Genomic DNA, 123,976 nt, shown 5'->3' with positions numbered 1-123,976 from the left:
TTATGATGCACTCCCAAACTCCAATCATGCGGTGGTGACTGGCTCGTCACCCAGGTCAGCCGCAGATGTCAGAGCCACGAAGGTCAGAGTGCACGCAATTACATTGATACACTTAGCCAGATTTGTGTTTCGTGTTTCAGCGTCGTAACTCTGAGAGAGGGCAGAATTTCAAAAGCCTTTTAAGATCCTGATTTCAAAAAACGACAAATGATCCAGATTTGGCTGAACTGTTTGGCAGCGGAACGCCACTCATAATGTCATGGAGAGACTTTATCTGGGTCACAGCAGGTCACGACCCTCGTTTAATGTTTGCCAGCAGAAAAACATTCTTTGTTTTTAAAATAGCCCCCACATGAATGGATAGATCTCTGAATGTGTACACGACACTATATAATTACTAAAACCTTTTGCTAATTTAGAGGAAACCAGTGGAATATAAGAAGTGTGTCTGGTTTGAAGCAGTACAAACCTGGGTCTTTAACGGCTGTAAGGTGGTCGTGCGGTGATTTTTGGGCGGTGGCTGTTATTAATAAATCTTTGATCATCCCAGAGCATTTTCTTTGACTCAATATGTAAAAGCTCCTTTTTACCTCTACATATAGACTTACCTTTCATGTTGCAAAGGAAATAGGGGTAGTGTTACGGCATCAGTGTGAGAAAACATAAAGCACGTTGTAAAACATTTTGCATTGGGGGGAAGAGGGAAACAACAAAAATATCATGTTTCCACACCTGGTAGAAAATTTGGTGTGTGTGCACTTCAGTTTAGCATCGAACAAAGAACTGAAGGCCATGAATGACTGACGTGGTGGAGTAGAAATATGTTAACGCAGCACAAAGGATTGTTTGCAATTTTTAGCTCACTTTCAGTTAAAATAAACATGTAAAGCAATGCACTGTACTTCCGCAGAGCCTGTTTACCTCGTTAACTTGAATTCTTAATGCATGATAATATCATTTGTACCCTAGGTCGGTGTTTTTCAATGCACTAGTGTTCAGTTTTGCTCTGTATGTACAGTTTTATTTGTAGTTAAAGCCTTTCTACATAGAAATGTTGCAATTAATTTTGATTTGTCATAAAATTCTGCAACAATTTTTTTCCTCATATGCACTTTAGGGTGTGTTGTAAAGCTGTGAAAAAAAAACATGACTAATAAATACATGCAAATGAAGACATGTTTAACCCCCACAGACCTTTTGTATGAATGGTTGGGACCTTGCCAGTTCAAACACTTATTGTCTAAACTTGTAAACCTTTCTTTTATTCTTAAGTGCTCCTTTATACCTTTTTAGTGTCACAAACTTTTCCCACATTTTGCCCTCACATGACTTATGACTCATCCATGTGAAAAGAGGCTGTAAACCTCAGTGCTTCTGTTGATTATGTTTGACTTTAGCTGGGTCACTGCAACGGATCAAGAAAGTTGTCTGATTTGTAAATCCTTTTTTATGCTTCTACCATGACCCAACGGGTCTGGCTGAGTGGGAGACTCGTTGTAAGCACCATCGTTGACGTGCACCTCTCCACAAATATTATTACATGTTGGCTCGAAGTGGAACGCAACAAATGTGATTGGTTTGTTAGGCAGCATTGTTGTATTTCCCGATACTGACACTTCTTTGTCATTTTCAAGCCAAGTAGAATAATAGACTCTTGCAATATCAATGAAATGAATGTTGCTCGACATGTATCAATTTCAGCCCACTTGAGAGACAAAAACCTGAACGACCTCCTAACATTAGAGACTGACACAAAAGACAAATATAAAAGCTAAGAACGACGTAGGTCTCCAAGGCAGGCTACCTGCATAGTTGCTACGTAGAGCCTTAAAGAAACAGTGATGTCCTGCACCCATTCTTTTGGAAATAGCTTATGTACTTCAAGAGATTTGGAGTTCCTGCAGTGTTCAGTTGCGTTAGGGCTGTCAATCAATTTAAATTCTTTAATTATGATTAATTGAAAGATTTCAGTAGTTAAAGGAGCATGAGGCTCCTTTTAAGAAATGAGACTCTCTAGCGCCACCCTTCGCCACGACGGCCGTCGGGGGTACTGCAGCCAACAGTGAAGCCGGCACGGGAGAACGGGGAGAACGTGCATGCAGCGTCATGTGACGTCACATCCGCAGGACAGACCGGGAAATTCGGCCTCCGAATTGCAGCACATTTTGCAGCACACAGCCTGTTCAAGGCAACGGAGAGATACACTAGAGGGCTCATTCTTTTGGGTTTGGAACGCTTCACCTGACATTATTACTAGAAAACTTAAAATGTATACGAATTTTTTTCATAAATCCTGCCTCAATCCTGCCTCAAGCTCCTTTAACTCACTCAAACTCAAAAGATTTTTTTAAGTGCTGTGTTTACTTTGAAAAGATAATTTTCAAATTGTATTAATACATTAGCAGACAATACTCTTTGCTTTAAACAAATGGTTGTGTTGTATAGTTATATGTCAAAAACCTATCCTGAAAGTCTAGAAAGGGCAAACTTTGGTCCAACAAGTAACAGCTGATGTTGAGAATGATATCTGGTTAAACATATTCTCCATTTTAGATAAATAGATCTATAGCCTGGTCCAAAAAACAACTTTGGTTTCTGGTGTTTAATTTCACATCCATAACACCTGAGGGTTTTTTTTTTTTTTTCTTTTTTACTATCATGTATTGATATAAATATGATTGACTGTCGGCTCTGCCTATAGCTAGATATTATCACTTCATACTAACCCAGAGTTGGTTAAATCAATCTTTTTCAACCCTGGTCCTTCGATAAACGCAGTGGAAAGTTCAGATTTTGGCATGGATACAGCATAAAGTTATTCTCTGTAAACGACTACCGGCAAGTCTGCAGTTTCTGCGACGTGGGTCAGTTGTAAGAGCTGGTAGCTACAGCTAACTTTGATTGACATATGGTGGGCCTGTTCCCATCAGCTTCCAGTCCCCTACAAGGAAAAAGTGTGTTTGTATATGTGTATGTGTATATACTGTATATATATATATTTCTTTTTTCGTTGTTGTATTTTACAGTCTATGGAAAAAAACAGGCTTCAAAACATCTCCTCAAAACCAGTATGTCATGTGACCAACACTTCTTGCTTTGTATTTTACAGTCCGTTTCAGCTGCATGGCTTCTTGTTTCTCCAAACTACAGGTTGCATCAGGGGTCATACTGTATTTCCTGTGTGTGTGCGTGTGTTAATCTCCCTTTTCTTTTTTAATTAACACATTATTAATGCTTTAACTTCGAGAGCCCTGATATGCACTAACAACACACATAAGAGGAGAAAACACATTGGGTGTCTCAGTGGAGGTAGAAAGTCCAGATCACCAGTCCTCCCTTTTGTTTGGGATTTCATATGTTCCTTAATCAGGGATTCTCAACGGGTGGATTTGGGACTCAAAAGTGGGTCCCAAAAGCATTCCCAGTGGGTCTGTATTTTATTAATTGTCTTTCCAAGACTCATCTTCTCTCAAACTGTTCTTTATGTATCTACTCCCACCACCACCCACAATGCAAAGTCGGGTCTCTTGCTCAGTCACTCCTCTTGTTTTCTCTCATCCATCCATTATCTATACCTATTTCTTCTTATTCAGGGTCACAGGGATCTGCTGGATCCCATCCCCGCTCCCTTCAGGTGAAAGGCAGGTGTACACGCTGGACAGGTCGCCAGTCTATTCCAGGACTACACGTACAACGATCAACCGCTCACACTCACTCCTATAGGCCATTTAGAATCACCAGTTGACCTGACACACATGTTTTTGGACTGAGGGAGGAAGTAGCTGTAGAAAGCCCCCCCCAAAGGAAGGGAGAGAACATCCAAACTCATCACACAGTATGTTTACACGCACTAACAGAAAGTGGAATTGTTGCCTTAATCCGACCGATATCGAATTTTTAAAAGCCATGTACACACCTTAGTCGGGCTGTAGTCAAACCGAACCGAAGCGCTTGAGATCGAGCTTTTAGTGCCAGATTATGCAGTCCTAATTCAAGTTGTTTAGCCGAGACAGTGACTCCTTCTGGAAGTGACAAGCCGCGGGAGCAGGAATAATAACAGTCACGGCATCACAACAACACGGTAACCAAAGAAGAAGAGGGAGACTTTGTGTCCATTTTACCTGCAACATGACCAGGCTTAGTATGTACGAAATTTACAGAGCTGCTGCTTCGTTAGCGTCCATATTTTCGCATGTTTTGTCTTCGTGCTTGTTTACTAATTGTACCATAAGAACACGAAAGTGCATGTGGTGTCACCTAGCGTTGCGAACGCGAACGCACCTTACTCAATGATCGATTGTCTTCTCACGCATGTATACTTGGAGTTCTCTGAACCTCCAGTTTAACCCTTAGCTAGATTATTGCCAATATGTTGATTAATGGCACTTTTCCACTAGTACCAACTAAGCTCTACTCATCTCAACTCGGCTCGACTCAACTCAGCCTAGTTTCTTTTCTATAACAATTCAGCACCTGGAGCAGAAGTAGGAGCGTTGGAGTGAAGCTGCTGTGACGTATTTGATTGTGATCTAAACGAAGAAGACAACAACATTAAATATGTAGAACCTGGAGGAGATGATAGATGTGCTGCTGGGTCTGTGGCTTGAGTTCGATATCCATCCATCCATTATCTATACCCGCTTTATCCCTTGCGGGGTCACAGGGGTCTGCTGGAGCCTATCCCAGCTCATTTCAGGTGAGAGGCAGCGGTCCACCCTGGACAGGTCACCAGTCCATCACAGGGCCACATATAAACACACAAACCATGCTCACGCTCACACCTACGGGCAATTTAGAATCACCAATTAACCTAATATGCATGTTTTTGGACTGTGGGAGGAAGCCGGAGTACCCGGAGAAAACCCACGCAAGCACGGGGAGAACATGCAAACTCCGCACAGAAAGGCCCCTGCTGGCCCTAGTTCGATATCAAGTTAGAAAATGAGAGTGAGAGAAGCTTCAAGCGGCAACGCTTTTTTGTTTGTTTGTTTGTCTCGGCGCTGCTGAAAAGTCAGTTGGTAGCTGAGCAGCTATGAAGTGACAGAGCTCCTGGTAAATCTTGTCGTTCCTTATCGCCCGTCTCTATCCCTTTTTAATTCTCTCCTCAGCCACCAGGTTTATGAACATCTGCACCTCAGAGTTGGATCACCTAACAGACTTTTGCGCTGCCATTGCCTGACGAATAAAATGAACAAGAAGCCGCCGTCAGAGTTGCTCTTTTGCTGATGTCACATCCTGACTCAGACGTCTGACTCCAACACTGACCAATCGGTGGCCTGTAGTGTGATGACGTCAGATGTAGCCGACTCAGCCGCTTAAAACCTCGGCAGAATAGATACAGAAAAAGTATGTACTCGGCACGTTAGACCCCTAGTGGAAAAGCGCCAAACCGAGGCGAGGTGACTCGGGCTGAGTAGGTACTAGTGGAAAAGCGCCATTAGATGTGCATGTAACCTCACTGATAGAAAGGCCAGGGGTCAAACCGAGAATCTTCTCTCTGTGAGGTATCAGTGCTAACCACTAATCCGCTTAGACATACTGGCATATCCTATTTATACAACAAAGGACAACTAATAAGCAGACAACCACTGATACAGACCTAAATATGTAACTACCAGCATGGCAGCTTTCTCTGGAGTGGAAAGCAGAAACTTGGGGGGGGGGGGGGGGTAAATGCCAAATATTAAAAAAGTACTTATTAATTTGCGTTGCTTTAAAATCTGTGGGTTTTTCTTCTTCATGTGAGCTAATTACAGACTAGAATCCATGCAGTAGGTAAGGATATCTTATTTGTGCAGCCACCATAAGTGATGCAGCAGTTTTTATCTCTTAAACGTCCTTAAAGGGGACCTATTATGAAAAACACATTTACTCTTGCTTTAACATATATAAAGTGGTCTCCCCTCAGCCTGCCAACTCAGAGAAGGTGGAAAGCAACCAAATTCTGCAGTGTCTGTACAGCCGCCTGGATGAGCCATCCAGTGTGATGTGGCTTCTACGAGCCGTTCAGATTCTGCTCCCTTTTGTTACGTAACCAAAATGCAAACCACGCCCACAACTAAACACCGTGTCCTACTGAATGCGAGCGTCCGACTATCGCGTCGCACTGCGTGACATCGGACGCTCTCTGTCCATCTCCCTCCAGCCAGCTGCCACTTTATTGAGGTTTTTGTAGTGAAATGAGGAGGTATCATAGAGATAACTTCTCATTTCAACTAACTGGATCAGCTGTTCCTCATCCATGACTGTTTCCTACAACGCTTTCAACAGGCTTTCAATGCGAGCGACAGGAAGAAAATAGAAGCAGGGCGTCCGACAAATGTTCAGCTCAAAACGGCGCGCCGCGTCGCGCTGCGCAGCGCTGCGCAGCGCGACGCGCTCAGTGCTTAATTTGTCCATGAAGAGGTCCCGGAACATAGGATACCTTTTATATGGGCTACGTTTCTGTTAAAATATTCACATCCCATATACTGTACCATGTAATCTTTTCTCGCAGTTATTCACAGTTATTATCATGAACATGCATAGGCTGCACATGTAATATGCGTCGCAGCTGCTTGGCTCTCTCTCTCTCGGTCTCTCCTCTCCTCACTCACGTCGTTTCCCTTCAATGGAGGGAAATTTGAATTAGGGCTGAAAGTTTTATTTACAATCAGTAAAAGCAAACTTAAACTGATTGACGCGTTCTCTAACTATATGGAGCACGCAGCACCTGTAGGCTGTAACCGAACAATTAAAAACGGTGTGTGATGACGCAATCAAACAGCAAACAGCTGGAGTGAGCGGCGAGCGGTGTTAATGTAGCCAACATGTCAGCATGTCAGATCATTACTTGGATGTGGGGAAAAAGCCGAGGACACGAGAAATGATCCAGGCTGAGTTGGATTTGGGAAAGCCGCTTGGTGATGGAGACAGTGACGGGACGCACAGCGCAGGAGATCGGGGAGAGAGCGCAGAGAAAAAAAAGGGCCCTCTTCTCTTTTTTCTGATTAAATGCATCCAAAATAGACAAACAGGCGATCTATGAGTAACTTCAATGAGAAATAAAACACAGAGAGAATATGGATAAAAGGAGGTGCAGGATCCAATCAAATAGGTACCGGATCTTGTTCCGGCACAAATTAAGCCCTGGTCCCGCTGCGCAGCAGCGCTCCGTCGCTGCAGCCAGTTAGGACAGTCCAATAGAAAATAAGGCAATGGAATTGATTTTGTCGCTGAAGCTCGCTCGCATCGCATGCAGTTAGGACACGGTAACTCCGCCGGCCGGAACTTCCGCCATTTTTTCGTAGCGATGTGTCGCGTCATTCAGGCAGCCAATCAGGACAGTGCCTCATTATCATAGCCTCCCCAACCACTCAGAATCCCGCATAGATAATGAGGTTAGACAATGGGATGATAAAGACATGGCTCAGAGGCTGAATTTCTCATTTATTTAGCAAAAACAATCAAAAGCTTGTTTTTAAGACATTCAAGTCCTGTTTAAAAAAGGTATTAGATGCCATAAAATGTCCCCTTTAAACTCTGGCCTGCAGCAGCAGTAGCCAGAGAGAGTCTCTCAGGAGTGTTTGTCCACTGTGCCGAGGAGACTCCAGGATTGGTGGGGGTTTCTTGTGTGAGCCAATAGGCAGGAAGCAACGCTAATGTCATCTGACTGTGACCGCCGAGCAGCACCACAGCTCAGCGCGCCCCGCTGAAATGACTGCGATGTGGTGACAGCGCCAAAAAGTTCCACCGAGCTCTCTGAGCTGCCCCTCCTCGATGCAGCCACCAGTATCTGGGGTTTCAGGTTGTAGGTCTGAGCAGCTCTGACTTCAGCTTTGAAGCTCAGCGCTGCACCTTCTCTGGACTTTGCATCTAATGCGGACGAGACGCAGCGTGAATCGTCTTTCTCGCATCGGGAATAATTGGTTCTTGATTCTTGGTTTCCTGCGCCTTGATAGTTTCAGAGGTGAGTGGATCAAGTCAGTCGTTTTCCCTTCAACTCTCTATTGTTTTTCAAACATGATCTAAATGCGAGCTCTTAAAAGTGTTTGTCGGATTTCTGTAGTTCATTTTGTATGCACTTTACATGAAATGGCTCAATATTACGCAGGGGGAGAAAAGCCTATTTGAATGTTTGTCCCGATTTGAACAGAAAAAATAAAAAAGGATTTCAGGTTAAAGTTTCTCCGTCATAACCCATCACGTAAAAGCAATATGACACTTCTGTCAGTCGCAAAAAGTCAGCATACTGGTCTCTTAATCCCCAATTTTGCGCTTTTACGCAGCGCGTCTCCAAAGAGACGCGTCTGCCTTTTCAATGCGCTTGTTGTCAGAGTAACTTCATATCTCTCAAGCTGAGAAAAGTTGGTCATATACTTCGGACTTGTGCAAGCGTGGAGTCCCAGGAGCCTCCAGCTGCAGGGACTCAGCTGTCGGCTGTCACTTTGGTGACAACTGTTCTGCTCCATGACCGATGCCCGTCCGCCACCGCATGGTCCGTGGATTTCAGGGGAGCTGCTGCTGAGTGAGAGTGAATCTGCTCACACGGACCACAGGCACGCACAGTATGCGCACTTTTCTCTTCGTTTCTCTGTTTTCAACCATGAAGGACAAGGTGAGACGGATTTGAGAAATGGGACGGATGCCAAGAAATAGGCTACGCACACACGCTGAAATCTCTGCGCATTTATCAAAGCTGCCCGAGTGATTCCATGCCTCCTTATGGACTTTTCGTGGATTTAAATATGCAATAGAGTGTTTCTGTTGGAGAGGAGTGACACACCCTCAGTGTTCAGACACTATCATCCTCAGCTGTGATAGAAAGTGTTAAACCTGCCGTATACAGAAGGGTAATTACTGTTTTATATGAACCCGAGATCATCTTAAAGATATTTTGTTCTCAATGGACCACATCAAATATCACCGCAAGACATATTTCATCTTCTGGGCTGAAAAAAAGGTCCAGTACCCAGTTATTAGTTAGAAATCTATCTGCTGCTCCCAGGAGAGTTCAGTTTGGTGAGGAGACAAACAGGACATGGCATTGTCTTTATTTGGACACATTAAATGTGTTGTAAGATGATTTCAAGTACTGCATGGAAACTCAAGTGAGCGGTCTTTAAAATAATCGGTTTTATGCTTTAGAGCACTTTGACAGTACAAAGGAGGACTCTTAAGCCTGAATTATGGTTCTGCGTTAAATCGACGCAGACCCTATGCCGTAGGGTACGGCGTAGGGTGCGCGTCGCCGCGTTCCTTACGCCGTAGGCTCTGCGTTGGTGTAACGCGGAACCATAAATCAGCCTTTAACTGCGGGATCAGCGCAGGATCTGCGCACTGTCAACGCTGCCACTTCAAAGTCCTGAGACTCTCCAAGTCAGAGTCTGCACCAGAATCTATTTTAAAAGCATCTCCACTCCCCATAAGAGGTTACAGCACTTCTTCATCCTCATCCTCTTCCTGACAGTACTGGCCAGTATAAAATATATATCATAGAGAGTGAATTATAATTTAAGTGAGTGAGAGCGTCTGAAAAAGGTAGAAGGGAGACGGAGCACAGGACAAAGGTGGTGGTGTCACCTAGTGGCCAGATTACAAGATGACAGCTTCACCTCTAAATCACAGCGGGAACCTTGAGGTTATGCACGCAGTAAATTTGCGTCAAAAGTGCGTGGGGTCATCATTTGTCACTGTCAGCCGGTTCAGCCGGTAGTTAACTTCATCAGTCCTGCATCTGCAATCCAGCTTCAAATGTAAGTTCCCTACGTTGGAATGAAGTGCTGTGGAGTCGCTGCAGTCTGGATTTTATGCTTCACAGGCAGTCAGTAATGTTGAGATGATCCCACAGAAAAGATACGCGTTTAGGGGGAATGTGAGCTAAGCAGAGACTTGCAGTGATCTGCTGCAGGTGAGAATTTTCTCAGGAAATGATGCTATTAATAAATTCACAAATGTTGTTTTTGGAGCCGCTCAAAGTGTCAGAGAGTTCTTGTTAACATCTCATTTCCAAAGGCTTGATATGGATCTAAAGTTACTTTAAATACGATCAAAAGACTTTCAAAGTGCACACACGCACACACACACACACACACACACACACACACACACACACACACACACACACACACACAGGAGGGAAATAAAATAGCTGGCCTCTGTAGTTTTATCCAGAGAAAACAGTAGAAATGGTTCTCAATTTTCCCAGCCAACCTCACGTTTACAAGTGTTTGCTTCATAGATTATATTAAAGGCTTATTTCAGCTATAGAGTGCATTGTTAAAAACTGAAAGTTTTATGGCTTGGAAGACATATTTGCATTTTTTTATGAACAGTTTTTGACGAAATAAGCTGGTTCTCTGAACCTCAGCGTACTTGGTGTTGGACGGCATGGACAGCGACAAAGTGTTTGGACATGTGCGCCTAAGTGTTGGACAGTGTATATGCTTGGGGTAGACACCCATCTGAGTGTGGATGAGGCAAATATAAGCCCCAGTACCAGTGTGTATGTTCCCCACTGTTGATTTAAAAACCCAGTACCAATGAAATGTACACAGAGGCCTGTTTGTGCAAAGCCAGAATGAATCACCTTGGGTCCGTGTAAATCGCCTGCAAGCCAAACACTCTGGCAGCCTTTTATCCCCAGACGTGGTCCAGGTCACCGCAGCAGGGCTAAAAGCAGAATGGGACAGGGCTGAGTGTTGTGAGGAGCTGTCAGAGGAAGCCAGTCTTTCATGGTTCTGGATGGGGACATGTGGCACGGAGTCGAGTTGCCACAGACAAACTCCAGAAAGCAGAGTCCGCTGACTGTAAACTGTTTGCGGTAGGGTAGCAGAAGATTGGATGAAATATGGCTTGTTTAAACGCCGGTGGTCTCTGAATTTGTAGTCACTGGGTTTGGCTAGGATGGTCAAATTTAAGGCCCTGTTACAGTGCATTCGGACAAAGGTGTCGGTCGGTCGGAGAGTTTCTAACATCTCGTTCTGCAACGTTCAAATGGAATCATACGTGAGAGTCAGTGTGCCTGAAGCGGTGGCACACATTGGATCCACATGCTCAGCATTATTCTAAAGTGATTAAAGGTAGTTAGTGATTTAGCGCTTCCAGGCACAACTCTGTTTATTAGGAGCTGCATGATGATGTTAAAGGAAAACGGGTTTGGCCCAGACACTGGGGTTTAATGCCCCAGCAGATCTGGTAACCACACAACATAATTGCGGGACCAAACATCAGACCACCGCGATGATGAAAGTCCTGCTCGACACACACATGTTTCGTTATCACTGCCATGTATAGGACCGATGCTCAGCTCTGGATGTATACTCCATAATAACCGGGCTGCAGCGTTGCAAAGCTGCTTATTATCAACATGTCTGTCTTTAATAAAGGGGAGTTACAGTCATAAAAATATGTGAGCAACTACAGAGACAGAGACTTTGGAAAGTTCATCTGACCCAACCTTACGTAGACAGGAGTGTATGTTTATCCTCTGTCCTCCCTATAGGGATCCATCCGAGCAATGGCAACATCATAGGGCTAGAAGCAAAAGAAAACATATAACCCTGATAAAGTCATTAAAAAGCCCGGCTCATTTCCCCATCACCCAACAGGGGATTCAGTTAAAGCTTTCCGGAGCTCCCCCCCCTCCCCAGTCCCCTTCCTGTGGCTCTCGTTCCTCCTGTTTGCATTATCACAGGGGTGGAGTCAGTGAGCGTGGATGATATGGAAAAGGTCAGCTGGGTTTAAAAGTGAGCCGTGCAGGCCAGGGGAGTTTCAGACAACAAAGCTATTTCCTGAGATTTCTGAGAAAGGTTACAGTAACACGGGCGACAGCGGTTGAAGGCCTGCCTGTATATTTTTCTCAGCATGTTTATCCATTACGCTTCTGTCACTGTTTACTGCTACGTTTTACTAAACGTCTGCACTTTTGTTTGCCTATACCCAAAATATACAGTGCTGAATGGGGATTTTAGTGACCTCTCTGAATTTAACGAAGGAAAGAGAATAAATAAATAAAATACATTATCTACACCTGGATCTCTTAGGGCGCCTAAACACAATTGACCCTTAAAGTCTGGTTTATTTGGCTAGTTTGAGTGAATCCATTCCATCCTCATGAGTAGCAGTATTTCTGGGGTCTGTTACAGTACGGAGGTGGAGGAGGGGGGTGCTTTGCAATGGCTGCACATGTATGCGGACGAGGATATGTGTGACAGATTGACGCAAGAACCAAATTACTCACAATACAGTGAGTCATTTTTAAATTGAAAACATTTCTCGGAGACCCAGAAAAACTCAAAAGAAGAAGGCAACAAAATCACAACGGTTGCCATCATACGCTACTTTCTGTGCTGATTCTTTGAGACCGCCCTCTTTGAATGATCAAACGAACGATTCATTTAAGAAAAACTAAAACGTGATGGTGTATATAAGAAGGCAGTCGTGCTCGGGTTTGACTGAGACTGCAGTAATGTGAGGGGGCCAGCAGGTGAGTCGAAATATGTGGTCATTTCACAAAGATTGAATGTTCTTGAACACAGATGCTTTGGCAAGATAACTGTGAGATCACAAACCATGGCAGCTACTGAGATTTCTACAGGAGGACCCACTGAGTTACAATTTTCTTTTCCTTTGTCGTGTTGAAACATTGTTTTTTACATTTTTCTGACAGAAAATGTAAAAGGTTTAACTTAAATTCTCCACATGCTCCACCATTTCCTCCCTAACTGTCTGCCAACATAGCAATGGTTAATCCCTTAATGAGCAAAAACGTTTAAAGCGCAATATTTAATAATTAACCTTCTCTTTGACTGCTTGATCAAACATATTTTACAAGTAGATTAAACCGTGATAGACATAACATAGATAGATAGATAGATAGATAGATAGATAGATAGATAGATAGATATATAGATAGATAGATAGATAGATAGATAGATAGATAGACAGATAGACAGATACAGAAAATTGTACATATATATATGTACACAAACGTTCATACGTTTTTAATTGATTGGCGTTAAATATTGTTTTATCCCCAGTAAACCACAGCAGTCCCCTGCAAACACATATACATGTTCATGACAACTTTCTGATTTCCCATTCCCCACCATTTTTCAAAAGGAATTGTAATAATTACTGAAAATAGTTTATTCCTAATTTTTTTTTTTCACAAGTCTTTTTATTGAGCATTTAGACATATATTTGTTCATATATTCCAGGCTTTTTTGTCTACATACAAAAGTAACGTTATACAAAATGGCTATAAAAGGATATTATACAAGAATAAAATAAAAACATAACACATGCAATGAATTATATTATTGTGAAACTTAAAATAAAATGAAACGACTGAAAGAAAAGGAAAAAAAAAACAAACAAAAGGTTGACTGGGAAACCCATCCCTGGTAGGCTACCCTCCCATCACCTGTCGGTTTATTCCTAATTTACTTTAAACATTCAATTATATCTTCATTGTGATAAGAGCATTAAAAGCAGTTTAACGTTTTCTTGTATCTCACTAACTGCGTGTTTACTGAAGAATTTAATTTAGTACCGGCTACTTTGATGATATTCTGTTGACACAAATTAGATATATTTTAATGAGGTGGAAACAGTGAGACATCACAGGGCGTCTGAGCACACAGACGGGTTAATATTGACCCAGGCCAGCTGAGGACAGCAGGCCGAGGCCCACGGTGAGCTCACTGAGCTGACACGGAAACGGCACGTTTGGCCACAAGAACCTGGCGGCGGCTCTCAGCGAGAGGCCGCTTTTGTTTGCTGTGCTCGCACCGTCTTCCTGTTAGGGGCTGGGCTCCCAAAGAAAACAAGGGCATAGCTTCAACAGATGTGTGCATCTGTGCAAGCAAAAACACATTTTGGACAATTTGGGCGGATCTTTTATTGATTCACAGTAATCAAGCCAAATTTAGTTCTAGGGCTAAAAATGGTTTGATGTCATTAGTGGCTGCGGCATCAGCAGCTCCAGAAATAACACTGATGCTGACAGAAACAGACATGTTACATGCATGGGTTCTAAGAATAAGCTCTCCTCTGGGGGACTGCTGTCTGTAATCTGGACGGTGATAAGACAGCCAGTCCTGCACCTTCTTTCCATTCCACACATGCACGGTGCCAGCAGAGACGTGCATACGCAGAGGGATCCAAGGCCCTATAGTGCCTGGCTTGTATATCTGATAAACTGACAGACCTCCTGCGGGGTTTAGACTAGACCTCAGTATAAACATTATTGCCATACCATAATATCAGCAAAAACTGAGCTATTGCAATTGGAATTCACGAGGAAATCTAAATTTGTGAGCGTGCTCTGACGATGTACGAGGTTGACAATGCTTTTGTTGTGGCAGGTATCTTAACTGGGATCCGACTACCTGGCCCAGGTAAGGTAGGCAGAGATGTGAGAACAGAGATGCAGTCTGTGGACTGAGATTGGACAGAATTCCCCCCCAGCCACCGGGAATTCCCGATCAGTGCTTCCAGGCCTAAACTGACAGATGTGACGGATTGTTTTTACAGAACTATTCGGGAGAAAATATTTTGAAAAGATTGGGTACTTTCAAATAACACTTAATTCAACCGAGTTCAGTCAATCTGGATACCAGCAATTCACAACAAAAAGTCCTCTCTGGGGACTTTACAGGCCAAGTAGACTAGTTAAACCAATTATTATATAATGTGATTTCATTTTATAGGAGTATAATTAACTAACCAAGAAAACTAAAGGGATAATATCACATTTTCCAGAGAACACACGGCAGTGGGTGAAGAACAAGAACGATCAATAGGTTAGAAATACCTGTTCTAGGACAGAGAGAAGATAAAAAAGGTAAAGTAAGACTGTAAGACAATAATGGCATATGCGCATGGGTGCATAGAACAGAGTGAGGCAAGGTAAGCACTGCATCATGGGAGGTTCCCAGCAGTCCAGCTCTATAGCTGGACGCTTTCTAGGGCTGGACGATATGGACCAAAAGTCATATCTCGATATTTTCTAGCTGAATGGCTGAATTTTCTGTGCTATATTTGGGGTTTCCCCCAAAGCATTATAGCATAGCATCTCTGTTAGCTTCATTTTTCTCTGAGGCAAACCCTTAAAAAAACAGTCAGTTTTAATACAAAGCCTTGTGCAAAATGTCACACAGGTTCCTTTATTAACAGAGATCTGCACAATATCAAAATGTATAAAACAAATGAAATAAAAATAAACTGCCTGCATATATAGAATAAAAAGGCTTCTTGAATAAAATAGAACAAATATCCCTTTCCTGCATAACAATTACATTAAAATACACTGTGCAATTAATACAATGTAGACAGTAACAGGCAGACTTTTCCACTGAAGTTGACAGTTGTGAAAATAACAAAACATTTGTGCAAATCTCAAATAAAACATTTAAGTCAATTTGTCACAAAATAAGCTATATCAAAATCATATATATATATATTTTTTTTTTAAATCGATATAAACGATATTGTCTCGTACCATATCGCGTTTGAAAATATATCGATATATATTAAAATCTCGATATATCACCCAGCCCTAACACTTTCCATGGTTCAGTCCCCGGAGCTAGCTTTAGCTGCACGCTTAATGAAAAAGAAAGTTTGAAGTCTAATCTTTAAGTGCATCTGTCCCGAACACGATCTGGGAGAGTTATTGTCACCAAGCGTATTACACTGTGAAGGAACCTCGTGTGTCTGAAGCGTATAAACGAGATGTCGCCTTTTTCTAATCGGGATCACAGAATTCATAGCCATCTAAAAATCTATGACAGAAAATAGGAATAAAAAAAGAAGTCAGTCGTCAGGTGTCATTTTTAGGTTAACAAACAGAAAGATTATGTTTTGAAAGTAAAAGTATGAAAGGCATCCGTCAGTGTTATCCACTGATGTCCATGTGTAGGATTTCCTCCACAGGGTGTAGGACCTCCAAGCATGCATACCTCTGAGACTTGTTTAGGCGTGCAAATGCATATAACAAACAATTTAAAATGGCTCTCCTTACACATGTCTGAATGTTTTAATGTGAGTCACATGAGAAGGTGAAAGGGTCAACAACATCAGAGCAATGGGGAGCCTTGCAGGGGAGATCATTGGGCCTCTCCTCTGCGCTCTCTGCTGTTTTATTACCACCTTAATGACTTAAATTGTGTCCAATTAAGCAGAGCTGGAAAGAAGCATCCCTGCTTGGAGTTGTCAGAGTTTCCTCTGTGCTGTGGCACTGGAGCATGTGTTTAATTAGAACGCTCTAAAAAGACTGTAACAGAGCGTTACTTCAGGAATGTTAATCATTAGTGGGATCCTGACTGAGCAGCTCCTAACTGTTTCAGAGTATTGTTGGATTCCTCAGTTTGCCTTTTGAAGCCATGCGGCTCAGGAAAACGCTTCCACATGTGGGAATTGTCAAGCTTTTCTTCTTCTGCTTTTCTTTTCTTTTTCTTTTTTTTCCCCTGCGTTGTCTCCCTATACAAATAATCTGCTCGTAGCACCGACACCCAAGCATTACGCATGATGTTATGGCAGCCTCCTTCATGTGCCCGTCTGAGCCTGTGGTTTGAAACACACAGGGAATAGTTTCGTTGAAGGATAGACTGATAGAGTTGGAAGAAAGTGGAGGTGAAGAACGTAGATGTGTGGAGTGTGAGGTTTAAGTGGTGTGTGAGTTCAACTGTCTAAAAGTATGAGGTCATAAGCTGAAAATGTTATAATAAGAAATCCAACTCTGCTGAACCTTGTCAAGCAACAGGGAAACCCCGACAGTTTTCGTGACAGTCAGGAAAATATCAAAAGGATTTTACGATGTCTTTGAAGTAGAGTTGTGTAAGCACTTTTGAGAAGTCGTGACTTACCTGCACTAGATGGCGATCACAATCGTTGGGCTAGCAGCTGCTCACCATCTAAAACAACTAAAACTTCCTACATTTCATAGGAGTTTGAGGGAACACGCTTAGACTTAATGTCGCTTTTTAATTAAACAGCTATAAGGTTAAAACTATGGCAGTTTTTGAAACCACATCCTACACTATCTGAGGAGCAGTAGGCAGGAAGCAAGAAACTGAGACATCTGCAGCTTTTGAGAAATACCTCATATGCTGCGTCTGGCTGTTTCTTGGGACAACCTCCTTCAGAGGAACAGCTGTGTACTAGGGATGGGTGATATTTTACCGTTCACGATAAACCGTCAATAAAATTCCCCACGGTAAGAATTTGCCATCTCACGGTAAAAACGATAAATTGAGGAAATGAGAAAGAAAGAAAGAAAGAAAGAAAGAAAGAAAGAAAGAAAGAAAGAAAGAAAGAAAGAAAGAAAGAAAGAAAGAAAGAAAGAAAGAAAGAAACGACTATCGTTATTGGGATAAATGCCAAAAAGAAAGAAGGAAAGAAAGAAAGAAAGAAAGAAAGAAAGAAAGAAAGAAAGAAAGAAAGAAAGAAAGAAAGAAAGAAAGAAAGAAAGAAAGAAACGACTATCGTTGTTTGGATGAAAGAAAGAAAGAAAGAAAGAAAGAAAGAAAGAAAGAAAGAAAGAAAGAAAGAAAGAAAGAAAGAAAGAAACGACTATCGTTATTTGGATAAATGCCAAGAAAGAAAGAAAGAAAGAAAGAAAGAAAGAAAGAAAGAAAGAAAGAAAGAAAGAAAGAAAGAAAGAAAGAAAGAAAGAAAGAAAGAAAGATTCCCGTTGATGACACTTTTTGTATTGGTATTTTTTTTATCGTTATTGGGATAAATGCCAGAAATTATCGTGATACATTTTTTTGTCCATACCGCCCATCCCTACTGTGTACTTAATCGCATCCCTGCTCAGCTAGCCTGCTAATACGTGAAAATCAGAAACTTCTACAGTTTAATCAAACATAAAAAACAGAAAACACTGAATGTGAATGAGACTACGAGAGGACCATGGACAACTTTTTAACTTGGTAGTAAATTGTAAGTTGGAAGAGCCTCTTGCATGAAAATATCTTAAAACAATATTTGGTTACAAAACACAAAGTTATAACTTAAAGTCAGTTAACTTGTGGTATGAAGATTTCACATTTTTTCCTTGTGATAAAAACACTTCTGGCTTCTGGGCTCTGAAATCTTCACTTTTAATAGGTGTACGTAGCGATATGGATGAACTTAACCTCTCAGAATTAGGGCCTACAGGTGGAAGCTGGTGAGGAGGCCGGATCGTAACGGTTTGCTCACACAGCAGCATTGGACCCGCGCCATGCGGCGCCATCCATTTACCTTGAATGCAGTGATGGCATGGGTCGCCAAGGTGACTGTTGCTCCCGACAGAAGTTGAGAAATGTTCAACTTCTGATACGTCAGTGCATACCTAGCCTATCAACAGCCTATCAACAAGCGGTTACACAGCGAGTGCTAGCCAATTAAATCATACATGGAGAGCGTTTTCAGAGTTTACCGCTCATTTGTGAGGCAAAAAAAGTAAGACATTTGATTCATGGAATGAAAAAGGCACATCAGAAGCACCAGCCTTCAATCTTTACTGCAATGCTGCTGTGTGAGCTTACGTAGTGTAGGAGTGGCAGTGAGATTGGTACAGTATGTGAGAGACAATAGTAGGCAAGCGAGAGACAAGCACCTCTGCCATGATTCCCACTTATCGAGGCTACACAAGTGTCGCCCCCAGGGAGACCTAAGGACGGAGCTAAACTACTGAAAAACTGGCCCATGGCGCTTCCCCTCACCGTGAGACTGAGACTTTCCAGTGGCCGACTACATACTAACAACGACCACTGGATCGTTATGTGCTACATATGTTTCAAGAATCGCCTGCATTTTCTTTCCCACAGAATATCCATGTTGTGGCATGGTCCCTGTTGCCACAACGTTAAACAAAACGAACCGTGCTTAGCTATGTGACTTTCGGATGCAAACGTGAAGTGTAATAAAATCCACAATGTAGTATTGGATTAGAACCACCATGAATATGATGCTTAATACTACTACTAATAATAATGCATTCTATTTGTAAGTCACTCTTCATCCAATAATCTTAGAGTGCCACAGAGCCAGTACACAGTTAACACAGTTACTAACAATAATAAGTTAAAAAAAACTCAACTCAAAAACACCTTCCTGAATAAAAAGAGAATCCCGCTTATTCTTGATAGCTGTTGCTTTATCTCTCCATGAGAATTTATTCCTCATCCTCCAAATTGAGACCTCTGTCACTGCTGTCTTCTGCAGGTAAGACACTTAAATACTTCACACATCCCCACTACAAAATATAAGCCTGTCCAGGGTATACACCTCGCTCAAAGAGAGCTGGGACGAGCCCCAGGAGATCCCATGACTGAATTGAGACAAGTAGGTATAGATAATAAACAGATGGATGGATATAAATATATATATTTAAAGGTTCACAGAGAGCATTAAAAGGAGTTTAGAAAAGAGTTGGTTGAGCACAGTCGCTTGGCATTTGAATGAGGCTGTTGTGTCATTTTATGTCTATATATCTCAGTTTGTCCATCAAGACCACACATGACAGACTTTTCCCTTTGCTGATCCAGCGCTTTTGTTGTTGCAAGTGTGTAGTGTAAGGGCAGCCCATTCATCCTCTGCCTGCTTTGTGTGCAGACAGCCACAGGCTTTTGTTGAGTTATAGCGTCCTCAAATAAAGGGGCTTCCTCCCTTTAACTGCCCCAAGAGCTCTGTCGCTCTACTCCCCATTGTTCCCAATGAGGTCTGGCTTTTACAACTAGACGAGAGGGTGTCAGCCCAGGGTGAAATATGACCCATCCCCATCAAATATCCTAAATGTTTGGAAAAGCAGTTATACAGTAGTGCATGTATGATAAAGTGAAGCACTAACCAGTTTCTAAACAGTGTTTTTTTTCCGAGTTTTAGCCTCTTATTTCGCGGCTATTAAGCTGTTTGAATTGGAAATGTTTGTTGGTTTATTTCATGCATGACACGCCAGGTTTCCAGCTAATCGAATTAAACATTAATAAGTGGACATATTATCGGTTTCTCCCACAAAACCTAGCTTGTCAAACTTATATCAAATATTTGACTGAGGAAGGACTATGATATTGTTTTATTGAATGGCATTTCATGCATATATTTGATAATTAAACCCAGACAGCCTGGTTAAAGAATGACTATGTAAGCATTGAGGCCATCTGTATTCTTATTGGGTTAGTTAGTAAATTAGATTTTCAGTCAGAGCGGAGGAGCTCACATGTAACTACATCTTGTTACAAGTTTACTCTCATAAATCTAAAATGCTGTTTTTCATTTAGATGTTTAACATCCAGCTCTTTGGAGGAGCACTTGATCTTTCAGATCATTGTCAAATAAGTAGCCACTTCTCTCTCAATTTTTTTTCTTTTCTTTTTTTTTTTTTTTTTTACAAATATCTTATGTCAGAAATTCAACTTAGATCTATGTTTTGCCCTCAGCTGCCTCCATTGTGTCTGAGAGGAACAGTAAATTGGGGTTATGTGAAGGTTATGGGGCTAACAAGCCCACAGTCTGACCCGAGTTTGTCAGCGCCAATCTAGCTAAGTCAATATCAATGCGCTGACTACTCCACCAGTTGACCTTTTCCTCCCTCTTTCATGGCGTAAAAGGGGATTGTTGTTACAGTAGGGTGATAGGCTTTTATTGGCCTTTATAACTGAAGCTTTTGTTGGGCTTGTGTCCTGCTAATACCCGTTGGGAAGTCATTTAAACCTTGAGAATGGCTATTTCTTATAAGGTTGCTCACACTCCAGTGAGAGCTGCTCTCAACAATGGTCATTGGTTACTTTAAGTTAGAGAGTGACCTTCCCTTTTCCCCCTTTAGAAGCCTGTTTTATGACTGATGGGCCAAAATTCACTAAGTCAACCTGATTATGTTGGTTGCTTATATCACTACGCCGTTCTTACTGTGCTTTGACGGGATGGTAGGTTTTATGAGTTGTTGTCTTCGAGGACATGTTTGGACCACAAAAGAATGCAGCTTTATCGCTGGGTGTTGGTTCTGACTATGATCATCCCGGTCCTGTCGTTGCCGGGGCATGCGGGGGGTCACAGACCTCCTCACTGTTAGCACAGGGGAGAGCCTTTCTCTCCTTGTTTTACAGCGGTGAGAAGGTGCAGACCAGGTGTGAGATGCTGTTCAGGTCGTTGTGGCTATGACAGGGCAATGGGCAGTAAAGCCCAGAGGGCCTAGATTTATGGGTCATCTGATGCTCTCTAAAGGTCACAGGTCAGGGATGCATGACTTCGTCCAACTTTATATTATTCAGCTATCTGAGGTGAACCTTGAACTGTGTAGCCGGCCATCTCTAACTTTAGAGATTCATCGTGTTGTTATTCTGACTTAGGTTCTCGTTTGCATCCAAAGATAACACCGAGATGCATTTAAAGAAGAGATCCATCCCTTAGTTCACTGTCCAAAGCACACCATTTAAATGTTAGTTTCCGATGGACTCTGTGATCAAACTTTGACATCTTCTGAGACGGCCAAGTCCTGCTTTAAGATGGATATATTTCTCCATCCCATCCATTGAGGAAGCAATGAGCAACTGTCACCACATTGCTCTTGCTGTTGTTGCTCTGCAGCTATTGTTCAGATCAGCTGGCCACTTTAGCTTTGCATTACATGAATCCTGCCTTTAGGGCGGGTGCATTGTGTGGGTCTTCCTCTCAAAAAGACTTGCTAATGGCGCAGGGTGCTGAGTCTTTTGGATCAGCACAATGGCTTCAAGTTTGCTGTGAAAGGGTGCCACTCCTCCCTGGCCTTGGCTGCTACAATGGCTTTGTCCACACACACACACACACATGCACACACACACACATACACACAACTCTGCAGTGCATCGGTTAATGCAAACTTTTAAGCAATTTTCTCTATATCACTCCTCTATTTGAGATAAAAGTCAACCTAAGAAGGAAATATCCCAGAGTGTGTGCTGCACCTTTTTTTTTTTAAATGACAATCGTCAACCCACGCTGTGATAGTTTTGCAATTACTGTGTGAAAGTAAAGTATGTGGGTGGGTTGCATGGTGGAAAAGAAAACCATTGAGGACAGAATTTGAGCCAAACTGCTCACTTTTCATGTTGGAGGCAACAGGAGGCGTTCTGACACTCGTGAAGGGGTGAAGGAGAGGCCGAGGTCAACGGCGTCCCTCCAGGGGAGTTTTACTGGATGGGCAGATACATGCATTTTATTGAACATGACTATAATTTAGAGAAACAGTAAGTTTATGAGTCATAAACACTTTTGTTAGCAATGAAACAAGGATCTTTGTTTAGAGCGTTTTGTAAAATTGCTGCTGACGGCATGTTCGGCTAGTAAAAGAGCTCACTTATGAGGCGGATTTGGGAAACCGTAGGTAGTAGGAAGCATTTATTCATTTATGTGGTTCTTTGTACTGGGTGATTTTAGTTCTTTTAGCGAAAAAAGAAAAGAAAGGCAAACCACCGACTAAACCAAAGTCTGACGCTAATGTTCTTTGTTGATGGGGAGGGAAGGCGAAGAACGTCATGTGAAAGTCGTTGTGGACACGGGGCGGTTAGTGTGGTAAAAACCGGGCCCTGCCATCGCTGGTGTGCAACTTTAAAGCGCAGTTCCTGTGAGCTCTGCCGGTGGTTCTCATTTGCGAGCATGTGTTTGAAGTCTGAGGGGAGGTCGCTGACACAGAGACGCCTCGCTCTGCCATGACTGGCTGCTCTGAGGTTAAGGGGCCGGCCTGAGGTTAAGAGGGCCGGGAGAAGGAGGAGGTGTGGCGCCTGAGAGAGACAAGGGTGGGATGACCATCTGGTTGGGTTCTTCATGGACACGCGCACGCACGCACTCACGCACGCACCTCTCTCAAACACTCTCTCCCATGTACTCAGACGTCTCGGGGACTTCTTGCACGCTTGGCAGTGATATGGGCTGTTCTTGTGCTGACAGCTCTGGTATAGAAGGCTGGCTGCTCCTGTCCTGGATTTAGAGCTCTTAGGATCTTGCCTAGATATGGACCCCAGAGGCTGCAGAAGAAACTAGGACTGGATATAGTTGTGATAAGATCGCTTTTCCTGCTCGCCTCAGGAGAGTTGCCCAAAAGTGAGGTAAGAACAGCGGAGAAGCGCCTGAAGATGTACAGTAAACTGTTTTATGGGAGGAATTTTCTGTGAAAAAAGATGCTTTAAGATATCTTTTATAAGTCATTTTTATTTCTTTTGACCAGTTTCATGGGGTGTGATAACTATTTGGGATGTTTTTCAGCTTACTGTGGGGATGGGTAAATCTTTAATCAGAATGACACACAACCCTTTCAGGGAATTATAATTTCAGATGCAGCTCATGGCAACTTGCCAGTGTCTGCATTTAAAAATGTCAGGGTTTTTAAGAGTTAACTTTGAAGAAGTAACAGCGTTTGGTGCGGCACACGTGTGTTGAGTCTGCTCCGCGCACGCAGCTGGTCTCACTATTGTAGATCTTCTGTGGGGATGTCACTCCCACCCATTTGGTCTTGGAAAAACGTTTCCCCCGGCCACGATGGGAGGCCAGACTTCGACTCCAGAGCACCTCCGCTCTGGATATCTGGGACACGTCCAGCTTCTCATTTTACACTTTTGCTCCAAAAAAAAAAAAGAAATGCAATGAATGAACATCTCAGTGCTGCTTTTCACTTCTTGTTTTTTTACAGGGCTCAGTTGGTTTAGTCATTTTCAGGATATAAGGATTATTTATTTACAAGTTTGAGATTTAACAAGGATTTGCTCAGATACACATGAGAGGCTTCTGGACAAGGACGTAATTGACTAACACATCCGTCTGCCCTGCAGCTTGACTATATTAGTTTTCCTTTTACAACAAATTCAGTGCCAAAAGTTGACACAGAATCGTTAAAAAAATATTTGTATATACTCAAAGAGCAATAATGCGCTCCATATTTTTCTGTCTTGTCTGACATGAAGAAAATAAAGTAATCTGGGAGGGACATGAGAACAGAAACTCTCTCAAACTAGAGCCCATCCCGTATTGCTGAGCTAAGAGAGGCCAAGTTAAACATGCTGGCCGGTCCAACCTGACAGGGAGCACTGTGTCGGGTTGTGTGCATGTCCATCATCAGCTTCCTACAGGGATATAGTCAGTAATTCAGGCCAAAAACTGCGTATTTTTCCTCTGCATTCTCTCAAAGGTTGTTAAAACAGAGTCCCCTGAAATCTGGACGTTGGAACCTTGGATTAAGTGTGGTTGAATGCTTAATTTTACTTTTTTCAAATGTCACTATTGGTTGTATTTATAAGTCATTTGCAGTCATTTGCTTTCTGTCCCAAAAAGTGACAAATGAAAGGCCTGTAGTCAACACGTGCTGTCCAGTCTGACAGTACAGTGAGACGGCACTCAATAAAGGCCGAATAAGTGGTTATATTGTTCTCTAATGAATCATGTTCGCACCCACTCGTTCACCTCGCCCCCCTAGTATAAAGCTTGTAGGAATATAAGCTCCACTGTGCAACTTTTAATAGAACACCAGGGTCTTTTATGAATTTCAAAAAACAGCTGGCATGCTTTCAGATCTGCACCGACCGAAAACTTTCAAAGCAAGGACCCTGTGTAGAGCTTTCATCCTTCACCCGGCCTGACTTTAACTTCCTCTCCTTTTGTTAAACATGACGTTAACTATTTCATACATGTTAGTCACCCCATTTTAGCCCCGGTCTGATTGCACCCCCGCCGCCTCCTAGCCTCCTGTGGGAAGATCAGTCAGATATGCAGGCCTGCAGCTCCCAAAGCCATGTTAACAAGCACCTTTACAAAAGAGTGAGGGGCTGTTAAACATTCAGGACTGCAGGGGTCTGGAAAGTGTGGGAGGAGGGCAGAGAGGGTGAGGGAGGGGGTGACGGTGGGGGGAATTTAAAACGTAATCTCTCAAACCATAGATCCCTTGTTAGAAACAAAAGTCTAAAGGCCGTAACAAGTGATGAGTCAGTGTAATCGTGGGCAGGTTAGCTGGCTCGTGCTTCTGTCATTCACGGTGCAAAGGCAGCTTTATGAGCTAATTGGGAGGAAATGAACTGTAAGACATCAAAAGTAAGAATAAGCAGAGATGTGAGCAGATGTGGTCGTATGAGAGAAGGCCTTTGCTGTGTGCATCCTGTGTTGCGTTTGAGGGCCTGGCTAAGGTTCAAGCCTGACATTCCTGTGAGTCAGGTCTGGCTGTGTGAGACATCCTCGCCGACACTTAGCCAACATGCGAAAGCAAACATCTTTCCAGCAAATGCAGCGCATGGCTGATTCAAGGCCTGATAAAAAACACGAAGCTCAGAAGTGTCCTGGCTCTCGACCGAACCTACCTATAGTTAGCCATCTCCCACATGAAACCCAAGCTGCTCCAAAACAAGGCCACATTTTTGCAGCTTATTTTGGTCTCATTTGCAAGTCAATGGATGCGACTAGAACAACAGTGTCTTATTCCCTTTGCTCCGCGGTTTCATCTGAAGACAGGTTATCTGGGTTTAAGGGGCTTCAGCGCTCATGAATGTGGAAATAACACTATGAAAAAAGGCATAAGGAAATCTAAACAGACTCGTGATTGGACAGGCCTCCACTAGATTCTCTAACAGAAGTGCCATTGTCGAGAACATTCGAGGTATTTTAATGGGATGTATCATAAGCTAATCTGCCTGACCTGACAAGCCGTGACACAATGGAGCTACAAATGAATCCTCGACCGTCACTATCAATCATACTTCCAGCCGACTGCAGTGGATATGCTGGTTGACAGTGGCTGACTTGACCGAGATGATTTTAGAAGAACAGCCAGTAGCTGCTTGGATTATCTCTGCAGCATCAGAGCCGTTGGTTTGGAACAGCCTGCATCCATGTGTGCATTCCCTCTTAAAGCACGGGGCCTGCAGGCTCCCAACGGCTGCCAGCCACACATATATCACTCCAGAAGAGAGAGCGAGCATGGATTTTCAGGCCCTTTTTACTGTGTTCAAAGGCTGCGTTGGAGTGTCTCTGGTTTTCTCAGCTGTCTGTCCGCGGCCCTCCGCGGCCTTGCCGGACCATGGGGGGTGTATGCTCGAGGGGGGAGGTGGCGCGAGGGCCAGGTTTCTGGATGCTGGCAGGACTCCCATTTGATCTCAGCGAGAGCTCGTGGCCTGTGAGAAGTGACCACAACTGGACACACATTCATCTTCTCCATGTTTATTTGGTCCTACGAACCCGAGCTGGTCGAGTTTCTGCAATGACTCGCTCCATTTCATTGTATCACACAGAAAGAGAATCTGGCCTTTCACGTTAGAACTTTACTGTACATGTTTTTATAATAGTTAACGATAACCTTTCTTGCTTTGATGTAGGGCTGGGCGATTTTGGACAAAAATAAAATCCCGATTTTTTTTCTCTGAAAACCTGATTTTCGATTTCGATTTTTTTGGTAAAACTACAGAAGACAATGGAATAAATTGTTTCAAATATTTTATCTTTATTTATAAAAAAAAAAATAGTAAACAAACTTTGATGTAATGGTGGTTAATCACACTTTTTTCTGATTTAATGACACTAGACTATGTTTTAGACTCCTGAAATACTTCATAATTGTCAGTTGTGCTAGCAATGAGGCTGAAAGTTTCTAACACAATGGTCACCTTAAAGTCTCCCTTGACACAAAGGCTTCATGTCCTTCAGCAGTCCCTTTTCTTTAAAGAGACAGGTTATTCCCTCTTTTCTTAGGTATTAGTGAGATATCTGTGAAATTTTTTGACCAAAATATTAAAGGGGTACATACATCAGTTATTGTTGCAAAGATAGATAGATAGATTTATTATAGTACCCTTGGGTAAATTTGGTTCACAGTGAGTGCCTCCTCATACAATCTAAAACCATACACTCAACAACACAGGATAAGATAAAGTGACAACAGTGCTTTGGCTAAAAGAACAAAGAACAAGAAGGACGGCCCCAAGATAGGAATCAAAATAAGTTAAAACATCAGTAGAAAAAAACACTAAAATATTAAAACCAAGCAAAAGGATAAAAAATGTGCCTTTTCATAAAAACAAGATAAAGGAAACAATACAAAACATAAATACAAAGTTATGTTGCAGTTCCCTCACTTATTAATGGCACTCAAAGTGATTTTACACATCTGTCTATGTCATATAAAATGGTTTTACGGGGTGGAGTCAGCCACTTGACTCCACTCTCCTCCTCCATTCGCAGTTTTTCTTTTGAAAGCAGCTTTAAAGCTCTGGTGGAGCCACTTCTGAGGTAAATGCATCACTATATGTAGTTGGATGGAGGAAAAAGATAATGAAGCTGAGTAATTCTTCTACTCTGATCCGTGTCTGTGATGTCACAGACCCCCACAAATCTGAGCACTTCACCGAACAAAAGATTTTCAGACTCAAGCTCCCCAAAAGTAAGTGACAGGGTTGTTTCATGATGGCGTTTTTGATCTGGTGAGCATTGTAGACACCTTGAAACAAGAGAAATATATTACTGCTTGTCGTCTCCACACATATAAAGCATCACCGCTGTTCCACTCTTTCATCTCTCTGCTTTTATTTATTTTGCCTGTTGGTGTATTGTCATTATTGGTCAACCGTGACCCTCCCTTTACAACTACATCACCTGTCTGGCATGGCTTTGTTCATCTCAAAGATAAAAGAAGGAACAGACACTCACTGCAGCAGGTTGGAAAACAAACGGGCCAAAGAAAAAGGGGAGATGAAGGGAGAGGGCAGGTTTGTGGTCATTCCCCATATGGTGGACCCGTCCTCGGCCCAGGGCTGTGTTTTTACAGACCTCAGGCTCGCCTTCTCAAGCCCCAGATCCCCTGTGTTGGCTCCTCTTAGGACGTGGAATCACGTAGCATCTCAGCTGAGTAAAACACATGTAGCCCTAAACCACACAAGTGAAATAAGATGTGAAGGTTTGATAGCCGGGGTTAGGGCTGGGCGATATGGACCAAAAGTCATATCTCGATATTTTCTAGCTGAATGGCGATACTCGATATATATCGATATTTTTTATGTGCCATAATTGGGGTTTCCCCCAAAGCATTATAGCATAGCATCTCTGTTAGCTTCATTTTTTTCTGAGGCAAACCCCTAAAAAAAAACAGTCAGTTTTAATACAAAGCCTCGTGCCAAATGTCACACAGGTTCCTTTTATTAACAGAGGTCTGCACAATATCAAAATGTATAAAACAAATGAAATAAAAATAAACTGCCTGCATATATAGAATAAAAATGCTTCTTGAATAAAATAAAACAAATGTCCCTTTCCTGCATAACAATTAAATTAAAATACACTGTGCAATTAATACAATGTAGACAGTAACAGGCAGACTTTTCCACTGAGGTTGACAGTTGTGCAAATAACAAAACATTTGTGCAAATCTCAAATAAAACATTCAAGTCAATTTGTCACAAAATAAACTATATCAAAATCATAATTTTTTTTTTTTTTTTAAATCGATATAAACGATATTGTCTCGTACCATATCGCGTTTGAAAATATATCGATATATATTAAAATCTCGATATATCGCCCAGCCCTTGGATGCTGCCTTGGAGGTTGGATGCTGCTCTTACTTTTGTGTTAAAAAAAATGGCACAGAAATGTTCTCATTGGGCGTGAGTGTGTGTATTCATGAATAGCTTACTGTTTATTGTCACTGTAATGAGACTGAGCATCACCTCGTGAAGCTTTTGGGAATTTCCTGATGGTTTCTGGATCCACAAAAGCCACATGAGGAAGGAGAATGTTAAACTGCCACCACAATAGCAGTGAAAGGGTGCAGCTCTTTTTATGGGTGTCTTTATGTAGTAAGACTCATCACCAGAAGAACGGCTTACTCAGATACCATAATTAGCTTTTGAAGGGGACTGCGAGCCTCATGAAAGAGGCATCGATGGTTTTCTTCAGCTGATGGTTTACATTCATTAGAATGGCACCGACGTGAGACACGGACTGGGTGGAGTGAGGGTTGATGAGGTATGAGTCGGAAAAACATTTTGTTTTACATGTATTTCAATCTCATTCCTGTCCTTTCTCCCATTCCCCTCTTCTTTCCTTGGCGCATCCTCCCACCTTTTTTGTTCTGGGCCTGCAGTAAGAGGAGTCTGATGAGTGCAGCAGGGCCAGCGGCCGGCTTCCAGGGTGGGGCTCGCCAGCGAGACTTCACCATGGAGCACAAAGTCAGCAAGTTGACTTCCAGCTTCCAGCGCAGCTCCACGTCCGACGACGACTCCGGCTGCGCGCTGGAGGAGTACGCCTGGGTGCCACCCGGCCTACGACCTGAGCAGGTAAGCAGCGATGCCCAACCAGGGGCTTTTGTTTGCACCGCCTAAGATTCACGTCTTCTTTCTGGGCTGCACTTGCAACAGCCTGCTTGCTTTGGCGCCCCATCCATTACAAAGAAGTGTTACAACATGACACCGTTCTCCATAACTGTGGGATCCATTTCATCACGTCACAAATCATTTCTTCCCCAGACCACCACAGTGCGTAATGATGTATCCCCTGACAGAATAAAAGCAGCGCTGGCCTGATTCTAACTCCCTTATAACCCATTTTCCTGGCCCAGATAAATGGAATTCAGCACACCACCGAATAACACGGCGCGTCTCTAGAAAACAGCACCTGTGGGAAAGAAACATATTTCATAAGACCTGCTTGGTGGTTTTTTGAGGCAGATATTTCAGACTGTACCAAGCAGCCACTTACAGGCAGGATGTGCATACTTTTATTTACACATTGTGGTATGGCAGAGTCTGCTTGTGATTATCGGAGATCTGTTTGGAGGAGGACCTGGTGGGTCGAGTCTGCAGCTCCAGGCAGCATCAGGAGTCAAGGGGGCCCGTCTTTTAACAAGGGCTGTTTGTTGCATCCACAAAGCAGCCAATGTGATGTGGCGCTTTACCAAAATGTGCTGCATTTTTCCCACTTCTCATTGCTCTCCATTTTCTTGACGAGTTCCTCTCCTGCTCTTAATCTCCCCTCCATCCCATTTTGCTCATTACACAACACACATGGAAGCAATGAGCGGGCGATGGGCAAGGGAAGATGAGGAATCTGCAGTCCAGACCCCAAAAGCCAAAACATGCGTGGCCTTTTGTTTGGGGAAATGCAAAGGTCAACTGTAATGCCTTTACTGCAGCCAATTCCCTAAATGGGCGGTACATTAGGGGTCATCATTACAGTGTAGACACACATAGGTCCCCTGCCCCTGAGGAGCTGGACGACAGCTTAATAGCAGCATGAAGATGTGCATAATTTATGGTGGTGATGGTGTTGGATTGACCCCCATCTCCAGACGCTCAAAGCTGCAGGAAGTCCCACAACACATAAGACGGGTACATCCCACCTCTTTTTCTGGCCGAGTGTAATAGCCGCTCCCTCATAAAGTTTAGATTTCAGTGGCCAGTCCAAAGGGTCATGGTGCCACCATGACAGGCTGCTTTGTCCTCGCCCCTATAGAGACAAGCATATGACTGAAAATTACAACTGTTACACTGATTTGACCTGTTGACCTGTTCTGGTTGGTTAAGTTTAGAGCACTGATGATGGCTATAAGGTATTCTCTACGAATAAAAGTGGGTTAGGAAAAGAGGGGTACAGATCCTTAAGTATGTCTTCGATACATTTTTACAGTGTTAGCCCTGAATATTTCTTACCACAAATGAATGAGTTAGCTCTTTAATTAGGAGGGAAAAAATACATTTGTACATTCTGTGGAGGATAAGTGTTACATTATGTTACAGTTAAGCATGAAGGTAATGTGTGTGTGTGTGTATATATATATATATATATATATATATATATATATATATATATATATATATATATATATATATATATATATATATTAGTTAGTGATTTAGTTAGTTAGTGATTTATTCCGAACATGCAAATGATATATAACGTAAATATGAACAAGTAAAGAAATAATAATACAAAATGGCCGATCAAGACAATTTTACAAAACAAAACAAAATAAAACAAAAAAACAGCACAGTAATTTCACTTGCATATCCGAAAAGGGGTGGTATGAAGTATAACTTATTTAATCCTGCCCCTTCTCCATAAAATATTAACAATATTTATTTATGTCCTTCTTATTTTTACATTACTCTTTTCTTAATTATATATAAATATATACATACACACACACACACACATACATACTATACGTACATAATATACATATACACACAAACATACAAGTACACATACATACATACACACACATACACTCTTTTTTCGTTATATTTCTTAATTGTGCTGACAACATATAAATAAATAATAATTACCAAAAGAAAAAATATATAAATATACATATATACATATATATATGTATATATATAAAGGTATATAAAAGGTACTTTTGTTAATGTATTTAAAACAAACACAAACAGACAGAAAGAGTTACAACAGAAAAATTTAAATATGAAAAATACCTGAGAGAAAAAAAAGTTAGTATAATTTCAGAAATACAGGGGAAAACATTTTTTTTTTAAATAACCACGTGTCAACAAGTCACCACATGAGAGTGTGGGACAAATTAGATTCTGTGAAAATTGGGTTTGTACATTTTTAGTCCTAAAATAAATTCTGTATTGATTTAAAATTGCAATCATATTTTAAAAATGTCCAGAAATTGTGAAATCTGTATGCTAATCCTCTGGATGGACTTCAGTTGTAACCACTTTGTTGTTCTTTGTCCAGGTCCAGTTATATTTTTCCTGTCTGCCTGAGGATAAGATTCCTTACGTCAACAGTCCGGGTGAGAAGTTCAGAATCAAACAGCTCCTCTACCAGCTTCCTCCGCATGATAATGAGGTGAGAATATTTGGTGTACAAGTACAATAGCACTCATCCCAGCAGGTCCTCTCAGTCGCCGCACAGCTGCAGGGGGGGAAACAACACAGGCCACTCTACATTTAGTTTGAATAGCTGCATCTCTTGTCTCATCACTATTTACGTGCCAGCTCACTAACGCGAGTCCTTGGCATTCACGTTGACATCGCACCGGGGGATTTGTGCTCCACGCTCTTGTGGACATGCAACGTGGGTACAATGCGACTTCTGACTTGATGATTTTATGACGTTTGCTCGGAGCCCCCACCAGCAGGATTCTTGTCATAGCAGCGGTTTTTACGAGGGCCGCTCAGCGGGAGAGAGCGCTGCCGGTTGAAAGAGACTTTATGTGATGCCACCACCGCAGTGGCACCAACAGTCCGGCTCGGCCGTCTCTCTTCTTTTGTTGCCCGTCCTCTTGATTTCACTCTAAACACAGGCCTTGTTTGTGTAAACGTCTGCTTTCCCTCTTGTTAAAGCTTCGGGGAACATCAAAAAGGTCTGTTGTAAAGATGAGCTTTCAATCAGGGACTGTGGGTGGAGATTTGTTGCAGGGTGTAGGAAGGGCAAGCCGGGGTCAAGAGTTGCCTTTGTTCAGCACGTTCTGGCGTGCACTCTGCCCTCTGTCATACTTAACTAAGTTTATAACTTAGCAGTTCCCAACATGACTGCAACAGGATTGTTCGATGGGCATTACATCATGAGGTTTCACTTGAACTTAACGCATCTTCCACCTGGTTTTCACCAGCACCACAACTGAAGCATCACCACATCTGATTATTAAATTGCTGTTGTCCTTAACCCATCGTCTCCTTTTCTTAGGTCCGTTACTGCCAGTCACTCAGTGAGGAAGAGAAGAAGGAGCTACATATGTTCAGTGTCCAGAGGAAAAAGGAAGCCTTGGGGAGGGGGACAGTGAAACTGCTGCCCCGCAATCTTCTGAACAGCATTTGTGAGCTTGTAAGTCATATGCTTCCTTTATAAAATGTGAAGGTGATATTAAGTCACCTTGGAATCAATAACTTAGCTCTGAAAATATGAAAATACGAAGCCCATCATTTATTTATTCAGTTTAAGATTACAGGGACAATGCACATTAATAGACATATCTGTAAATGTGCCAGTTTAGCCATACTGGCTAATTTTCAACCGCAGTCCCTGGGCAGGTGTGATGGCAACTACACTGTGCACTTCATAAGGGCACATACAAACACAGAAGAGCACATAAAACACTTAATAATAAAAACAATAAATACGTAAAACATTAAACAAATAAAACACGCTTCATGTTATTTGAACAGGTCACAGAGTATGGTCATCATCATCCATTATGCTAAGATTTGGCTACTCTTGATCCAGGAACTTCCCCAGTTTTTAGCTCTGTGGCTCCCCCTGTAGCAGTGGAGGTTAAGTCACTTTTCTTTTTCTCGCCATTACTTTTTTTGAATGTCTTCGGCACCCTGGCCATGATGTCGACAGTAAGACGGTACGCTAGCTTCACCTCATAGCCATCACAGTTGATGTGTGACGTAGCGGCTGTCATGAAAGACAACTGGGAAAGGAGTCCAAGAATAGGTTAGATGATTTTTGCCAATTCTAAGGACAGGAAACCCAGAGAACTAGGTTACAAATATTTATTTAAATTTTACCATGAAGACCTCATTTGTGTTGCTTTAATTCAAACCCAAGGGGAAACCCTAAATAGAGATCCCTATGTCACACCGAGCATTTAGGAGCTCCATCACTAAAATTCAAGCATGTAAACTAACACACATCTATACACATATTTTAGTTTATATAAAAGCTCCATAAGGTTGACCGGTCACCACACACTACCTCCCACCATACTGTTCTGTTATCTGTACTGTTGCTCCTTGATTGTCTAATTGTATGTTTTGTGTATGTGTGTATGTTTTGTGTATGTGTGTATGTATTATAATTTCTACTGTATTATTATTGTATTTCCTTTATTGTATTGTTTTGTTTTTATTCTGTAAGGTGACCTTGGGTGACATGAAAGGCGCCGTTAAATAAAATGAATTATTATTATTATTATAATTATAAGACACAAATGCATCTCAGAAATTGTTTTTTTCTCCTTTCAAGTGCCTATTCAAAGTCATTATAATTGATCTGAAAATGAATGTAGGACAGAAGGAAAAGGGGGAAAAAAAACCCTCATGACCAACACACATGATGAGACACATTTAACTCCTCAAAGGCAAAATGTAAAAGGCATACAGTAAAGTGTATTGGCAAAACAGTGTAAATGTGAAGTTAATGTTCAATTCCAGCGTAACACCAGACTGCTATATTTAACCAATCGCGTCTGTTGATCGCAGTGTGGTGAAAGCATCAACGCTGGGGAAATGGCGGTGTTTGCCTCAAGGGCCAACCCCGGGCTGTGCTGGCACCCAGCATGCTTCGCCTGCTCCACGTGTCGGGAACTTCTGGTGGATCTCATCTACTTTTTCCATGACGGAAAAGTCCACTGTGGAAGACACCATGCCGAGCTGCTCAAACCCCGCTGCTCAGCCTGTGATGAGGTAAAAACCACGAGAGTCAAATACTGGGAGAACACAATGGAGAGAAGTGTTGCGGTCCTTCAGAGTTCCTCTCGAACTGCAACAACGTTCAATCCCACATTCCAACAAAGATGTGCGGCTCATCAACGATGCGTGTTTTTCCACAGATTATCTTCGCTGATGAGTGCACGGAGGCAGAGGGTCGCCATTGGCACATGAAGCACTTCTCCTGTTTTGAATGTGAAACAATTCTGGGGGGGCAGCGGTATATCATGAAGGACGGAAGGCCGTATTGTTGTGGCTGCTTCGAGTCTCTCTATGCAGAGTATTGCGAAGCCTGCGGAGATCACATCGGTAAGATGATGCTTTTCCACGATTAAAAACACCTTTCTTGGCTGGCTAAGCATATAAATACGGTGCTCATTGTCTCCATTTCCCTTCCAGGTGTTGATCACGCTCAGATGACCTACGATGGGCTCCACTGGCACGCCACCGAGACGTGTTTCAGCTGTGCACACTGCAAGAGCTCCCTGCTCGGCTGCCCCTTCCTGCCGTACCGCGGCCGCATTTACTGCTCCAAGGCCTGCACTCTCGGGGAAGACGTGCACGCCTCGGACTCCTCCGACTCCGCCTTCCAGTCGGCGCGCTCCCGGGAGTCTCGCTGCAGCGTGCGCCTTGGCAAGAGCAGCCGCTCGGCCGACCAGTGCCGGCAGTCGCTCCTCTTCTCGCCGGCCGTCAACTACAAGTTCCCGGGTTTGAGTGAAAACGCCGAAGACACCCTGACCAACAAACTGGCCCACATTAACTTATCAGATGAGCATTTTTGGAAGGCGCGTGGCGAGGAGGTGGAGGCGCCTGAGGACCAGGAGGAGGAGTGGGCCGAGCACGAAGACTATATGACTCAGTTGCTTCTCAAATTCGGTAACAATGGAGTCTTTCAGCAAGCCAGTGACTCCAGACCGACCGACTTCTGGACTGCCGAGAAGGATCCCGCGTCCAAGCAGGAGTCCTCAAAAACAGGCAGTGGTGGAAGAGGAGAGAGAGGGGCGTTGCTCAGTAAGAAGTACCAGGCTGACATGTACTGGACGCAATCGCAGGACGGACTAGGGGACTCGGCCTACGGCAGCCACCCGGGCCCGGCGAGCAGCAGGAAGATCCAGGAACTGGATTTGGACCACGGGGCTGAAGGCGGCTTCCACGGAGAGGAGCGGCAGTGGTACAATGACTCTTTAGAGTGCATCACGGATGAATTCAAGAAGACGGATCCGAGCGTCCGTGACTCCATGGAGTCTCTCGCGCTCTCCAACATTACCGGTGAGTAGGAAGAGCATGACACAATAATATTTCATGTTTAAACAGAAGATGAATGCAAATGGAAACACTTTGTTTTTCTCTCATCCCCAGGGACCTCAGTATGTGGCGATTATATCGCTAGACCTCAGGTGTATTCCCTACAAGGCCTTCATGAGTTTGAGACAGAAGACTGTGATAAAACCAGTAACATGGGAACATTAAACTCTTCCATGTTACATAGAAGTGCAAATTCCCTCAAGAGTCTTGAGCAGGAGGAAGAGAACGTCCCAGAAGAGGAGGTGGTGTCCCTGCAGGACAGGCCCAAGCCTCACGTTCCTGCCATCCGCAGGAGCCGCTCACAATCCAGACCGCAGCAGGTCAAATTCTCTGACGATGTGGTGGACAACGGCCATTACGGTGACGTTCCGATGCGTCCGCCGCCTATGAGCGAGCGGACCCGTCGGAGGGTGTACCACTTTGAGGAGCAGGGCCAGAGCGGTCAACCCGGTCACCACAACCACCATCACAGGAGGCGTCGCAGTCGCAAATCTCGCTCTGACAATGCCCTGAATCTTCTCCCCAAGGAGAGAGCCCAGATGTGCAACAAAGCGGCTCACAGAGGAGGCGCCCTGAAACATAAGGGGCACCAGTCTTTCCACGGTCATCCCAGCCTGGCGTCCATGCCGGACTACAGGCTGCAGGGCCCGCCTGTGGGGAGGTTCTTGGGGCTGTACGGCGACGACGACGATGACTGGTGTTCCACATGTTCTTCCTCCTCATCCGACTCTGAGGAAGAGGGCTTTTTCCTGGGTCAGCCCATCCCTCAGCCCAGGCCCCGCAGACACTACTATACCGGTGACTTGGCCAGCCCTGTAGCAGACATGTCCTTTACTTCCTACGACCAATGGACCAAATCAAAAAAGAAGAAAGGCCACAAAGGGAAGAACTGTATCATTTCATAAGCCTTGAGTCCCCTGAGCTTTGTGTAATGCAGCCAGTTGCATTTGTCTTTCATTTACAGTTTACACTGCAATAACAGTTTGCTTGCCATTAAACGCTTTGCAGCCCTCAGTTTACCGAGGTGGTTGTGTATGACGCAATTCATGTATTTGTGGGATTACTGACTGCCAGTAAGATATCACAGAGTAACATATTTATAAAACACGATCTAAACTGACTTTATTTAACACTGATGGCTTGGTGTATATACTGTAGAATGAGAAGAAAAAAACATGAAGATGGCTATTTTTCTACCCTTGACATGCTTTGGAACGAAATGGCATTAACATTTAACTATTGACGGTTGGTACTTGGCCATTTTATCTAGGCGCTAGAATTTAAATGACAAATATCCTGTGACCCAAATTATTAAACTGTATTTGCTTCCAGGCTTGTGTGGACAGCATGAAAGCACTGCGTGTATTACATTGCTTTGTTCAGCGGTGTATTTGGGTCATGGTATTGTAAGCAAATTGATATAATCTGTATAAATGTACAAACTGGAGTATAAGGCCAAGATAGTTGATATATATCATGATCTGTTTTTTTTTTCTTTCCACAAAACGTATTAAATGGATGTACTGGGAAAAAAAAGAAGAACATTTTTGTGTATTTCATGAACACACATTTTATTTACAAAGTTAACTTTACAGTCTAAAAGCAGCTGATTTTCAACTTACAAAACACAAAAACAAAACCCACATGAACTAAAATGCCATTTTCTTTACACAAACAGCACTTCAATAAGGTAACTCCACAGAGTTGGAGTATTTAATACTGGTTTCCGAACACTTGCATTTGATAATTGTGTCAACAGCACTTGCACCTACTGAAGCGAGAAATAAATTGAACTTGAGTACACGTTAGATCTGTTAATCTCCATGACTTACTCATGTTTTCCTGCCAGCGCTTTGATTAGCTTCAGTCTACAAGAACCTGTCAACCCTCTGAATAGCAAGGCATGGCTCAAGTTTAACAATTCACTGGAAAAAAAACTGTTAAAGTTCACTCTGAATAGGATTTGTATACTGTACATATTTTATTTCTTAGTTGTAGGTAAGATTTACTTCTTTCATCATTCTACCAATACTACAGGTATTTCAGTGTAGTAGTCAGCAGACGTTCATTTCCACAGTTTTAAATTTGAGGGTTATATTCTTTAAAAGGACCATTCTCTTGAACGTTCAAACTTTCCCTGGGGACCTTAACATATGAATGCATATTTGCAGCTAAATGACAATTACTGTTAACACTGGGGGCAATCGAACTCTGCTGCCATGGAACTGGATCAATACTAAAAATGGCAAAATGACAAAACACGTGTCGCAAGCAGAGGTCATGAACACTCCTGCTTCTGCGTCTACTTTATGTGACATTTAATAGTTGACCTGTTTGGACTTAGAAAAAGGGACGCCTGTACAAACGGTCTCTGTCCTTAACTGCTTCCATTTTTTTTTTTCCTAAAAAAAACACATAATTAAATAATTTCCCTTCAGGGATTAATCAAGTACTGTATTTAGAATTTAATGGAATTGAATTGAATACACCATTTTCACCCAAAATGTATTAAACTGATGCTGTTTTGGTCCCCAACAGAAGTTTACACTCCTTGCCATCTAACAATAGATCAAAGGTTGTTCTAATGCCAGGCGGTTCCTTTAATGTCTCTTCCATCTTCATCATACATTAGTGATTTTCTTGTGAAAAAAATATTGTTGCCACAATTAATTGACAAAATAATATAATAATGTACCATTACAAGTAAAAAAGATAAAACGTTAAAAGTCCATCTTGACAACAGATCCAGTTATTTCAGAGAAGATACGAATCCTTTTCATCACCTTAACGTTCTGCGATATGTGGATTATTCTGAGATGTCCGGCTGCTCTAATATCTCGTCCAGCTCTGTCACGAAGCTCCTCAGGGCATCCAGGCAGCGTTCCTTGATTTCCAACAGGTTCTTATCAAGCGGATCTTGCAGGAGACTATCCAAACTGGGCTCCTTGGCTACCAGCATCTTCACCACTGTGCGAAATGTCTCACAGTCCTGCCTGTAATGCTGCATCAAAAGAGTCATATCAGCAATGCCCGTATCCACTGTGATACAATGAGGTACACAGTGTCAAACAACACAAAGTAAGATCTGTTATACAAAATATAACATGCTCTGTCATTTAGTCATTTCCTTCAGATAAGTCTTTGGAATTTGGATAAAATAGAAAACATGATTCACAGGTAATTCAGGGGGAAAAGTCCAAGTTAGCACAGAGCAACATCTTTAAGTCAGCACCTTCATCAAACAGACGTTATAATTCTCCAAACTGCTGCTTCTCTAATGACTAGGGCTGGGGATCGATTCAAATGTCAAGAATCGATTCGATTCAGATTCTTAAGATTCAGAATCGATTATCAAGATCCGATTCGATCCGATTCCGATATTGATTTGGGTTAGTGTTATTAAAACAGTTTTTTGAGCTGTAGCAGCTGCAGCATGAATTATATGACTAGTTATGCAAAATATTACTACTAGTATTATATTGAGATTAAACAGCAAGTATTGGCAGCTAATGATGCTGTAAGGACCAATCAGCTCCCAGAATGCTGATATAATCAATTTCAGAAACATCATGTGGGTCAGAATTACCAAACAAACCAAAAATTATTTTTTCCCACATTCCGTTTTTATTTGTTCCATTTTCGGTCTATTTTGGTTTTTTATTTTTGAGCATTTGGTTTTTAGCATGTTTTGCAAATGTAACCCCAAGACAGTATATAAAGTAATGAAATATAGACAATTTATGGAATTATAACCTAACACTTTAATGTTTTCATACCTTTAAACATATTTAAAGGCAAAAACATGGCACCAGTTATTCTCGTGTCCAACAAATATTCCTTTTTTGGGGATAAACAAAAAAATAACCAAAAGTTGTAATGTAAAGATGGAAAAAAAATAAATAAATAAAATAAACCCCCCACCCAAAAAAAAAACAAAAAAAAATCGATCTTTAGACATATGAATCGACTTTTAAGAATTAATATGAGAATCGATTTAGAATTGGGAAATCGATTTTTTCAACACAGGCCTACTAATGACTAAATTAATGAACGGCAGTTCTGGAAGTTCCATGAAACAGGTGTGTGGACGAGGGCATGTGACCCCAGTCAAGGGCACGTCGGCCCAACGAGGACAAAGGACACGAGGTGTCAGAGCGCATTAACGGCGCACAGGCATTCTTTCACACAACTTTGCAACAAGCTTTCACATCCCTCTCAGATTTTACTGCCGACCCAAAACGTCTGTTAAGGTCTTTATTGGAGTTCCAGGTGCAAGCTCGCAACATCTTTATCACCTGGGGATAAAAAGCTAAATGAGAGGCTCTTCTACACCAGCAGGTCAAGGAGCAGCATGGGACGTCAGAGCCTCAATCACCGCTGCCCCCTAGTTAGTCGCAGGACGCCCTTCTCTGGCCTGAACCGGCAGCACTGCACCAAGTCGTAAATACGGGAGGTTTAAAGACCCATATTTGCGAATATAAGACCTAAACACATCTAAACCGCCAGTTAAAAGTCAAGAACCTTTCAAGTGTCTCTAAACTTGTGACTGCCGGTGTACATTTTAAAATGTCATACTTACGTCTTCTTTTCCCTCCAGTCTTTCACTTTAGAGGAAAAATGAACTAAAACTAATCACATACACTGTTAAACTAAATAAATAAAATACACGACATATCAGTTCGGGTAATTTTGAACATTTAGAAAGTTGATGGTGAGATCAGTTCTGTTAGACAGAATCAGAGGTCGACCAATGGAACAGTTAAGATCCATCTGCAACAGGGTAAATACTAACCTACATCATAAATCATATACGGCAGAGAGACAAAAGAGTTCAAATCTGATTGCAAGTGTGAGAGACTTTTAAAAACAATCAAAATCTTAGAGGTGAGCTGGGATGGTTGGGACTTTAAATGCACCAAAAAGGTCAAAGAATGTGCCATCCAACTTAGAACAATAAGGATGGAAATTGTTCACCACATGGGAAAGTCCAAAAAAAAAAAAGAATATGCGGCTGGGCGTATCTGAGGGGTGTGCTGGACTGAACTCAAAGGATGCTTATTCTGAGAAGGGGACAAAAACACATCATTGATTTATGACACCTTTTGGAGACTCAATGTCCTCAAATCTTAGTCTTACTTGGGTCTAAAAACTTAAATATTTGGACAAGAGTAGCAAATTTTGAAGCAGCGGTTTAGAGGGCTAAAGTCTTTGAAATGAGAGAATTATATTAAAAATCTCCACCACCACATTAGTTTGAAGAATCTAACCTTGACACCATGACTGAAATCAGGGTTTCATGAGACGAGCCGATACCTTCAGAATAAGAGTCTATCAGAAGAAAAGACGGCTTTGAAACCAGTGACTGAATGGATGTCAGATACGGTATTTTAAGGCTGTTCTATCTTGGTTTCATGTTGCATGCCCAATGAGCCTTGCCAACACTCATTCGCTTTATGAAAGTTCTCTCTTGAAGTGGGTCTGGTACCGCTCCCCTTCACATCACTGCTACAGAACGTACCGAACCAATAGCAAGGACTGAGAGACGGATTACTGAAGGTCCTTCCTTCCTGCAGCTGTCAGACTCAACAAACAGCAGAGCTCCAGTAGAGCTCCAAGTAGAGCTCCCAGTAGAGCTCCCAGCAGAGCTCCCAGCAGAGCTCCAGCAGAGCTCCCAGTAGAGCTCCCAGCAGAGCTCCAGCAGAGCTCCCAGTAGAGCTCCCAGCAGAGCTCCAGTAGAGCTCCCAGTAGAGCTCCCAGTAGAGCTCCCAGTAGAGCTCCCAGTAGAGCTCCCAGCAGAGCTCCCAGCAGACCACACACTCAGTAAGAGTTAAACAGTTGATGTCCTTATATTAAATTAATGAGTGGTTATGCTTGCTATGTTGATTTGGGTATTTATTTAATTGGTGATTTGCTTTGATTTTTTAAGGATGAAGGTAACATGTAGACTGCACCTTTATTTTAAAAATCTTTTTTATTTCTTGAGGAATTTTTGTTATCCCCATGGAGGCAATTTGTTTTACTGGCAGTCTTTCTCTTACTTCTTGCTTTTATTTCATTAATTTAATTAATCTTTTTGAGGGTAGGCAAACAATTAGCTTTGCTTCAGCCCACCCCTTTTTCAGTCTAGATGTTATTTGTTTATTTGTATATTGGAAACTTTTTTGTAATGTTTTCTTTAGGGATGTAACGATACACTAATCTCACGATACGGTACGATACACGATATTGAGGTCACGATAACGATACGATACGATATTATAGCAGTATTTTTTTAACAACCTTGAATGAGGAACATATTACTGGAAAAAATTGTCTTTTATTTGAAAGACACAAAATACAAAACAATGCTGTGTGTTTGCCCTATTGTTACAGTTTGTAATGCTTTATAACTGTTTAAGTTTTAAAGAGAAAGCCAGGCCAACCATTTTCAAAAAACTGAACTAAAAGTAAATGTCAGGTTTGCATTATGATCTTCAGTTTCATACAAGTAATAATATTTTGCCACAAACTGAATAGTTTCTCTCATGTATGATTTGACTTTTTTCTTTCTAATTTAACAACTAAAATTGAATAAATAAATAAAAGTAAATAAATACATACAATTTTACATCATAAAACAGTTCATGCTCACCTTATAAGTGTAAGAGGAGATTTATTTTTGTTAAGAAGGTTATTTTGGTAATTCAGGGTTCATTATTTTATAAATATATTCTTTATATTCTGATGTAAATCAGAGACTATAATTACACTAGTCAGTTTATCTGTAGTGATTAGTCTGTTTTAGATTGGGCGGAGTGATTCGCCACAGTACGGCACTAGCTTCTGTGTTGATGTTCTAAAATCCTACGCTGTTGAGCGGACATTAAAGTACACTGGAACTACACTGGAGTTGCCCGCGTGTTTATCCTACTCACGACCCGAAAAAGGTTTAATTTAATAAGGTAAGGCTTAACTCTACACATGACTTACATAAGTACAGGTTCAGAGCTCAAAACGGGACCACAAAATGGGACTAGTTTCTTCTGAGCGGAGTAAGATTTTGGTCCGCGGGTCGCGGTCGGATGCGCGTTTCTAGTCAACCCAATAGATTAATATTAATAACCCCATATCGCGATACACTTTGTCACCTCCACGACACGTATTGTGACGTTTTTGTATCGCGAAATTTCGTTGCACGATATATTGTTACACCCCTAGTTTTCTTTGAACAGTGTATTCGTTTTCTTGTTGTCATTTTTATTCTTTGTTTTTTTTTTTGTCATGATATAAACTAAACTAAACTGAAAAAAACAGTTAAACCTATTTACTTAAAATAAAAATATTAATGTTCAATAATATCAACCGATCATATTTCTAACTATAACACTATATATGTATGTACTGTACATTATTTATAGTGTTTATATTGTTACTTCTATTATTCTTTTTACCATTTGCTACTTTTTCTCTTGCAACTGTTACAACATAGAAATGTCTCTACTGTGAGACAAATAAAGGAATTCTTATTCTACTTATAAGTCTATCCAGTGGCATCCCCTGTATCCTCGGGTACAGCATCCTGAAATCACAGTCGGTTCCAAAAAACCCAGGAAAATCATTTGCATCAATGCCCAAGGCGTCCTCCAATTATTTGGCAAAAAAAAATATTATCTCAATCTAAAATTCTATTTGACAATACTTGAAATTCACAATGATTGTAAGCAAAATATCTTTTATAACCAAATAATACAGAAATGTGTGTTGTATTATTGTTTTAGAACAGAAACTGCACACACAGGCCAAAAACACGGCCTGGGGAAAGCCGGTCAAGCGAGCTCAGACAGAAATATCCCAGACTGGGGGAGATGTTTGGACTTACGCAGATGCTTCATTGTCTGTAGACCTTGTCGAGCAAATCTGTGGCCCCACGTAATGACAGTCTTCAGTATGACCACAAGGAAGTGGGACACTTGCGACCAGTGTGGCCGGCACAGCCGAGGATCAACTTCGTTCAATAGTGAACTCTGTTTTCCAAAACGCTTCGAGCTGGTCGGAAAACTTTTAAGAACCAACTCATCCTCATTTAACAAACCACCAGAGGATTCCACACCGCTATCTTTATCTTTCACATTTTAGCCACTTAAAGAGGAAAAAAACAAAAACTTTATTCTGGTTTGAGGATGCAAGAGGAAAAAAGAGCCACTACGACCCAAACATGTGGTTTATGTCCCACGAACCTACATCCCCCTAATCACTTTGGGTTTGATTATGTTTGCCATCTTTCTAAACAAAACATTCCGGAGCTTTTCGCAACCTACAGTCTTTGTTAACACTGATTACATTTTCACTCCGTTCTCTTCCATGTACACAGTTTCACACACTTGAAAGCATCAAAACATGTTGGAAAACGCAGTCCTTAACTGAACTAAGACCTCAAGAGCTTTCGCTTGTTTTCACTGGTGGATGGAAAACTGAGCTGTTGTTCCCAGTGTGTATGCTACATGTAAATGAGTGTGATGGAGTGCATCAGTTTGCATTCATAAGTGTAGTGGCTAGTGTGTAGTACTACATAGTACAGCCTTTTTTTCGTGTCACAGTGGGGGGATAAAAAAAACAAACCAGGAAGCATGCTCTGACCTGAGCATGCTCTTTTAGTTGTGAGAAGCGGATGCAGCGAAGGTTCTGCCCCAAGTTTTCTGCTTGGAATGGAACCCGTGAGCTGATGTTTAACGCTGATATCGAACTCTGAGCCCACACAGGGCGAACTGGAGCCCCGAGAGGAACAGCAACACTAGGGGCCTCGAAGAGGAGCCTCAAAAAGTGGGCTTCTACCCAAATCGGATGTTTGCGGAGGTCCAAATTGTGAACATACCAACAGGACTGTGGACTGGAATGCCAAGTGGGGGTCGGGGTAAAGAGGGGGGAAAAAAATAAAGAAAATATCAAGGTTTGGGTGAGATTATACACGCGGGCCTCACATGGACCTTTAGTGAGGCTGCGTTCGAATGAGCGCTGAGGTAGGCAGGGGTTCTGCATAATAAGGGAAGTAGGGTAATGACTTGAGGGCTGGTACACATTAGGGGATATTAAAAGAGCCATTTTAATCACTCAAGCTGCAAACCGGACCTCTAAGTGGTGCAGCTAATAGTTGAAATGGATATGTTTCATTTGCACTGATTGAGATGATGAATGGACTTCTCTGAAAATCATTCCCAGGCATTTAGCCACAGTTTGATAATGAAATAATTCTATGTTTTCACATTGTTGCTGTTATTGTACACATTTGTTTTGTGGTCGGGCTGAGAATGATAAACATCTCCAATGACCCTTCTAGGGAAAGCAGTGTCATAAGCAGAAAAGTGAAATGACTTCTAATTTGTTTTAAGATTTAAAGCACAACCCTGAAACAACCACAAACGTGTGTATTTCAACAAGCTGCGGGCAAAAAAAAAAGACACAACTGTGAAGATTGAGATCGTATGGCATGTTTGATGTATAAAAACTAAGAAGACTTTACAATAATCAGTGCATCTAGAAGAGGGGGGAAAGAAGGAAAGGGCGGTCCGTAGCACACCGACTCAGTCGGAGTCTGTGGTCCGGCTCTGCCCCCCAGCCCCTGCTCCGTCCCGTCTGCTGGCCCACAGCGGCTGCGCCGGGGGCAGATGTTACTGTTAACACGCAGCCGGGGCGTCTGACTCTCGCCGTGTCTGCAGAAGCAGCTGGATACAGCAGAGTTAGGAGGTTATGCCAGGGAGATGTACCACGCTGTGGGTGGGCCGCCTGTACCCTGCAGGGCAATTCCTGCCCTGCTGTAACGGGAAAAGATAAGTGGTACTGTAGTTTAAAGTGATGAAGGGGGGCAACTCAGAATAGCAGGCCACAAGAGGCGTCACAACCTGAGGACTTTTCTGCTGACTCATCCTCCTTTTCTCAAAAAAAAAAAAAATATATATATGACGAGGTGCAAGCCAAGACATAATTGGACACCTTTACAATTAACACGCCAAGCTGTACCATACAGCGAATCTCAAAATACACAAGGACACTTGGGGCAGCAGAAAATGAGAGTAATCACCCTGCAAAACAAAACAGTAATTCTGGATATTTGTTGTTCAAAACTGGGGGGAAGCGTAGGTTTAGAAATGATAGATATTCGTACAGGAAGGGGAGTATTTCTTTGTGGTTGTTGTTTGTCTATTTCCCCCCCCCCCCTTTTAAATAAATTACTAAATTCAAGCTGCAACCTTGTTTCTAGATTGTTAGTCAGTTTGGATAAAATGATCTAATAAATGACTAAATGTAAAACTAGTATATCTGGTCATGAACGTCTGGCACGATATCACTGATTGTGGACTCGGTTATAAAAAGACACTAGAAAATTTCTGGAAATTTTGATATGGGCATGCCCTACCGCCCATTCGAGCCCTCTCGCTGCTTTGGTTTGGGGCTGCAGTGTTTGTGTTCGGGGCGGTTTTATGTCAGTTTGAGGTGTTTACGGTTGTATTTCATTCATTCCTGTGCTCCCAATAGCTATTAATGGGGCGCGCTTTTTGCCGTCTAGCGTCCCCACGGTAACGCTTTTGACTGAGAAAAGCAATGGCCATCGAGGCACGATGGAGACGCATCCAACGATGTATGCCATGCATGGGTGCACGTTCCGGTTCAGGCTACGTTAACGGATAGTTTTTTTTTCCACCATGGTTTTAAAAAACCCATCCGAATGAATGGGGCCATTTGGCATGGATTTTACATTAAACTTTCCTTAAATCACAGCTTCATGAAATTTTAATACGTTGAAGGTCACAGCGTGCCGAGTCAGGGAACATTTGTATGATGTCTCTACGATAATCTGTTGCCTAGCAACAAGCGTCCAAAGTCAAACGGAAATTAAAAAAAAAATGAAAGGTCAATATCACAAAAACTTAAAAAAATGGCATAATGAGGTTCTAGGCTCCGTTAGTGCCAATCGGGCCGAGTGTTTGAAAGTTTGAACTATGTCTCTACGATAAAGTCCGGCCGAGCAATAAGCGTCTGAATTTTCGCCTTTTTTTTGGCTTTTTGGCATCTAGCGTTGCCACGGTAGCACTTTTGACTGAAAAAAGTAATGCCCATCGAGGCACGATGGAGACGCATCCAACGATATATGCCATGCATGGGTGCACATTGCGGTCCGAGCAGTATTAACAGATTGTTTATTCACATGCTCTCCCATACAAATGCATAGGTTTTTGTTGCCATGGTAACAAGCCCCATAGGATAGAATGGGACAATTTGGCTTTAATATCTCAAAAGCTGTAAACGACAGCGTAATGAGACCTCAGTATGTTGTAGTCCACATCAACCTGAGTCTTTTAACGTTGGAACAAAGTCTCTGCGATACCGCGTTGCCGCGCAACAAGCATCCGAAGTTCCGTTAGCATCAAAATGAACAATGTGGAATATCTCAAAAACCGTAATAGCAAGCATGACGAGACTAAAATATGTTGCAGTACAAAGCGTCCCGGGTTTGTCAATGTTGTAATGATGTCTGTACGATAAACCGTTGCCTAGCAACAAGCGTCCAAAATAAAATAGATTTTTTTTTTAAATTGAAAGTTAAATATCGCAAAAACCGTAATAAGTAGCATGATGAAGTTTTATGGTCCTTTAGTGACTATCGGGCCGAGTGTTTGAAAGTTTGAACGATGTCTCTACGATAAAGTTCGGCCGAGCAATAAGCGTGGGAATTTTCGCCTTTTTTTTTGCTTTTTGGCAACTAGCGTTGCCACGGTAACCCCTATTACGGAGAAAAGTAATGCCCATCGAATCACGATGGAGACGCATCCAACGATGTATGCCATGCATCGGTGCACGTTGCGGTTCGGGCCGTATTAACGGACGAAAAAAAGTGCGGAATAAGAATAATAATAATAATAATAAAAATAAGAAAAGGGAAACCTTTTCTGGGTACTAATTTACGCCTTCATTTTCATGTTTTTCCTCATTTTTTCGGCCGTGTTTTACTTTTTGGGGATTTTTTTTTTCCACATCAGTGCGGGGTCATGCTGTACACCCGCTGGTGTGCAGTGGGACTTTTGCGACTTTAGCATGCTAGCAGCATTGCCCTTTGGGCCATTCTGGACGATTGCAATATGGTCATGCCACTACTTGGCATGCCCATAATAAGTAGAAGTATACATTTTGGGTTAGTCATGTTAACATACCTCAACATAAAAGTTAGGTCATTTGTTGGAGCAAATCTTATTACCTTCTCAATTTCTAGAGCTTTAGACTTAATGGCCTCCAAGCGGCGAGCCTTTACGTCTTCCTCCTGTCCCGGTTTTGAGTCCACGCTGGCCGCCGCCGCCGCCGTCTCCTCCGTCTCCACTGCAGATGCTGGAGTCTTTTCCTGACAGGCCAAAGGTTAAGGGTTAGAGCCGAGGCCACCGGGTTTAGAAACTGGCTCCAGTTTCAAAGTGTTTCAAATAGAGACGACTCTGCTTTCTTACAGGTGCCGAGTTCTTGTTTGCATGTGTGTCCCATTATGCGCGCCAGAAGCAAACACACACGAGGTGCGAAACACACAATATCGGTCTGACTTTGAGATTCTGGCAGCCGAAGATCAAAGCAAAGACCCCGTCACACAAATACTAATCAGTACTTAAACGTTCTTTCATGTCTTAAAGAATACATTTGGTTCATTATTTTTTACATAATTACAACACAATCATGCATCTGAAAATACTCAAATTAGAAAATTGAGTTATTGCACTTTTATAAGCACCAATGATGAGATTACTTTTTCATTAGTCCGAACTTTTTTCTGATTATTATAAATTATGTGAGTAATGTAGTTGTTTAATATTGTATAATTATAATAGTTCAAGTGTATGTATTTTCTAATTCACATTAAGTGACATTTATTTTTCCGACTCGGACATTAGGAGCAAAAATACTTGTGCAAGTTGACTATATCGCAGGTTTTACCTTTGAAGATGGTGAACTGCGAGGAGAACCGTCCACGGAGCTGGCGGGGGTTTGGCTCGTCCCTAAACCGGACTTATCTACAGGGAAGACATCATACAAGTAATCAGATAATCATTGGTAATCAGAAATGGTCCTTGGATTTTCATGTTAAATACCAAAAGAGAAAAAAAGGGTCAGACAACAAAGAAGGTTATCCTAAATAAAATGCACGAGGGTGGTCGCAGCGTTCCTTTAATGAACTCTGCTCCGTTTTAAAATGAAGCCTGGAGGAGCGGCCTGGTGGGTCGCGGTGTGGAACACATTAACTGCGTTTCCTTGAGCCAAACTTGACAGGGATCTTTGTTGGGGTTCATTCTTTATTTTTCTTTTGAGTCCTTAGATTCTGCATTTAGAAGTTTAGTAGTCTGAGATATATATGTACATAAACCAAAAGGAGTGCCACCAAGAAAAATCTGACAAAAATCAAAAGCCTTTCAAACATTTTACATCATTTCCATCCGTTTATGAACATATTACATATTTTATTTAATGAACTCTTTTCTTTGTAATTTTTTTTTTATTGTAATTAATTGTTAGTCCTTTAGTTACCCTTATTTTGCGTCTTATTCATTTAAGCGTGAGTTGACAGCTTCCTCTTTATGATGTATTTGAAGATCATTTACTCTCTTGCTCAAGTCGCCTTCATCGTCTACAAAACTCTGTTTCTAAATACCAGGTGAAAAAAACTGCAATGTCAGATTCTTCCGTTGTAATTTAACTGAAACATGAGACAACCACAACTCAATTCTGTTTGTTTAAGTGTATTTGTTGGGGTATAATAATCCAGTATATGCAGTACCATTCAAGTGCGATAAGCTCATCTACGGGGGGGTCACAAACCAACGTTCTCACGGTGCTGGAAAGATGGATAAATGGGGATGTTTCTGTCAGGAAGGGTGTCTAACGTAAAAACCAAATCAAAATGAAGAACAAGATGATGCAAGTACTTGGTCTCAGAGCTGACGTCAGACCAAACCAAACTGATTCTAAAAAATATGTAAATAATAATATCTAACAATGTATTTGTCAAATTCCCATCCTTTGCAGTTCAGACATGAATTGTTGTTACTGATTCTTTTTTTAGTCTGTTACTTGACATAAAGTCACACACTGAAGTACTTTCGGGCTGTTAAAACACTGAGCCACCAATAGCAACCCAGCAGTAACATATCTGGAGGCTTTCAATCGATCAATAGATCAATTTTTTTTTCTAAATAATGGAAATCTGTGGATTTTATGAGAAACTTTTTGCCAATAGAGATGCTGTTGTCCCAATGATGTATTCAGAGACGACTGGAAAAACTGAACTTTTCATTTCTCAAAAGGGAAAGATTTAAAGAACACAGAAGTCACATTTCCTCCTCAAGATATAAAACAATAAACTACTGCACTGGCTGAGCATTTTAAGATCAATTATTTCTCAAACCGTAAATTGCACACCACTTAGCCAAAAGATATAATTATTTACCCAGCATGAAACTGTGACATCTTTTCCAAGACTCCAGGACCAGGAATGAAAGCTAATCACCGTAGCTGAAGCACATTAATCAATGCTGTACTTTTCCAATGGGAGGCTCTTATTTGCTGGGGATTCCCCCCAGTTTTAGTTGGCAACGCTGTTGCTACGAGACAGGAAATAAAAACAAAAAAGGAAAAACACAAGGGACCGTTTCAACCTCTGATGTACAGCTAAAGCAGCGTCATTAAGCTTGAGATTGGGTGAAGATGAAGCTGGGAGGCTAAATAATTTCACTGTGAGCAAACGGCGGCGGGCTGGAGCCAGGCACATCTGGATAGCTAGCTCGGCCCGGCTTCTGCCAGAACTACCAAAACAAGGTTCTGGTTGGCGGCTGAGTGGTGAAGCATAAAAGCCTGCTACAACAGAGCAGTGGGACAAAACAACTTTTGATAAAGCAGAAATGTTAACAGTTATAATTTCACCCGGTAATGTGTTATCTATGATTAAAGTGATCCAGAATGACTTTTACATGTTGTGAGTATGGATGATGACATTGAAGTAGTAAAAAATGTACTGTCTCAACTTTTCTTTCTATTTTCTGAATGTATTGAAGGTCTGAAATGCAATAATGGATGTACAGTAATCCCTTTTTTTTTTGCAGGGGTTACGTTCCAAAAAGAACCCGTGATAGGTGAAATCCGAAGTAGTAATCTTTTTTTTTTTTTACAAATATTATAAAAGGCTTCAAATTGCGGAGATCCGCCCCGCCTCACCGCGGCCCGAGTAATTAGATTTGAACGGGACAATCGGTGCAGAACGTTTTGTCGACATGATGGGTTTTGGAGAAAATTAGCAAAATTAAATTTGGCAAGCTGTTTTATGTACATGTACATGTACATGTACATGTACCGTACATATTAAACCATAACATTATTGAAACACAGGAAGTAAAGAAGCGGGGAGACTGTTTAGCCAATCAGAATGCAGAACACAATGCACGATGCAAATCCGTGAAGCAGCGAGACCGTGAAAGGTGAACCCCGTTATAGCGAGGGATTACTGTATATCAACAAATTAAAAAAAGAACTCAAGGACAATAACCATGTAGCGCTTTGAAGTAAATATGAAGTTTTTTCTTCAACTTGGGATGCCTCAAATCTTGTATAGTTTGTGATGATGCAATAACAATCAAAGAATGTTGATTCTGATTCCACTTCCTAAAAAAATATATTTCAAATCCACTTTTTCCCTCAAATTAGATATATCGAAGGTTTCGTGAGAGTAAATCCAGTCAAGTCATTAGCACAGCACATCTGAAAGTCTAAAGCTTAAAAAGGTCACGGGAGAAAGTATGTAAAATAACAGACCCAAAGTGATTCTGGAGACATCGTTAAGTCAGCGTATTTACTACTTTTTCACAAAAGGAAAAGGTCAGGTTCTGAATCCAAAGCCAAACCACCCTAATAAACCAAGGGTATCCTTTTTCCCAGCCTTTAAAAGAGTGTGTGAGGTGTTGGTGTAATTAACATCCTAACATGTTGCAGCAGACCATGACCCCTCGCGTTACACACCTACTCCAAAAACAGATGCCTCACCTCAAACGTCTTAATTCCTTTAGTCGTTTTAATTATACACATGCCCGTCTGAAATGGGAAAACCATTTATTCAGTTGTCATTAGTGGGTGTGACATCTGTACACAGAAACTATTTATGAAGTCACGGCTACATTGTTAATTTTTCTGGAGCACTCCCAAATATGTTTTTTCTGATGGATTCTTGTGTTAAGTTTGCCTTCTGCGATGCTTTCTTCTGGGTTTTAGAAATGCCTTTTGCAGTAAATTAACAAAAAAAAAAGAACAAAATACCCAATGTTTATTGTATCTGGAAAATAGTTTTATTCTCTGTCCATCTGATCCTTTGGCTGATCTCAGTTCAAATCCCTCAAACATCCACAGAGGACGCTTATACTTACGCTTTGGTGTGTAGCCTCTCTCTCTGTCAGGAGAGAAGCTCCTGTTGGTGTTGGATCCGGAGCGGACAGTTGAAGGGGCTTCCCTCCTTCCGGGGGAGCGTTCCCGTGTGATTACTAAAGACTTCGGGGACCTGTAGTCTTCTGCATCCCCCCTACAGAAATAGTAAGCAAAACAAAGATAATCGACACTAAAAGACCAACAGGTGCAGAACAGCAAAGTAATGTGGAAAGTACTGGAGATAAATCCTGAATGTTTAAATAGATGCTCATTAGTACGACCTGGTGAATCATAGTTTCCTCATCAGCATGAACATGAAACATTTTCTACACATATGAATCACATGGGCACAATTTTCATTTGAATATTTGTTTGTTTATTACAAGGATACATTAACACTATGGTAGCAGATTTTTTTATTGCATCACAATAAAAATTATCTACAACACGGTTGGAGGTACTTAGGACACGAGACAAATACGAGACAAATACAGTAATCCCTTGTTTTTCCCGCAGGGCATTAATACGTTTTACGTTTGTATATTTGTTTTATGTAAAGCACTTTGTGCTGCATTTTATGCATGAAAGGTGCTCTACAAATAAAGTTTGATTTGATTTGCAGAACATTTTGTCGACATTATGTACTTGTACAGTACGGTACATATTAAACCGTAACGTTATTGACACAGGAAGTGAAGAAGCGGGGAGACTGTTTAGCCAATCAGAATGCAGAACACAATGCACATCTGTGAAGCAGCGAAAGCTGCTGCGTTACAGTGAGGGATTACTGTATTATTAAAAAAAAAAAAACCTGGTCCTACTATGATGTCAAATAAAAGTGTTTTTTGACTTCTAAAGTAAAGCTCAACGCATCTGGTTCAAATTTTTGGAGACCGTCTGAGTTGTTTACCATGGCCTCCACAGGTTAACGTGAAGTGGATCATGAATGTCGGAGTGCCCTCCAGGCGTTTTATTTTGAAAAATAAACCAGATTCCCTACTATGCTTGTGTCTGATCTTCTGTGCCATCTTTCTCTGTGTGAATTGACACAGATTTGCCACAGTGGACAACCAAAAATAGACGCAGCCTATATCTTCACACAGCAGAGGCGACGCTCACTTCTGGGACATTTCTGCAGCCAGTGAGACCCGGTGGTTAGTATAGTTTTTTTGTTTTGTTTTGTTTTGTGTTTTTAGACTTTGTAATCAGCAAGTTACCATTCAAGTGAAAACCTGCAGGTGTGTTAGAGTTAATCAAATACATTAAGTATGGCACAAGCACCAAACATCTAACTTCTGGGTTGAGTCTCATGCAGAACTAAGATTCGTTGCAGTTCCCTAACTGACCACTAGAAGCTGGCTGCAAAGTGAGTCCAGATCCAGACTCCCATGTTAAAATGTCCAACTTTAGAGCAGAAATAAACATATTTACAGGCTGGTTAAAAAAAATTGTGATTGAGAAAAAGGTTTGATCTCTAATGTTTCATTTCACATCCATCCACATCAGCAAAATGTATATAATATATTTAAGTCAGCTGAGGTGGCTTGGGCATCTGTATCGGATCCTCCTGGACGCCTCCCTAGGGAGGTGTTCCAGGCATGTCCCACCTCCCTAGGGAGGTGTTCCAGACAGACCCAGGAAGACCCAGGACACGCTGGAGAGACGATGTCTCTCGGCTGGCCTGGGAACGTCTTGGACTCCCCCCGGAAGAGCTGGAGGAAGTGTCTGGGAAGGGAAGTCTGGGCATCTCTGCTAAGACTGCTGCCCCCGCGACCCGGTAACGGATAAGCGTAAGAAAATGGATAGATGAAATATATTTATATGATATATTTGATACGATTAATTAACAGCCCATGGCTAGCCACTATCACTTTCTCATCATCATGGTGTGAAGCAAAGCGAAGTAATCAGCAGTTTAGGCCAACCCAGCTTCGGCTTCAGCTAAAATTTTTGATTTTACCACAGAAACATCTGCAAACATCCAGCTGCAGCTCTGCTGCTATCCCGGCAGGGATCGGCTGCAGCAGCTGGTAGCCACAACGAACTAGTGGTGACATTCGGTGGCCGTGTTCCCGTCAGCTTCCTGAGCAACATGGCTTCAAAACAGCGGGTCATGTGACTGATGCTTCTTCCATTGTACTTACAGTCTATGGTATAGCATTGTTTTATTAGTTTTAACATTTTAAAGTTTAAATTGAAGGGTTCAGCTACAATAATTTGAATCACCATTTACCATTATTCTATTATGTATACTGCATTGAGTTTCTTTGTTTTGTGAAGCACTTTGGATTTAAATGTTCTATATAAATAAAGCTGACTTGAAATTGTAAGAATAATTGGAGATTGGACCCTGCTAGGAGATAAATAGTTTTACTGGTGTTTGAATGTAAACCATCAGATTGTATTCAATGTTATTTAGACACTGAGGCTGGTTTATAATGTAATTTACACAATTCTTCACTTTCCCTTGATTTAATCGAAAATCCAGAATAATTATTCTTGCTTCCAGTACAAAGTTAGATAAGATGTAAATACTAGACAACTACATGGATGTGAGTGTAGTGAATCGACTTCTCCATCCATCACTAACCTCTGGCCCGGGCCCTGTCCTCGACTCGTTCTCTTTCGGAAATGATGAGCTCTTCCGCTATTCCTGAGAAAGAAGAGAGAGAGGGGGAGAAAAAATGAAAAACTTCAAAAAGAGAAAAATAATAAAATAAAAGCAGCTCGATCAAAAACTCTACTGCATTGTAAACCAGTCACAATTCCTTCGGTTTACAGTTACGGTTTGCAAATGTACTAATTTATTTATAATGGTTTTAAAAGTAAGTCACGCTGTATCTATAAATGACTCCTCCAGAAACCCCGAAACAATATAAGAACACTAGAAACATGATGATGAAATGAGAATGAGTGCGACGCTTCGGCACAATGATTCCTTTGTGGATGGTTTGTTCGATCCCGTTCTTCCACTCAGACACAAGAGAGGATGTATCTGACAATCTACATCCTGCCCTGACTACGACCTAGGATCTACCTTTGGTTAAGTGCTGGGACTTGATTAAGCATAAATATGGAACTGGAGTTTAAAAAACAACAACAAAAACAGTGGACTCTATATTTTAACCATATAACATCCAATTGTAAGCGCTTTTTTTGGGGAGGGGGGGGTCTTTTTTGGGTGAAATCTGATCTGAACTCTGAAATCTGAACTTCTAAATCTTCGGGGCTTATTACACCTTGATGTCATGTTTTTCCAAGCTTAAAGCTGGCGTCCCAACAACATTCTTCAGATCCAGAGGTATTAAACAATTCAAAGACACCTGGCTGTCATGACCTCTGCTTGAACCCAACACACATCTTGCACAGAGCAGGTCCAACAAGGCCTCAAACTTTTACGACTCGGGGTCTGTTTGAAGTAGCCAAGACTTTGCGTGCCATTCACCTCACAATAAATAACCCGTCATGAACTGTGTTTCAGAATAAACTGGGAATCTGCGCAACATGCATGCAAATAATCAAATTTTTACCCTTTTCCTATAATTGATTCTAAATATTAGAAAGTTAACTAAATTAAAATGTTGAAACTGTTTTTTCCCCCCAATTAAATGTATCATGTCATTCAGACTTCACGACTCGACGTAGACGATGACAAACCAACAACAAAAACTTTTTATTGGAATATTTTGTAACTGAATGGTTATTGGTACAGTAACTTAATTGGGAAAAAGAGCAACTCTGTCTTTTGATAAAGCGAGATATGGAGGAATTAAGCACTTTGTAAAAATCTGTGGCAACAACTTAGAAATAATGATTCTAAATTCATAAGAGTTAATCATCAACAGAGAATAGTGTCACTGAAAGAGTCAGAGAATCCAAAGAAATCTCTAAAACACAAGAAATACTGATCCAAGCGCCTGGTAGGGATGTAACTGACATAACTTTCTCTCATCAGTTTCATCAAACGTACACTTGGGATGGGAAACCTGCACATCCGTAAAGTCTATGATTGATTCATTCCAATCATTTAATTGTATTGTTGTTTTTTTAACTTATCACTTCCTGACAGCAGTAGTTGTTTTCAGTGTTCTTAACGGAAGTTACGCCAGTTTAATTACCACTCTGGTTTTATCTATGAGGCCATGCTTTTATATTATGTGCTGGAGGTGGTTTAGTAACGTCTTGCTGAAAAAAAGCAGGATCTTCCCCATGAAGGATATTATCTGGATGGAAGCGGGCTGTATTTTGCTCAAGATTGGCCTTAACATGGATAAAACATAGAACAGTAGGGCTGAACCATCATCTTAGAGGAAATAATCTGTTAAGAAAAAAAATTGAATAATTATAAACAAGAGATTTGGTCAAATCAAAGTGAAGAAGGTCAACAATGGGAAATGTTTCATAGTGAACGCAAGAGCATCTGTGCTCACGAAATTGCAATAAAACTCCAAACACTTGAACTAAACAGATGTGGAGTGTGAGAAAAGTTACTTATCAGATGGCTGATTTATCCCAAAAAAATGGAGGAGGTTCTGTGGTCTGATAAGTCTGGATTTCCCCTGTGTCAGTCATGGGCTGGTCAGGTCACAAAGACCGGTTCATGAACTGATCAGCCCGTCATGCTTGGTGCTTTCCTTGGAAGCCTATGGAGGCAGTACGGTGATGTCGGGGTTTCTTCATTTGATTGGGTTAAGGTTTAGCCATATCATGCCCATGCAATAGGTCAGCTGACCTAAATATACTCAATTAGCAGGTTAACATATTTTAATTCTGCCAAGCAAATGCACAGTATAATCAAACTGAAAGGTACAGTACTTCAACAGAGCATTAGAGTGTGAATTTATACTGGGCAGAAAACTATCTTTACATACTCCATATACACTCTGTAGAGGGTTGTCTTTACGATCACAGACAACAATGAACCTGTCAGGAAAATACAGGGGTTCAGTGTCTTGACCGAGGACTCTCCGACACAGCTGGAGATAAAAACACCGGTACTGCAGTGGGGTGACGCCTCATACTATCAGGTGATCAAGGAGCAGTAAAAATGTCCAAAATATGCTGTATAATTTATTAACTAATATTACTTTCAAACTCTGACATCCCTTGGTGCTGTTTAAAACTAAATTTAGTTTTACTAGAACCCTCATTGCATTGGGTTTTATTTATATGCATGGTGTCCAGAATGAAGCCCCCCACGACCACTGACATTTTTACATTTATTAAGTATAAAATATAAACTTTAATCAAAAACTTAAAATATAGAAATAAGCAGAGCTTATTGAGATATGTGTGTGGGTGTTTGAAGAGGGAGTGGTCCAGCTGTATTTCCTCCCAGGGTGGGGTGACGGCCGGGGGTGAGTAGACACTAGTGCCCTTTGTCCCCGTCTTAAACATTGAATGATTCTTGGAGAGGGAGGGCCTGCGCCCATAAGCTGCTGGTGCATAAAAACGGCATCCAGAAGACGAGTGTCTGTTGATGTAGATGTTATAACTAACTAATATAACTTACTGGGTCTAAGTGCGCTTTAATTTAAATCAATAATTTCTTTTGTATTTGAAAATATTGTTCTATATACTTTACCCATATTTTTTGAAGCTAAAGTGCTCAATCCAATCAATATTTTTTTAAGTGGGTATTAGATTCTTCATAATTAATTGTAAACCAAGACTATAAAATAAATAAAAAAATGTAATTCATATTCTTTAAAATATTGCAAAAAACTATTACAGGCAAATATAATAAATCCTCAACAAATACTATTCCCCTTTCGAAATAAAACAGAACTACGTCTCCATCTAGTGGTCAATTTTGAGAATTGCAGAAGAACCAAGCTGAAACAAACAGATGCTGAAAATAAAATCAGTACGTTACCTTGAGCTTAACTGATGTCTCAAATCATCTCTAGCATAACCCTGTTGGGAATATGAGCTCTCCTACAAAGAAAATAAAGTAAAATAATGTAAATTCCATCATATTTCAGTGACATTTCATTTGTTAAACCTTAAGTGGACACACTTCATAGTGAAGCTGATAAATTAAGAGTAAAGCACTGCCTTACATTTCGCGATGGTGAGGAATTTCTGCGAAAACTGCTGTAGTTGGGCTTTTCATCAAAGTATCGACGATCATTAGGCGGATAACCGTCCTCGCTGTGGCTTCCTCTTGGCTCCTGGTAACTTCGAGGACTACCGTACCACTGGTCTTCAGTAAATCCTCTCTCAAATTCCGAATCTGGCCGTGCCACAGAGTTCCTCTTTTCAACAACATTGACAACACGATGAACTGTCACCTGAAATTTCAATTCACGCGTTTTAGCAAAAACCTTAGTTAGGAACAATCCCATTGATACATTCACTCTTCATCACACCGCTGTAAGATCAAAATGCATTAGGCATCTTACCTTAAAAGAGTTTTATACAAATTATGGTAAGAAAACATTTATAAAGATCTAAACTGTTGTTTTTTTTAAAGAATAATTTTTATAACAGGCTTCAAAGTACTAGTGTTAAGATAATTGTATTGACAAAAAAAAAATCATTGCATTTACAGTAAATGGACAACCACCTCCAAATTCATCCCAATTAAAACATTAAATTAAAAAAACTTTCATTTAAAACAACAACCGTACTCTGAATATCCACATTTAAAATGAATAATCTTATTTATAAATTTAGGGTATTCCAATCAGTCACAATACCCAAGTACATTTTTGGCATATAAAGACTTATTGCAATACATCATCCTGCTGGAATCTTTGTGACATTTTTCTACACTGAGTTGCCTCAAATATTTCAAACCTGAGAAGTTGTGAATGTTGCAGGGCGATATTCAGAAAGGTGTGACCATGATCAGAAAAGGTCCACATTTCTAAATGTGGTTAATTGTTTTTTTTAAGTATGATGTGGAAATGGCTGATTTTGTCCCACAAATATTGGTGTTTTGTTGTCCATACAAACACAGTGATATCACTCCTAAAAGGGTGACTTTGATTATAATAAATACCTACTTAGGCCATTCAAACTTAATCACAATTCTTAAGTTTACCAGCACTACAATACCTGTATCAACAAATCAGAATAGAGTGTTTCCTTTACCCTTCTTCCATCCATACGTGCAAAATGATCTTCATATGCCTGTCTGATTGATCTTGATCCACCCCGAAATGCCACTAGAAAAGCAAAACAAAGAAACACATTGAATCATCTTATTCACTTAAAAGTCAGTGGAAAGAAAATCCTCCTTCTGCATACTGCAGCATGCTTCCTGCATGAGGAAGTCTGGGGTGGTAGAAAAGTATGGTAAAGTGGTACAGGACATTAATGAGGGCATCGTGACAACGATGAGGCGTGGAGTAGCATTAACAGATGGGTTCAGGTAGAAGTGAAACTGTGTGAAGGATCAGTCCGGAGAGTCTTATTGTTTGCCATAATGATGGAAAGGTTGACAGATGAAGTCAGACAGAAGTCGCTATGGACTTATTTGGATGTGTCATTTTGGTCTGTACTGAGGATTAGGTGTAGGTGGAACAAAAACCCAGTTAAGGGGAGATGTGCGATAGGGAGAAAAGGACTGAAGGTTAGTCAAAATCAATCAGAATACATGTGTAAATGAAAAAAATAGCAGGTGGGGCAGTGATGCTAGGAGCAGATTTTAAGAAGGCACAGGAGTTTAAGTACTTGGGGTCAACTTAATTAATGTACATGCTTTATGTAATACCACTTATTTTATGCTTAAGTGTCAGCTCAATGTAATTATTTACATGTATATTCAGTCCCTGGAGTCTCTCTCTATTTTACACACACACACACACACACACACACACACACACACACACACACACACACACACACACACACACACACACACACACACACACACACACACACACACACACACACACACACACACACACACACACACACACACACACACACACACACACACACACACACACACACACACACACACACACACATATAGTATGTTTGCCATACTGCCTCTATTATACATCTCTCTGTGCATTTATCACTTATAGTGCATCTTTCTCTCTCTTTCTTTCTTTAATCGAAACATGATTACTAGAGTGTATAGGGAAATGTTTGAAAGACATTAGTGAGGGGTCTCTCCGTGCAGTTTATTTTTATACATGATTGTGTAGGTTTTCTTGGGGTACTCTGGCTTCCTCAGTTCAAAACATGCAAGTCAAGTGAGAGAGTGTGTTGTTTGTCTATACGAGTCCTATAACTGTGTATCCCTGCCTTTTGCCTGAAGGGAACTGGGACAGACTACAGGAAATCCCTGTGACCAAACATACAGTAGGGGTGGGCAGGTATGGATAATGAATGGTTGGATTTGAGAGAAGAAAAAAAAAAGTGGTCGTGAATGGTTTTAACATTTCAAGCAAGAACGGGACATTTTATTTTCCAAACTATATAAATGACGGAGGCCCTAATTTGCATAAGGTTGGTAAAGGAGTAGGTGTTGTAATGCACCCGTATCCGTGTGTGTCCGTGTGCATCCCTGTGTTGTTTTCATTACATTTCAATTAGATAGATAGATATACTTTATTAATAGACTCAGGGTCCATTTAAAAAAGACAAACACACATACAAATTTAAAAAAGACAGTCATGCCAGTGTTTCCACATTGCTGATTGATATCTCACAGCACTCAGTCCAGGATTGGTCAACAGCATTAAAACAGAGTTTTGTGTGTCATTCAGTCGACAAATGAATCTATACATCAATTTTCTCAACAGAGCATGAAAAGTGTTTATACGCAGTTGACAGAATAACTCACTCGCACTACACCACCTGGGTTTTCCCATCAAAATACGCAGGCAATCATTATTATTTGCATTGCATTTGCATTTCAAGCAGCATAGCAGCTTGCTTTGGATACTGGCTTGAAAGCTGAGGTAAGTTTTTTTTTTGTTATGAAAATGTTTATAACAGCAGAGTAAGCAAACTGCCATTGTTTTCCACTTACTGTTGAAGGACGAGTTTTAGTTCCTCGTTTTGTTCACGATGACTCAGTTGAAAGGGTTGAACCTGAAAAAGGAAGAAAAAGCCTTGCTTATCAATTTCAGTCAACAATACCAGTCCAACATCAGTTACCAAACACATACACACTGTTTCTGACCTCAGTTTGAAGATAAAAAACAACAAAAACCCTCAGTTGACTGCTAAAAATGACTGCTAGGGTAGTCAAAAAAGTCAACCAAGGAACCCGATTCTTGTATAGGATCGCCCCTCTAGTTGGTAGAGACACACTGAAGATTTTGGCAAGGGCACTCATTCAACCTCACTTTGATTATGGAGTTCATGTCTGGTACTGTGACGCCACTAAGGCTCTGAAAACCAAGCTCCAGACAGCCCAAAACAAACTGATAAGGCTTCTGCTCAATCTTCCATCTCAGGCTCACCTAACAGCAAACCATATGCTCAGCGTGGGATGGCTCCTGGTAGCCGACAGAGTACAGTTTCTTGCATTGATTTTGGTGTACAAGATACATTACACCTCCAAAATACCCTTGTACTTGTCTAAATACTTTCAAAATGTAAAAGATGTTCACCACCATAACACTAGAGGCAGCTCCACAAATCACTTTCAGCTCAGGGTTAACTCCAAGAAAGGTTCAAATTCGTTTGCATCCTATACTACCAACATGTGGAATTCCTTACCGACAGCCATAAAAGAGAGCAAATCCCTAATCTCCTTCAAGTCTGCCCTAAAAAGCCCCTACAGGAGGCTGCTACTCGTAACTGGGAATAATCAAAGCCTCTACTGCACATCCCGCTGTTCCTTCTGATTATTGTTTCTTGTTTTTGTTTTTTGTTTTGTTTTCTGCTTTTGTTTTGTATTACCTAGCTTATTCTATTTGTCTCATCACCTTTTAGTCTCTCTCAGTGCAAAATAACAGTAATTCCCCCCTTTTCTTTTTCTTACCTGTATGTCATTCAATGTTATACGAGTTAAAAAAAGGTCTCCAATGTAAACAAGTGTAATGCTTTCTTGAAATAATGCCTTTTAGTTGACTTTGTATCAGCGAATCTGTACTGTCATGAAACTGTACCTGATCCTATGCAATTCTTCTAATAAATTCTTCAATCAATCAATCAATCAAAGTTGAAGCACATTCCCGAAACAGTACCATACTTTCCTTGTCACCATCTAAATAGTACAGGGATTCCACAATCTTGCTTTATTATCTGTAATGCGTATTCAAATACTTGAAATGTGTGCAGATTCGTAGTTTTATTTGTTAGCAGGATCCCTACCAATGCAATAACTTATAAAAGTGGATAACTTCTATAAACTGAGCGCTGCAGCCTTTGCTTCCCCTTTGTGAACAAGTGTCAGCCTCACTGTGCAGCATCTCAGCTGCTCATTAGAAACCCACTACTGTCAACATGAGACAGTTTGTGGTGTAAATCATCTTTAAGAAGCTGAAAATAATAACTGAAAAAGGTGGATATGCATTTTTGGTAGCAAAGCTAGCTAATGAAAACAACATCCCGACGACAACAACTCACCTAATGACGATTTCAGTTTCTCTTTTCTTCAGTTTGGGGGTTACATATTCTTCCTGACGAATTTGTAGGTGTGTATGTCAAGTAGGTCGTTTTTACTGACCTGAAAATTTAAAAAAAATGAAAAGGTAAATACTAGTGAAACAGCAGCACTCACTTCTTCTTCTTCTTCTTCTTCAGGTTTATTGGCGGCTGGCATCCAGTTCTCCGGTGCATTACCGCCCTCTTCTGGATCATTCTCATGGTCCAGCCTACTGACACTGATTCATATCCTCATTCTCTGTTTGACTATATTCTTTCAAATAATCTAGTGTCTCTCACAAACTCAAGCAATGCCTTCACATGTTTCCTATTCTTCATTCCTAATATACTTTTAATATTAATTTCCTGTTCTTCCAATTCTATCAGTTTATTATTCATAGTTTCCCTTTCCATCTTATATCTCCCACAACTCAGTAAAACATGCTCTATAGTCTCATCCTCTTGACACTGTTCACACAAACCATTCTGATGTTTCCCTACAACCTTCAAGTTTTTGTTTAGGGCACTATGCCCTAATCTTAGCCTTGTCAATATGATTTCTTCTCTTCTTTTCCCACTACCCACCCTTTTAACTCTAGTGCTCTCTTGAATACTATACAGATGCCTTCCTTTGACCTCATTGCTCCATTTTTCTTGCCACATTAAATTCACTTTTTCCCAGATCACACTTTTAGCTTCAGACTTGCTAATATTCACATTCATTTCTACCACCGTTTTCTGTATTGCCTTCTTGGCCATCCTGTCTGCCATCTCATTTCCCTTAACTCCAACATGAGCAGGGACCCATAAAAACTTAATGTCACTTCCCTTTAAAACTGATCTTGTGGCTGACTGAAGGACCTCATACAGCAGACCTTGACGACTCTTTGAATGAGACGATCTCATACTAGTTAAAACTGCAGATGAATCTGTACAAATCACTATTTTTTTAACTTGACTCTTTTCCACCCATTTTAAAGCTATAAGCACACCCAGCATCTCTACTGTGTAGACTGCTAAATGGTCTGAAGTTCTTCTATTCATTTCTATGCTCTTTGAAGGAACAACTACTCCAAAACCAGTCACTCCAGTCTCCGGTTGTTTAGCTCCATCCGTATACATTTCAATAAAATCACTGTACTCTGTATTTAAATACTGAGTTGCTGCATTTGCCAGATCAATCCCTTGTCTCTTTCCCTTTAATTCCAACAAATGCCAGTCTACATATGGCCATATCATCCTCCATGGGGGCATTAATGGATATACCACAGTTGGACTTAACTTCATCTCCCCAACACCAAGCTCTTTAGCAATGTCATTCCCCACCCTACCAAAGTTATCTTTCTTACTTTTTCCAAACTCCCAGCACTCCTTTAAAACTCTTTTTGTAGGGTGAGACTCACCATGTCCCTGTAACGATGCCCAATAATTGCTCATCAACTGTTTTCTTCTTAATGCTAATGGCATTTCTTCCAGTTCTACTTGTAGTGCACATACTGGAGTTGTTCTAAAAGCCCCACTGCATATCCGTAGTGCCTTCGCTTGAATTATATCCACCTTTTTTAAAAGGGACGCTGCTGCTGATCCATAAACAATGCAACCATAGTCAATAACTGATCTTATCATAGCTACATAGATTGTCTTTAACGAAGCACAACTTGCCCCCCATTCCCTTCCTGTCAAACACCTCAAGACATTTATTACTTTTTTACATTTGTCCTCTACTTTCTTTATGTGGTCTACCCACGTCAATTTAGAGTCAAATATCACTCCCAAATATTTAAATGATCCAACTCTTTCCAGCTCTTTTCCATACATATATAGCTTCTCTTCCACCCTTCTTTTCCTGGTGAAAATAACTGACTGAGTTTTTTCCACAGAAAATCGACATCCCCAATCCAACCCCCACTCTGTTACCCCATCAATTGCTGATTGAACTTTACTCACTATATACTCCAAATTCCTTCCTCTTTTCCAGAGTGCCCCATCATCAGCAAAAAGTGAAGTACCAATATCTGATGGAAAATTTGAAAAAACATCATTTATCATGATTATGAACAGTAGAGGACTAATAACACTCCCTTGCGGAGTCCCATTCCCAACCATATATTTGTTCGACATCTCACATCCTATTCGGACCTGTAATTTCCTGTCAAATAAAAAATTCTTTATCCAGTTAAAGGTTCTCCCTCCAACTCCCATCCCATGTAATTTGATCATCAAACCTTCTCTCCACATCATATCGTAGGCTTTTTCAATATCAAAAAAGACTACCACTACTGATTCTTTATTTGCTTGTGCCCTTCTAATCTCATTTTCAAGTCTTACTACTGCATCCATAGTACTCCTACCTTTTCTAAAACCACTTTGACAGCTCGTCAGCAAACCTCTCTTCTCAAGGTAGTAAGTTAATCTTTCTGTAATCATTCTTTCCATAATCTTGCACATATTGGAAGTTAATGCAATCGGCCTGTAGCTTGATGGTTTACAAGGATCTTTCCCAGGCTTCCTAATTGGAATTACCACTGCTTCCTTCCACACGCTTGGCAGCTTCCCTTCCTTCCACACTCTGTTATACAAATGTAACATTTTAGCCATCCCATTTGGTCCAAGGTTTTTCAACATTACATAGCTGACCTGATCTCCACCTGGAGCTGAAGGTTTTGCTTTATTAACCGCTCTCACAAGCTCAGCCATTGTAAGACAGTCATCCATACTCCCCCCTCCATCTTCCCTCATATCTAATATTCCTGGATAATAACTCAAGTTCATTTCTCTTCTCGTTCTCCCTTCCTCTGTTAAGTTTCCCACACTGTGTACTTTTGCAAAAGCTTCAGCTAATAACTCTGCTTTATCTTTATCAGTTGTTGCCGTTTGTTCTTCTGAGGTGATAACTGGATATTCCCACTCCCTTCTGTCTCCTCCCATCTTTCTTATCATCCCCCAAACTTCTCCTACCGGGGTTGTTCTCCCTATGTCACTACAAAAGTGTCTCCAGCTTGCTCTCTTTGCTCGTTTGATTACCTTCCTTACCTTTGCTTGTGCCCTCTGATATTCTATCAGACTGTGATAATTATGCTCTCTTTTAACTTTTTTAAATGCTTTGTTCCGGGCTTTTACCGCTTTTGAGCACTCTTCTGTCCACCATGGGACGAGTTTCCTATTCCTCCTGTTTTTACTCTTTGGAATTGCTTGACTTGCTGCAGACATAATTGCTTCAGTCACATTACTGTTAATAGTATCTATGTCCCCATTCAAGTCAACAGATTCCATTAATTTTTCACTTACTGATTTAAATATATCCCACTTCGCTTTACTATACACCCACTTCTGTAACCCATTTCCAGCATTCACTTCTGCTCTTCCTCCTATTGTACACATTATCACATAATGGTCACTACCTAAAGTTTTTCCTGTCATCACCCACTTACTAATTCCTGCGTATCGTACTGACACCAATGTTAGATCTAATGCCGACTCATTACCTGTTCTTACATCGACTCGTGTCCCCCTCCCATCATTCAAACATACAAGATCCATCTCCTCCATTAACTCTTCTATGACTCTGCCATTTATGTCTGTATGTGTTCCTCCCCACAGTGTATTATGAGCATTAAAATCAGCACACCAAATAATATTATTCCTGTCAATACCTTTAATCCTAAGTAATCTTTCCAACTCCAACGTTTTGCATGGGTTATAGTAATTCACTATTACCATATTCTGCTCCATCTCCCATACTTCCAACACAATATATTCCTGTTCTACTCCTATTTCTAATATTCTGTATGACAAATCTTGTCTAATAAACACTGCACCGCCTCCACCCGTGCCTTCACCTTCAGCCCTGTCTCTTCTTATTACCACATATCCATAAATAACAAAATCTAATACTGGTTTCAAAAAAGTTTCTTGGATACATATTACATCTGGCTTTTCATCCATCTCTCTTAAATAATGTTTGAACTCTTGTCCATTAGCCACCAAACTTCTAGCATTCCACTGAAGTATTTTCATCGTGATTTAGATGATCCCTTGCTTGGTCCTGGCTACTGCTCTGTCTATTAATTTCACTTTGGATCTCCTCCCAATTCAAATCATTCATTCCCAAGTGATCTATCGCTGCCTTTGCTATAATCTGTATATTTGTCGTTCTCGACGTAGATATTCTTGTAGAATTTATTGCTGCAGTAATGAACACCACCAATTGTTTCTTATCCACCCAGACTTTGTCTTTGTGATACTGCTCTCTCCTCTGCTCTCTTGGTTCTCCACCTCCATCTCCCACCCCCACCAGTCTTTGTGGTTCATCTCTCTTCTCAACCTTCTTCAGGGCTTGTGCATAAGTTACCTTTTCCAACACTTTTACTTTCTGAATCTCTACTTCTTTCCTCATTGTTGGACATTTCCCAAAGGTAACACTATGTTCACCCCCACAGCTACAGCACTTTGGTTTTGTTTCTTCTCCACATTCTCCATATTCATGGTCCCCTGTACATCTTGCACACCTTCTTTTTTCTTTACAATATTTAGCAATATGGCCAAATTTTTGACACTTGAAACATCTCATCGGTTTCGGTATATAGGCTCTCACATAAAAACACACGAATCCTAAATAGACTCTGTCTGGAATTACTTCACCCTTAAACTCTACCAGTACCGTTTCACTTGTTACCTTTTCTGTACCTTTAGTCATCCTGTGCACATTTACTATTTCTATGCCACGAGCATTCAAGTTCTCCTTCAACTCCTCCTCACCCATGTCTACTGCCACACCAGTAATGACTCCTTTGGTATTTTTGGATTTTTGTTCTCCAACCTGCACAACTTTCACAACCTTTTTTTCACCGACCGTAGTGAATTGTTTGACAACAGCCACCTGAATCTCATCTGAACATCCTATAAACAGATTGCCATCGTTTAAAACCCTAGCAAATTTGATATCCCCACATTTCTTTTTAAGTTCTCTAGTCAACTGCAACGGATTCATTTTTGCCACTCCTCCCTCACCTGCAAATCGAACCACCACATTAAACCGTTTTTGTCCTTCATTATTCTCAGTCTCAGATTCCACAACTCCTTCCTCCTCACTTAACATCAGCTCTGATTCCTTCTCTGAATCAGAATCGCTCTTAGCCTGTCTAAACCTCTTCTTGTCCTTTCTTCCCTGATCCTGCCTTTCCATACCTTTCTTTCCACCTGCCGCTTTCCCTGCTTTATCCTGCCTCATACCTCCTTCTAAATTACTATACCTATCACTATCATTCCCTGCTTTATTCTTAGACATTCTCCCTATCAGAAGAAAAAAAAAAAAAAAAAAAAAAAAAAAAAAAAAAAAAAAAAAAAAAAAAAAAAAAAAGGAAGAAAGGGTACCGTTCCGGACCTTACAGGCCGTCGGTCGGCACCCCTTCACCCCTAATTCCTACTACTAAACAATATACTATAGTCTTTATTCAACTCTCACACAAAATAACATATAACTTTAGTACAACCGTCAACTGGATGCCAAACCGCTTCAACCACCGCTGTCACCTGCTCCCACTTCCACCAGGTGCACAGCAGCACTCACTTCCTCTCATGCTGTTGCTTTTCCTTCTTGTTCGTCGCGTGTTTGACCGAAGTCTGTCGCATCCCAGAAGCCTCACTACTGCCCCCCTCTGGCGCTTACGAAGTACTACAGCAACCAGTCAATCCTGCTGTTCTCGTGAAATAAATATTACGCTTTTGCGAGAAAAATAGTTATAACTAAAATAAGGTCTAAATAACAGCTATCGCAAGATGGTGCTTTAAATTTTCCTTGATTCAGATTCAGATTCAGATGACTTTATTAATCCCTTTGGGAGGTTCCCTCTGGGAAATTGACATCTCCATCTCACACACACAACACCCATATAAAGATAAAAAGGTAAGAAAATAAAGACAAAAAATAAAGGTAAGAGGTAAAAATAAAAATAAAAATAGAAAGTGCGGTGACATAAAAATAATAATAATATAATAATAATTTTAAGGATTAATAAGGATTAATTATAAGGATAGGAAATTGGAAAATCCTATCACCACCTTAAAAACATTGCTAAAAATAAGGAGTTTCTGTCTAAACAAGACATGGAAAAACTTGTTCATGCATTCATTTTCTGTAGGTTGGATTATTGGAATGGCATCTTTACAGGCCTTAACAAGAAATCAATCAGGCAGCTGCAGCTGATCCAGAACGCTGCTGCCGGAACGTGCTTATAAACACCAGGAAACTGGACCACAATGGTCATGAAATCACTACACTGGCTTCCAGTGAGCCAAAATCTTACTGCTGGTCTAAAAAGACCTGAATGGTCTTGGACCAAAATACATGCTGGATCTGTTAGTTCCCTATGAAGCTCCCAGACCCCTGAGGTTCATCTGGATCTGGTTTGTTGTGTGTCCCAAGAACCAGAACCAAGCAAGGTGAGGCAGCGTTCAGTTATTCTGCTCCTCACCGGTGGAACAAATTCCCTGTAGACCTGAGGTCTGCTCCAACTGTCAGCTCCTTTAAATCAGGCCTAAAAACATTACTGTTTACTGAAGCGTACTCTTAAATTAACTGCTGTACTCTACTGCCCCTACTTTTTAACAACTTGTGCTTTTTATTATTTCACTTTTTCTTTTGTTTTCTATTATTTACTCTTTTCTTATCATTTTATTTGTTATTTACTGTTTAATTGTGTCTTGCTGCTTTTAATGTTGATGTAAAGCACTTTGAATTACCTTGTGTTGAATTGTGCTATACAAATAAACTTGCCTTGCCTTGGAAGTCTGGAAATCGGAATGAGGAATGTCGTTCCAGTTGCAAAAATCAGACAACGAACCTTTCCAAACATCAGACTAGCCTTTGACCACTGTTTGCGAACTATTGTTATCAACACTAAATTGTAACAGTACTGTAGTTGTTATTTAATATATACAAACAGTGCAGCAACAGCCACTGATAAAGTATCAATCGAGAATATCAAGTATAGCATATTAAAGTAAACATTTATTGTAATTCTTATTAATAATTTGAATGATCAATGTAAACATGTAAAGGTTTATATTTGATGACATTTTCACAACATTGGAAAATCACTGTTCTGTCAAGACTAAATAATATCTGATGTGTTTTCGATGACTGTTTTTGATTTTTTTTACTGGAGCCACAGGAGCAGCAGAAAGGAAATGCAGTCCTGTGAAAAGAGAAATATAACACAGACAACATCAGTGTGCTTTTTATTTTGAGAAAATATTAAAGTTAGATTGTTGGTGTTGGGTGGTCAACACTGTTGTTTCATAGCAAGAAGGTTTCTGGTTCAACTCCTTGCCAGGGCCTCTTTGTGTGGCGTTTCCATGTTTTTCCCATGCTTGTGTGGGCTTTATCTCGGTACTCCCACTTCCTGCTACAGTCTAAAAACAAGTAATTGGTGACTGCCCATAGGAGTGAGTGTGTGTGGCTGTTTTATCTATAGGTTGCCCTGCAATGGACTGGTGATATGTCCAGGGTGTATTCCTGCCTTATGCCCAAAGAGAGCTGGGAAAGGCTCCATCAGACCTTACGGCCCTATAATGGGACTAAGTGTGTGATAATATAATGGATATATAGTCTCCTACACAGAAACTCACACTGGACCTTCAAAAAGCTTTGAAACTTTCCTATTTTTAGTGTATCAATATAAATAAGAAAATTGTGCGCCAACATAGATGTATTGAAACATCTAAATGTGAAACCAGTTAAAATCAATACTTTGGTACTTTATTTGATCCTTTCTTGTATATGGGCCTAATTTACATTTTACAGTTTTACAAGACAGAGTCCTTAAACACCAGGAAACTGGGCAAGTATCAATTGAATAGATTATATCAAGTATAGCATATTATATTGATGTAAACATTAATTGTAACTCTAATTAATAATTTGAATGATCAACAATGATCAAACATGTAAAGGTTTATATTTGATGACATTTTCACATCATTGGAAAGTCACTGTTCTGACAACAGTATGATATCTGATCTGTTTTTGATGACTGGTTTTGATTACGTCTTTTCTTATCGCTTCATTTCATTTTATTTGTTATTAACTGTTTAATTGTGTTTTGCTGCTTTTAATGTTGATGTAAAGCACTTTGAATTACCTTGTGTTGATTTGTGCTATACAAATAAACTTGCCTTGCAAAATTGAGCTCAGGAATGATTAAATAAGTTACCAGGTTTGTCTTGAGTTTGTCATGGACAAAATATTTTATATACAGTTCTTAAAAATGAATTTCGGCATCTAACTTGCCTTTGTGCACTTTCCAACCCTTTTTTTTCCTCTTTATTGAACACAATAAAACAACATAAAACAGTAATTAAACATCTTCTCGTAAGGATGATAGTATATTTAGTAGACATAATATGAGATGCTGTCAAATATAGAGCTATATAGAAAAAAAACATTAACTATATATTGAAATAAAAGACAAACCGGGGTTTTTATAAAGTGCAAACTATAAAAGTATCACAGTATTTAAAATCAGGCAAACAAAAGTGCCAAGAGGTGCCAAAGAGGAGCAAGGACTGAGGAATCCATCAAAAAAGCAGAAAACAAGATATATTGTCACAAATCTTTTTAGCCATTTTGTTGGAGTCTTTTTTTCTTAGGGATAAGAAGAATAATTTAAAATCATTTAAAAACCAATCAAAGGAGGGTTTGCTATTCCTCCATTTACTACAATGAATATGATATTTACCCATGATAATAACGACAGTATATTTATTATATCAGATACATTCGACTTCAAGTTATCTAAATAGAAAAAAATATGAGAGATATAATACTGGTATGTCCTCTATTCTAAGTAGTAACCCCTTTCTTAATTATAACCAGAGGTTTCTGGACACAGGACGCAGGAAAAACATATGTTCTAAAGTTTCATCTGCTACATTACAGAAAGCACATTGCATACTTTGAACTTTAATCTTTTTTTAAGGAATTCTGCAATCGGGTACACTTTATACAATATCTTAAAGTGAGTGTCCTTAATCTTTGGGGAAATGGGCCATCTACTATATTTAGAATGAGCTTTTATCAACATAGACACAGTTATTTTCTCATTCTCTTGAGGTTTAAATCCTCGGTTATAATCATAAAATACTATTGATTTCCAGGCAGCATTAATCACTTTGTTATTACACTTATTATCATTCAAGTTACAATTTTGTTAGTATGAATTTAAGCACTTTCCAACCCCGTGAACTTTACAAAGAGCCCTTCATCACTGCTGTCACGGTTTGTAGCTGTTGTGGTGACGCTCGCCCTGATTGGCTGGAGCGCGGTCACGTGACCGTCGTGATCCTCCGACAGGAGTTTCCACGACAGCTGAGAAGCTGCTCAATGCGCGTGTTTTTTTTTTTTTTTTTACTTGTAAAATTGCTTCTTCTCAACTCATTTGACTTCATTTTTTCGCAAAATGGGAGATAAAAAGAGTCCCACGAGGTAAAACTCTCGCTGGTGTGTTTGAATTCGCTCCCGAAGGGGGGCCACTTGTGAACAGAAAGAGCCCGGTGAATGGATGAAGCTGTGTGTTAGTGTTGGTGTTCATGGCGGCGGGGCTGATGGTGTAATCATACAGGGAAGCTGCTCTGCTCTCCACTCACTCCATCTGTATAGAAAACCACCCCCGCACTGGTCATTTATTCCCCGAATGCACACGGGACTTCGATCAGGTAGTTAATGGAAATGTGATTTTTGAGCGTAAAGTTGCAGCTGTGTTGTGTTGTGCTCGTCTGCAGGCCGAAGCGGCAGCACAAGCCGCTGGCGGACGACGGCTGCTGGGACTGCAGCGTGTGCACGTTCAGGAACAGCGCCGAGGCGTTCAAGTGCATGATGTGTGATGTCAGGAAGGGGACGTCAACCCGGTAAGTGCAAACTTAACCCCTTTTTAAACAACAGATGGCGTAAAGTGAATGGATTAATCAGTCTGATTGGGGGGGAAAAAAAGAAAAAGAGAGCTGTCATTCAGTCACCAAGGCACGAGTCACTTCCCTGTTGATGTCTCTCTGGGCTTCAGGCAAAAATCAAGTGAGATGCACCATTAAATCAATTATACTTTCACAGCAGTTTGCATCACTCATACTACAAATAAATGTAAGACAAGCAACCAACTAAGAGTAACACCACAGATTAGACATGAGTCTACAAACGTCATACTACACTGATGCTCCAATCAGAATGCAACTCACATGCCAATGTAACACCACATGTTAAAGGGGACCTATTATGAAAAACACGTTTTTTCTTGCTTTAACATATATAAAGTGGTCTCCCCTCAGCCTGCCAACTCAGAGAAGGAGGAAAGCAACCAAATTCTGCAGGTACAGCCGCCCGGATGATCCATCCAGTCTGATGTGGCTTCTACGAGCCGTTCAGATTCTGCTCCCGTCGTTACGTAACGACGGGTGCGATTTACATAGGTTGACCTCCGATGCGTGAAACCACGCCCACAACTAACTCCGCCGGCCGGAGCTTCCGCCAGTTTTTCGTAGCGGTGTATCGCGTCATTCAGGCAGCCAATCAGCACAGAGCCTCATTATCATAGCCTCCCGCCCACTCAGAATCCCGCATAGATAATGAGGTTAGAGAATGGGAAGATAAAGACATGGCTCAGAGGCTGAATTTCTAATTTATTTAGCAAAAACAATCAAAAGCTTGTTTTTAAGACATTCAAGGCCTGTTTAAAATAGGTATTAGATGCCATAATAAGTCCCCTTTAAATTATTCATACTTTCACAGCAGTTTGCATCACCAACACACAGACCTGCATTAACTCAGTGTGGTTCCCCAGGGTGACCACACTTGAAGTGCCCCCCTCCTCCCACATTTTATGGTAAAAAAGGGAAATTGACTATGGTTATAAAGACCATAGATTTACATGAACGTATTGCTGAAGTACATGCTCAACACTCATACTACAAATAAATGTAAGACAAGCAACCAACTAAGAGTAACACCACAGATTAGACATGAGTCTACAAACGCCATACGACACTGATGCTCCAATCAGAATGCAACTCACATGCCAATGTAACACCACATGTTAACTATCGTCATTTCCATCATATATGGCCCGTCTGAGGACTACATGCTAAACTATTACAGCATATGACTAAACAATCAAACAGGCCTACTGAATGAGCTGATGTGAAGGTAGGGAACAGCACATTAATCACTCAAACGCAATTATTTTTATTTTATTATTATTTTCATGTATTTTTTTTATCTTAGGTTACTGTTGTACCCGTTTACTCTTCTTCCAGCAAATATATATATATACAGAAAATAACAAAATATGACATATGGTCCAGTTAGTCATTTGATTTGGTGCCCCCTCATTGGCTGGTGTCCCTGAGCGCTCTCTCGGTTCAGTATATGGGTAATCTGGCCTAGCCAACACTTCCATATAAAAGTCTGTTTTCTTCAGTGAACAGACGGTGGCTTCAGAAGCTGGTCCGAAGCAATGAGATTGTACTTTTTAATTGTGCTTTTTTAAAATCTTACTGACTCCTACTGGATTTTTCCAACATCTCCTACCCCAACCTTTAAGGTAAAGAGGGGTGAGTGAAGGGATGTACTCATTACTGTAGAAGGTTGTGGGGGCAATAAAACGATGTGGGGCTGCGTCGGTTTTTCAGGTCTCGGTTCAGCAATTATCTTATACCCACAAAATCAGGTCTTCTGACCACCAGCACGTAAGGATTGGTTAACTTTTACCATCAATGGCTCCTTTTCGTCCGTCTTGGCATGGACATAGTCCAAGATGAGGAAGCAAAGATTCTTCAGGAACACACTGAAAGAGTTTATCAGAGAGCAGCCGCATCATTTTCACACATGGGTTGGCCATCACAGTCCTGACCTTAACCCCACTGAGAATTGTTGGCATGTGCTGGAAAATATAAAGCAGACGGAAGTGTGACATAATCAAAGATAAAGGTAATATATATGTTTGTTGTTCTCGTTTTTATGGCCAGACGGTGATCATAAGATTAAAGAACAGGAGGTTCAGCTCCAGATTAACCCTTTACATAATAAATTAAATCACCATAATCAGATGAAACCACCACTAATGTGCTCGTCTGCATGTGAATGTGGCTGCAGTAGTTCAGTTTTATGTCATGTTGAAAGTGATAAGTTTATGTTCTTGGGTACAACAACCTGGTCTGGGTGCAGTCACAGAATGTTTCAGAAAGGTGCTGGGGAACTATTCTTAGCTGTGCTTTTTCACGTAGTCATGCTGAGAAAACTGTTTGATGGTAATCTTAATTACACAGTAAAAGAAGTAGAAAAAGGTGAAGGTTTATCATTGGGTGGTTCACTGTTATCACAGCCCTGCAGTCAGTCCACTCCTTAAAGGTTGTTGTGTTTAAACTTCACTGGAAGTCTGTCCTGTCAGAAACATGCCTGACATGCACGCTTGTATTTTTGTCGACATTTTACTCAGAAGAAAAAAAAACAACACATTTTCATGTAGGCATGTAGTCTGAACATTTTCCTCTGTTGTGTTCTTAAAAGTGGACGACTTTTTGCTAATTATCATCTTATTGCGAGCATTAAATAATGCATATATGCTTATTTAAATTTCAGAAATGGCTTTTTGTCAGACAGTCAATTTCTCCAGCATGGTTCTTCAAGCTCTGCCTGAAACCTGTGTTTAAGCTCCCCTCTCTTTAAGGGCCTCTGACAGCCAAAGCCTGCTCTGACTGATCGAAAGTGGAGCGTGAAGAAGCTGCTGATTGTTAGTGTCTTAGACTTGAGTTGGCACCGCGCACTGCTGCTGACCTGCTTGTCGCACAAAAGTCTCTTGAAGCAATGCATGCTGGTCAGAAGTCTTGTCTGACTTTCAATTGTGCTGCAGCATGTGGCCATGTCACATGACATTTAAACCTCTCAGAAGCAGAGCGGCTGCAGCCAGGACAAGTCCGGATCTGCAGTTGCTCTTCGCCAGCTGAAGTAGCTGGGGACCACATTGCAATGACACAACTCAGCACTGATTGGCTGGAGGCATCACTGACGCACATGGTGTGTGATACCTCTTTATTCCCAGAATTTAGGTTCTATGTTATTGTCTTTCCCTGAGGGGATGTAACTGATTTCATCTGCTCTTTTTGTACTATGTATGTGACTCAAAAAAGCTATAAGATATTCAAGTGACTTTATTATTACTACCAAGAAGAAATGTTTTCAGATCCTCCCAGAAAAAAGTCCAGTCTGTAAAACAGACTGAAACGAGAACAAGAATGGAATTTCTCTAAAACGGTTACAGTAGATATTTCCTAGGGATTAACCACAGTTTTTAGTCCATTAATGCTAATAAACTGTGATTTGACTTAACTGTAGTCATTTCATGCTCTGTATGTTGCATCACAGGCAGTTCTTCTGGACCGTCAAGTCGGTTGGTTATGAATGCACCTTTTGTTCATGAGCCAAACAGGACTAGGCATGCAAGGCCCAAGCATGAATAATGTCAATTTTTACACGCTAATGTAGAGAGATAAGGCAGGAACGTCTTGTGCTGTGCAGGAGCACAACTTTTAGAGGAAAAGCATGACATAAACTCTCGGAATTAAAGTTTAATGGTATCCAAATAAACAAAAAAAGTTAGAGCAGTACAAATGCAGCAGATCTGAAGATGACGGAGTTAACCGTGTTTCCATTTTTACAAAAAATATAAAGTTTGGAGGAACTTAGTCGATTGGAAGTACCACAATAAAAGTAATGCCAACTATATATTAAATACAAAAATATATTTTTTTAGTATAATTATAAAGACTCATGTTTAAAGTTGAGGACCCAATCTTAAATCACAGATTAGGGATTTCGCTGGGTCACTATTATACAACTACAACCATGCTCCTTCGTAAATCAAAAGGACAACAACGCTCGTAATTTCTTGCTGACGCAAAGTAGAACTAGAGTTCGCACGAGACTATCTTAAGACTTGCAGTGAAATTAAACATGTTTGATTCTGTTGTAAGAAACACTCGTATTACTTTGATTTCCATCTTACATCTAAACACTGACATCACAGGAGCGTGGCTCAGCTCAAACGAGGCTCTTCATAATTTAATGTTTAGACTGTGGATATTGGTCTGTAACCTTGAAATCTCTTGTAAAGTCATTGTGGAAGGTTGCAATTAGTTGCTACGACAATTTACCAGACTAAATAGTCTATTCAGAAGAAGAACAAGAAGTTCAGCCAGAACCAGTTCTGTTTTTCTAAACGGCAAGCAATTTGATGCACTTTGGATTGTTCAGCCTTCTGGGGGAAAGGAAACGTAGCATGACTCATCAAATACGCAGGATTTGTTGCTGTTACTGTTTCACACACTTTGATAAGCGTATGCTACGCGTGTATGGTTGGCCTACATTTCAGATATTGTATTTGACGATATCGGAGCATAATCAAATGTTTCTTCAGTAAATGCGTGCATTTATCACATTGTAAGGAAAGGAGCTTTGTTTGTAAATGATTTAAATGGATCTAAATCACTATATTTCTCATTAAGCTTCACGTGTGATTTCACTGGGGATCAAAGAACCCGTATTGGCCCCAAGCCTAATTTTGAATTTTCCTCTTTATGTTTAGCAACATTTTGAAATTCAATAACTATGAATTACAATATATTTACATGTCAGTGAGGTATCAAACGTATATCTACTTTCTGTTTAGTGAACTTGAATCGATATTAAAATTAGTACTCTTTTTCAGGGAACTGATTTGGAATTACTTCAAGAATTGGAATAGAATAAAATGATGTGACACCCAAAGATATATGTCGACCTTAGCTCGTCTCTCTTCAGGAGCTCCATTTTTCAAATAACTCATGGGGAACTGTTGACAATTTGAAAAGCATGGAAAGAGGTAGTTTCCCATGTGTCTCAAAATGCAGATATTTTTTTGTTTATGTTATAGTTTTATAATCAAAGGAAATGGAGTCATTATATTTATCTCAGGGTAACAGACGATCCAAACAACCACTATTACAACCAAATTTCAGCTGATCACCAGCTGTGCGATTAATCTCGGTGTGCCACAAATGATCCAGCCGAGGCAGCATTCCTGGCCCGATAAAAGAAGTACGCACATGTAGACCACATGTAGAGGAGTATTTGAAATGGCACAGCCGCTGTGACGAAAATCTGCCTTCAAATACAAGCCGTCAAAGGATGCACTCCATGAACCGGGACAAAGCTGCTGAGTCGTATCAGTTGTTTAGGAGTTATCTGTGAAGTTACATAATATTACATTCATTATACTTTAGCTTAAAGCTTACAAGGATACAGAGATGAATTAAAATACAATCACTTTTGGTGTTCTGAATGTAACTAGATGGACAATAACTGTTTTTTTATTTCTCTCTCCTCAGAAAACCGCGGCCCGTTTCCCAACTGGTTTCACAGCAAGTAAATCAACAGTTTGCATCACCAACACAAATCAAAAAAGATAAGAAAGAAAAATCAGAGAAAGACAGAAGTGACAAAGAACCAGCACTGAAAAAGAAGAGCTATAAAAAAACGAGGTGATGAATTTAAAATAAAACTAATAAATACAAAGGTGTATTTTTTTTCCCCTTATACTGTCAGTATTGAGACTCTGTTTGTGTCCGTTTCCTCTTCAGGCCCAGGTTAAAAAACATAGACCGAAGCAGCGCTCAGCATCTGGAGGTCACAGTTGGAGACTTGACTGTTATTATCACAGACTTTAAGGAAAAAGCCAAACCCACGTCCACTTCAACAGGTGCTGCTGCCACAGAGCAGCACAGTCAAAGCGGATCAAGCTCGGATAACACTGAACGAGGCGTCTCCAGAAGCTCGTCCCCCCGCGGAGAAGGCTCATCAGTTAATGGAGAGACTCACTAATCCTTCCACTCCCAGCTCCGCACAACCCATCCTTCTGCACTCCCAACAGCCTCAACCAGAGATTTAACTTCAACATGCCAGTGTGACAGCTTTTACTTCTATTTAGGGTTGCAGTTTTTTTTTTACTGCCTTTCAATATTAATTTAGAAGTCTGGATGCACTATTCGTTGGTAAACTTGCTCTTGAACACTTTTGCAATAAAGCAGCATCACGTTCAAGCTGTCATCGCTACACAAAAATGGATTATAGAAGAAATGTCAAGATGCCATCTCAGAATTGTAGTTTATTTTTACATTATTGTTATTATTTGCACTTAATGGCATCCTTTTGTTTACATAAACGTTTTGAGCATTATTTCTGTTTTGCCATTATAACACTGTTGGTTACTGAACTTTTTCCATCCTTCAATTTGTGCCATTGGATGCAATAACTGTTTTACTGTCTAATATTTGAGTACAAATATTGAACAGTTTTACTCAGCAAGCTTTGCCTTCACTTGGTAGAGTTTAGCATGATTTAATCTATAGAATGGTTTATATTGTACAATTGTGATAAATAAAATAAGCTGTAGATACTTTGATATGTTTTTTTTAACCATATGTACATATTTTAAATGACATTTGCATCTATATATCCTTTATTTTACATCATTATGTTACATGACAAAGGTACTTAATGTATCCTCTATTGGATTGCCCTTCAAGTAGGGTTAAGTAGGATAATTGAACCGGAGACCACTTCCCATGTAATTACTGTTTTAAAGAAAAGAAAGGGGGGGGCTTGCTAATGTTTGATTCATTCTGTCAAAATTGTGTTACTCCACAACAACAAATGTTTCCGAGGATGAATAATAAATATGAATAATACTTTTTAAAATCTAAAGTTACACTTAGACTGCTTCAGTGGCCCTGGCAAAATACAAGCTTGGCTGTTTTTGCAACTGCAATACTATAAGACGTATTGCGTGTGGAATGGTGGATACAGTATATACTGCATATTGGCCTGGCAGTTGCCATTAGTTTGTAGTATGCCAAAGCACAACGGGAAAGTGGTCATATAAAGGCCATGGCACTTATCCATCATCTATATAAAGGCCATGGCACTTATCCATCATCTATACATGCTTATTCCTGTTTTAGGGTCACAGCGATCATCTGCAGTCTCTGCCAGCTCTCTCTGTTTTAAGTACATTTTGATAAAAATCAGTATGGTGTACTGGGGGAGAGGGGGGCATTATTTGAAGTTTTTCAGTGAATATGTCAGGAGTGTTTAGAATTACACTTGTGGTTCTATGCTATTTTCATAATAAAGTATTTTTAAAGTGATGTTTCCTTCAAGAATTTATCATAAAGTATATCGTGTATATATAGTGTAACTTTGTCCCTCCTCTGTAAACACTTCCCCCCTTGAAGCTCATAGATCCTAGTGCCACAACTTCTATGGACCACTGTTGTCTTTACCTTCCACATCTTTTCTGTGTCCCATATTGCTATGAGGATTGCTAAATATGCCACTACTGCTTTCTGTGGGATATTGTCAACTTCAATGGCTGGTGTATTAGCCGTGACCAGTTTGTTGATCTGGAAGTCCCACAGGATGGATCTATCTACATACATACATCATATAATCATCATATCCTCTGATAGGATATCTCTGACCATAAAGGCTGCAATCTCAACAGAGTTGAAATGAAGATTTGATGTAATCTGTTGGGGGTCACTGTTCGGTTCATTTTATGAATTGGCAATAGATCAAAGTGAATTTTATTATAAATGGATTACATCAAATTAGATTTTTATTGGTGGATAACTGTTTTATAATTAAATTGGACTATGAAATGGTAAAAGTACCTTGAGATTAATTTTGTTGTGAGTTGACTACATATAAACTGAAGTGAATGAAAAAGATGTCTGAACTTCCCTTAATGCTGGACCTATTTTTCTCGAAAGGCATTATTAGTTCTCCATTCTTTAATCGAACCTCCACACTGTCATCAGCAGCCGGAGAAGCTGGTTCAGTGAGAGGCTGCTCCTCCCCAAGTGCAGGGCCAACAGACTGAGGAACTCCTTTGTCCCCCAATGGGGACCTCCATGCCATCAAACTGTTCAACTCCTCACTGGGGATGAGGAGGGCCAAGAAGAACTGAAGAACAGAGGGACTGTGGGTGTCAGTCAGCCAGTCTGACCAACAACAAACCGGACTGTGCAATAACAATATTTCATAATATTTATTTATTTTCTATTCATAAATTCTATTTATGGCACTGCACTTTTGATTTTGATTTTGATTTCTATCTTTTTATCTTTATATGGGTGTTTGTTTTTTGGGGTTTTGCAGAGTTTCTTTCTCATTCTCCCTCTCTGCAGGTCAAGAGAGGTGAGTTTGTTGTGTAGCCTTATTTTTCGATTTTTGATTTTATTTATTTATTTTTTATTTATTTATTATTTTCATCCCTAGTCGCAATTGTTTGCCAAGTTGGACAGGAATACGCGGCACAGTGCTCTGGCATCTTCAACACTGTTTTAGTTTAGTTTAGTTTATTGATCCTTTCAATTCCCACAAACCCAAAGTACAGGTGTAATTCGGTAATTCAGTGTTATACTAAAAATATATCTAATTTTTGGTATGTATATATATATATATATATATATATATATATATATATATATATATATATATATATACAATTTTAGCTAAAAACCAAGGACCAAAAGGTGTAGACTGAAGCCTACGCTTATGACGCCTACCCTTTTCACAAAAAAATATTAGCTTTTATAAACTAGTGCAATGTAATTAATGAATATCATTCCATACAGTATTTGTATAAGCTATAACACAATAATACAATAGTACATACACATACATACATACATACATACATACATACATACATACATACATACATACATACATACATACATACATACATACATACATACATACATACATACATACATACACACACACACACATACATACATACATACACATGTCCATAGGTACATGCCTATGTGTATTATCCCTTTGTTTTATATTTATTAATCATTTTGTATTTATAGGTGCTTTTGAATTGTAATAACGTGCTACATATTTTCATTTCTGTATTTAAGCTGTTCCACAAATTAACTCCTGTCACTGAGATGCATCGTTGTTTAGCGTTGGTTCTTGCCTTTGTTTTCCTTAACATAAATGTTCCCCTGAGTTCATATCCTACTGTTCTGTCCCATGCTGTGGTCTGGGTAGGATGCCCGGACCAAGATGGCGGCCGTGCATGTCTATGGCCCGGAGCACGTGCAGTGGGCGGGGCGGACGACTGTAAACACCAACTGCACTCGTGGGTTTGACTTACAAGCAGCTCCCACTTGGAAATGAGCGGAGAAGATCATTTAAGATGATAGACTTTTAAGCGCAAAAAAAGATCTGAAGCGCAAAATGCGATGCTATGTTCACGCATTTTTCCTGTGCACGCTCTTCACTTTCCTCTCACTGCTGTATGTGTTCAGCCAGTGCGCCTCTGCTCCGGAGGACGGAGACGGCTGGGGCGGGAGGCGCTACGGGGAGCCCGGCGTGAGCGCTCATGACAGCGGCCACGTTCTCAGGAAAACCCCGGGACTGACAGGCCTCCGGGGCAGCGCGGATGGGCTGGACAGGTAACTTAAGTTGTCTTTTTCCCCTCACATTATTGTACATCAGTGATGAAGGAAATATAGTGAGTTTAACTACAAGGTCACCCTGCTAAATGACAGTTTATTGATTTGCTTGTTTACATTTAAATACACTTAAAAAGTAGTTTTCAGTCAGTGTTCAAACCTTTACTTTGTACCCCTTTCACGGTTACCTGCCCAAAATAGTTATATTACCCTAAGAAAGTAAACGAGATACCGCTTGCTTGGTTGCTAAGTGACTGTAAAGGTTATTGCTCACTAATTCAGTGCCTCATTAACATTAGCTTTAGACGGGATTTAGAGGACAGCCACCTGCTAAATCAACTGCAGGTGGTACTTGGGTATAAATCTCATTCAACGTTGAAGATCCAAAAAGATCCATGTTTTTATTCTGTTAGGTGTAAGTCACTGTCAGTTTCTTACTGGAATCCATATTGGAGACTGCCTGCTGATGTTTGTGGAGTGAACTGCTTATTGGGACCAGCTCTTAGGTATGACCCCCTTTGTGAACCTATAAGAATGACACCAGTGATCACCTTTGCTTCATTCATTGACTTTCCTGATCTGCAGATCAGCATGAATAACGAAATACTGCTCCTTAAACTGTTGTTAAACTGCTTAAATCTTGTGATTTTTCTTGTATTATTGAAATCAGATGCAAAAGGAATGTTTTAATGAGAGCAATGTCTTACCAACAGATGCTTATCTGCCCTCTCACCTCATTTACAATAAGATTAATGGTATCATTGAAGTTGCACCCTTCCTTACTTCCATTTCAATGGTGGTGTTTTTTTTATTTATATATATATATATATATATATATATATATATATATATATATATATATATATATTTGTCTTTCCCTCACTCTGACATATATGCAGAGAAATGATTGTATATTGGCCTGCATAATGTTTTCAGAAAAGTGGAACTAGTTCAATTCATTATTTCCATACTTGAAAGCTGAAAACAAAAAACGCTTGGAGGCAGCACAAAGTATGACTTATAGCTCGCTCCCCTCCCTAAATCTAATAATTCTTCCACACCTACAGGGCTGAGTGCCAGACTGTTCTTTTCATGGTTTGTTTTCTTGCACCTCCCAGTGCATTCATGTTGTTGTAAAACTGAAAGCTTACTGTTATAGATTTATTTAACTGTCTTGGCTCATAGTGAGAGGTCAGCCTCTGTTGCCAAGAAACATAATGAGGATCGAAGTCACCTGGCCGTGGTGGCCTGCGGTCCCAGGCTAGAGGAAACTCTCACCATGCTGAAGTCGGCTGTTCTCTTCAGCAAAAAACATCTGCACTTCTACATCTTCGCTGAGAATGAACTACACGACAGCTTCAGAGAATCTGTAAGTGTCTGTTATCATGTGTATGTATGGACTTTTATGTATTCATATTTTCATTTGCAGCTGTTCACCACTTTTTGAAGCAGAACCTTTGTTCTGACTAAGTATCATTTGCTTGGTCACCAGGCATGCCAGCAATGATTGTGCAAAGAGACAGCACAAGATGTATTAAATAAATGTTATACAAGTCATTCTAGTGCTGGGCGGTATACCGGTTCATACCGAATACCGGTGTTTATTTTTCTTATGATATGAATTTTTCATATACCGTAATACCGGTGAGTATGTACAGTAGCGTACACAACGTTGGGAACGCCGTGCAGCGCTACGTTCCGCTGCGCCGCGGAACGTAGCGCCGCTGGACACTGTTTGTGAGGGGACTGTTTAGCAGTAGTGATGCACCAAATGTTCGGTAACCGAAATTGTTCGGCCGAAAATGGCAAAAAAAACACTTTCGGTGTTCGGTGGAATAAGTGGTAAAAAAACGAACAATTAATAACGGCGTTGTAATATAAGCAAATAGACTGGCCGCTCCCGTACCGGTTGCGCACAAACATAAATCGTTGGCCAACCAAAAAGTAACCACATAAGAATTTTACCTAACATTCACCAGGAGGTGGAACCAAAACAACATAATGCTGGGAAATTAAAAAATGTTCAGTTTTTTATGTTCAATAAATATTTTCTACCTTGTAATTTTGTAAAAGATCAGTCAGACAACACTTAAAGTCTTTAATTGTTGTCTTACTGATTATCTCACTTCATTAGAATCATAAGTGCCGCCACCTCATTGTAAACGGCATCATTTTGTGAGGCCATGCAAACCTGTATTTATACTAGTGTGGACATTAATGTTTTTCTACAATATTTCCTCCTCATCACAGTAAAATAGGCCATTCTAAGCCAATTTACTGCGGGAATTCCTTTCCAAATCATTAGAAAATGTGGTTAACACCCAGTTGTGCATGAAAAAAAAAATACCGTGATATACCGTGAAACCGATATAATTTTGAAAAATACCGTGACATAAATTTTTGGTCATACCGCCCAGCACTAAGTCATTCACCATCTTTGTTGACTCCCTACTTGCTCATTCACTTGTTGTAATGGAAAGACTTCTTATTAAAAAAGTTATAGCAACCTTTTAGACCCAAAGTAAAGATAGTTCATCAGGAAAATATAACAAATTGTTAAAGTTGCAATATTTTAATGGTTAAAGCACAGTCTTTCTGTTTCTTTCTTTAAGCTTAAACTATGGCCTAGAAAAGTCCAGACAAAGTTCACTTTCACCATCTACCCCATCATGTTTCCAGAGGAGAATGCAAAAGAGTGGAAGAAGCTCTTCAAACCTTGTGCCTCACAGAGGCTCTTCCTGCCAGTAAAACAAGTCATTCTTTTATACAACTTGCAATAACTTCTCTTTTATTATTTAGACCACGTCTTAATAATAATTTTCTCTCACTTTCCAGTTAATCCTAAAGGAGGTGGACTCTCTGCTTTATGTAGATACAGACATTCTTTTTCTGAGGCCGGTGGAGGATATCTGGTCCCTGCTTTCTCAGTTTAATTCCGACCATTTGGCTGCCATGGCTCCAGAGCATGAGGAGCCACGTATCGGCTGGTATAACCGCTTTGCACGCCACCCTTACCATGGCAAGACAGGCATCAACTCAGGGGTAATGCTGATGAACATGACACGGCTCAGGGAAAAATCTTTCAAGGTAAACGTCCTCAAGTTGTAGGATAAACACCTTTTAATATGCAGCACATGCTGAAGGACTTTATTTTAAAAGTGACACAGTTGTGAATTGTGACATTGAAAAACATTCCCAATTCCACAGATAGTAGTCACCTCGCCCAGAGATGAGTATATTTTGACAGTAGAAGTGAAAAGTTTCAGAGCTCCAGAGGTTTCTGTAAAGCACTACCATTTTTTCTCCAGTTGAGGGCACTCTTGTAATTTCTCTTTCATCCCAGTGGGGTTGTGTGAAAGACAATTTCTTTTTTGTATTGATGAATGCCTCCCAAACAATGTATTCTCAAGAAAAGCATACTTATGGTTTGACATAAAAAGATGAAAATGCTTTTTCATTGCTGTATTTCTTCCCTACAGAATGACATGACAGCTGTTGCACTGCGGTGGGGAGAAATTCTGTTGCCTCTTCTCCAGAAGTATAAACTTAATATCACATGGGGTGATCAGGACCTTCTTAATATCATATTCCATCATAATCCAGGTATTTGCAACTTCATGCCCTTCATTATATTTTATCATATGTTCTGTTTGTCCAGGATGCAAACAGGGGTTTCCCATATCATTTGATATTGTAAACATTTGCTGTTAAGAAAACTAAATGGGGAAAAATACCAATTATAATCAAACCCTTAAAAACAAAATTGTAACTTTTCTCGCTTCTTACGTTACAGAAAGCCTTTATGTGGTGCCCTGCCAGTGGAACTACCGGCCAGATCACTGCATGTATGGCAGCAATTGTCTGACGGCTGAACAAGAAGGTGTCTTCATTCTCCATGGTAACAGAGGAGTTTATCATAACGATAAACAGCCAGCATTTCAAGCCGTCTACAAGGCCATCCAAAAGGTAGCAATGGACTTCCACCAACAGTCGAGAAAAAAGCAAAGTAGTTACCGAATTGTTTTAATTACTCATGTCTTCGAATATTTGTAGCAAACTAATTTAATGTATTTATTCTTCTCAAAGTTTTTGGTTTGGGAAGTCAGATACAGTCGATGGGAGATTTTTAATGCAGGAAGTGTGGAACTGTGAGGAGTGTTTATTTAATGACACCCTCTCCAATGCCTCTGCTTAGTTAGACTGCATTATTTGGACAAGTGTTTGTTAATCATTACCTTATCAATAAGCACTTTCAGCTGCAGTTTTTTTTTTCTCATGGATGCTTCTATTCCTGAATGTTAAATCAATAGCCCATTAAACATTTCTTTCACTAGTCTGAAGTCTCCTAAAATAGTCAGACCAGCCCTAGCAGGATCTGGTTGTGAAATGATGACATCCTTTCAGCTAGAAGTCATGCAGCTCAAAATGTAAAGGGTAAATGTAATATACGTTGAAGCTTAATGCAGTAGCAAACTACTACTTGTCATGTTAAGATATACAGCAGGGGTGGGGAAGCCTGTTCCTCGAGGGCCGGTGCCCTGCGTGTTTCCCTGCTTTAACACACCTGATTGAAATTCATGGACATCATCAGCTTGTCATGTAGGTCTACACCTACATGACAGTCTGTTAATGACACAGCCGTTTGAATCAGGGTGTGTTGAAGCAGCGAAACCTTTAAAACAGGGGTCCCCAACCACCGGGCTGCGGCCCGGTACCGGGCCGTGGGTCATCTGGTACCGGGCAGCACAGAAAGAAAAAATAATTTCTGTAGCCCCGACTGATGATGGTTGACTCTCAAACTGATGGTTCACAATGTTTTTATTCCTTGGATGTAAATACACTGCAAACACACCGTAAGAGCAAAGATTTTTTTTGGGCTCTAGTGGCCCTTTATTGAGATGCAGACTGGAAAGGGGTAGAGAGAGAGAACGGGGAAGACACGCAGCAAAGGTGCGCTGGCTGGATTCGAACCCGCAACCGCTGCAGGAGGAGGACTGTAGCCTCAGTATAAGAGCCGCCGCCTAACCCACTGCGCCACCGAGCGGCCCCAGCAGGTGCTTTTTGTGTCAGTTAGGAACCACTTTAGCATTCCTGACAATAGTTTAGTCTTTCAGACACACTTTCTACTGCCGTTAAACTTTAACCGTTAAAGTCCGAAGCACCGGATGTTTACAAGGTCTCTGTGAGACGCCTTCAAAATAAAAGCACTAAATATCGGTCTCCTTAATATATAACAAATAAAATAAAAGTCTGGCTTTAAATAACGTTAATGAGAAAACAAACACAAAAACACATTTATAGAAATACTCATATTAAAGATAATTTACAATTTCCATTATTTTATTTTATTTAATTCTTTCAAAAATACCACAAGTTTTTAGTGCCGATCTTGTCATTTTATTTAGTTTTTATCAGCTACACCTTTAGATTGGGCCGTGAAAATATTGTCAGACATTAAACCGGTCCGCGGTGCAGAAAAGGTTGGGGACCACTGCTTTAAAACATGCAGGACCGTGGCCCTCAAGAACCAGGGTTCTCCACCCCTGATATACAGAAAGCTCAGTCATCGTCTTGGCATCCATACACCCACTTATCTGAATTTGGGTCGGCAGCCTACGCGAAGAGGCCCAGGCCTCTGCTTTTCTGGCCACCTCCTCCAGCTCTTCTGGAAACTACTTTGGTGCTTCCCAGGCAGCCGTATCCTGAGCCTGGCTGGGCCTCCGCCTATTTGGACATGTCCAAACCACCTCATAACCAGATGCTGCATGGGTTGTTGCAGTTGACCCAGTAAACCATACTCCCCCACAGAATACCCTGAGGAACACAGTTCATTATCCGATTTTACAAAGTACATGTACACTGGTTAGGCAAGCTACCCTGCCCCTAAGACCCTGGAGAGGATGTAGAGCCGGTCCAGTGCTCTACGGCCAGGATGGAAGCTGCATTGTTTCCCCTGAATCTGAGGTTCAACTGTCAACCAAACTTTTCTCCAGCAACCCTGCATAGACCTTATCAGGAAGGCAAGGCAAGATTATTTGTATAGCACAATTCAACACTAGGTAAATCAAAGTGCTTTACATCAACATTAAAAGGAGCAAGACACAATTAAACAGTAAATAACAAATAAAATGATAAGAAAAGAGGTAAAATAATGAAAAGCACAAGTTGTTAAAAAGTAAGGGCAGTAGAGAACAGCAGGTAAGTATTTAACTTAAAGGAGCATGAGGCAGGATTGAGGCAGGATTGAGGCAGGATTTATGAAAAAAATCATATACGTTTTTAAGTTTTCTAGTCATAATGTCAGATGAAGCGTTCCAAACCAAAAAGAATGAGCCCTCTAGTGTATCTCTCCGTTGCCTTGAACAGGCTGTGTGCTGCAAAATGTGCTGCAAATTGTGGGCCTGAATTTCCCGCGCTGTCCTGCGGATGTGACGTCAAATGACGCTGCATGCGCGTTCTCCCCGTTCTCCCGTGCCGGCTTCGCTGTTGGCTGCAGTACCCCCGATGGCCGTCGTGGCGAAGGGTGGCGCTAGAGAGTCTCATTTCTTAAAAGGAGCCTCATGCTCCTTTAAGAGTACACTTCAGTAAACAGTAATGTTTTTAGGCCTGATTTAAAGGAGCTGACAGTTGGAGCAGACCTCAGGTCTACAGGAAGTTTGTTCCACCGGTGAGGAGCAGAATAACTGAACGCTGCCTCACCTTGCTTGGTTCTGGTTCTTGGGAACCACAACAAACCAGATCCAGATGAACCTCAGGGGTCTGGGAGCTTCATAGGAACTAACAGATCAAGCATGTATTCTGGTCCAAGACCATGCAGTGCTTTGTAGACCAGCAGTAGGAATTTAAACTCTATCCTTTGACTCAGTGTAGTGATTTCATGACCGGTGTAATATGGTCCAGTTTCCTGGTGTTTGTAAGGCTGAGGAGTGTGATTTCCTTGATACTGGAGCACATCCTCCAGACGTTCTTCTTACAAAAGGGAACCAACACCCCACTCTGCCAGTCCAGAAGCATTCCCCTGAGTGTCCATGCAGTTTAGCAGAGATGTGTCAACCAAGATAGCCCATCACAGCCAGATCAGCATGCTGTAGTCTGTCCTGATTTGTGTAGTGGCAGCTATGCTGGCTGCACGTGTAATATAGTGCACAATAATTCATTGTTTATTGTGCAGAAAAGGAATACTTTCAAATTTCTCTTCCACTCAAACATGGGTTTTTCAGTTAAAAATCCTCACAGAGGGATAAGGCTATGGTAAACCTTGTTCTGGGTTTCTACAGATGCAAAGATCTTGAATACAGATTCAACTTGGGTTACTCGTATGATTTTCACTCATTTTTGGACTGAGATTCTGCTGTGCTAGTGGAACACCTTGCACCTTTTATAATGTTATATATAGCAGGTCTGATCCAAATATATCCACACCAGTGTTTGGAGGCCATCGCAGGTTGTAATGGACCTCAAACATTTCTGTGAAAACCTTTGACCAGGTCACAAAAGGTCTGGATACTGTGACTGTAATTGCTTGACAGCCTTAATTTCAGCTTTAAGGGCGTAGTATTTACTATATTTAAGTCATCAGTGGCCACACAAATTGGCCTGAGGGCTCGCTTTTTATTTAGCTTGCAGCTCTTTTTCAAACAGGTTTTGTTGATTTCAGCGGACTGGTCACCATGCTGGCAGCAATTGGGGGAAGCAGGAAAAGCTTCATTAACTGGTCTCCATCCATTACCAGCACAGGTCCGTTCCCAGCTACTATCAGTGCAGACAATGTTTTCAGCCATTAAGTAAACGAGCAGGCTTCATTACAGGGCACTCGGCTCTCACAGTACCATCAGTCTTTCCACCAAAACAAATATTCACACACACACACACACACACACACACACACACACACACACACACACACACACACACACACACACACACACACACACACACACACACACACACACACACACACACACACACACACACACACAGAGCCCAAAGCTCATACCCAACTCACCTGATTTCAGGAGGTGGAAATGTGCTGTTAATTGTGATTGGGTGGTACAATACAGTGATGCTTTTGTAATACAATTATCTTAATAGAACAGAGGACCCAGAAGCTTTCAATCTTTTCTCTTCTCAGGTATGTTTTGTTGAGGTTTTTATCAGCCCTTTTTTCTTGAGCTCCCTCAGTCCCCTCTAGGGCTGTTCGATTTTGCCCAAAAATAAAATCTCGATTTTTTTTCTCTCAAAATCCGATTTTCGATTACGATTACGATTATTTTGTGAATTGACAAATGGCAAAGAAATGATTTCAAATATGCTGTTTTTTTATTGAACATTTGCCCCATTGGGCTTTAAGTGCAAACTTTGCTCTTATTAAACCAAAAATGAATGAATAAAGTGCAAAACTCTGTAAAATAAGTTGAAAAAAAGTAAAAAAAAAATATAATAAAATATAAAGTTTTATCTCTGAAAAAGAAAATCAGCAAATCAGCACTTGCAAACATACAGTAAGTTATATTTCCAATTAAATAAAACAAGACATTTTCTAATTAAACTAAACTGGGTCTTTGCATGCTAAATGATAATGCAACCCATGAAGGAGGTAGAGGTGTGTAATGTCAGTCATTACATTTGCTATTCACATTTGCAAGTTTTTTGCAAGGAACACGAGCCGGTCTACCGCATCTGGCTTGAGGGATGCCCGGTGGCATGTTACAACGCCCCCTCCTACACTAAAGAGCCTCTCCGATGGGGCACTTGTCGCAGGTATTGAGAGGTATTTCCATCAATCATTAATATGGTATCAATCATTAATATGTGTGCAGACAAGGTAAAAAAATTTTAAAAAAAAGTGAAAAATCGATTTTACGAGTTTCACGTTTTAACATCGTTCTAATTACATAATCGCGATTACGATTTAAAATCAATTAATCGAACAGCCCTAGTCCCCTCCCAGGTTTTTCCCCATCCCCTCCTCTGAGGACGGGGTCCTAAAGCTTGGAGCTGGCAATTCTGGAGGAAACTCAGATTTCCATCCCACCAAGAGCTCCTTAGTCAGCCCTGGTCCCAAGGCGGGCCTTTTCAGCCAGCAGAGAAGCTTGCAATAAAGGCCACTACCATTACCCAGCCAAGCCCACTGAAGAGTTGTAAAATTTTTAGTGCTAATGCTAGTTTGAGACATCATGATGGCTGTGTGGACCATGCAACAGCCACATCCACATAAAAATCAATAGGAGGCTGTTAATGGTTCTTTATTGCCTGCTGCAATATATGAAAGATAATAAAGAAACTGTGCTTTGAGGAACCTAATGGTTTGCCAAACTTCAGTCAAATCAGATGCTGTAAAATGGTGATTCCTTTTATTTACTAGAGCAATAAAAGATTGCACTGCCTCAATATAAAATTGAAAGGCCTGCATCTTTATTTCCATGATGAATGTGACAGGAGCCTTGTCTGCTATTAACTGGCTAGAGAGCAAGTTCTTTTGTTTTTTTTTCTTCTTCTTTGGAGTTTATTTGGTAAATGGTGACGCAAAGGCATACAACAACATTTAAGCATATCGGAAATATTGCAGCTGTCTTTCTCTAATGCTGTCACGCCTTCCTAATCCCATTTGCGTGTACTTGTAATAGATATTCATCACCCGAGAACACTCTGAATTGGCAGATATAAGTCAGATGGAGAGTGTTATTGTCTCGAACTGACAGTGACGCATGTGATGTGAATGGAGTTTTTATTGTTCCATTGTGGTTATCGTAGGTGGCAAGAGCTGTGGAAAAAACCCTCGCTTTTCATATTTATATTCAATGTTCTTGGCATGGGCTGTGTATATAAAAAAAATGGACATGGCCACCAAATCCATTGGTCTATGAACTCGTTTCTGAAGTTTAACTTTAGCATTGGGCTGCTGCTACCTTGTTCTTTCTCAGTTGGTGCTTGCGTGTTATAGGTTGCTTTTAAGGATGCACTTCCATCTAATGAGGAGTGTTTTTTTTTATGTAAAGTACTCATGAGCACTGACTGTTCTCACCTCCAGTATTCAGCATTCACAGTGCTGCCAGTTTGGAGAAAAAGGAAGGGATTTCGGATGGAGTTAGGCAAACAGCTACTCAGAATGAGAGCCATAGAAGAGCACATTTTCACCATTTAAGGCAAATTGCAGCGACAATTTCATAGCAGTTTGAGTGAACAATGTATTGGATATATGCCTTTTTTTTTTTTTTTTTTTTTTACACCAGTGATTCACTTTCGAATGCAGAATATCCGTATAGTGTAAAATTCCACCGTATCGCCTTTGACCCAAACTGCTAAGAAAGTTGAGGTTTGAGATTATTTCAGTTTGTTCGTCGTTGACCTTCTCTCTGAGACGGTGTTACCTAAGCTCCTCATCTGAATTCCCCAAACAGAGATTGTGACGGCTGTCGACGGCAGACATAAGACAAACTGCTCATCAATACTTGTGACATGCCCACTATAAAAATATCCATCTGAATGAATGGATGTGTTGCTTTAGATAAGCTATGGTGTAAATGCTGGACATCTCATATCTGGTAAGGGCTTTAGAAGGGACATGACTGGACTGAAGTAGCTATCCCTGAAGGCATAATATTCCCTTCTCATTAAAATATTTTGTTTTCTTTTCTTTTTAAAAACAAAACAAAACAGTGTATTGATGATATTTTTGAAGAGGGGAGGGTGATTCTACCAAAAGATGACCTTGTTGCTCAAGGATTTCAATTTCTGGAGAAAGGTTGATGGGTTTTGGAAGAGTAGTCATTTGTGTCGGTCAGCCCCTAGTGGTCGTTTGTGGTATTGCACATCAACAAGTAGAACACCTGAAGGGGATTTTTGTGCTTCTGCATCAAACCATCAATATTCAGTGTATGTCAGCTGTAACAGTAACCCTACATCATAACTTTCCAGGGATGTGCTTGAAATTCACTTCTCCAGACAATTAACTACATGTCAGGTTGTTGTGGACAGCAACAGATATGATTGTGCTTCTTCATAACACTTCCTTTGAAATACTTCCTGCTACTACTACGTCTTTGGTGTTTTCAAGCTGGATAAAAAACAAAGTGGTGCCGTGTCAGCTTGAAATATCCTGTTGCTCAGATATATGTCAGAGTGAGAAACAGACTAATATAAACACCAGCTTAGATGTACCGGTAGGTCATGTGTGTAGTTGCTAGATGGAACGATTAATCAGGCTTTATTTGTTGATTGTCATGTATCTGCGTGATGGCTACCCCCTTCACAAGGTTTGTGGATTCAAGACAGGAATGTGAAATAAGTACGTTTCACTCTACTTTTCCTAGTAGGTTGAAATGAATGACATTCAAAGTTCAAAGATCAGCTTTACTGTGATATAATATTCTGCAAAAACCTTCTTGTCACAGTTCAGCACCAGAGGCACCAGGAAAGAATATTAACATTACATTCATCTTGGGTGTCCACATTATTTAACCAGTTGAGGTAGGGCTGGGCGATTTTGGACAAAAATAAAATCCTGATTTTTTTTCTCTGAAAACCCGATTTTCGATTTCGATTTTTTTGGTAAAACTACAAAAGACAATGGAATAAATTGTTTCAGATGTTTTATCTTTATTTTTAAAGAAAAATAGCAAACAAATTTCCCTATTGGGAATGAAGTGCAATTGAAAGATGCTGTAAATCCTCCTTGAGTTTAGTAAAGTGACAACATTTACAATTTTCTTGACCAAACAAAGATGACTAGACGAGCTCTGTCTGTAATGCAGCCAGCTGCAAAAAAGGAAAATCGATTTTCCGATTTTCCTTTTTTTAACATCGTCTTGATTAATAAATCCGATTTAGATTTAAAATCAATTAATCGCACAGCCCTAAGTTGAGGGTAGAAGCTATCTTCATTTTTAAAGTACCACGCAGAGCAAAGTCGAGAGATGACAGTGGGAAAAAAAATAATAATAATCTGATCTTTATTAAGTCTAAATCTCATATAACCTGCTTGTGTTTTTTTCCCTCTCTCTTTCATCCCAGCACCCATTTGGTGACAACATGGAGTCCTCACTGCTTAAACCGCTGGAAGCATCACTCCAGATGACCACGCATACCTACTGTGGTAGAGCCAGCCACTTGTTTACCAAGAGACTGAAACAGAGCATCACGTCTGTTCAACAGGATGACACAGAGAGATGATGATGACGATGGTCACCAGCAAAGTCCCGTCCATTGATGTGACCTAACGTCTGTCGACCTGGAGTTGCTCCTGTGGACTCAGGGAGCTGGGAGACTGCTGACACGAGCACTCATTTGTTTACAAGCCGTGTGTTAAGATGATGAAAATGGAGGATATGGATCCGTGGAATGGGTTTTAATTGTGTATGAAATCAGTGTTGGTACACATCTGTCCAGTGAATTCACAATCAGGTAACGGATGCTTCATTACTGTGGGAAATGACCAGAATTCACTTTGTCACTTTGTCCTTCTGAGATTTGGACTGACAAAGACGAACGTCCTCTAAAGACAATCAGATTGTGTTTTGTTTTTTTCTTCCCACTATTCTTTTTTTTTTTAAAAAGTCTACAATCACTAGTTATCTTTTTTTGTGGAAGAAGAACGAGAAAAGACATTGAGAGTATTTTATTTGATCTTTAATATAATTCTTCATACAGATTGTGTTTTTTTTACATACAATATGTCACAAATATATTTGTCATTTTCAGGTACTTAAAACTTGACAGTTATTTTTTAATTGAACAAAACAAGCACTCGTTGAAAATACTTTTATTTGCATAAATTGATCAGTATTTATTATTATTATTATTGATGTCCTCAAGAATTTTACAAGAGGCTGCCATTTCATACACTCCAGTATCTCATAAGATACGTGATACGTGTACATAAAATGTACAGTTACTGTACATTTTACAGGATATGGGATTTGTTTTTATTGCCTTTTATTAATAAAAACAGCTTTTTCAGTTAATGGTGCAGTGTCTGATGGAGCAGCCAAACAATCAGTCCAGCCAGCAGCATAAATTAGCTCATTAGTAGGTTTATTTAAAAATAAATATAAAACTAGTTTGACAAGTTAGATTGTAATAATACAAAGTCATGTGATTTAATATTTTTCTCAAAAATAGGGATAAAGGTGAAAGTAAAGGTGAATATTTTGTGATAAAACTACTTTTGATGGTTTCTAAAATGCTGAATGTTATCTGTAGAATATGTATGTTTAAAAATTGAAAAAAGGGAGGTGAGGTTTACCATTTGTTTTAAGTAACCATCCATCCATCCATTTTCTATACCTGTTTCATCCTGTGCAGGGTCACAGGATTGTTTTTTTTTTTTTTTTTATGTAATTGCAACACGTGTTTCTACTTGTCTAGTTTCAAGCTTAACTAGCCATTCTAAAATCCCATTTTCAGTTTCTTTTATGTGATTTTGTATTGTAATGTCTTTTGTATCAGTTGCCTCGTCCACTTTGCATAAACCTCACCTATTGCCCACCCACTCCACGCGAAGACGAGATCGATGTGTGACTGTGTCTGAAAGAGAGCTGATGTGTCTGCCTCAGTCGCCTCTAGCTCTTCATTTCACTAACGGATTGGCAGACGTGCCTGGAATAGATTAAAGGTTTTTGTGACAAATTCTGAACTGGTCTGAGAAGCTATTTGATATATCTATTGTCTTTTTATGGTATTGGTGTGCAATGAGCAGGGGTTTGGTTGCCCGTGTTTAGAATTATATCAACAAATCAGTTATTTGAAAAAAATCTCCTTTTCATGATGAGAAACAAATGTACACTCTAAAATGCACTCTAGTCAATAGATATAAGATATGATTGCTTCTGTTATAAGGTAAGATTGTTGACATTTTAATATTTTGTTTTCATGCTTCAAGTGGGAGTGTATGTGAGTGTAAAATCAGGAATATCAACTCATCGTAGTTGGATTTAGTGTTAGGGAAATAAAACCTCAGATGACCATAACTTTTTCACAGCCCTAGTATTTATTTAACAAACCTGAGGCCAAAAAAACAGTACCTATGATTTAGTAGCTTGTAGATCCTTTTTTAGCAGCAATAATTCTTTCATTGAAGCTTTTAGGGATAACCTTATATTGGCTTACTCTCTTGAGTTGGTGTGGCGTCAGGACTTTGACGACCATTATTTTTGATGTGCTTAGGATCATTGTCGTTTCAGTCAATTTCAGTCAACTTTTAGCTGTGTACAGATGGTCTCACATTTGCTTCCAGAACACTCATGAAGACAGAGGAGTTAATTGCTGACTCGGTGACTTCATCAATTGCCAAAGTGCTGCGCCATCAAAATAATCCCAAACTATCATCCCCCACCCTCAACTAGGTGGTTGAGCGTGAGTATAAAGTATTTCTGCTGAAGTACTTCCAGTCTTATATCCAGTGAGGCCTCTTCCCCCCTTATCTTTACATTTTCATATTTTTCAGAGCACTGCACAGCCGTTTTTTTATCTAAATCTGCTGAAATGTCCACTGCTGTGAAGACAGGAAACTGTCTTCGATGTTTTCCACTGGTAAATAATATTTCTTTGAATCTCTGAACCCTAAATTGTAAGGAAAAGTTTCGTTCCCCATTCTCTAAGACCATGGCTTATGTCTTTTTCACTTTGCAATGTGTTGCTGCTGCCAAAACATCTGCTGTTCTAAAGGTCTGCAGGGCTGCTGATGATCAGTTCATCAGCTTACTCTCAGTCCGTTGGAAGCAGTTAAGGGGTATTTAGTGTTACTCACATAAAAATGTACTTTCAGCTTTACGGTTGTTAAGTGAAACAAGGTTTATGTTGTTGACTGTGTGAGGTTGTATTTGCTTAAATACCAACCCCCCACTATACCTCTACACACACACACACGTAAAGGTCAAAACAAAATTAAGAGTGTAAGTCACTTAAATTTAACTGACTTACTGGGGGCTATTAAAAAGCCTTATAAATGGCCTTTGTTAATTTTAATAAAGAACTTATAGGATGCAATTTTAGCAGTGCCAACTTTGTTTTCCATTTATAAATGTGTAGTCAAAAGGATTAAGCTCGTGAATATTGTTTGGCCATGCTCGCAAACAAAAGCGCAGCCCTTGCTGAGATGGATGTTTACAACTTCCAATTGCAAAGTGGATTCTGCGTTTAGGTGGAAAGGCTAATGCTGCTGCAGCTCTGTTTCGCCTCCCTGTGAGTATAATGGTGTTTGAGACCTCTTTTTCTCTCAGTCTGTCAGGGGCTTCCAATGGATTATTCATGTTGCTTTCACCACTTGGCCTCTGTGATGTTCAATAGCGATTTCAACTCCTCATGTAAATTTAAGCGGTCAGAACTAAAATGGCCCGACAAAGAGCAAAAAGGTTTTCGCTGTAACGCTTATGCAGCATTGGGAGTTTACGGTCATCAACACCACTTTTGCCAGAAGACAGACAGTAATGATCCGTAGTAAACTCTGCAAGTACTTACAAGAAACAATGCTTGAACCACTTTCTATTCAAAGAAATGACTATTTTTGTATTGCACAATAAAGTGTCCAACCATCACATGGTTGTGATTCTCCATGACATTGTTTCCTAACCCTGGTCCTTAGGGCACGCTCTCCTGCATGTTTTAGATGGCTACTTGCAGCAACACACCTGATTCAAATTCATGGTCGTCAGCTAGTCATCAAGGTCTGCACACCTCTGTTAATGACAGTCATTTGAGCAGGGTGTGTTGAAGCTGGGGAACGTCTAAAACATGCAGGACTGTGTGTCTCAAGGACCAGGGTTGGGAAACACTGCTCTATGTTACCATAAAGAGATGGACAGAGGAAATTTAGTGCATATGCTGTCATGATTTAGTCATCTGTCCTTCTTCTCGTCGATATAAAGAATTATTTTGGTTCCTTTGATTATATAAATAAACAGAATCATGTTTATTTGGCCAAGTCAGGTCAAACAAGACAGGGAATTTGACTTGGTTATTTTCGCTCACTGAACAGTAAATGGACAAATGGCAGCTCTTATTAACATTTATACAATTTTCTTTAAAAATTGAAAGGTGCAGCAGTATGAGGTAGACATGGTTATTGAAAGGTGCATTGATGCAGAAGAAAACACTGCCCCTTGACGCTATTGGACAGGCGGAAACGAAGCATGTGATGCACGCAGAGGAAAGGCTAGACTCGTATCAATTACAGACTGCAAAAAATGATGGACAAAAGCATTAGGCCATGTGACTCTGGTTTCTGAAGAGCAGCTTTGAAGCCTTTTTTTCTTTGCCCAGAAAGTCGACGGAAACAAGCGTGCCACATCGTATCAAAGTTAGCAGTGGCTACTGTTCCGTCAGCAGATTCTCCCCAAAATAGCTGCATTGCTGCCAGCAGACGTTTGCAGCTGTTTCATGTGACTCGCTGGCAAAAATAAAAAAAATGACTCTTGCATTAAGCCGATGCTGCCTGGGTTAGTCCCATGGATCTATTATAAAACTGGATGGGACGTCAAAAATGGCCGCCCATTCATTTCAATGCATTCTGCTCAGCCAGCGCATAAGCCGAAAAAATCTCTGACTTCCGGGTTTACTTCCGCATACACGGGCCCATAGAGCATGCGCAGTTGAGTCACCTCCCATGATGCTCTGGGGCCTCCCATCATGCCCCGGGGCAATGACGCGAATATTAATATAATATGTATTAATATAATATATGAATTAATGTATATTATTACATGTATAGTATTACATATATTATTAATGTATTAATATAATATAATTACATAATATATATTAATATAAACATCCGTGGAATGCACGGACACGGCTGTGACGTAAGCCGTGACGTCACGCCCAGAAAGAGACTTTTCTTTGACTTTTCTGGCCGTTATAAAACATTTTTGACGGATATAAAGTCCATGACTTAAAAATATAGAATACAAAGATTAGTAATTGCCGGTGATTACAGCTGGAGGTGTCCTGTGAACAGTTTTAGAGGCTTCTCTTTTACTATTGCGGTCTATGGGAAAAAAGCTTTCTGGGCCCCATGGGATTTTTTGTTGCAGTACCGCAGCTGGACACTGGGAAAAATCGGCGCGCCTCATGAGTGCCAGACCCGGGGGCTGGTTAGTCCAAACAGCTGGTTGCTTTGCCAAGTGCGGTAGCATGACAATTACGGATAATATCTAGCCATTGGCTGAGCCGACTGTTAATCATATTACAAATACATTTATTGCTTTATGTATACTCTCTTGACGTGTTACAAAACAAATTTCAAACGTTTTGGTCTAAATCCAACCATTTTTGAATAGAAGCACTTTAACGCTCTTGTATGGTTCCCCCTGCGATTGGTTCAGTGAGTTCCATGCCGGTGGAAACGGCTGTGGCTGTGACTGGGACGGGTACTGGACCCATTTCACAAGAGAATTTTGACCAGTGAGGATGTGACCTTTTTCCTAATTCTGATCGCTGTGTATTCATAAAATAATTAAACCTCCATTTCACAATTAATATAGACTTAAATTTTACTGGATATGACAAGCATTTTTTACTTTTCATCCACTCTCTGTGACCCAAGTTAACAGCATAATGAATACATATATATATGTATTTTTTAATTATTCATATTTTCCTTGGCACACAAGGCTTCATGGAGTTTATTAAAATCTTCCTGGCTAATCCTCTAAACCTCTAAAAGACCATAAATATTCGCTATAAACCTCCATGGTCACAGTCCTCGTTGCTGAGCCTCACATTCGTGGGAATGATGCTTTAAAGTACAGATTATGTACCCTTTTTTCTCATACGTCAATACAATTTAATAAGGCCTTGGTGTATTATTTGTAAAGTACTGTGGTCAAAATACCAGAGAGGAAATCATTCATATCCTACCACTGGTCTTAATAGCTCATTTTAGGAGGGGGGAGTAGCTCAATCCATTTCTCATCTTCCAAGAGGTGGGCCACTTTTAAAAGGAGTAGATAGTATGAAAATGTAAATTTGGACACAAATTGCAGTCAATAATTCTTGTATGCTATGACTACTTCAAAGAACATACAGTGGGGAGAACACGTATTTGATACACTGCCGATTTAGCAGGTTTTCCCACTTGAAAAGCATGTAGAAGTCTGTAATTTTTATCATAGGTACTCTTCATTTGTGAGTGATGGAATCTAAAAAGAAAATCCAGAAAATCACATTGTATGATTTTTAAGTAATTAATTTGCATTTTATTGCATGACATAAGTATTTGATACATCAGAAAAACAGAACTTAATAGGTGGTACAGAAACCTTTATTTGCAATTACAGAGATCAGACGTTTCCTGTAGTTCTTGACCAGGTTTGCACACACTGCAGCAGGGATTTTGGCCCACTCCTCCATACAGATCTTCTCCAGATCCTTCAGGTTTCGGGGCTGTCGCTGGGCAACACGGACTTTCAGCTCCCTCCAAAGATTTTCTATTGGGTTCAAGTCTGGAGACTGGCTAGGCCACTCCAGGACCTTGAAATGCTTCTTACGGAGCCACTCCTTAGTTGCCCTGGCTGTGTGTTTCGGGTCGTTGTCATGCTGGAAGACCCAGCCACGACCCATCTTCAATGCTCTTACTGAGGGAAGGAGGTTGTTGGCCAAGATCTCGCGATACATGGCCCCATCCATCCTCCCCTCAATACGGTGCAGTCGTCCTGTGCGTAGGCGTAGTGTGTTACTAATGGTTTTCTTTGAGACTGTGGTCCCAGCTCTCTTCAGGTCATTGACCAGGTCCTGCCGTGTAGTTCTGGGCTGATCCGTCACCTTCCTCATGATCATTGATGCCCCACGAGGTGAGATTTTGCATGGAGCCCCAGACCGAGGGAGATTGACCGTCATCTTGAACTTCTTCCATTTTCTAATAATTGCGCCAACAGTTGTTGCCTTCTCACCAAGCTGCTTACCTATTGTCCTGTAGCACATCCCAGCCTTGTGCAGGTCTACAATTTTATCCCTGATGTCCTTACACAGCTCTCTGGTCTTGGCCATTGTGGAGAGGTTGGAGTTTGTTTGATTGAGTGTGTGGACAGGTGTCTTTTATACAGGTTACGAGTTCAAACAGGTGCAGTTAATACAGGTAATGAGTGGAGAACAGGAGGGCTTCTTAAAGAAGAACTAACAGGTCTGTGAGAGCCGGAAGTCTTACTGGTTGACAGGTGATCAAATACTTATGTCATGCAATAAAATGCAAATTAATTACTTAAAAATCATACAATGTGATTTTCTGGATTTTTTTTTTAGATTCCATCACTCACAGTTGAAGAGTACCTATGATAAAAATTACAGACTTCTACATGCTTTGCAAGTGGGAAAACCTGCAAAATCTGCAGTGTATCAAATACTTGTTCTCCCCACTGTACATTATCTAGTCTAAGAAACTCACACTGGCACACATCAGATTGATGGGAAATTACTTGAATGGCAATTGTACTTCTCAAAATGGCTAATTATGTTTCCCTCATATTTTTAACTGGCCCAAGTTGCTTAAAACAACAAAAACCACAAAAAAACTCACAACAGATAGGAATGCTAAATAATTATAACAGCAAGGTAGCAGACAAGTCAAAATCATGAAGTACTTCTTTCATCACATACAGGCTGATTAAATAATGAGTTTCACTGTTAGTCATTCCATTGTGTTTTTAACAGCTTCCTTTAAAGTGGCACATAGAATGTATTTCTTCGGTTAAGATATCAGTCTTACTCTCAGACCAAGGAATATTTGATTAATTTCAAGTAGTTTTCATTGCCTCGCATCCGTAATACCACTGATTAAAAACGAGCCAAGGTAAAATTTGGATCCCACTAGTCCAGTTAGGGGTGTGTACTGGCAAGAATGTGGTGATACGATATGTATACTATAAGCTAAATGATATAATGCAATTTTATTTTCAGGAACTGTTGGAAAAAACTCAAAGCGGTAACATCCTTGACCACTTCAGACTCAGAAAAGAGGGATCTACATCTAGGTCTCAACAAAAATACCTAAAACACCTTCTCAGAATGTAGATTTTACATGTTGTTCTAGACTGTGCTTATGTTTTTATCTTCTTGCTGCTGAAAAACATCAAATCTACCATTAAAACTGTTTTACTTAATACATAATTGTTCAAGTGCAACTGTTAAAACTATATCAGTGTAATTTATTTACTGTATTTACTCAGATTTGCACTTTATTTTAACTTCAGTTTGTTTGTTTACTTTCATTCTGGAATAGATGTCACTGGTCTCTGCTTCAGACAGGAAGGGCTGGTCCTGAAACCTAGCATACTGCTGATGCCAGGCACCATGTTGACATATCTCTTTCCCAGATCTTGTGCTCCAGCAGGCTTGATTTCCTTAACTTTTTGTGTGTCATCAGGGCTATCTTGTGCACCCGTTACAAGCTTAGCATGAAGAGGGGCAATGATGGATAGTGTTGACATTAGGGTTGCCACCTTTCAGAAATAGAAATAAGGGACGCCCTGATTTCAGCAGCGCAGGAGCCAAAAAAAAGCCCCTAAACTTCTGAACTGAATAAAAATGTGTTTATTTTATATGAAAAAACAAAATGCTTTGATTTAAAGTTTAAAGTGCTTTAATAGCATTGAACTTTCATGACTGTACAGACAGCCAGCCATACTAGCAACTGAAATAGCCTCCTATGCTATGTATGTCCACATCAGCCCAGATGTATAATATAGTTACAGGTGAAGAATATGGTGTAAAAGTTAATTTATTTCAATAATTCAACTAGAATATGGTGTAAAAGTTAATTTATTTCAATAATTCAACTAGAATATGGTGTAAAAGTTAATTTATTTCGATAATTCAACTAGAATATGGTGTAAAGGTTAATTTATTTCAATTATTCAACTAGAATATGGTGTAAAAGTTAATTTATTTCAATCATTCAACTAGAATATGGTGTAAAAGTAAATTTATTTCAATAATTCAACTAGAATATGGTGTAAAAGTTACTTATTTCAATAATTCAACTAGAATTTGGTGTAAAGGTTAATTTATTTCAATAATTCAACTAGAATATGGTGTAAAAGTTAATGAAAATACGGTACAGATCGCGTCTCGTATTAGTTCAATACGGGACGCAACATTTTTTTCTCAAATAAAGGACAATTCTGTATTTTACGGGATGGGTGGCAACCCTAGTTGACATGCTCTCTTCTAATCTGGGGTTCGGTCACGGGGGCAGCAGTTTGAGCAGAGATGCCCAGACTTCCCTCACCCAGACACTTCCTCCAGCTCCTCCGAGGGGATTTCAAGGCGTTCCCAGGGCAGCCAAGAGACATAGGGCCAATCCCAATACACCCCCTACTTTCTACCACTAGCCCTCACTCACTACCACTAGCCCTAAAAATGAGTAGGGCCCTTGTAATCTTCCCCAGGGATTGGGACACCACTTGCTACGTCACTGCGTGGTTTACATTCGGGTACGTAAGCGACTGCGTAGTTACGTTTGCACATACGTCACACCATATCAGGAAGCCCAGAGTTAAAAGCAAGCTAGAAGCTGTTTTAATTTCCGCTGTAGCGCTGTTAATATGCCACTTTATTAACTTTTAATATTTTTTCAGGCGTAAAAGTAACCGTTAAGATCCCCAACCTGGGCTCAGTTTATCCAAATAACGCCTGGTAAGAAATTTGCTTCGATGTTTTCGGGATGAGAACAGCCTGCCGGCTCGGGAGCTCATTTATGGTTCCGCGTTAAATCAACGCAGAGCCTACGGCGTAGGGTACGGCGCACAGCGCCACGTAACCTACGCCGTAGGCTCTGCGTTGGTGTAACGCGGATCCATAAATCAGCCTTTATTGTAGCGACATCTGAAGATACAACGCAACAACGGGCAAGCGAGTGATTATGTACATTCACTGAGTGAATATTATGAAAGTAAAATATATATTTCTCGCTTGAAATGTAATCAAAACGCATTTTTATGCAGAAACTAACTCAAAATATTGATTTTATTCACTAAAAAATAAGAAATGTCTGCCATGTTTTTTTTTTATTCAGTCTGCAAATGATGACGTAAAGCAGAATTGGTGGACTGGTTGACCTGTGATCAGACTGTAAACAAGGTTACTGTTTGCTGCAGGACACACCAGGACATTTTCACATCAGTCACCTATTGTTCCTCCCCCACCTTACAACAGGGGAGTGAGATACCTGGGGGCAGACGGTGTGCATGGGTTGCTGTTGCTGTTGTCTCTGGCCGCAAGTGGATGTAAGGCTCTCCTGTGTCTGCGCGGATTCCCAGACTTGTAGGTGTCTCCGTATGTGCAGAGTGAGCTCCTCCAGAGTGACTGGGCTTCTCATCCTATCTCTAAGGGAGCACTCAGCCACCCCGCGGAGGAAACTCAAGAAAGATGGAAAAATTATGGAGGAGAAAATGACCAAGTGACTGAATAATAGTACAAACAAGAGTAATCTTGACAAAATTGTAAAAGTTAGTCTACCTCCACGCCTATAAAACATAGGGCACTGAGGGAAAAAAAGGCAAAGGTTCCTTTGGGCTGCTATAAGAATTACTGCTTACATGTGCAAAGTTTCACCAAGGTTAGGAGCCTTGTTTTTGTAAGAACATAAAAATGTAAACTTCTGACTGGCTACTTTGGATTATATTACTCTGAGTTTGATCCTATACATAATGGTAACCCATGAGTCTAAACAGCTCATTGAATGACTTTTCAAACAAAGTGACAGTGCTGGGTTATTCTATGTGGTAGTCACTCACTTCACTCAACTAAACTACACACATTGTGCATCTGCCTTTCAATACAATAATTATTAAAAAACAGCTCAATGATGGAATGAATGCGGGACATGTCTGAACTTTGACCCAGCCCGGTCGAAAAATGTCCAGATATGAACTCCATGGACGGACAGTCTTTGGGATGTGGAGGTGTGATAGTAACATTTTTGTGGGTGGCAAGCCAAAGCTGGCATAACAGGAGAACAGGACTGAGTCGTGAATGCACGACATTTATTCACTATTCATTCCCCTCTCTGGTCCTTACTGCTGCTAAAGGATATAATTTAATTACTCAACATTTTGATCAATAATACATTTGTAAGTACTGCTGAGACAGGTATAACTGCTCTGTAATGTCAGGGTTCAGAACAATTAACATAATGTATTATTGCGTATTAGGATCTTTTTAGGTTTCACACTGAGAAGGGAAATTGCCTCTCTACGGCGAGCAACAGAAAGAAATATGCACACACAAATGAAACAAGATGTGAGTTTAATGTTTAGAAGATGATTTGATTGTAATGCAAAGTCGATATAAGCCAAATCATGAAGAGGTAACACCTAGCACCTAGAGGAGGTGAACCCTCTTATTATCAGGTGATACACTAACAAATCTTCAATGAATCCCTCCATGCACAGAATTAGTGACATATTTCCTCACACATCACAGTGTGGATTGATATTTAAGCAAATAATCAATACACTTGGCCACCTCCAGCTGGCAACTCCTGTCCACAACAACATAAAAGAGCATCCATGAAGACCCCAAGGATTCTTTCTTTTGCTGCTATCAGATACAAGACCGTAAGACATGCTTTATGGATGCATAACATCAAACACCTACAAATAAGCATGCTGTTACTCAGTTCCACTCTTATATTCTATGACTCAGTTAGAGCAAATGTGGTTGAGATTGAACATTCAAAATGCAGAAGCAATACTATCTGAAAAGGGGCATCAGTCACACCAGCTGACCTTTCCTCTGCTGGTAAATTGTCTTAACAGCGAGCTACATCCTGCTGCCTGAAGCCCAACGCACTATTGGTGGGAATCAATGCCAGCTGTTTGCACTGAGCAATAGTCTACTTGATTCAATGCAGCTCACTTTCCTGATTGCATTATCGAAACCGACAAGGAGCATTAATGAACCGAGTATTTGATTCATGGAAACTAATTAAGTGCTTGGACCACTATGGGCATCCTTTTATGCACTGACATGACAGCGGAATCAGAGGACACACTCACTGGTCACTTTTTTCCCCCAGGTATACCAGGTATGCCTAATAAAGTGGCATGTTAGTGTATACACGGCAGTCTGCCAGTGAATTTGTCAGTGTTGGCATATATTTTGGCATGTCCCACCGAGAGGAGACCCCGGGGAAGACCCAGGACATGCTGGAGAGACCTGCCTCTTGCTGGCCTGGTAACGCCTCGGAATCCCCCTAGAAGAGCTGGAGGAAGTGTCGGCTGTGAGGGAATCTGAGCATCTCAGCTTCTGGATCAAGCAGATATAAATGGCTGGATGGCATACATTTTGGGTGTAACTTGCAGTCCTAAATTGAACACGCCCTAATTTCCGGCGAAGAAGTGCCATCCACTTTCTGCAGATGCTATTTTACATTGCTGCTGCGGTAAGTTTTGCTTCACCAAGTTTTGGAGGAATATTTGGTATAAAATATAGAATTTAACTGGATTTGTTTGTAAATATTCCAAATACAAATGCCAGTGGTATTTTAGCTTGTATTTTTTATTGAACTGGCAATTGTGAGCCTATTGGTAATACGAGGCCATACATTGGTGGAGTAACTTTGATTCAGTGTTCAATTAACTATTTCAGTCTCTGTTGTGATGCAAATAATTTTAATTGCTTCATAATTACAGTGTAAAGTGCAGACTTTGCTCTATGGACTTGTCTTTTGTTTGCTGTCTTTTTCCTTCCCATGAGTCCTCAACCTTATATACTGTAGGTTATTTAATTCTGTTGCAGAAGTATCCCTCCTCCAGTGGCATTTTTAATGAATCCAACCCTCCGAGGCCCATATGCAGAGGTTGCAACATTGACTATTGGAGCAGCTCGACCTGCAACGGTAACCTTTAATTGTTTCTCCACAGAGTCTGACAGCAGAAGACGCATGATGGATTTGCCTCAACACATTTCTCTGACACAAAATCTGTGTGTACCTTGAAAACTATTCATAGTAAAACTTGTGACCAAGTCAGTGCAATTATTTATTTATTTATTTATTATGCTTTTTTCAAGGTTGGTATAAGATCAGGGAACAAGCGTCTCTTCTGGAATTGAAGGTACATTCAAAAAACATGTTTAAAAAGGCTGTTTCACAATTCCACAATTTACCCCAAATCCCCCTCTACCTCATGGACTGTTAAATGAGCTGCCGTCTCTAGGAAAAAAGATGCAGAACTGCTTTTCATGTGAAACCTATTATAAAAGTCTAATCTCAAACTAATTTAGCATTCTATTTCTTGCACTTTGAGGCATTGTCTTCACTGAAATAGATTAATCAGCCATTACAGCAACAATGCAATTTAAGGTTGCCAAGCTGCAAAGTGCATAATGAGCTGCATAGTTCTAGCTAAGGCATGGAACACAGATTGCTCCATGTGAGACATTTTTCAACCACCTTATTATTTTCAAGGACATTTTGACCACAAAAACAAGAGAAGGTTCCTCATCAAAGCTCCTGTATGTCATTATCATTATTTATGCATGCTGGTAGGACTGAAGGGGCCTAGTTTTTCATTGATATGACTGATGGTAAATGTGGGTTGATGTTAAGAAGACATGATGTTCTGATGGAATATTTCTCAAGACAACTAATTCTGACAAAATCAGAGGTTTATTTGTCTGCAAAGTTATTTGAAAGTCAAATCTTGTCCTCATCCAGAAATATATTTCTTTTTTTTTTAATAACTTATTTCACAATAATTTTCATAATTCACATTTTCACATTCACGATTTCTATTCTACCCACATTCCTACCCTCCCCATAATTACCAGAAATATATTTCTGATGATTTCTTTTCAAACCGTGACATTGGTTCTGTAAAATAACCACTTGTATAATATTAATCACTGGAGAACGTCACCAGGTCATGCAACAGTAACGAATTACCTCATCAGGTAAAATGATATAAAAACCACAAATGTATGCATAAAAGGGGCAACTGCATAACGACTAGAAATGTGCCCATAACATTTTTTTTGCCACCAAGTCTGAGTCCTTTGATTTTGATCGGCCAGTGCTGTTTCCAGACCTTTTTAGCATCCAACAACAAAGAAAGAAAGAAAAAATATAAATTCTTAAATTGCAAACAGCAGAAGTTACTATAGCACTAAATTAACTGTCTGAAATATTCCCAATTTGCAGACATTTCTGAAATGCTGAGAACCTGCCTCGAGTTTGCTCTATGTTTACATCAGCCAGTGTTGCCAGCACCTCAGTGAGGAAAGTAGCTGTTGGCTTCACAGTATGTATGATTGTAACGGATGCTGCAGGAGAGAGGAGCAAAGTCCTGGGAGAGATAGAGAGGGAGTAAAATAAAAACACTGTAGTTATGTTTAAAACTATAAATACACTTTCTTGATTCTCTTTTTTTGTCACAATTCCAATCTTCTTCCTTTGTCCTGATTATAGGCCTGTGCAGTATGACTGATTATTAATTCAAATCATTACATTTGTAAGAATTATATATTGATAGTGATTAATGAATGTCAAGATCAGCCAGTGGTGGGTTCACGGATGTGTGATTCATTTTCAGTCGATGCGCGGAGAGGGGAACGTCTCCAGCTGTGAATGCAACTGAGAGCGGCTGCTGCTGGAGGACTGAATCATCTGATAGCGCTTTGGTATACGGGAGTAGCACCTGCGGTTTGCTGAGAAGAATAAGAATGACTCCTGAAAAAGTTGCTAGATTCGCCCCACGTAGGTTTTCTGTTTGGAAAAAACTCTTTAAAGGGTTCCAAATCCTCTCTAAATATAGCAACAAGGTTGCTACTCAACTGTCACTCTAGGTTGAAAGTTACGCCCCCTCTTTAAACTGTGACTGTTAACAGTGAAACTTATTGCTAGATTATAAATAATGTGTATAATTATTAATTGAAAAATGTAATTTAGTGAAATAAAAAGGAAAATAAATAAAATAAAAAAATGTCCACCCGGTCTTGATCATTTGGAAATCACCTTATCAGCCCCCGATTTCCGATTGCGTGATCATACCAGGACATCAACGGTAATGAGCCAAATATGAAATCACATAAATAACAGCAGCTTGTTGTATTGTTAAATGTACCGATTAGACAGCCACTAGCTTTGCGTTGGCCTGGAAGGCTCCAGGGATCGAGCTTAGCCAAGTAGCAGCAGCTACTTTCGCCCCGAGCTGATGGCCGTTATTGGCATTAACCAGAGGACAGCCTCCACCTTTCTGGCTGCTCCACAAGCTTGCTTTCTGCCACGATAACCTTTGTTGCTTTTGTATTAACAACAAATGCTTGTCAACAGCGGCATAGTTCACCAGCCCGAAGAAATAAATGAGCTTGGAAGCAAAAAAGGTTCATGTCTGAAGCTTTATTGGATAACCATAAACATATTTTTCATATTTGACAAGATGCCTTGTTGGATGGATGTACGTAAATACAGAAGTTTAGATTTACAGACTTCTGTTCAAACCTGGAAATTCAAATTTCTAAGTTTAACTGAAACACATCATCTCACCATTGCATGTAAAACCGTCTTTAGCTCCCACGATGGATTCCAACTGGATAGAAACCTTGCTAGTCTCATGAAAACTCACTTGTCTTGTAGCATAAAGACTCCCATCGTTTACATGAATTAGATTTGAATTTACTTAACTGACTAATTGGGTGTTGTTCGTACCTTGGCATTCGTTTATTCTCCCACTGGGTGAAAGCGCTGCTCAGCTTGGTCTGAAAAGATTAAGTAACTGGTGCATGACCAAGTAACATTAAGATGTCCATCATGACTTGAGTAAGCAGATTTCAATTAAATGAGAACATCTAGATTGTCATGAGACCAAGAGTAAACCACTGAAGTGTGCCTGAAGGGTCTGACTTCCCTCTATTACATTATCTCCCACCTGATTGCATGATTTTCTTTTACCTGTGGCCAGCAGCACATCATACTGCAAGCATGTCAATCATACAGCTGTAGCCACAGTGTCTGTGGTGCAAAGTTTTCATCTATAAATCACTGCTTATCTTTTAATATAAAATGAAATGATAGCCCATCAAAAGGAGCATTAATCTTCGATGCCTGAGACATCAAAAGTGAAATTCTTTGAATATTGACATTTTTTTCCCTTCTTTTCTACCTCAGTATTTTAGTCTATTGTACTTATTATTGTATGTATACTGGACTGCTATGACTACAAAACTTCACCTCGGGGATGAATACATTTACTCCAGCTAGGTAAAACTCCTGAAACAGAAAGAGTACAGACAGACGACTGTGTTTTGCAGAAGGGCTGGAAATTATTAAACTCATGGATGAAAATGAAATAAAACGGATTAGATTCAAATCATGTTTGAACATCACCGAAGGTTTACTGTCTGACACTAGAGGATAATTCAGAAAGCTACTTATATATTATATTACGCATAAAGAAATGCTTGTACAAAAAGGCAGAGCATGTATACTAGACGGACTGTATATATTAACTAAATAACTCAGTGCATAGATGCTAAGGCTGATAGACGATGTCACTTTAACCAGGGCTCTCAAGTTCTGAAGTTTCTTTGGAGTGAGTTGAGGGGATGAACGCAGGGGAGGAATGTCTCCCTCCCAGTGTCCCATCGACCCAGTTTCTTCTGAAAGAACAAACGGGGCTATATCAAATACACTGTTTGATTTATTCTATAACAAAGGAGAACATTGTAGTGGCTGTTGTCTCTTCACAATATACATGCTATATTAAAGGAGCTTGAGGCTCCTTTTAAGAAATGAGACTCTCTAGCGCCACCCTTCACCACGACGGCCGTCGGGGGTACTGCAGCCAACAGTGAAGCCGGCACGGGAGAACGGGGAGAATGCGCATGCAGCGTCATGTGACGTCACATCCGCAGCCCAGCGCGGGAAATTCGGGACCGAATTGCAGCACATTTTGCAGCACACAGCCTGTTCAAGGCAAAGGAGAGATACACTAGAGGGCTCACTCTTTTTGGTTTGGAACGCTTCATCTGACATTATTACTAGAAAACTTAAAAGGTATACAGATTTTTTTCATAAATCTTGCCACAATCCGGCCTCAAGCTCCTTTAAGGATTGGTGGTTCAAACCCCGCTCCCCCCAGTCATCTGTTGTTGTGTCCTTGGGCACGACTCTTCACCCTCCTTTCCTCCAGTGAGGGCATTGCTGGCGTGTGAGTGTGTATGAATGTTCTGGTGCTGGTCGGAGAGGCTGTTAGGCGTGGATTGGCTGCCACATTTCCGTTAGTCTGCCCCAGGGCAACTGTGGGTGCACATGTAGTTTACCACCACCAAGTATGAATGGAGTGAATGAATAATGCGACCATCGTGAGTGTCCAAGAAAAGCGCGATATAAATCGAATCATTATGTTAACATCACATTCTAGTCTGCCGCTGTGCTGAAATTCCCGCAATAAAGTTGACATATTAAGATTAAATCGAATTGCAGTTGGTTTAGCAACAATGACGTTCTTTACTTAAGCACATAAACATTTTTTTAATAATTAGTATGTATGCAGGATTCAATTCAGATCCATTTAATACAAAGTCACGACAGTCCAGACTGGTCACAGTATCACTTGACTGGTTTCACTTTTATGGTGGTTTACGCACTAATGATGACCTCCGGACCAGTACTGCATGGCGCATTTTATGCAGTAATTGGTATCCACTTTAGAAAGTGGCATGGAGGAACAGACTTTAAAAACAATCTCCAATGGTTTCTGGTTTTGACGTTACTCTTAAAATGCAAAATATAACAGGAGAAGAAAAGTCCCATCATTCCTTTGTATAAACCAATCCTTTCCAACATCGTAGTTTGTTCAGTGGTTTTTTAAAGGATAGGGTTTGTCGTTGGGGTGACATTTCAGGTTTTGAGTCTTTAACAGCTGAATCAAGTTTTCCTTTTCAACATTCTATCATGATTGAACATCTGATCACATCTCAGTGGTTTCATATCCGACCTCCTCGGTCCACAGGTTGAAGCCACCAAGCCTCACAATGTTCCTCATGCATTCATTGGTGTAGGGGTGTACTTGTATGGTGGAGAAAAAGCTCTGTTTAAATTCAAGGAAGAAGAAAAAGTGCTTAATAAATGAATGAATGACGCTGGAAATCTGAAGTGCAACAAAGTAGCAAAGTAAGAAGGTAGGAGTCCATTTATGGATTTACTATTTTATTACACATGTTTTAAGATGAGTAATCTGATAATGTCACAGACAGAGGAGCCACAACAATGTTTTTACTCCCCCTCCTGTTTTGTTGCTAATGCGTCTGAACATTTATTCATAAAGCACTGTAATGATACTAAGATCCAACACAACCATAAAATCACCATACACTCAGTAAACAGACCATGCTACAAAAACACCAGTGCACTGTCAACAGCACATACACAACATCCATCATGGTCGTCGGTTTTTGCCTCTCTGAACTTTACTTCAGGTGTCCGCTATCGCTGGGAACGATTAACCAGAGAACAGTACGTAATATGACGCTTACCTCCTCCATTTTTTATTTGTGGATTTGTGAAAGACGAATGATTTAAAATGTGTATTTTTCTGTATTAGCTGAATGATATTCAGAGTTACTGTGAATGAGTTCAATAAAGTTCGACTTACCAGACTGTTTTGTTTCGCTTTATATATGTTATATCATGCGCCTTATGTATGAAAATAGACCCTTCATTGATATTGTGCCTTATAACCCGGTGCGCCTAATGGTCCACAAAATACGGTTTAAGCAGACAGTTGAAAAAAGAAAAAGGGCAAGAGTTGATAGCGGGTACTAAGTTCGCATTTGCTAGCTGTTTGGAGCTACCAACTAAGCAAAATTAATCTGTCATTGTCAAAAAATATTATATACAGAGACACACAGAATTTATTTTGACAATGTTAGCACTAACCAACCATATAAAGCAGATGGAATACATTAAGTAAATGTATGTATTTTTTTATTTCTTTTTTAACCCTAACCCTTTTTCTTCCTTTTTTTGATGAAGAGAATGGAGAAAAGGGTCTCAGAAATTAATGTTTCAAATAGATACATCTGGGATTATAGGTTTAAGAAAAACAATTCGTACACCATGAACGTTATCTATTCAACAGAACTGCTTTACCGTGTCTTATAAGTGAAACAGAGCTTCACTCAACTTCAGATTTTAAAGAAGACAGAGACAAATCTCAACCCTCCAGGCATTTACCATACAAAAACCCTGGTGGCTCTGATTGTGTAAACCACTTCAGCACTCTGTGTGGTGCTGTCTGCTTCAGTCTTTCTTGCTCTGCCCTCAAATGAACATCATTCTTGATCACCAGAGGTGACAGTAATGGAAGTTATTAGGGCCCGAGCACTTACAGTGCGAAGGCCCTATTGTATCTGTAAGAATTATTTCTTTATTCTTTATCCTTCTGACGAAAGGATAGCCTTTTTGCCCTAAACGTGCCCCAAAAGTCACCAATTTTTGCACGCAAGCCCGGCCTGGCGAAAAATGTGATATTTCATGGTTTGCATTAATGGGCGTGGCCTAATGGCTCAACAGCGCCCCCTAGAAAACTTTGTGCCTCAAGCCCCACAATACGGTTTGACGTACATGCACGAAAATTGGTACACACCTGTATCATGTCGCAACTTAAAGAAAAGTCTTTTGGCGCCATGGCCATAACCAAACAGGAAGTCGGCCATTTTGAATTAATCGCGTAATTTTGGGCGCAATTTATGCCATTCCTTCGGCAGTTAATACGGCCCGAACCGTAAAGTGCACCCAGGTGTGTTATACATCAAAATGTGCGTCTCCATCCTGCGACAACGTCCTTGAATATAATTGGTGCAAATTAGCTCCGCCCCTTAACCTGATTGGTCGATATCTGATAGTTCCTACTTTCTGCCATAACTTTTGAACGGGTTGTGATAGACATGTGGGTGGTGTCATCGGACTCGGTATTGAGTACTTGACCTTCATTGGGGCGGCAGTAGCTCAGGTGGTAGAGCAGGTCGTCTAATGATCGGAAGGTTGGCGGTTCGAATCCCGCTCTGTCCCAGTTTACTGTCGTAGTGTCCTTGGGCAAGACACCTTACCCAGCTTGCCTCGTGTGAATGTGTTTGAATGTGTATGAATGTTGGTGGTGGTCGGAGGGGCCGTTAGGCGCGATATGGCAGCCACGCTTCTGTCAGTCTGCCCCAGGGCAGCTGTGGCTACAAATGTAGCTTACCACCACCGGAGAGAATGTGTATGAATGAATAATGATTTCTGTAAAGCGCTCTGGGTGCCTTGAAGGGCGCTATATAAATCCAATCATTATTATTATTATTATTATTATTGGCTTGAATTAGCCCCGCCCCTTCTTCTGATTGGTCGATATGTGATACTTCCGATTTTCTGCAATAACTTTTGAATGGTTTGACATAAAGACTCGTGGGTGGTGTCATCGGAATCGGTTTTGAGTGCTTGAACATAATTGCTGCAAATTAGCCCCGCCCCTTCATCTGATTGGTCGATATCTTATAGTTCCTACTTTCTGCCATAACTTTTGAATTGTTTGATATAGAGAGTCGTGGGTGCTGTCATCCGCTAAATGTTCAGGCCCGAAGAATCTACATGCAAGTCATACAAGCGCTTCCACTGCAGCACGCCTGAACGTGCAAAAGGGTGCGAGGGCCCGTTCATCGCTGCTTGCAGCTTTAATCTTTGGTTTTTGCTGGCACTCTGAACAACCATTTAAGACACTCCACTTGCCTTTAATGTCACAGAAAAATTTGACAAATGTGCAGAGATGTGAATGAAGAACTCAGCAGGACAGTTTATTGAACACACTTGTGCTCTTAATCCAATTAAAACAAGCGCTCGTCCTTCTTAGTAACGTGCAGCCAGAAGGCCTCATCTCAAGCTAGTTGGCATTCCATCCAAATTCCGAATTCAATTAACGTTTCATGGAGATTCCTTCTTCCAATCATAAATACATGGTCTGGCATTTATATGGTTTGTCCACAAAGAGCACGGTCCCATTTAATCTCCTGCAGCACAATGTGGTGATAGTTCCCTGACTCTATGTGATAGCTGTAATGGAGCTCCATGCAAGTTAAGAGCAATGATTCAGCTGATATAATATGATTGTTCTCTCCATCAGCGAGGCTAAAAGGTGTGAAATGGCAAAAACACACAACTGAAATGAAGCCAGCGATGGAGAGACTTAGATGCCAGTGAAGTCTATTATTATTATTATGTTAAATTTTCTGTGACATATAATTCTCTCTCAGTGTTCAGGTTGGTGTTTTTTTGCATTTGCATTTGAATTATTCATGAGATTACAAATGTCTAGCTTGAGAACAAAATCTTTTATAGAGACAGGAGATACAGAATTTGTATTTTCAGTCATGTTCATCCGTCCACTCCAAGGAATTTTACCGCAGAGAGCACACACGTGCACGCACGCACGCACGCACGCATGCACGCACGCACGCACGCACTCCTGTGTAACCTTCTGGGAATGCACAGATGTTGCTGCAATAACTAAAAGCACTCACTTCTTGGTTTCTCGTATCGTCTCTGTTGTGACAGAGTTAGTTTACTGAAACCACACCTCTCGTCTCAGCTGTCACACAATATTATTGTTATTCAGATGTTGGCGTCCCAAGGGAAGGCTTCTCATCCAAGGCAGCTTCTGCTGTTTTTCCCCCTTTGTACTTCTCCACTTTAAAAACAAAAATCAAATAACAACCTCTCTGTTTCCTTCGAGTGGCTCCTTCTGCAGTTAGTGGCAGCTACTTATAAAGCCATTTCTCATCTGGACGTGTTCACCAAGTACTGCAAACAGTTAAAGAATAGATATGAAATAGTTTAAGTATTTTTTTTCTTGGTAGAACCACTCATATTCCCTTTATTACACTCAGTGCTGCCGTCTCTCAGCCATTTCCCTTGAAACGACAATCGCAATCGTGAAAAAAGAGAGAAAAATGAAGATCAGTGAAGATCAACAACTCTGACAAGATTGGCCTGTTCATTGTAAATCATCTCTACAGCTTTTAAAGGAAACGTTTTTTACAAGTTTCCTGAGGGTTTAATTACATTTCTGTGACATGATTTGGTCAAAATACCACTGAGATACAGCACAACAGCTCTCCTTTCAAACATGTCTTTACAGCTGTATTCATAGCAGCTAGTGTAAAAGGGTGGAGTCTCCACCCACGCCTCTCCTTTACTCAGTGCCTCTTTTTTTGTGGATATATTTTGGAGTTAAAGGTTAGAGGTACTCAGTTCTGAGGTGCACCATATCCAGCATGATGGGACATTGGCAGAGATACTGATGGAGAGACTGGATCATTCTTCTGATGTGGGTTTGTGATGTCACAGACCCATGCAGATCTGAATGGTTCACCAAATGATGTATTGTCAGACCCTGAAAAAAGTGTTTTATTTTTGTTATATTGGACTGTTTGAGCTGAATGTGACTTCAGTGACATTCAGATAATGTGATTTTTTGTTTCCATCATATGTCTCCTTTAATATGAAAAATGTAGTTTGAATACTCATGCCAATAGCAGAGTTACAGGAAGTCCAATTAAAAATGGTGGCAAAGGAAAGCTAATAAGTGACTGGTATTAAAATACCCTTATTTTATTAAGATTCACCCCATTTAAAAGCTGCTGCTAAAATACTGTTGATTCTTGTAATTTTGTTTTAACGTTTATGCACATGTGATACTTAAGAGATAGCTAATTGTTGACTGTTAATGTGAAAGCTGCAGATTGCTTTTCTTCTGATTTGAGTAGTTTTACCATCACAGGTACATTCAAATTAAATCTCTCTATTGAAACCAGATTTTACAAATCTTTTCAATGTGATACACAGATAAAATACACAGATTATTTTAATAATACCGTAATGTTTTTTCTCTTCATGTTTTTCTTCCCCAAATACCTGCAAACGATTAAAAAAAAAAAACAGAGTTGTGTTGTTGCATAAATTTAGGTTCTGCGCACCAAACAGTGTAGTCTGACGAGGCAGCCGTCCGTCTAATTAGCTGTCCATGTATATATTACTCCCTGCTTATATATATATATATATATATATATATATATAGATATAGATATATATAGATATATATATATATATATATGTGTGTGTGTGTGTGTGTGTGTGTGTGTGTGTGTGTGTGTGTGTGTATACATACACTCAGACATCCTTTTTGCACCCCCACAATATCTGATGGACTCACTGAAAACACCCTTGAGCTAATGAGTTGAAGGAAAGCAGCTGCCTCTCATTAACCCTCTCCTGGGAAGCTGGTTACAGATTGGTGCCACCTACTTGAGCCTCAAAAGTACCACTATCTTTAATTTGTGACGGTACAACACAGCTGTGTTTTACCTTTTCACCATCTCAAAGTCCATTTATCTGTTTATGTATGAAACATGATGCAATTTCACCACAAGGGTTTGAGTTTGCCATTGAACATGTGTTAGTTTTTCTGATGGCGGGGACCAAGCTCCACTGAAGCTTTGGAGAAAAACAACAGCAACAAACACTCGCAGACAGTTGTACACACAGCTGCATATGTTACAAGGCGATTCTAAAATGAAGTGCTAATTTGCGTATGCTGGGGCTGATGCAGGCAAATTCTTAGGCCACATTAACACTGCAGGGTCCAAGTGACCTAATCCCCCTTTACAAATTGAATATTTCCAGTGGACATGAAAGCAGTAAAAAGAGCGCATGGATTCAGATATTTTTAGATCAGTTTCAGGCCTCTGTCATATGTGGAGATGAATAAGATGATTGTGCATTGACATCTGCTGTCTGCTGGATTTTCATCAGATGTCCTTGATTTGATGCTATTTACGTTACTCAACACCATCACATTTTTATCTCCATTATGAAATATGCCGACCCCTTTGCTGACCTATGTATCTGTCATAAATAAATAGATCAAGCAATAAATCAGTAAAACATTTTAAAAAAACTTTAAAATCTGGAAATGTAGTTGATATAGTTCCACAAGTCAGGATATTCACTCTGAAGAGGATGTATTAAAAGACGTGTCAGCAAACTTTCGGAAATGTCTCTGAAAACTTTTAAGATTGACTTTAAAGTTTGCTACCGTGAAGATGGCAAAGCTTTTTTTTTTTTTTTTTTACAGCTTGGCATATTTAGAAGTGGCAAATTAAATTTAACTTTTATTTTTTTTCCAGAATAAGGTATTTGTTTTCCGTTTTCAAAGCAAAGCAGTACAATTAATGTTGAATATTTAGTCTTCTACCGATGTTATTAGTTAATTAGACAAGGACCTCAGCAGCAGAGTGAATCAATTGTCTCCATACTGTGAATAGTAATTACCCTGAGATTAGCTCATATCCCCTGAGATTCACTTAAATTGAAAAACAACACCTCAGATGTCACAAAAAGGTTAAAGCCTCACATTGATTTGAAAATTAATTAACTTGAATGTGCTATGACAAGTTCAGAAACAATGGATGTTGCTCAGATGACTCATTTTTATTTTTAATACAAAGTGTCAAGTCTTTTTTTTTTTTTTAATGAATAAGCAAGTCTGAGCCCAAATCTCTGTTCGTTTCATCTGAGTTGTATTTATCCATTTCTCCCATCCCTCCACAGAGCAGCTTTGCCAAGTCCACCAAGTGGCTACAAATTTAAAGTAGAGCTCCTCAAAAGATATACCGGTACTGCTCTTTCTTCTGCCACTGGAGTATCATTAACTGCTGAAGTCTTTGACTCGCCACATGAGGGCTAAAAGTCATGCACTTTTTTGATTTAGAGTATTACATTTCAATAAAATAGTTGAATTGGTTTAAGGAGTGAAAAGAACTATTTTAGATGGAATAAGTTGCAACGTATCAGAATCTAAAAACGGTTGGATACACACTGCAACATTTTTTATTCTTCACTTCAGCGACAGAACTACACACTGTAGACAACAGTGTGTATAACATTTATTTAATAATTTTTTAAATGTTTTAATATAAGAATTTATGAAAAAGAAAAAGAAAATCCGGCCTACAAGTGTCCACATCATTTAAGCAGTGCAATGTCCTGGGCCACACTGAAGGGCCATCTATACCTACATCCTCCGTGAAGTCAACGGGTGTCGTCATTCAGGTCACATATTAAAGTGTGAAACAACAAGCAGCAGCAAACACAACCAACAACAACCCACAGCTACAGCATCGTTGACTCGTCCCTGTTGTATTGATCTGCTTACCTTTCCTAATGTTTGAATTTTCCAAGATATCTCATTTACGTTTCGATCCTCTTAAGGCTCTTTGTTGTATTCCACTATTTCAGATGCTTTCTAATCGTCATTATTGCTGTATGTTTACACTCACAAACACAAGGCAGGGGGAATAAGATTGGATACAAGCTGTCATTTGAGACACATGAGGATGCACATTAAGACCAGGTAAGATCACATCAATCAGGACTGATTTTTAATACTATAAACAGTGCCTATGTCAAAAATGAACACGATGGGGCTAGATTATAGAGTTACTGTAGACATCGTGGCAGAGGTGACTTTATGACAAAACAGAAAAAGAAGACATGACCAAGAAGGAGACCAAACAAGAGTTACAATTTCTAACTCCTTGGTTCCCCCCATAGGTGTGGAGGTCAAGTTGCGTTTTCAAAAGTACCTTTGTTCTGCTTTGATCAATGAAATAATATCAAGCAATTTGAAAATAATTGCAAGAGAGAGTCTGATTAGATGGATCACACAGTGATATTTAATTCCAGCCATCCCGGACATGAATGTCACAGAAATAAAAGGCTGCCAGTCATTGTTTTTAAACTGTTGCTGTTGTGCAGAAAGCAGACATTTTCAGTTGTAAACTATTCTTTAATTTTGCTTGCATCAACACGTTGTCATCATTATGCATATATGGACAATAAATAAATGATACAAGCAGGTTTTTCGCTGAAAGCACCCTAATAAGTTACAATAAAGCCTGTGTAAGCAGTAACAAGCTTAACAAGATTTGATTATTATTATTCTTTCCTTACTGGTAAGCCTTTGTTTTTTGGCATTGACCCAATTTATGAGCAAAGTTCCTGTAATTTCATTGGGCATGAGATCCGGACTTCATAGGGACCATTTCATCGTTTAACTTTTAGCCGTCAGTATTCAGCAGCCAGGTTTGATTGGCACTTCATCTATCAGTTGAAACATCCACATGTGTTTCGCCTGTCGAAGAGGTGGATGGAGAATTTAGTGCTAGTCCTCCTCGCTGATTATTTCATCCACAGAAAGAAAATGATCAGCTCCACTAGCAGAAGATGTTTGCACCAATGAAAGCCCTTTATGGCCATGAGTGGAAACCTCCACCCAAGTCTGTATAAGAAGAACAATTAAAAATCCTATCACTCCCTCTTTCAATAAAACGAACTTTCTGAGTTCAGGGATTGAGCTATAATAAAAATCTGTGGGTTATCTGTATTTTAATTGCACTGGTGCACAAAACCATTAGCAAGTTTACCACACAGAGATGATCACGCTGCGTTGAATCTCTGTAGGCTTATCTGCCAGTAGGCCTTCTCCTGTAAACACTGCCAACTGTTTAGCTGTTTCAAGACCTGAATAAATAGAAGAAAATATTTTTCCAGCGTGATAACAGACCTCACATTTCATTTAATTAAACTAATGAATATTAATTAGTATCTATAAGAGGATATAGAAGAATAAAAAGCAAATAGCTCATAACGAGCACAGTTTTATTGCAGCGAAGATGATAAATTATTTGAGGCAGACAGACATTTTAATGTTGCTATTAGAATTTGGAAACATTAATGGCTTAAGACATTTTGCATTCAGACTTTTTATACTTTTCTGCTTTTATTCTCCCTGGCTGTCACTGCGGTGAAAAACGGTTTCACTATTTAAAACCAGTCATTCAGAAACTCTCACTGCTTCTGTATCATGGGTTCATTCTGTCTTAGGATGAGGCGACACTGCTTTTATTGGATGTATTGATTGAATCTGCTCTGCCAATCAAGTTGAAGGGTCCTTGCCTTTCATTGTCATTAGCTACCCGTCTGTCTTCGGACTTCACAAGAATGAAGAATATCTTTGAGGCAGAGCCATCAGCTTTATATTTCAACTGATTACTACTCAATTTAAAAGCGCTGCTCGGCTCTTCTTATCTGATGTGCAGATTGTCAAATATGCACAAAAATCAAAGCAACATTGTTATAGTACCCTTTGAATATCATAGCCTCTGCATTACCATATCTACCAAAGCAGACCGTGCTTTATTACACTGCCTATCTGTCTCCTTGCAATCTGATAAGAGTCAAATTTGACAGAAAACATATTTTGAAAGATTTGTTTCTTTTATAACGGCGCACCTGCATATTGTCCTTCCTACATCCAGTTCCAGCTGTTTTTGAGGCCTGGGTTTTATGAATATGAATAGACAGCTTAAATGAAATGATGTTATCTGTAAATAGTGTCTTTGTCAGAGGGCCACAACTGACAACAAATGACTGTGTACCTCCCCATCGAAAGGCTCAATATTCCAGACAGTTTCAATGCTTTTACTTTATAAGGGGTTACTTAATTTCCTTTTTTTATTTCATGTGTAAAAGATGTTAACAAAAGAGATGGATCTGATCATCAACACCATATTTCTCTTTTATCCACAGCCAACAAACTGCATTCTGAGGGTCACATGTGAAATGATAAAGTATCATTCTAATAAAGTCAAAATTGCAAGAAGGCTAAGCATTATTTTTCCTTCATTTTTATTGTTACAAATGTTAATGTTACATTAAGTAAGTGGGTATTTGCTGGGCAGGCAATGACTTGTAAAATACGTTTACAATAATAATGAAAGCTCTGCTCCTCCTCTTCCTCGTCCGCCATCTACTGTGACTGCAACTGCTTTTGAACAATAGTAATAACAGATGTCTCTATCTGCCAGTTTCTTGTTCTTTTTGACAATCTTTTGCTATTGTTGAACAAAGGTGTTTTGTAATCATATTTTAGCTCCTTTTCATGTCTGCATAACACCGCGATGGCTCCTTCAAGCAAGGCGCTGCTGCAAACCAGCGAGGTGGGTGGAGGATAGGGTTGCTAACTAGGGGTGGGACGATACAGGTACGGTAACTCACGATTCAATACTGTGGCGATATGTGGCCCGCGATAACGATAATATCACGATACACGATAATTACGATATTCGATATATTGTAAGAAATTTCATCAACGATATATATCACGATATATGTGACTGAAAAAGAAAAAATACCCATAAAAAGGAAAACGTCTGCATTTATTCAATGTCAAAACTTCATACAATGTACAAAGAAAGTGCATTTGTATAGAGCCTCACTGCCTCCTAGTCTTGTAAATGTAAACACTGTACATCTGGACAAATTGGAGTGCATGAACAATGGTGCGGTGACAACCGCGTGAATCTATTATGTGTGTTGTAATAAAATATCGATGTTTGCCGTCAGTTTATCGATTATTTATTGCGACAGAGAGCGCAACAATATATTACTATATCGATTTTTTTCCCCACCACTATTGCTAACCGTCCCTTGAAAAACAGAATCGTCCCGTATGTATAAACTAAAGTACACGTCCCGTATTGAGCTGAAGAGGGACACACTTTGTCCCGTATTACTGTGAGAGTCAAAAAATAGTCATAAAATGCCAATGGAAAATGGCATTGAGCTGTTGAGTACATAAGTTATTTTTTTTCTGTTTTACTACAACTGTAGCCTACAGTCATGGCCTTTGAGTGTTTAGTTTTCTACAGACTTTCTGTTTGCACTTTTGTTATTGCACTAAAAATGTGCACTATTACAGAATGGATGTTCTGCTTTCCTTCTATTGTTTCATATTAATATATACAATTTTAAGTTTAGCAGGACAGCCCTGTTAGGGGGTTCCCTCTCTCCGGGCCCGTCTCCGGTCCCCCCCGCTGCCTCCACGGCGGGGCGCCCCTCTGGTCCTGGAGGGCCGCTTTTGTGGGGGAGGGTGCGCCTGCCGCGTCAGCGGCCAGGGCGGCTCTGTCTCTCCGGGCAGGCTGGCCCCTTGCCGGGTGGGGGTCGTTGGCCTGGGGGGTCCCCTCGGCCACCGCTGGGGGTGGGGGGCTCGCTGGCGGTGGGTTGCCTCCCGCCCTCTTCTCGCCCTCTGTGGGGTTTCTGGTGGCCTGGGTTCCGTTTTCTTCAGCCCTGTAGATGAGGTGTCCCTTATTTATTTTCCAGGGAGTTGGGAACCCTAGTGGAGGAGGCCAGACTAAAACTGGACGTTTTAATTTTTCAGAGTGGGAAGATGTCAGTTTGCCTTGCCAAAATGTCAAATACTTGGTGTGTAGAAGTCATTCTGTTCTGCAAGAGTTGTCCAAAAAGAATGATTGACTGTGGGGAAAAAAAAAAAGTCAACTTCATGTGAACAATCACTTTAACCCTATGCAAATGTAATTTTCAAATTGTGCATGGCACGTGCCAACAGTGTGTGTGTGGAATCCATTTCAAAATAAGAACAAACATACACAGGAGCTTCACGTTCTCCAGCGATTCCCCATCTGCTGCAGCGCTATTTGTGAAGCCACTGAGGCCTCGTGGATAATTCTGACAGGTGCCCTTCTCTATCCGTGCGTCTGCCAATGAGTCTGTTAGCAAACAAAAGAGGAGCCGGCTTCCAGGAGAGAACAGCTGGTAAGTGCTAATATACAAGCCCAGTGAACTGCCAAGGCCTCTTTTGAGACATGCCCCCCCCACCCCGATCTGGGGCGGTGGGGATTCCCTCCAGGACCTCTTTGTTGTCTTCATCTGAAATTTGGCTTCATAA

The 123,976-nt window shown here is 40.4% G+C and overlaps 4 protein-coding genes across 6 annotated transcripts; 3 read left to right on the top strand and 1 right to left on the bottom strand.

Annotated features, from left to right (window-relative positions):
* The first annotated feature begins 7,676 nt into the window (after nucleotides 1–7,676).
* On the top strand, nucleotides 7,677–37,210 carry prickle1a (prickle homolog 1a). Of its 2 annotated transcripts, none has more exons than XM_061721070.1 (8): nucleotides 7,677–7,948; nucleotides 29,060–29,252; nucleotides 31,675–31,788; nucleotides 32,629–32,766; nucleotides 34,149–34,352; nucleotides 34,499–34,685; nucleotides 34,776–35,645; nucleotides 35,736–37,210. In XM_061721070.1, exons 2-8 carry the CDS (start codon nucleotides 29,073–29,075, stop codon nucleotides 36,584–36,586), a joined length of 2,544 nt encoding a protein of 847 aa, XP_061577054.1. In that variant the 5' UTR covers nucleotides 7,677–7,948; nucleotides 29,060–29,072; the 3' UTR covers nucleotides 36,587–37,210. The 2 variants fall into 2 exon arrangements, with proteins under 2 accessions (XP_061577054.1, XP_061577055.1); XM_061721071.1 differs by lacking the exon at nucleotides 7,677–7,948 and adding an exon at nucleotides 22,868–23,054.
* A 2-nt stretch (nucleotides 37,211–37,212) lies between these two features.
* LOC133443808 (periphilin-1-like) lies at nucleotides 37,213–62,788 on the bottom strand. The gene is made up of 10 exons (XM_061721072.1): nucleotides 62,634–62,788; nucleotides 61,087–61,148; nucleotides 59,193–59,266; nucleotides 58,157–58,387; nucleotides 57,970–58,031; nucleotides 54,685–54,747; nucleotides 52,097–52,248; nucleotides 48,627–48,703; nucleotides 47,908–48,048; nucleotides 37,213–38,682 (listed from the first exon to the last, which is right to left on the bottom strand). Coding segments are annotated over exons 2-10 (996 nt in total). The 5' UTR covers nucleotides 61,088–61,148; nucleotides 62,634–62,788; the 3' UTR covers nucleotides 37,213–38,487.
* Nucleotides 62,789–71,998: 9,210 nt separating this feature from the next.
* Nucleotides 71,999–79,993, top strand: LOC133444621 (YY1-associated factor 2-like). Its single transcript, XM_061722485.1, has 4 exons — nucleotides 71,999–72,135; nucleotides 72,432–72,557; nucleotides 78,063–78,215; nucleotides 78,315–79,993. The coding sequence occupies exons 1-4, from the start codon at nucleotides 72,110–72,112 to the stop codon at nucleotides 78,553–78,555; spliced, it is 546 nt and encodes a 181-aa protein (XP_061578469.1). The 5' UTR covers nucleotides 71,999–72,109; the 3' UTR covers nucleotides 78,556–79,993.
* A 1,906-nt stretch (nucleotides 79,994–81,899) lies between these two features.
* On the top strand, nucleotides 81,900–94,386 carry LOC133444620 (glucoside xylosyltransferase 1-like). Of its 2 annotated transcripts, XM_061722483.1 has the most exons (8): nucleotides 81,900–82,205; nucleotides 82,619–82,711; nucleotides 83,391–83,574; nucleotides 84,818–84,949; nucleotides 85,041–85,292; nucleotides 85,685–85,808; nucleotides 85,999–86,171; nucleotides 94,218–94,386. In XM_061722483.1, exons 1-8 carry the CDS (start codon nucleotides 81,988–81,990, stop codon nucleotides 94,374–94,376), a joined length of 1,335 nt encoding a protein of 444 aa, XP_061578467.1. In that variant the 5' UTR covers nucleotides 81,900–81,987; the 3' UTR covers nucleotides 94,377–94,386. The 2 variants fall into 2 exon arrangements, with proteins under 2 accessions (XP_061578467.1, XP_061578468.1); XM_061722484.1 differs by lacking the exon at nucleotides 82,619–82,711.
* The last annotated feature ends 29,590 nt before the right edge of the window (nucleotides 94,387–123,976 follow it).

Source organism: Cololabis saira, chromosome 5, assembly GCF_033807715.1.
Source record: "Cololabis saira isolate AMF1-May2022 chromosome 5, fColSai1.1, whole genome shotgun sequence".
NCBI lineage: Eukaryota > Metazoa > Chordata > Actinopteri > Beloniformes > Belonidae > Cololabis > Cololabis saira.
Note: the sequence above shows the minus strand (reverse complement) of the source record. Positions and strands in the feature narration are given on the sequence as shown.

Excerpts from the sequence above, each read along its gene's own strand:
- prickle1a (XM_061721070.1), top strand. The coding sequence starts at position 29,073 with ATGAGTGCAGCAGGGCCAGCGGCCGGCTTCCAGGGTGGGGCTCGCCAG. Across the intron at positions 34,353-34,498 it reads GCTGCTCAGCCTGTGATGAG|ATTATCTTCGCTGATGAGTG; the intron begins GTAAAAACCACG and ends GTTTTTCCACAG. Across the intron at positions 34,686-34,775 it reads AGCCTGCGGAGATCACATCG|GTGTTGATCACGCTCAGATG; the intron begins GTAAGATGATGC and ends TTTCCCTTCCAG.
- LOC133443808 (XM_061721072.1), bottom strand. Across the intron at positions 58,388-59,192 it reads CACGTATGGATGGAAGAAGG|GTGACAGTTCATCGTGTTGT; the intron begins GTAAAGGAAACA and ends TTGAAATTTCAG. Across the intron at positions 38,683-47,907 it reads AAGCTCTAGAAATTGAGAAG|CATTACAGGCAGGACTGTGA; the intron begins GTAATAAGATTT and ends CTTTTGATGCAG.
- LOC133444620 (XM_061722483.1), top strand. The coding sequence starts at position 81,988 with ATGCGATGCTATGTTCACGCATTTTTCCTGTGCACGCTCTTCACTTTC. Across the intron at positions 82,712-83,390 it reads TTATTGGGACCAGCTCTTAG|TGAGAGGTCAGCCTCTGTTG; the intron begins GTATGACCCCCT and ends CTTGGCTCATAG. Across the intron at positions 86,172-94,217 it reads TCTACAAGGCCATCCAAAAG|CACCCATTTGGTGACAACAT; the intron begins GTAGCAATGGAC and ends CTTTCATCCCAG.
- LOC133444621 (XM_061722485.1), top strand. The coding sequence starts at position 72,110 with ATGGGAGATAAAAAGAGTCCCACGAG. Across the intron at positions 72,136-72,431 it reads GATAAAAAGAGTCCCACGAG|GCCGAAGCGGCAGCACAAGC; the intron begins GTAAAACTCTCG and ends GCTCGTCTGCAG. Across the intron at positions 78,216-78,314 it reads AAGAGCTATAAAAAAACGAG|GCCCAGGTTAAAAAACATAG; the intron begins GTGATGAATTTA and ends TTTCCTCTTCAG.